The sequence below is a fragment of the Erigeron canadensis genome, chromosome 1 (genome assembly GCF_010389155.1).
Source record: "Erigeron canadensis isolate Cc75 chromosome 1, C_canadensis_v1, whole genome shotgun sequence".
Classification (NCBI taxonomy): Eukaryota; Viridiplantae; Streptophyta; class Magnoliopsida; order Asterales; family Asteraceae; genus Erigeron; species Erigeron canadensis.
In genome coordinates, this window is record NC_057761.1 from 28,016,328 (window position 1) to 28,160,506 (window position 144,179).

At 33.5% G+C, this 144,179-nt stretch overlaps 11 protein-coding genes across 13 annotated transcripts in view; 2 read left to right on the top strand and 9 right to left on the bottom strand.

Annotated features, from left to right (window-relative positions):
• Positions 1 to 8,238: 8,238 nt before the first annotated feature.
• LOC122585079 (mini-chromosome maintenance complex-binding protein) lies at positions 8,239 to 13,484 on the bottom strand. The gene is made up of 14 exons (XM_043757175.1): positions 13,202 to 13,484; positions 11,780 to 11,893; positions 11,580 to 11,687; positions 11,350 to 11,475; positions 11,213 to 11,257; positions 11,004 to 11,108; positions 10,760 to 10,918; positions 10,604 to 10,678; positions 10,400 to 10,513; positions 9,786 to 9,988; positions 9,510 to 9,645; positions 9,207 to 9,434; positions 9,045 to 9,112; positions 8,239 to 8,675 (listed from the first exon to the last, which is right to left on the bottom strand). The coding sequence occupies exons 1-14, from the start codon at positions 13,370 to 13,372 to the stop codon at positions 8,561 to 8,563; spliced, it is 1,767 nt and encodes a 588-aa protein (XP_043613110.1). The 5' UTR covers positions 13,373 to 13,484; the 3' UTR covers positions 8,239 to 8,560.
• A 3,000-nt stretch (positions 13,485 to 16,484) lies between these two features.
• Positions 16,485 to 17,740, bottom strand: LOC122578407. The gene is made up of 3 exons (XM_043750365.1): positions 17,397 to 17,740; positions 16,850 to 16,913; positions 16,485 to 16,712 (listed from the first exon to the last, which is right to left on the bottom strand). Exons 1-3 carry the CDS (start codon positions 17,703 to 17,705, stop codon positions 16,543 to 16,545), a joined length of 543 nt encoding a protein of 180 aa, XP_043606300.1. The 5' UTR covers positions 17,706 to 17,740; the 3' UTR covers positions 16,485 to 16,542.
• Positions 17,741 to 18,563: 823 nt separating this feature from the next.
• On the bottom strand, positions 18,564 to 26,303 carry LOC122600054 (potassium transporter 2). Of its 2 annotated transcripts, XM_043772708.1 has the most exons (11): positions 26,231 to 26,303; positions 25,812 to 25,912; positions 25,075 to 25,306; positions 23,984 to 24,229; positions 23,841 to 23,894; positions 23,253 to 23,513; positions 22,957 to 23,009; positions 21,669 to 21,786; positions 20,945 to 21,199; positions 19,235 to 19,873; positions 18,564 to 19,110 (listed from the first exon to the last, which is right to left on the bottom strand). In XM_043772708.1, exons 2-11 carry the CDS (start codon positions 25,848 to 25,850, stop codon positions 18,638 to 18,640), a joined length of 2,370 nt encoding a protein of 789 aa, XP_043628643.1. In that variant the 5' UTR covers positions 25,851 to 25,912; positions 26,231 to 26,303; the 3' UTR covers positions 18,564 to 18,637. The 2 variants fall into 2 exon arrangements, with proteins under 2 accessions (XP_043628643.1, XP_043628651.1); XM_043772716.1 differs by lacking the exon at positions 26,231 to 26,303 and having other exon boundaries at positions 25,812 to 25,918.
• A 6,203-nt stretch (positions 26,304 to 32,506) lies between these two features.
• Positions 32,507 to 38,731, bottom strand: LOC122607100 (superoxide dismutase [Mn], mitochondrial-like). Its single transcript, XM_043780021.1, has 6 exons — positions 38,388 to 38,731; positions 33,980 to 34,026; positions 33,777 to 33,902; positions 33,621 to 33,677; positions 33,317 to 33,394; positions 32,507 to 32,905 (listed from the first exon to the last, which is right to left on the bottom strand). Exons 1-6 carry the CDS (start codon positions 38,665 to 38,667, stop codon positions 32,813 to 32,815), a joined length of 681 nt encoding a protein of 226 aa, XP_043635956.1. The 5' UTR covers positions 38,668 to 38,731; the 3' UTR covers positions 32,507 to 32,812.
• An 8,211-nt stretch (positions 38,732 to 46,942) lies between these two features.
• LOC122582726 (macro domain-containing protein VPA0103) lies at positions 46,943 to 52,897 on the bottom strand. 2 transcript variants are annotated; one of them, XM_043755158.1, is made up of 7 exons: positions 52,577 to 52,897; positions 48,285 to 48,333; positions 48,113 to 48,215; positions 47,931 to 48,026; positions 47,709 to 47,777; positions 47,405 to 47,474; positions 46,943 to 47,286 (listed from the first exon to the last, which is right to left on the bottom strand). In XM_043755158.1, exons 1-7 carry the CDS (start codon positions 52,814 to 52,816, stop codon positions 47,212 to 47,214), a joined length of 702 nt encoding a protein of 233 aa, XP_043611093.1. In that variant the 5' UTR covers positions 52,817 to 52,897; the 3' UTR covers positions 46,943 to 47,211. The 2 variants fall into 2 exon arrangements, with proteins under 2 accessions (XP_043611093.1, XP_043611086.1); XM_043755151.1 differs by having other exon boundaries at positions 47,709 to 47,783.
• Positions 52,898 to 56,198: 3,301 nt separating this feature from the next.
• Positions 56,199 to 56,986, top strand: LOC122588975. Its single transcript, XM_043761203.1, has 2 exons — positions 56,199 to 56,313; positions 56,406 to 56,986. The coding sequence occupies exons 1-2, from the start codon at positions 56,199 to 56,201 to the stop codon at positions 56,984 to 56,986; spliced, it is 696 nt and encodes a 231-aa protein (XP_043617138.1).
• Positions 56,987 to 58,635: 1,649 nt separating this feature from the next.
• Positions 58,636 to 60,004, bottom strand: LOC122607388 (chalcone isomerase-like protein 2). The gene is made up of 5 exons (XM_043780354.1): positions 59,986 to 60,004; positions 59,632 to 59,715; positions 59,375 to 59,530; positions 59,055 to 59,281; positions 58,636 to 58,938 (listed from the first exon to the last, which is right to left on the bottom strand). Coding segments are annotated over exons 1-5 (633 nt in total). The 5' UTR covers positions 59,987 to 60,004; the 3' UTR covers positions 58,636 to 58,773.
• A 5,497-nt stretch (positions 60,005 to 65,501) lies between these two features.
• On the top strand, positions 65,502 to 66,326 carry LOC122584885. The gene has a single exon (XM_043756960.1). The coding sequence runs from the start codon at positions 65,563 to 65,565 to the stop codon at positions 66,226 to 66,228; it is 666 nt and encodes a 221-aa protein (XP_043612895.1). The 5' UTR covers positions 65,502 to 65,562; the 3' UTR covers positions 66,229 to 66,326.
• An 819-nt stretch (positions 66,327 to 67,145) lies between these two features.
• Positions 67,146 to 69,551, bottom strand: LOC122588985. The gene is made up of 6 exons (XM_043761215.1): positions 69,527 to 69,551; positions 68,672 to 69,427; positions 68,245 to 68,307; positions 67,942 to 68,147; positions 67,697 to 67,809; positions 67,146 to 67,545 (listed from the first exon to the last, which is right to left on the bottom strand). Exons 1-6 carry the CDS (start codon positions 69,549 to 69,551, stop codon positions 67,431 to 67,433), a joined length of 1,278 nt encoding a protein of 425 aa, XP_043617150.1. The 3' UTR covers positions 67,146 to 67,430.
• A 50,384-nt stretch (positions 69,552 to 119,935) lies between these two features.
• Positions 119,936 to 121,622, bottom strand: LOC122589005. Its single transcript, XM_043761237.1, has 6 exons — positions 121,392 to 121,622; positions 121,173 to 121,283; positions 120,986 to 121,039; positions 120,826 to 120,882; positions 120,692 to 120,745; positions 119,936 to 120,252 (listed from the first exon to the last, which is right to left on the bottom strand). The coding sequence occupies exons 1-6, from the start codon at positions 121,579 to 121,581 to the stop codon at positions 119,936 to 119,938; spliced, it is 783 nt and encodes a 260-aa protein (XP_043617172.1). The 5' UTR covers positions 121,582 to 121,622.
• A 20,261-nt stretch (positions 121,623 to 141,883) lies between these two features.
• LOC122583781 overlaps positions 141,884 to 144,179 on the bottom strand; it is a 4,148-nt gene continuing 1,852 nt past the window's right edge. Inside the window, exon 6 of the mRNA XM_043756156.1 lies at positions 141,884 to 142,139. Coding sequence (XP_043612091.1) covers positions 141,991 to 142,139 — 149 coding nt within the window. The 3' untranslated portion in view covers positions 141,884 to 141,990. The remainder of the gene's footprint in view (positions 142,140 to 144,179) is intronic.

Genomic DNA, 144,179 nt, shown 5'->3' on the forward strand with positions numbered 1-144,179 from the left:
TTTTCTTATTGTTGCGACTTAAGATCATCTACTTGATGGCTGTTGGATGAAATCTTTGTTACATGCTTAGTTTGATCATGTTGCTGCAATCGTATAAGCCATGGTTTTGGTGTTTTTATTGTTACAACCCGCATCATATGTTGTTATGGTAGAATGAATGCAAAATCCAGCATATAAGTTGCAAGAATATACGAATAAAATCTCATAATCCAAACTAGCCATCTCATACGTAATTGATGAGTCTGAATGCTATGTTGTCCCTTCGTTTGATAATGATTCACAATTACTTTTGTGATACATAAATCTCACAACTTATGCCTCCTTATATACAATACGAGCAATATGCTTACCAATTAATATTGAAAAAACTACAACCGCTTTTTAGTTTACCTCACTAATTTCACACCATTCGACTTCTACATACTTATTGCTTTTAAACTTTCACTTAACCTCATAAAAAAAAGTGCATTGTTTCTCATGAGTTAAGTAACAATAAAGGCATTATTATAACTCTTTTGTAAATCATGTCATGACATAATAACTACGCATGCAAGTGATCCTCCACTAACATGTCTGATACGACTATTGAACCTTTAAACTGTTTCGTAAACCTCAATATATGACCAGAAAGCTGCCGTAAACACATCATACCTGGCCGTGCATCGCACGGGCATTCACTCTATAATATATAAATCACAAAATCATTGTAAGGATATACTCAATAACCATAAATACTTTTATGTATCACTTGATTCTTATAAAAAACAAAATGGTATATTTGGTTATATATTCTACTTAATACGATTCATAAACCTCAAAGTAAGACAATCTTACAACCTTACAAAAACAACCTGTGAAGCCCAGCCGTGTATCGTACGGGCCTTCACTCTAAATATTCAATAACCAAAACTACTTTTATGTATCACTTGCATCTTACAAAAAAATAAAACGGTATGTTTGGTTATATATTTCTACTTAAGCTGATTCATAAACCTCTACATAAAATAGTCCTACAAATGTACGAAACAAACCGTGAGACCCGGCCGTGCAACGTACGGGCCTTCACTTTAGTCATCATTCAATAATACAAAGCAAACCATCATATGACATTTCCCGTCTTCATTAATAATGGGAAATGATAAATGTACTATAGAATATGATAAATGTATCACAGTATACAAGCTTCACAACATACTCTATAGATATGTATTGCATAATTATAATAGATTTATTAATTATTGTGATACGAATATTAGCTTCCATTAATAATAGCAACTCAAAATCAGTTCTAAAACGGTGGGGGTTTAGCTAATCACTACAATTTCACATTGTCAAAGGAAAAGGAAAAGAAAAATATAACATTCTACCAAAGGTAGAGTACGACCACACGTCTTGCTGGACATGAGGATCAAACCCTTGACCCTTGTTTCTAGAAGTAAGAGTTCCAACCACTTGATCCAACCCAGTTGGTTAACTATTACATTGATATGTTGACCAAAATTTACAAGCTCACAAGCTTCACTAAAGACCCAATAAAATTTGTAAGTTGTAGACTCACAGAATGAGAGATTATGAGCCTTTTACAAGTTGCGTCTGTCGTCCTCCTAAATGGAATCCGGCTAGCATCCATAAAAAGCAGACCTGATGTATAATCGATTGAAACAAGGCCACAAAAGTAAAATATTCAGATTCACATTAAGTGCAAAACGAAGAATCATTTATCAGGATTAAAAGTGGCAAACTGAGCATAGCAACGGTTCAGTGATCAACGTTGAAATACCGATAAAAAAATAAACCCATTATACCTTATTCTGGATAGGGTAAGCGGTTATCGTATCCACGAAGAGTGTAAGTGGTTATAGCCAAGTTGTAACGATTTCGATTGGTTTGTAAATAATTTTAACTCTAACTTTAAGTAACTAAGTAAAGATTAACTTAATGAAAATGTAATGCAACAAACATAGAATAAATTAAAGAGCATAAACGATAATGGAAAAAGTATCACTCCCAAATCCCAATAGTCGAATTAAATTACCTAATAAACTTTACCAAGTATTTATTCAAATAATAGGAATCTAAGTATGGTTAAACGTGTCACAACCATTTTTGGCACACTAAATGCGTGATGTCATTATAAATTATAATAGATACTTTCTGGCCCCTTCTATAGTTCTATTTAGTAAAACTACTCTACTAGTATATTATATATATATATATTTAAATATCAGAATTAGCAACAAAAAAATGTATAAAAAATAAAAAATCAATAAAAGAGGGCCAAGAAAATTTCATTTATAAGCTTATACTATATTAAAAAAAAAAATAGTATATGAATGTATAAATAAAAAAATATAATAAAGGTTGGTTTAACTGGATAAAATAAAGACATATAATAACAATGTCTTATTTAATAATTGTCATAAAGTTAGGTATTGGAATTTATTTATTTACATGATTTTTGGCTTTATTAAATGTTTCGACAATGTGTAGATTGTGTCATTGTGTATGTTTATTTGAAAGTTGCCATCAATGCATTTATAGTGAGTAATTAAAAGGAATCGGGCTAACCATCACCAAATGGTCGAGAAATATGAACATCTATTTAGTCACAAGATATATCAGGTTCGATTCTTATCCTAGACATATTTTGATGTGACCACATGCATTTAAAATCCAACTAAGGTGGGGCCTAAGTGGGTTTTCCTTCCAGACTTATGGGTGACATAAGTTTCTTAGCGAGTGTTTCAATTGGGCATCTATTCTGCAATGAGCCCTGTAGCATGAACTCTGTAAAAACAACGTAGGTTATACCTTTCGACATTCGTGAGTAGTTCACACTTTAGAAAAAAACTAAGAGTAGTTCTCACCTTAGAAAAAAAACTAAGGAACCAGTCTATGCTTAGTTGTTAGCTGCATATTTGAAGTTCGGTGCTTCAGTTGTCGATTTTGGATTATTTGGCGAATTCTGGCGTTCAAAACACCTACCATATTAGTTTTATAAAATTTTTGTCCAAAATATTAGAAACATCATAAGGGGGAGGGAGTGGTACCCAAATTGGGTTAAGTACTCAAATTAGGTTATAGTCAAGTTGTAACAATTTCGATTGATTTGTAAATAATTTTCACTCTAATTTTAAGTAGCTAAGTAAAGATTAACTTTCTAAAAATGTAATACAACAAACATAGAATAAATTAAAAAGTATAAACGATAATTGAAAAAGTATCCCTCCCGAATCCCAATACTCGAATTAAATCACCTAATAAACTTTACCAAGTATTTATTCCAAATCACATAGACATAACTTATAAAAATGAAATGAACAATTAAGCATAGCCTATGTTAATCAAACGACATGTCTTAATCCTTAAACTAAATGGACTCGGAACAAACCGTTAATTCACAATAGATTGTCTTGCAAAAATCCAAATCAAAATAATGTTGAATAAATACTCAATCAATCATATGAATCACAATCTTGAACTATTAATGTTTAAACGATTGAAAATAAAGTCTGTCAAATTAAATAACCAACAATTGTTTATCGGCAGAAATAACAAGAACTTAGCCGGACATCTCCATCTTTAGATCGTCAATGGTTGATGAAGAAAATCCTTGATGCATGAATCGAATGATGGAAGGAATGATTGTGAATGATTCAATGGTGTGTATGTGTTTTCTTAGGGTTCTTCACTTGAATTGCAGCAAAAAAGATATGTAAAAATGTCGATTCACGAGCTGACATAGCCCTCTTAAGTATTTTCGTTCGCCACCCTTCAAAAATCACCAAAACCCAAATCCCGATTTGGCCGTAAAAATACGGCTATACCACCGTAAATTTATGGTGGACCGTAAAAAATGACCGTAATTCGCGTTTGGCTTTTTTTCTTCTCCAGATGAAAATTGTCCAAAACTTGACCTGACTAGAGTCTGGAGCATAAAATTACGGTCAGTTGTATTCTTTTGAGCATAAATTTACGGCTTCAAAACTCAAAGAATACCATGAGATATAAAATTTACCGCTGCTACCATAACTCCATGTTTTAATATATTTAATAATCGTATTTAAGTGAAACTTTGACAGAATGATATAGTTATTTGTTAAACATTGGCAAACTACTAAGAGTTATTCTTTGTATATAAAGCAACTCACATGCATATAATTTGATGTAAATATGTAATTCTCAAATCTAGAACAATTCAACCGCTAGCGACGTGTATCTTGTGTACTGAAATGAAAATACGCGTAACACTTCTCTTTGTTTCTTGATAACACGAAACAACAATTGTTGCGATATTAGCAAACCTTTCATTTGCTTAGATTTTGTTGGGATCTGTACCTCAAAGTTACTATACACCAAAAATGAAATAGTTTGGTAGTCAATAGTGCTAATAAAAGATGATTAGTGTAGCGTTTGTTTTTCAATATATAGTAACTTGTAATGAACTACAACACCAATAATCATCATTCAATAATACAAAGCAAACCATCATATGACATTTTCCATCTTGATTAATAATAGCAACTCAAAATCACTTCTAAAACAGTGGTTTTAGCTAATCACTACAATTTCACATTGTCAAAGGAAAAGGAAAATACAACACAATTTAGTTGGTACTAAAATCTAAGAAAAGAAAAATATATATAAAAAATTTCTAAACGGAAATGTACAAATTCCATTTCAGAGCTATTACATTGATATGTTGACCAAAATTGACAAGCTCACAAGCTTCATTGAAGACCCAACAAAATTTGTAAGTTATAGACTCGCATTTTAAATGTAAATTTGTATATATCAAAAGAATGAGAGATTATGGGCCTTTGCAAGTTGCGTCTGTCGTCCTTCTAAATGGAATCCGGTTAACATCCATAAAAAGCAGACCTAATGTATAATCAATTGAAACAAGGCAACACAAGTAACTATTCAGATTCACATAAACTGCAAAACAAAGAATAATTTATCAGAATTAAAAGTGGCAAACTGAGCAACGGTTCAAATTCAAAATGAGCACTTTTTTTGTATGCAACTGTATTGACCCAAGACACCAAGGATGCAAGTTTGTTGCAGTTTAATTTTTATTTCTGCCTTAATTTCATCTCTTGTAAGAAGTTATGGCTAATTAAATACTCCAATAAACCAATCAAATCAAAATACTAAATCAAAACATATACACTAAATAAAAAAAAATGTTAAATGCAGCCCTAGGAACGGTATTTAACGTGCATAAAAAAATTATATATTTTATATAAAAAACTTACCGCTGAGTTTTATGGAATGTGTAAAACTAATTTATGCACACTAACTACTATTTAGAAAAACTCAAATAAAAATTCAAAGCATATCAAAAGCTAGGGCTAATTTATTTGAACTTTGACACTTTTGTTTTTGTAGTACTCTAACAAAAAGAAAAGTTTTATTCGATGGCGGAAAAATGACTAAAATATCTTTAGTGGGGCTCTGTACAGAGCCACATTTGTAATGCCTCATACTCACAATCATGCCCCATAAGTTAACAACTAGTATGTCATGTCATTATCTTCTCCTTCACATTAATAATTTCTGGTGACACTACTTTTTTCGACAGTACTCTTTTTTCCGGTGATACCATTTCAAACATAGAATGATATTAAAAGTTATCTGAATTGAAAACAATACAACGATTAGTAAATCTAATATCATTTAATTTAACGATTACAATACATTGCATTATGCACATTATACATAAAAGAAAGTATTATCTTTTACTTTAAATTTGAACAGCATATTGGATATACAATAATAGCTATATCCAACTTCCGTAAAAGAAAGTATTATCTTTTACTTTAAATTTGAACAGCATATTGGATATACAATAGTAGCTATATCCAACTTCCGCTGTAGCACAATCATGTAATAACGATGTAACGAGAAACCATCAAAACTTCAAGCTATTGGATTTACAATAGTAGCTTCATATTTTTAATTTACATGGTCGGTGATGGTTTATAAGAACATCGAAAACACAAGTATAAGATAGATCCAACTATGATGAATCTTAATCGTTGGAATATATGGCATTTGAATACATTAGAAACACCCATTCTTAACCAGAAAATGTAGATCTCATCGGAAAGTGTTATCTGAAAATGTAGATCTAAACGAGTGCTTGCAACAATGTTAAAAGCAGGTCACCCTTGCTACTAGATTGGGTTCACCACCATCGTCGCCTCCAAATCCGGCTTCAAGTTATCTAAAACCTTGCAACTTCCGGTCGTCCGACCAAAAATCAAGGTTAAAACTTTGAATCGGAAAAAAGGTATCCAAGAACAAAGAAATTTACTTAAATCTATGAATGTTGTTTAGGTATTTCTGAAGCTTATTTTTTTTAAGCTTATTCTTTATGCTTATGAAGTATAACCAAAATAAAAGGTTTGAAACATTATTACACAAGGATTGAGATCCTCTAATGTTCAAATGAACTTTATAGGTAAAGTTATAGGATTTTAACCATTAGATTAAAATCAATGGTTAAGATTACTCTTGATTTTAATTCAAGAATCAAGGTTCTTCTATATTTACCCAAGTTCAAGTAACTTTATACGATCTCTATTCATTACACACCACCCTAAATAAAAGTTTCAAACAAATACTAGCTACCAATTGATGGGCACAAAGCTAGCCACCTAGCTTACTCCTTCTGCTGTTCCCCAATCATTATGTCTCCAGTAGAAACGATATCATCATATGTGACCTCTTTCACTTCTGCCACAACAATATCTTCTGTGATCTCCTCACCACCAACACCATCTGCAATCTCCCCTCCCTCTTTAATTTCACTAGACAACAATACTCTCATCATCTGCAACATCTCATCCTTGACATCCTCATCAGCAACACCATATGCAATCTCTTGGATTTTGGAATCGTTTGACCTCCTCACCAGCAACACCATCTGCCATAACAGTACTCCCATCCTTGACCTTCTCACGAGCAACACTATTTTCAATCTCTTTGATCTTGAACACATCTCTCTCATCCTTCAGAATGTGCATCTCTTCACTTTGATGTTTCACAAAGGTCATGAGCTTGTTCAACTTGTTTTTCTAGCAAATCAGCCCTTTACTTCACACTATCATCTTGAGTCACTTTGACTAAGTAACTCGTTATTGTATGCCTCACCCCTTTTTGGGCGATCTCTATGCTCACCTTTGCGATAGTAGTTGTGAAAATTTATAAATTATAAGTGAGCACAAAATTTTATTTTTATAAATTCTGAGTTCACCAATTCTAACAATTAAACAACAAACAATGATCTCCAACCCTGGAGTGTCCCTTGATATGTTGTTAGTATGACAGATCCAACTATTTTATCCATAAATAGCTTTACTTGTAGTTTAAAACTCTCCAACACAAATAGTGTTCTAGTCCAAAGACCAGGAGGGTGATGGAGTTTGACAGTGATGGTGGTGTTCTTGTGGTGGTGGTGGTGGTGGAGTTTACAGTGAATGGAGAGCTAGTTTATCAATCATGAGACCAAAGCTTTTGTGATATGTATATTTAATATATGTTGTATTTCATTTCATTTGTAGAAATGCAAGTATATGTAGTACTAGGAGGGTGGGTGAGAGTATTTATTTTCTAACAAGTAGTAACTTGAGCATCATTAAACGTGTCACAACCATATTTGGCGCATTGAATACCATAGTTAGGGAAGACAAAGTGGTATACAAGAGTTTATCAATCATCTCAAATTCAACCAATAAGATTTTGATAACTTAACTTAACCTTCCAGCCCTCTTAGCCCCACCCCCCCCCCCCCCCCCCCCCCCTATCAATCATATCAATTTTTTATTTTTTTTATGTAATAGGATGTTGATACCATTTTTCGCTTTTAAACACCGGATATCCATGTATATATATTTGGAAGGATGCGAATAATCAATCAAGGTCTTGCTCCCAAATTCAAATAAGGGTTGTTGTTAAAAACATATTTTAGACATGTGATGCTTAGCATGATTTCTAATTCTAGCTTCTAGTTATATTAACTGACCATCCATGTGAACCAAGTGACCATACTTTCATAAAAATAATGTTTTATACATGATTTACTTCACAAGTGTCGATATGAGGTAATTTCGGATAATATATACACCTAGGACGTGGTAAGTGCTTCAATTTTTTTCTCTATTCAACATTTCATGCTTTAGTTGATTGGCTTCCATATCATTGTTATATCATTATTACTCGTATTATTCTTAGTTTGTTAAATGCGTAACAGAGTATCAATTATAACCAATTTCATGTCGTCCATCTAGTTGACTAATCATCCACAAATTTTGTATTTTGCAATGATTCACAGGCATTTGACATTATGTACAAACTTAACCTTCCAAACCCAAGTTTCCAAGGTTTTAAATCGACAAGAAACGAAAACCTTAAAAGGCAATAACAGCTTAGGATACAGAGAGCCATGAATAGGGGAACCGTATAGTTCAATAAGGTACTACACCGATACTTGAACACCAAAATTAGAACCATACGCGTTGAACCACCATAGCTATCTAGTTGATGCTGGCTGCATTTACTGGAGTCGTTCTTTTCTTAGCCTTTCCAATTCTTTCACCATTTGCCAGTGTTCATGTGATAGGCATGTCTCGCCCAAGCTCAATGACATTAGACGACCCATAGTAAGCCACCTGCAAATAAGAAATGTATATGAATATATGTGACTAAGAGTAGCAGCTTTTAATTGATTTACTCATGAATAGATAGATTTGGGTTATCCCTGTAGCAAGTGAAACATGTAAAAGAAATATAAAACTGACGGACAGAAAATGGGTAGAGTTGCTTGAAATTGAGGAAAAAGTGATCAGCATTACATATTAAAAACTTCATAATATATATAGCACACTAACAAAAGTACAAAATATCTAATTAGGTTGGCTAAAGTATTTCGAGGGTACTAAAAATTACCAGTTTGGACCTTTCCCCAAACGCCCCATCCGCCCTTTTTTACGGCCTCTACCTACAAAATTAGGGTGGGTTACTATCAGCCAACAACAAACCTGTTAAAATCTTCAGTCCCCAGACTCCGATCAGCTTGCCTAGCTGCAACCATATCATCTTCTACCACCTGTCGTTGTATTGCACACGTAAACTATAATTAGCATTCAACATTTGCATCTTACAAAGTGCGTACATATATTATAAAATCAACTCAGATGTACCTTTTGCATTTCTGTCCCAATAGAATGCGGCAATGACCTAAGAGTAGTCAAGTACCATCTCCACGCATTTAATGTTTGTTCATCGACTACTCCCAGTGAACCCACAGACGATGGATGGAAAGGGAGAACTAGATCAGCTGGCAGAATGTTTGATTTTCTTTCGGAAAGAATCAATATTTGAACATCAGCATCCATCTTCATTTTGTAGAACTTAAAATCATATTCAACCTGCAAACAAAACAAAAATGAATATGCCACAAAGCTACTTCCAATCACATAAATAAATGTTCACAAAATATATACCTTTTGGAATTCCATCAGATCCTTCAGAAGTTCTGTATTTTCAATACCATTACTGTTTAGAGTCCCTGATTGTAAATGCAACTCGTCTATTGTCAAATGTGTCCCCTCTGCACATTGAAGAGCCCCGGGCACAAGTCTGCAACAATTGATAACTCAAAAAATGTAAGATAGTTGGGGTTAAACATTAATAACACAAGTCTGCAAAGTTAATAGTAGAAATGTTATAAGTTGTGAGTTGTGACGATTAGTCATTACGTGTCATCAAAGCTTGTATACCTGTTTGTTTGGTAATCCTTTACAGGAGCAAGTGCAGCAGTGTTAAGATATTCCACAGTGAGGGGAATGGAATGAGTGAAAGGTAGAAGGTTCTTTACTGCATCATTGATACGATTACCAAAGACGGATATACTTGACTTGTCAAAACTAGTCAGATTAAGTGATAGTTTCCCAACCGCAACTGAGTCTACCCTAGCATGAACCTGTAACAAGAATTCTTGTTATACAAAAATAGAAAAATCATACTATCTTGAGGTGGAACATCGCCTTATCCAGTGTGGATTGGGAATCGGGTCAAAATGGCTTGATCTAGATCAGGTAAATATTTGCTATTTCTCAGGTTTGGATTGACCTGAATCACTTGTGGACTTGTGGTCCAACTTATTTTTACCAACAGTGTATCAAATAAAGGCTGCATTAACTCAATATACAAATAAATGATCTCTGAGGTTTTATGCATTCTAAAACTACATTGTGATGTTTCCCTTTTATGTAATTTGTTTAATTTTATACATTTGAACAGTTAGAAATAAAACACAGCCCGAACTGACCATTTATACATAGAGATGTCAAAATTCCACTTCTAATACTGTTATGTGGATGCAAGTCCTAACCTTTGACAACAGGTGCAATAAGATGAAATGAGCTGCTAACTCGTCACCCCCAAGAACTAGTGTAAGATGCTGCAACAGGGATTCACGAATTCCTTTCACCAATTCAGGCTTTGGCTGTACAATCACAGTGACTAATGAATCCTCAACTCTGAAAACAAGGAACAAGGTAGTAACTTACTACTAGATCAGATCAAACTAACTTACCTCCAATGCTGGTAAGCTAAAAATCATATCATTAAGTGATAGCTTTCTGTGTACAAGACAGTGAAGACGTGGCACCTGAAAACATATTTATAATACATTAAACAATAAGGTAAGATATACACGAGAATAAAAAATCAAGTACAAAATATATCTAACCTTACTAGGAGGTAGGCTGACCGATTCCTCTTCATCAAAGCAATTAGCCACTTCATTTTCACCATTTTTATCATCTTTAACATCAGTCTCAAATGTAAGAACACCAATGAACTCAAACACGTCATTTAGCTTCAAGTCAGACTCCGGAGAGTCATATATCTGCAGAATGACGAACAGTTGTGAGAAATTCCTAGCTTTCATGAAATGCAAGTTTAGAGCTTAGCTGAAAACAAAGAAAGTTCACCTTCACCAAACATGGAAAATTAGTTCTATCAAAAACAGGCACCATACTGGTACCACAGCCTGTTTCCTCAGTCATGTTGTCCATTGGGAGAGATTCATTTTCACGCTGTCAAACAATATTTGAAATTTGATTTTGGTAAAAAACTTAATAAGAGAAACTAATCAAGACAGAAATAATGATAGTTTATGCAAAAAAGACTACTGGCTCACCATCTTCTTTGCCCGCGGAGAATTTGGCATCTCGTTAACCGAGTCCTGTCATTGTACAAAATATGTGTTAGACACCATGCAAAGCTTTAAAATCTTAACTCCTTTGATAACTATGAACTTTTAACATAGAAACATACTTGCATTTCCACCTCTTCAGAAACAGAGAAAGCCTCTCTATGTCGCTTCTCTCGGTTAGCTGATGTGGCATGCATAGTTATCACAGCCTCAGAAGTAGAATCTGCCCAGGGGTTCTGGCCAGGGACCTAAAAAGAAGGTAAATCATGAAGTCATACAGGAAATAGTCTTACATTTGAACTACAAAAACATCATACATCTGATATTAGTATGTTCATTTCTTTTAACTTACAGGAACACAGTAGAGTAAACGACGTTCCCAGATCCGTATATCAGGTGAAGGACCCATAGAAAACTGAGAAACATCTGAAAACTTGTTGGTATTCCATGTCCCTTCATTCTTTATAACATAAGAAACACAAAATTAACAACAAATTATAGTAAATATCATATACGTATTACCTAGAGGTTAACTGAAGGCGTAGCATTTACCTTATAAGCTCCAACATAGAATTCATTACCCAACATGTCTTGTATCATTCCACGGAACCGAACTAAAGAGTTTGGTTGAATCCATTTAACTGTTGATGGAGTTAGCATCGGAACCTAAACAAAATGATTAAAAATAAAGTCAATATGAAAGATTAAAAAACTTGTAACCGAATAAAAATAGCAATCCGCATAAAGGCACATAATTTTCCTTAAAACTAAAATTCTCCAGATAAAATGTATACTCTCGGTTTGGTAACTTGATGATAGAACTTGACTTTAGACCATCAAACTTCCAAATTATCACCTTATTTCAATCCAACACTAACAAACAAACTTTATATTTTCACAAAACAAGGGTTTGTTTTTATCTTTTATCCCCAAAAATTACTGAAGTTCTCCGTTATTAACAGTATGCAATCTAAGTATTATTAATCGTAAAACAACTTCATCCTAAAACGCATAAGAATGGTTGGGTAACATGTAACAGCTATGTATGGCAATTTGGGCGAATCTGCATCAAATTTTCTATAAGAGCATACTAATGACTAATCAAGTTCGACAGTGTCATGGCCCAAGACGCTGGGGTCGTGTTGCCGTCCATTAGAAGGTCAAAGTCGTCTTGGGATCATTTTGGGTCGTCGAATCAGATGGTTCCACCCACGCCAATTTGCGTTTGGGGTCGTTTGTGTTCGATTTTTTTCCTTTTGTTTAATTGGGTATCAGGGTATTTAGAGTCCAACTTTTGGGTTATTGTTACTACTTACTAATGTTCTATAAAGGAAATACACAAATGTACACCCACCTAAAAAATCGCAACGAGTTGCCTCTCCGTTGTAACTCATTTTACCTTAAAAAGCTTAATTTCAGTTGAAATAATCTAGGGATAAGTATCCTGGAATTAACAAACTTTGGACGAATGTCTATAGTAGGAAATAACTAAAGTTTTATGTATTGTATGTAAACAACTTTAAAAAATGTTTATTGTATGTAAGAAAACATGCGTGGCAACCATATAGAGGTGTCACTTGTCTGATTTTAGTTGGTTGATTACATTTTCTTACATACAATAAACATTATTTTCGAGTTGTTTACATACAATACGCTATAGACATTCGTTCAAAGTTTGTTACATTACAAGATAATTATCCCAATAATCTATATATATCATAATAACATAGCAACAGTGACAAATGTAACTTAAAACTCTATTTCTGGACAACCTAAAAACCTAATTTATACAAATATATATTTCCAATATATGTAAAAATTGAATAAAGACCTAAACTTTAAATAGAAAATCACAAACCCTATATTTACTTTATTATAGAAATTACAGAAATCAATATATAAATACAAAAATATCAGGAATAGCTATAGATTTATCACTAATTTATAACCAAATGTATCAATAAAAAAAAATACCTGATTTAGGCCGTCATTATCGAAAAGGAATTCGCGAAAGATTTCGGAAACGCCCCAATCTTTGCGGTCGAAAGAAGCCGGATCTGAACCGGCGGCGGCAACAGCCTTGTCAAAAGTGAACCGGACGGCACCAAGAGGGTTTGCCAAACAATCGTATTGACGCCCCACCATCTTTTAAATATATATTATTTTATTTTATATATTTCTCTTCTTCAGTATCTATATATTTTAGAATTTTCTCTCACATACAACCACAAATCGATCTGTGTGGCTTGAACTGAACAGTTGTTGTATGTATGTAGGAAGGACTTGTTCTATCGGCTTCCCGCGCTAATTCTTAAAGTGGCATTTTCCCGCCAATATGTTAGGGCTCCTTTGGTAGAATTCCCGCCAAGAAATATCCATTAATTATTTTTTATTTATTTATTTATTTATTTTTGGATGATTGTAAATGACTAAAGTTTTGAGAAAGATTTTCTGCCTCTTCAGTTATCTCTACGACACAATTCTAAAATGTTTGTGAAATCATTCACCTATGTTTTTTTTTTAAAGGTGAATTTCGTTTGAGATTTTCGTGTCGTGATTCGACAGCGGGAGGTCTAAGATATGTTGTCTTAACCGGGTCCGCGTTAGAGTGCTCCCTCGAAGTAGAAATGTCTATTTCAAATGCCCGATGGGGGAAAAACCCTCTACTAACCCGTCCGAAGGCACGGCGATCAATAAGAGTAAACCTTGTCTCCTTATACTTGAACCTAGGTATACCCAAGTCAAACCTTCATAGAAAGACTTCTTATGTACTTATCAAGTCTTAAACCAAGACCTCTTGCTTATAAGGCAAGTGCTCAACCACTTGAGCTAACTAGGAAGTACTCACCTATGTTTATATCTATCTATAATTATATTTATATCTATACTATCTTATAAAACATTTTGTCCTTTTTTAAAATCTCAAAATATAATTTAAACTACCTAAATTACCCTTCTTCTTTATTCATTAATTTAAACATCTCTACCTAATATACATATAATACCCTTAAATCTCAACCACTCATTTTTTTATCTCTTCTCAAATCTCAACCACTCATTTTTTTCTCTCTCCTTCATAAATCATTATATTCCTCTAATTTATTCAAAATCTTTTATCTCAAAAACCGTATATCGATAAATTATAAAAATTGTATGGGTGTTCTTAAAATTTCATGCTCTTTCGTTTAAGATGTCATTCGATATACTTTCGACGAATTTTTAAATCCGAAGACGGGACCCGTACACCTAAGACATTTGGCTATCACATTCTATGACTTATCACCTCCTATGACTTCTCACCCCATCATCTCATCGACACATTATGCGGGTACTATTGCTCATTTAGGAAGAAAATATTTGTGCATTTTCTTTTTCTTTCTCTATTGCTTTGAACCCATAATCTTTAGATTCACCATACTAATCAATCTATTATATTTGTAATTTTGTATATTAATTCTCGTATGTCAAATTGTCAACGTCCTACGAGGTTATATGACGCATCATATCACATAACACATATAATTAAATAAAAAACTTATTAAGATTGAGATCTTACCAAGAATGCTTTTTGTCTATCCCACCGAAATTGGAAATAACGGGGCAAGAATACACATAAAGTGAATTCATATCAAATTTTATGAACAAAATCAGAGGATTTAAATACAGATCTATATGATTTTGCGGTAAATACCACTAGACTTATCCTATCGTACATTTTAAAATGGTTATAGTAATTCAATATTAAATATCTAAAGTTAAATTGCTAATTTGATACTCCACTCCCTCCGTCTCATCAAAAGTGTCATGTCTGAATATTCAAAGTCTAACATTTTCAACTTTGACCGTAAATAATTTTGTTTGTGTTGGATTATACTTGATCAAAGTTATATAAATTGATTATGTTTTTGAAGTGTTTACATTGGTATAATTTTTCATCAAGTTTGATATTATACAAAAAAATATAAAGTCAAAATTTATAAATAAAGACTTTTAATATTTAAAACATAACACTTTTAGTAGGACAAAGAGAATACTATAATATTTGACGTGTTGAAAAGTATAGAAAGACACATTGACACTGAAAATACATTTGATGACTGTAATGTTCACATGATTCAGGCATAATAAGTATTCAACTTTTGTTTCTCAACCTTACATATGGGCCAAATTGCATTGGTAATGGATATCACTCCATTTATTAAAGGCACAGGGTAACACCACCAGGGGAAAAATCAACCCGATTAAAGCATTTGCGGCGACGTCGCCGTTAATACTCTGACACTGACAGGGGGGGCGCTTTTTTCTCTGCAAGATTTACCATTACAGACATGGGGCCCGCAGTATTAGCGGCGACGTAGCCGCTAATACTTCCTGGTCAGGTTTGACTTTTTTTAGCCTAGTGGGCTTACGCTCCTCGTTATTAAAAGAGAATTCCAAAGTCATATGTAGGATTAAATCGTTTTTGTTGTTATGAAATAATGAAATCTTTTCAGATATTATGATGGCAGTATTAACTATGACAATGATTGACCTGAAAAGTGATAAATTTACGACATTTTTTTAGTTATTTACGACAATTCATGCTTTATAAAGTTATATATTATATAGTATAATAAGTATATTTGTTGTAGATGGTTAAAGGTAGTATTGTGGTGTTTTCACTACCCAATTAACATGTAGGAAAAATTAAACATAGAATATGATCATTAGTGATTTGATATAATAGCTCCTATTGACTTAACATCACAGAAAATAATTATACTTGGATAAAATATTTTTGAGTCTGTAAATCATAGCTTAAGGACTACTTTGCCAAAAACTCGAAATCTTTTTGTTTAGAGCTATAAAGTAAGCGTTTATCTATTTGGTAAGAGGAGAATAGGATAAAGCATTTACATGGAATGAAAAAATGTTGTTTTTTATGATTTTTGAAATTGAATGATTAATATCATGAATGTCATTTTATTCGTAACTACTTTTTTAAAAAAAAATAAATTTATTAGGCATTCTTATTTTGATATCATCGTCTCTTTATCCCCCACTGCCACATACGGGAAAAATCTAATAAAACTTACTCAAGACTTGAATACGAATCCTTCAAACCTAAACTCAATGCACGCTGATAAGAATAAACTCAAACATAAAAAAAAAGGTATATAGCACTAAACACACATTTGCTGTAAGTTATAAAATCTAATATCCACTATCGACATGGCATCTAGAGTCATCGCTAAAGTATACTTTAGAACAATATGAATTTGATGTGTCCAAGCGAGAAAATAATTGTATATAGCGAATGTTTATATACTTAAATTTTAACCGGAAAAAAGCTTGGTAAAAAAATTGCCGGATTTAGGCTTGTCTACACACGCTATATGAACATATCTTCCAAGCTTGTCCACTTGTCTTGGCTCACCTCTTGTGTCTTTCTTGCACACTTTACATGTTTTGTCAACCCATCCATCTTCCACATATTCCCCATCAACTAAACAAAAACGTAAATCACTTCAAATGTCAGATAATTAATTCATACTTTCATGATGAAATAACACAACAGATTAAATTACAATACGCTTGTTAAATTCATTATACATGAAGTACGACGAAACAATTTGATGTTACCTTCAACGTAGGATTTGAAGAAGTCTTTGTATGTTCCTCCGATCTTCCTCCGAAGAGCGCCATACTGCATACACATACGTTCTTTAATAAGTGGGGAAATTGTTGAAAAAAAGTCAATTACTTCCATTTTTCTCGTTAAAAGGATAACCTTAATTTTACGACCGTAAAAAGTAACCTTAACTTAATTTACGACAATACAAGAAATCATTGAAGCCATTCAAGCTTTAGTTGAGTGGCAGGGGTTGTTAACCAATGTTCAGGATTGACAATGGTGGATTTAGTAATATCTCTATTGGGGTAATTTAGGAATAGTATAAAATTAATGTAATATTAGCGGTAAAAAATATAAATAAAAAATCACTGAAACAAATAAGAGAGTCACTAATAAATTTAAAACCAATTAAGGGTAAAAAAAAATATTTAGTTGTGGTATACGACGGTTGTATTTGAACAATCTAAATAACAAACCAAATGAATTGATAAATTATATGACCATTACAACCCCAAATTACTATGTTTTTATTTAGAAAATTTGTGAATGAGTTACCTGTTCTCTATTCATCTTTTCTCCGGACTTAGTTGCGGACCTGGCATCTTCAATGAGTTGTGCATCTTCAGCTGATCTAACTTGAGCAAAATCTAGAGCTTCTGTAACACTTTCAAACAGATTTTGCTTTCTAGGTTTCGGTTTTTCGTCTTCATTATCTTTGTTGCCTTTTTCGGTTTTTGCTGATATTATAAATTTGTAACTAGAATTGTTTGTGTTAAGTTTCTGCTTTGACAAAGTGAAGTTAGAAGTCGAATACGAATACGAATAAGCTGGTGATAAGGGAAGAGCCCTTAGCCCCATTCCCATATTCTTTGATAATATATGAAATGAAGTTTATAAACCAAAGTCCACACATACACTAGACTTATATACTTCACTTTGTATCCAAGTGGTGGAAGCCCAGTCTAGAGTCACTAAGTTTGAATATCCAACACAATAAACACAAGAAAATGAGTGGTTCGTACGGTTAGGTAACTGGTCAAAATGGGTCGAGTCGGTTTGATCGCTTAACATTTCTCTATCTATATTTTCACTAGTAACTAATGTAAAAATGATAATACATGATTATATTGAAAATGCCGGTCCTAAATAAAACAATTTAAAAGTCGTAAAGTGAAGATATATTTTAATGACTTTAAACCGTACTATATTTTTTAGTAGTTTGTATAATGGATTTACGATAATTAAAACATAACAAATGTCTAGATGCGTTTTACGACCATTTACTATTACTAATTAATTTGTGACTTTAGATCAAAACTTTCAGACACTTGTTTAGGAATTATTGTGTATATTATTTTGAGTGGAGGGAGTGTAATCTCATATAAGAACAAATGGATAGTGGAAACGTTTGGTTGTTATGTGTTTCTTTTGAGTTGGACCACTCTTAATTTGCCACGTGTCACTTTGTAAGATACGGTTTATGAGATGCTACGTGGCTCTTTAACTAACTATCGATATAGAGAGGAGTACTTTGCTTGTGTTGCTAAAGGATTGTAATTGGTTGTTTGAATTAAACAACGTTTTAACAATTATTACCAGAATTAATGTCGTTAATATAATTATATATATGATGATTTTCATTATTTTGAAGGAAATACTTGTAAAAATAGAGAAAAAAAAAAATTGAGCTCTTTTGGCAGCCAAAAAAAAAGTGTGCAACCATCGAGCAAAATGACTTCCATTAATATTAACATAAACTATTAAGACGAAATATATAGATATATCCATAGTAAGTTTTATACTACATAAACCATGCCAACTTCCAACAGCGACGACGGAGGGACCTTCAACGCCACATCTGGTCCCCTACAATTCTGCCTGAGGAAATTATATGCGAAATCAATAGCTAACCTCTTAAAAACTGATGATCCTTGTTTCGCTTTCACATGTGAGTGACCAAGTATAAATGCAGTCCCGCTTTGCTGAGCATCCAATAAATCTTGAAGTTCTTCACTCATTTGGAGGTCTTTCGGATCATTAGAACTAGCATCATCAACAGCAAATGTCACTCGTCTTCCTTTGTTTTGTGTCTCCATCTGGACTATGTCTGTGATGCTATCAATTGTTGGAAAACCGACAGATACACTAACTTGTTGCATACTTTCTTCTGCTTCAAAAGCCCGACTTGTAGAAAAGTCTGAGCTCCCTATTACCGCAAGCCTGTACTCTCCTGAAGACCTACTTGATGGAAGCCCTTCGTCATCGTTTCCTGTGTAGGACCCACGTATAAGAAATTGGAATCTAGTTATTTAAATGGTCTAGAGGGTTACTAAATATATGTTCTTATGTAAAAATAACATGATTACGAAAACCAGTTTATGAGCAAAAGTTACCTGGATCATTAGTCTGTTCAGGGCGGCACCAGTCATAACGAATGAATTCAGCAATGTGGTTAACAAGTTCAGTCTCAAATGAATCCACATCCTGGTGAACATCACGATAACCATAACGCACTATACACCTATAAGATCTAAGAGAAGCAGGTCCCACACGACCCATAAGGTATCTCTCAGCTCGAGGGACAAAGGGAACAGGTACAGACTTCACACACACAAACACCAAAATACGGTGAAATGCAGGCAGATTGGTCACAAACCGTGAAAAGTTAGCCGGGATGCCCGAGGTAAGATCCGTAAACACAAGCCCAATCCCAGGGACACGTGAAATGCCCAAACTTGGCCCCAATGCAAGTAGCCATTCTAAAGAGACTTTATTTTGAAGGTCATATTCGTACTTTTTGGTGGTAGCATAGTGCCACACGAACATTATGGTAACTAGAAAGAGTGCTAAGAGGATTGGGAGCCATGCCCCTTCACGAAACTTGACTAAAGAAGCTGAGAAGTAGAGTAGTTCTATGGACCCAAAGAAAAATAGGAAGCAAAGAGCTAAAATTGGTGGTTTATGCCAGCAAAGAATAATTACTAATGATGTCAGGCAAGTTGTAACGAGCATTACTGCCATAACAGCCAATCCTGCAAATAAGTCAAAGCATAAAGGTTCAAACTTTAGGTACACAACATTAAGGTTAAGTTATAGACAATTGCCTATTCTTAGCTATCGTTTTGCTACAGATGACTCATATTTTCTAATGACTGCAGCTCTACTCAACTGAGAATCATAAAGTTCAGAAAACTCTTTCTGGTCACACGTTACACTTTAATAGTCCTCGAATCATACCTCTATATCCCTTACAAAGTCAGGTTGACAAAATTGAAAAGAAAAAAAAAGCACTTTGACCTCCAAAACTGATGCACATATTTTCCATAGATACAACATCAAGACCTTCATTTTGTAATACCTTGGCTTACTACCGTCAAAAAAGTTCTCTCAAAAACTTACCACATCAGTGTAAATTCAGCATTTGAAATCACCTAGTTTAATTTAAAGGTGACATTGTTAATCCTTTACACCAACGAATGCACTGATTTGGGCTATATTCCAAGGGTCAAACTAAGAAAACTGATCCGGGGAAAAAAGGTCAAACAGGTTAAAAGTTGTCCCCAGTTTAAGTTGAATAAACTAAAAAAATTTAGATCCAAAGAGAAAGGGTCAAATAGGTCAAACAAGTTAAAAGTGGTCCCATGTTTAAGTTTAATGCTTCAAGGCACCAAAGACGGTTTATTTTAGAGCAATAGAACCCTATTGTAACGTAGTTTTCATAATCATATTTCATATTTGATACTTAACTATTTATATATAAGAAAGGACAAATCTGCCTGTGGCGAACCCAACCTGACCTTTAATCAACCTGTAACAAACGGTGCCCATTTCAATCTTGACACATTTCAAAAAGTTACCCAACCTGTCCATTTTTCACTGTTAGCTTGATCTAGCAAGTTGAAATCCAGTGTACCAGGCATTCTAGGAAAATTTTCAGTTCTGTAACAATGTCACTCTATCTACTTATTTAACAAAACCTCAAGTTCTACTGTAGCAACAATATAGATGTTACAAAAACAGGAATCACCTAATCACATACATTATGTATTATGTGTAGGTTGTCAGTTTTGTGATTAAGTGAAAAGTGAAGTTCAGGGACCAACCTGATGCATTTCCCATGTGTTTTGTGTCCCTGAATCCAACGGTCACAGCAATGCATAGGATCATAAGTATCCAGTTGATCTCGGGGATGTAAATCTGACCGTGTTTCTTGTCCGATGTATGGACAACCTTAACCCTAGGAAAACAACCTAGTGACTGACTCTGGTTAATGATTGAGAATGTGCCACTGATGATTGCTTGGCTCCCAACAACTGAAGCAAGAACGGCTATAACAAGAACAGGCCACCTAATACTTTCTGCACATATTTCAAGAAAACCTTCATTACTTTTTTTTTTTTTGAGCAGCCAAAATAGAATTATATTAAAACAACAAAGCAAACTAGCAAGTCACTAGTTGCTGGATAGTACAACACTTATACAGTTACAGTCTAGAAAAGAAACAAACATAACAATTCCTAGACTCATCTCAAGACATTAACTGCAAAAAAATTTCAAAAGGAGTGAAAAAACTCATGCCGATTACCTAAAGAAGACACGAGAAAAACTCCCAACCAATAAGGGCCGAGCCACCGGTTTTCACCTCATGGTGTTTTTGATGAAATCCCAACCATGTCTCGAGGTAAAAAACAAAAACAAAAAAGCTATCACTTGTACACCAAATAAAGACTACCATCACGACAGTAACATCCCCATGCACACCTTCATTACTAAATAATGCCAACGCTTCTATTTTATTATAAAAATAAGAGCAATCAATATAAATACCTGGGACTGAGACATAATAACTAATGTCATGAGCAATTTGGTGATGCTTTGACAGGTAAGCTGCTTGCCCCATATAACCAAGAATTAGCGCAGGATAGACGAGGAAGGTGAAAGCAATCTGCAAAATGAAATATTAGAAAACATATATCCGGCGCCCACAACCCACATAACATCGATAATACCATATAAGTAGCTTGGTTTTAAAAAGCGATAAGCGCACAAAAGCGATAAGGTCCATTTCCGAAGCGTAAAGCGCTAAGCGGAAAAGCGGTGAGATTTTCGTACGCGAAGCGCACACTTTTATAAAAATATTATAAATTATACATATAGTATTTATAACACATAAATAATACTAAAACACCATTATATATAAAATACCATCAATGCCATTATATATGTATATCAAAAACTCTTTTATGTAGCATAGGCACCTTTAAGTAGCAAAACAACAGAACAGCTAGAAACTAAAAATCACAGAAGATGGCCAGATAGGAATTCAAAAGTAGGTTGCTTAAAGGTTCTAAGGTTCTAAGGTTAAACTAAGAGCCCTAATCACTTTTATCTTCACTTTTTACAGCAGCAAGGAGATGAATACAAAAATTAGAACACTTTTTTACAAAAATCTTACGCTTCTTAGCGCCTAGCGCTTATTGAAAAAGCGCTAAAAATCGCAAAAATCGCACGCTTTATGTACACTCTACGCTTAATGTACAATAAAGCGTTTAAGCTAGCGCTTAGGAACGCTTAATCGCGCTTAAAGCGCGATTTTTAAAACCAAGATAAGTAGACATGGCAATGTCAAATGTTTACTTACGAATCGACTGGTTTGGGGTTATGTTTAGCTCTAACAGTGTAAATGAGTAAAATTAAGAACAAAATGGCTTAACAGTAAATGAGTCCTATTCTCTGTAATTATATTTAAATTTACTAAAGAGAACAAATATACAAAATTGTGACCCTAGAAGAAGTCTCTCTATCCTCGATATGACTATCTACAACTCACCTCCCCCATACCCCAACCCTGGCAAGATTGGGTATCGTCATCATTGTATAACTTTTTGTAAACATTTTTTGGCACAAATTCGTTGGAAAGATAATATTAAAAAAACATCTCGGATCAACCGGACAGGACCCTTTTTGACCCTTACAAAAACTACCCGTTTTTACCCAATACAAGACCCATTTAGCCACATTACACAACAAAATGTTAATGCAGCCATGAAATTTGATAATCTGGTATGTGATGATTTTGTTGTAGATTCCAAAAATAAGGTACAGGTAAATCTACCTGGATTGCAGTGTACGAGAAATGACCAAGATCAGCAAACATTGCTTCCGAACCTGCCAGTAAAATTGACTAATTATCCTAAACATAGTAATAACAAATATTTTCTTATACATTTTGATCTTTTTCTATTGATACGTAATGTTTCTTAGCAAGAGTAATATAAATCTCAATACTAAAGAAGAATTCAGGCTTTGGATAATATTCAAACTTGATACATAGAGTGTTTAAACTTTAAATCTCTAAAGTCAAACAATGACTAACTAGATACCATACACAGAAAATTTTCAAATGTCTACCTGTGATGCACAATAAAATTCCTCCCAAAGACATCCACCCTTGTTTTTTTGTCTTCTTCAAAAACTTGTACATGTAATAAGGCGATAGAGCTTTGTAAATATGCTGGTTCCAATGAAATATATTGTATAACCCGAGCCCACTGATGCATAGAAGCCATAACAATACGATTGGAGCAAAAAAGGAACCAACTCGATGTGTGCCATAATGCTGTAGTGCAAATAGGCACACTAAAATGACGCAGGTAATTGGAATCACTGCATCTGTAAATAGAAAGATTTCTTAGAAACTGCACTCAAACAATTATTTATGTTGGATTAAATTGAGATTTAAAAGTTAAGCTACTCCCTCCACATAGAAATATTTACTTAGAACTCAGATGTTTATTCATATGCAATTCAAGGTAAATAGGACACAGTATTCTTTGCGGACCAACCTGAATTAAACCAACCTGTTTTGACCCATATTTACAACTACCCCTCAACTCACCCAACCCCCCATTTTGCTACCTAGCACCTGCCCACCTCTACGAGACCAGTCAAATATATAAATCTTGTGAAATACAAACAATTGACTTTGAGTGAACTCACATTCATGGTGTTTCTTGGACATTGATAGCTCGAGCCCAGAAACCGCAGAAAAAACTGCATATATGAATGGCGAATTATGTTAAAAATACAAAATATATATATATATATATATATAATTGAAAGAAATTTGAATAACAACATACCAGATATAACGGGAGTAAGGACTCCATCCCCAATTACCATACAAGTTCCGAGAAGAACCAATATTAGTAAAGCTGTATGCAAAGGTTTGTGCTTCTCAAGCAACATTTTAACCTTTGACCTGTTTTCCCTCTCTGGAGGTTGTTTCAACTTATATGTAGAGAGCGATTCATCAGCAATTTGTCGGTTTGGTAGCATGCTTACTTTAGCATGCCGGCATATGGAGGAATAAAGAGCAAAAGTTCCACCTACAGAATGATCAATAATGGGTGTCAACTGTGATTACTGAAAACACTAGATATAGAACTACAAGGGGTGACGCTTTGACCCAACGGGCCAACTAATAAATCAGTTAAAAGGGAACCAGTCAATGCATACAACCACCTGAAAAGTTTATATTCAAAGATAGATTATTGTGTTGATATATTCTTTTTGCAATCATGATTGACACACATATAGATAAAACGACAGTGGCATATATTGACCGATAGTTAGAAGATCCCTTTCAGCCCATACCATTTTGACCCACTACCCAACCGCCTGATCCGCCCATCTTGCAACTTCTAAAAAAACCAATATATCTTCAAAATTGCATAAAACAGCAGATAATCAGAATCATTTGTTAGGATGCCTATAATTTTCATTTCTTAATAACAACATATTGACAACCATAATCATTTTTGATAAACCAAAACCTGTTCATAAAATGTGTGAAACCTAATAATTATAAACCAGAACTTGATGTTTACATAGTAAGTTTTTTGAAGTAATATATGGATACAGTATTAGACAGTGTTCAGGTGAAGTTTCATACCATATAAAATAAAAGTTCCTTATATTATCCATCAAGAAAAATGATAAATGTGTCTAAATTGATAGGGCTACATATATGCCCAAAAACATAGTGCTGACACATGACATGATCAACGGTTAAGTCTCAGAGAGGAAAACGATAATTTAATGTAATTTCCCTTTCTGAATTTTGGGCACTTAGCTTGCCATACACCAACACCAAATTTTCAGGCATGGATGTAGGTATGCCATTTAGTCATTTTGTACATTAGTTCATTACTCGTTAATTTAGGTTGTTTACCTTCGCCATTATCGTCAGCTCGAAGAACAATGAACACGTATTTGAACAAAGGAACTAGAGTCAAAGTCCAGAAAACAAATGAAAGAACACCAAAAATCTCTTCGTTGGTTTCTGAGTGACGAATGTCTTCTGCAAATGTGCTTTTGTAGACATAAATTGGCGAAATGCTCAGGTCTCCATACACTATTCCAAGACTCTGATAAGCTAACACCAGTGTTGTCCTCCAAGAATCCTAAAGGCAATTTAACAAACATATAAGCATTTCCTTAATAACTTACTTCATGGGCTTCAGGTAATAGCCATAAGTATACTGAGTTTATTGCATAAATTGTAGTAAAAAAAAAAAAACACTATCAATGCAAGAACATACAATTGAGGACAGAAAAGGCTTAGCAGAAACCGCCCACGGATACCCCAGTTAAGCTGCGTATATATAAGTCAAAAACCCGGCCACCCCGGGTACCCTGAATAGGGACAACTTCAGCCATTTACCCGGTTATAAAATTTTGGACAGAACTTTTATAAACATAGAATGCATGACTTGACTCTTTTTTTCTATGCTAACTAGACATGGATTTGTTCCGGGTAAATAATGAAAATGAAAACAATAACTATTATGCTAAAACTATATATTCGAATATCTTCATTTTTGCATTTGGCATTTTAATGAAATGGTGATTTGCTAGCAACCAAAAAGCCAGAATATAAAATAAGTACACAAAATTTAGTGGGCTAACCTTAGAATTCTCCTTACACTTTTTGTTACCATAATCCATGCTTCCCAAATCAAGATTCCTTAACTTTGATGATGATAAAATGAGCTAAATGCAGATCCCAACTGCAACAAAAAACACACATATAAATAAAAACACAAAAATATGGTTACATTATTGTACAATACTAATAAATGAAAGAAACATCAAGTGAGACCAACCAAAAAAAACAGTGACCCACTTGTTTTAATCTCAAGAAACATGAAAAAAAATCTTGTTTTAACCGAAATCTTGAAATAGCCCATTAACTAAAAGGTGAAAAACTGAAAAGGGGTTCAAGGCAAAAGACACCATGATGCAAAATCGAATCGAAAAGATTGTCTTTTTGAAAAAATAAATAATTAATAAAAGAATCATAATATTTTCTTCAAGATAACACTTACTTCAATAAAATAAGTCTAAAAGGATATCACGACGACACCACATCAACCAGGTTCCATATCAGCATAAAGATGTAGTAAAATATACTCTATCTATATCTATATATACGGAGTATATTGCACTAGTATATAATAATGATAATGAAGTGGTTATTTTAAAATTACATAAGAATTTTATAGATACAAAATGTCACTACAACCAAAGTAGCATAAAAACAAAGAATGTTGGCAGACCACTAGGACCATCAGTAAACGGAAGGTTTATAGGAACAGAACGAATTGGATTATTTATAAACTTCTCATTATCTACCAATATATATATAAAAAGATGTTAAATTTATTTTTAAACAAATAAAAATCTTTAAATAAATTTTATTTTTAATTTAAAATCACTAAATCAAATTTAATTATTATATTTATTAAATGACACTATTAATACTTATACTTTTTATAACTATAAAAAAAATCCACCTTTATATTTAATTTATACTTTTTGATTTTCCATCACAAATTTAGTTTGCTATAAAAAATGTTCTTAAAATAATAGCCTAAAAATCTTTCTGATATTATTAATATTTGTCATGTGTAATCTATTCATTATCTTTCTTCATCGTCCCTCTTGATTTTTACACGTGACAATATCAAAGGATTAGGAAAAATTTTTAGATTATTTGCTTAGGAAGATCAATTATTTCTCTTTGCTAAGCTCTGTGTAAAATTTACAAATTTTATTAAACTAAACTTTAAAATGGGTTTTCAGTGCAATAAATAGTTATACAATTAACATAAAAATTCAACCGATAAAATATTAATAAGAAAATTTATAGTTTTTTATACATGTTAAGTTCATTTAACATTTCCCAAATGTTCTTATAAGTCAAGTTTTTAGATATGGGCGAAAGAAAGAATATGAATTTAGTTAAATTTTTAATAAACGAATTAGTATTTAGTTGTTACTTATTAGCATCCAAAACACCAAATTTAATCATTCTTTCTATTTATTTAACTATATTTATATAGGTTATATATGTATATATATATATTATATATAAAACATATAATGTGAAAAAAAGATAAATGCATTTAATTATAGATTTTGATGGACTAAAATGTAAGTTGGTAAATGCTATTCTTTTGAACATTTTTAATTACCGACAATTCATAAGTTGAAGTATCAATTACCACAAACAACCCACTCAATTATAATTTAACAAAGAAACACGTTAGGAAAAACTAACTAATAAGAATTGAATCCAGACTTTTTAGTCATATCAAATGACTGAAATGTCTATTTGATCTAAGTACAAGATATGTTTGTAAAATAATAAACGTATTGGTTTATAAAAAAATTTAATTTAATATAACGTGTTTTATTAATATGATGGGAATTGATAATGTCCATGTCATTACGGAAACGAACAAGCAAACAAAAATCACATGACTAAACAGAAACTTTTAATTTTTGAACATTTTGATATCACCCGGCTCTAAATTATGTCCACAATTCAATGCAACGTTCAAGGGCTAATTTGGCATCTCTATCACACACTTGTTGAATCAAAAACACTCTTTATTACTCTATGATTTATGTCAACACGTGGGTTGGTGGGAATTTGATGTCCTACCAATGTGACCATATTATGAAAGTGTCTAGAATTAGGCAAGAACATATCCAAAAACTAAAACCAGATCTTGTTACGTTACAATGAAACTACCTTTCAAAAAAAACGTTACTATGAAATATTGTTGAGAACAAGTAACACTAATATACTACTATAGAATAATAGAAAAAAAGAAAAAAAAAGGATGATATGTGGATTATCAATCACTTAAAATGCAAGAAATCGATATAGTACGTTGGTAATAGTGGTCCAAAAATAACTAAATAAATAGCGTCATTTTCTACATATACTAAACAATGACCGTTCGGAAAACAGAAGATCACTATCTCATTAACCGCTTTTGAGACTTTGAGTGGAATCTAAACAAGTCCTTAAAAATCATAAAGAAAAAATAGACTTTAGGCATTTCCAAAAGTAATAATAGTTGTAAATAAATAAGCATCGTGCAATCCTACCACTCCTTACTTTAATGGCACCCAATTTGCACCTTACATTTAAAATGAAGGAAATAGTCAGATAGCAAATTATCCAAAGCTTTATTAAAATACCCTTAATTAATACATTACTCTCTACTATCACCAATTACATTGCCATCATTTATCATTGTCAAGAGGCGGGCCTGCTTTATTGTAAGGCTTAGAGAAGTGCAGATATCCCAATTGTGGGCGACCACATGTGACGCCATATCAGACGTTGGGTAGTCCCTTAAAAAAAAATAGGAGTGAGGCTATGGATGAGAGACTTTTGACATGTGTTACCTATTAATGATTGATTTTTTTTTTACTTTTTATACTAAAAAACTATATACATATTAAACATAAAACATAAAAATAAATATATAATAAAAAAGTGACAGCCTACAATTAAATAAAAAACATTATGTTAAAAGTTTTTCATTTTTCACACATCTACTAAAGTGTAAACCAATTGTAAATAAATAATATTTTTGGGGTTTAAATGTTAAAATATAAATACTTGGGGGTTTAAATTAAAAGTGTAAACCAAAGCAAAAGAAAATGACTCAATCACAAGAAGTTTTCTTTTTCACGACTTAATATCGCTACTACAGTGCTACATACCAAGTATGTTTTTTTTTAACCATTAATTACTACGAGTATTAAAATCATAAATAATTAATAGAAATATTCAGTTGGTCCCGTAAAATCAAAGAAAAAGTAAGAATGAAGAGGCGATAAATATCGGTCGCCGAAGGGGGTGTTTTGTGAGGATCGTCGACAGGGCGGGTGTGTCTGGTTATAGAATAGGTGAACTGGGGGATGTATCGCCCCATGCCTCACACCCTAAAGGTCTCAGAACTATAGGTTCGCTCAAATTATTACTATACATTTTTTTTATAAATAAGTTGGTTTTTTATTGGGGTTACAGATCAACGAAATTAGGGATGCTGATCAATATTTATTTGAACATATAAATGCAAAATGAAAACTAACAAAAGTGCTAAAACTCTTATACTTGTAAAACTCTAAGAATAGCGAACTATCCTTAAAAAAAACGCTTAAAAAACGTCACAAAACAATCTAGTAATTACTGTTACTTTGCACGGATATAATGTTATTGTTAAAAAGTTTGTATTGCGGGTCACTCATAATCCTGGTTGCGTCACTGGCCACCACCTCAGCAAAACCGCTACCACCATCGTGGCTTATCATGCGGGCATCCTATAATATAAAATGGAAAATAAATAATCCTCCTAAACATTAGCCTAAAATCCTCTAAAAGCATATGAATGTGTCAAGTTGATTCCACTTAGTCTTTTTCCTAATTTTACCCCTTAATTATTTCTACATGTCATCATACTATGAATTAGGAGGATCTTTAGGCTTATGAATTAGGAGGATTAATCATTTCCCATATAAATACTACTATAGTTTTTATAGGGTTTAATATCTCTTAATGTAACAAACTATAGATGAATGGTTATAGTGTGAAAAAACTAAAGTTCTGTTTATTGCAATGTAATAAACTTTCAAATCTTATGTATTGTATGTATCCTACCAATAAAAACTTACAAGTGACACCTTATATGATTGTCACATATACCTGAATACATATAATACATAGAAATCAAAAGTTCTTTATATATACTAAACACAACTTTATTTTTTCCACCGCTATATAAATTCTTCAATAGTTACATTCACCAATATTAAACTCATTTTTATAAGAACGAATTGCATTTTTGGTCCCTGTGTTATCACACCTTTTACAAGTTTAATATAAATATGTGCAAAGTCGCAAAACGCATCCCTGTCATATCACACCGGTTGCAATTTTGGTCCAACGATAACGTTCCATCTATTTTTACCGTTAAAGACATTATGTGCCCTTCACGTGAGGGGTAATACTGTCTTTTCATATAAACGAGGACTATTTCTGCAACTAACCAAAATACATATCTCATCATCCTCATCATCATCAAGATGAATAAAAACTTTGACTATGAAAAAAGTTAAGATCTGTAAATGAACGTTTTTTGCAGGAAAGGTTTCTTCAAGAATCACGGCGGTGAACAACACCACACGGCGGCCGGAAAATAATAATCACTCGCCGAAAAACTTAAAATGTCGATTTCTCACTTGTTTCTTCGAATTAGACCACGAAACCACCACCAAAATACTCACAAACAGATTCCGCACAAATCCTCGGCAATAAAAATCGATTTTCAAGCTCGCCGGAAAATATGTCAGATCGTCGGATAATTAACCGTCAACAAAACCCAACGAATCGAAAAATTGAAAAGATGGGAATGATCAGCACACGATCGCGAGTAAATCCTTGTGATTTTCAGGTCAATTTGATGAAAAACGAAGACAGAATTGAAGAAAGAAGTTCAAGAAAATTTTTGTTGATTTTCTTTTTCTTTTTTTTATATTATTTTAATTAAGGAATCTACTCTTGAAATGTGTGTAATCACACTCGTAATAATACAGTAGCAATATTATTATATCTTTGATTTTTTTCCTAGATCTCCCCGTATATATATATTTTATCTTTGATTTTTGTATATATATTTATGTATTTATTTGTTATTTAGGGTGGTGGTTTGTGATGTTTGTAAGATGCAATAGTCATTTTGATTTTGGACTACAAGTGGTATGGTTTGTTTGCAGCAGGTCGACAACAATAATGGTGGCATTATTCTTTAATTGGTTTTTTAGATTTATATTTGATGATGAAACTAATGAAAGTGATGTAGATGAATCTGTTCACATAATGAATGATGATACTAAATTTATTTATTTATTTTTATTTTGCAAAAATGGTCCTATGGTCATTAAATGGACGAAACTACCCTCCACGTGATTGGCACATGGTGTCACTAATGGTGAAAATTAGACGGAAAGTTAACTTGGGCCAAGATTGCAACAGGTGTGATATGACAGAGATGCGTTTCGCGACTTTGCACATGTTTGTATCAAACTTGTAAAATGTGTGATTACACTGGGACAAAAATGCATTTCGTTCTTTTTATAATGTATGGCCTTTTATATTATAAATTTTTCGATACTACTGTAGTTTACTACAATTTGGACATAGACATGGTGTATGCATGACTTACGACACAAACCATCAATACACATAAGTGAATAGTGATCAAACTGGTGACGTTGTAAGTAACGTTTATATGGACCCGTGACTCTATACATATAGTTCTTTGACTGGAAAACGCACTTTGATTATTTTTTTAAAAATATTCTTTACAAATATCAAATATGTATCATGATCGTTTTTTCCAAAAAAATTGTATTCGGGTCATCGGGTGCTAATATATTGGTGTTTGACAATTGATATCTAAGAGTGTATATATCTATATGTTCAAAAAAAAGAGTGTATATATCTAATGATAATAATGTAATAGCGAAAATGTAGAATTTTATTATTAATTAAGATAGAAAACTATAATTGGATCCGGCATTGTAGATCATTGATAAAGTGGAGGGTGAGTGGCGGACAAGTAACAGGAATCTCTGCAGAGTCTAAACATGGCCGAGAGGGCGACAGGAAAGTTATATCACGGACGCATATTGCTAACTTTACGATTTTTTATTTTGTTTGAATACACATAATTTGATTATTGGTATTAAGTTTATTGAAGATATCTAACCATTAGAGCACATCAACTCTATAAGCATGCCTAAACGAACCATATTAGGATTCAAACAATTTATGAATATTCAGAGACCTAGACACAGACAAATGCTTATGTAGTAGCCGTTCCCGCTTCCTGTAATTACTATGTGTTACTAATTCGTATATGGGACATGTTCACTACTTTATCATGAACAAACCGGTTATGAACATACACTAGCTACAATGCTATGTTAGCCATTGTGTCATTAGTGATCATTGGAACATTCCAAATCACGAACGCATCACCTAAAAAAACATATAAAGAATCTTCCAAGAGGTTTTGCATCTGGTCATCCCTGGAATGCTCCTAATCAAGAACCCATCTCCCGATCACCTGATTAAAAAGTTGTATATGCACAATGAATGTTGTTAGAGATGTGGTCTTTGATTTTGTACTTTTGAGCTTCCAAACACGTATGTGAAAGTCGCGCGGTACATGCTCATTTACACAACCGAAACATGAATAATTCCAGGTCAGCCAGCTTTCACAAAAGGTCATCTCAAGTAGGCACCAAATATATTTATTGATGTACCAAATGTGATTTTGGATATCATTTCACATAAAAACATATCTAATAGTGTAAAGATGAGAATGTTTAGAGTATGTCACTAAATATGACCTTCATGCGGACATAGTTGATTGTGTCTCACAAAGATAAAAACCAAAATACGCAGGTGTAAACCAACTATTTAACGATGTAAACACTATGCAAGTATTATTCTAACCAAAAGACCGACTGGTTTCATTACAAAGTAAAAACATATGCCTTGGGTGGTACTTTATTCCTCTTCACACGAAGACACACATGTTTCATGGACACTCTTTCTCGTATACTTCACTCGCATATTTCCAGTTGATCACCTTCCAGATGTTCTTCAAGTAATCGGGCCTAACATTTTTGTACTGCAAATTGAACACAAAACCATGCTCAAGTGAAAAGATAAAAGACCAAATGAATACAAAATCATGGTGGCATTCTAGAAGAATTTTCAGCATTGAATGGGTCGATTTGGGTTATATGAGCCAAACGGGTGGAAAAGTCTCCCGAAGTGTGTTGAATGGGTCGCTTTGGGTTGTATGAGCCAAACGGGTGGAAAAGTCTCCCGAAGTGTGTTTATCTTCTTTTCTTTTTATAAATAATAAGTCAGATATATATAATTGGCTTATCATATTTGAGACCAACTATTTATGAAGAATTGAGATTTTGGACAAGATATCAACCCAGCCAGACCTTACTTATACCAAACCGTTTTGACCCGTCATGATACCCATTTTGCGACCTCGGCCAAAACAATGACAATTTCTTTGAATCACCTGTAAATAGTATGCATGCTCCCAAACATCTATGCCGACCAAAGGAACCAAAGTTGGACCTTTTGTAACCAGTGGGTCCTGCAGCAGAAGTCAGAACCTCATATTTAATAAGTTAATTTATGAAGGTTAATAAGGATTAGGTTCTGTTTCAAACTCAAGTGATATTGGGAGCAAAAAAAAAACAGTTTTACTTCGCAGTCGCATGTGCAGGAATACTCAAAGGCAAATTAGAAAGAAAAAAAATAGAAGTTCATTGAAGCTTGACATGAATCGAGTGCATAAACATAGTGTACAAAAATAATACCTGGTTGGCTGTTGTTTCAACCACAAGCCTTTTCAATTCTTTGTCCAGTGCAAGCCACTTCAATATATCAAGATGTCAATTCAAAAAAAAAAGAAAAGTTAAGGATAACCTATACGAGAAGATGGGTATGAACTCAGACAAGATAAAAGTGCATACCACCCATCCAGAACCCTGCACAGCTGCACCTTCCGCATTCATCTTAGCAATTAACTTTTCCATAGAACCAAAGCTATTATCAATAGCCCAGCCCAAAGAGCCATGTGGAGGCTCACCACCCCCTTCCTGCAACAAGGTTGACTTTCAGTTTTCACCAAACAATTGAGCTTAAGTTATCATTGAAACGGAAACAGCATACTTACTTTGATGGGAGCGAGATTCTTCCAGAAAATCGAGTGATTCACATGACCTAGTCAGAAATGTAAAGGGAGAGTTTGAGAGTCGGAAACCCAGAACTTTCAACAACCATAAAGCAAAATAGCTAACGATAGATGTCATATATTTGCTTTCTCAGCACTACAGCTGTTGCAATAGAATTCTCATGGTAACTTATTTCCCTGATAATATAATACAAAGATATCGATGCCATTAGTCATTCTCATTGCTTCTAATTTGTAAATGTCAAACTGAAACTCTCCACTCACTAAAGGAAGGCAAGTTTTAAAGGGACAAATCTCTAGTTAGGTCACTTTTAGTTGTATCACTACTCGGATCACAATTTATTAGCTAATGCATTTGATTACAATATGTACTCCTTAAAGAATTGGTTTACTCTTATCCCTATTAGAACTTCCCGGTTTTATAATCTAACCAGGGTAATCCCTTTTACCCAAAATCTTCACGGTGTTATATAATATGTAGAAAAAATGGCTAAAATTAAAATATCAAGCAAGCATGGTCAAAACAAAGTCAACAGGGGAAATTGTTTAAAATGCCGTGACAAAAAGGTCAGTTTCTTTGCAAATGAATGATATAAGGTAACTTCCAACCATTCTTGATCAGATACCATTTCTATTAAAGTTAGCCTTTACCAAACTTTCCCTACTTATTTTGTGGATGATATGATGAAAGTTTAAAAGAGCCATCAATTATGAACATTTAAACTAATATTTCTTACATTCCAGTTCAGAGTCCATCTCTAGAACTTCAATAAGCATAACCAGTACCTAAATATTGCCAAAGCAATCGAGAAGTACTAGACTAGGATATATTTTATACTATTAGGCCAGAGCCAACGCCCCGTCGATGGTCTCTTCGACCAACTCGTCGATGGAGACTAGGTTGGCAACAGCTTCATCGATGGCCTTCCAAATTCTCCCCTTCGACGGGTCAAAGCTTGTGGACGGAGGTGGTGGCTTGTGTGTGGGATCCAAACTTTTGTTATTATTTTTTTTAATTTCTTGTTTCATATATATATAAGTATATGAGTCTATGTATATATATAGTTTGCACTCACTTTGCAGGTTCTCCAAAAATGGAGATTGGGGAAGGCAAAAGATTTTTATTTTTGGCCCCTTTATTTTCAATGTTTTTCATGTAAGGTTCCTGCGGCTTTCAACTTCTTGTTTTTCTTCATTTGTTTTTGTTTTTCAAATTGTGAATATTGATTTCTTCATCTGATTATTTAAAAAATATTGTTTTTCAAAAGTTTCATATATTTACATTAGATTTTGTTATTAATGTAATGTGAAATGATTTATTTTTATAAAAGTAAAATTGAGGAAGAGGTAGGGTTGGTAGTGAGTGAGGAAGAGGTGATTTAGGAGAGAGAAAAGTTGATGTGGCAAAGAGCAAAAGGAAGGATGGTGTCTTGGGTTGGCAGAGGCCTTATTGTAATTATTGAAACGTTGAAGAGGTCATGTGTATATTGTATTTGTATAAATATTCATGAATAATGAAAAGGAATTCAGTTCGGCAAATCAAATCTTTTATGGTATCAGAGAACTCTCTGATTACCGAACGCCCGAACCCTAATCATCCTCAAAAACCCTAATCATCTCCTCCTTCTCATAGATACTTCCATGGTCTCCCTACACCCCGTTACAAACATCAGAAACTATATTCCTCTTACCCTCGAAGCAGAAAACAGGCAATACATGTCATGAGTCGAACTTTTCAAGATCCATTGTCGTGCCTTCCAGGTTGTCAATCACATTATTCCCTCTCCATCAACACAAAAAAGATGCCGACAAACAGAAGGTTGTAGATAAAGAATAATTGGATCGACTTGATGCAATAGTCTTGCAATGGATCTATGGTACGATATCTAAGAATCTTCTCATCACAATCCTTTTTCCCAATACAACTGCTTCTGATGCATGGAAAGCACTAGAACATATTTTCATTGATAGCAAACCATCTAGAGCAATATATCTCAGACAAGTTTCCAATACAAAGCTTGAAAGTTTTCCAAACATGGCTGCCTACTGTAGGGAAATCAAGTCCATTGCTGATCAACTCGCTAAAGTTGATGCTCCTGTTGATAATCAGAGTCTGGTTCTCCAAATAACCACGGGTCTTTCATCTGAATATGATGGCATACCTACTACTCTACAACAAACTACACCATTACCTAATTTTTATACAGCCCGGTCCCAACTTTGTCTTGAAGAAACAAGGAAAGCAGCCCATAACCCTCCCCCCTACTGACCTACAGGCAGCTTCTATCCCGGCAGCCCCACGGGTTAATTACAACAGCGGACTATCACACCTCTTCTTACCACGGGCAAACGGACCAGTCCTATCGTGGTAGGGGATGCGGGCTCGTGGTCATGGCCGTAGACGGGGACGCGATCGCGGTTTGTACTACCAGAATTCATCTAACCATCCAACACCGTGGCAGCCTCAATACCAGCCATGGAATTCTGCTGCAGAATCCTGCTCCTTCTGGCAGACACCGCCGGTTCCATACCCATCAGCACCACTGACAAGGTTTCAGCCCGACCAGGATCCTCTCCGGGTATTCTTAGTCCTGCACCATCTCAAGCATATGCTACTTCAAAGGCTTCGTACACACCAACCAACATAGATCAAGCTTGGCATAACATGACACTCTACCCTCCTGATCAGAATTGGTACGTGGACTCTGCGGACACAAATCACATGACCAACACGACAGGTAATATCTCCACTTATTTCAATAAAAATAGCATGACGAACCAAATTGTTGTAGGTAATGGTGTCCACACTCCTATACATGGTTCTGGCCCTCAAACCACCCTTCCCACCTCTTTCCCTTGAAAATATCTTACATGCCCCTCATTTAATCAAAAACCTTATTTCTGTCCGTCGTCTCACCACTAATTCAGTTCGGCAAATCAAATCTTTTAAGGAGCTATTATTTAGTATCAAATTTGTCCCACTAGTATAATGTAGTGACTACATTGCCCATCTAAAAGATACAACATTTATAGAGTTCTAGTATTATGGATACCTAAAAAAGAAACACTAGATAATCTCCCTTTTCTCAAATGAACTGGCAAGAAGATTAACGCAATTAAGCAAATGACCATCATTCTTAGAATGATCCTGTTTGAACTCGTGTTTCAATGCCATGAACAATGATACACTCACTATAACAAAATGTTCCACTCACTCTCGCCTTCCAGAACAGTAACATGAGTTCAAACAGGAAAATTGCATCCTCTAGTTACCAGCGTCTCTGTCATCACTTAAACAGTTAAACGCATGAAATTGTTCCCTATCATTTATTCCATTTTCAAAGATGAATTTTATTTGTTAGGGTATGGTTAGTCTTAGAAGCATGGACCACTTCCATCCAGAAAGGAACATGATAAGAAATACGGAAATGGTGATGACAACCACGACAATGGCAGTTCAAACAATAACATCAACAATGGGTCCCTCATCAACAGGATCATGAAGTATCTGCTTTCTCCTTCGATGAGAAACAGAAATTTCGTGATCTTGTCGATGTGAAACCAATGTCAACATCGTTATTTGAACCATTGTTGCCATTTCGATCACTTCCTAATTCAGCACGAAAATCCTTTCTGGATGTAAGCGACCATGTTTTCAGTAAGACCGGATCAAATCATACAATATTCATAACAAAGACCTAACGAAAACCTAACTATGTATTAGAAACAAATTTTATACATGCCAGTAACACCAGACACGTCAACACCTCCATGAAAAACGATGATACACTAATCACACATTACTACTACGAGAGCAAGTACCCGCGCGTTGCGGCGGTAAAATGATGAGGGTGATAGGTCATAAAGTGTGATAGGTCATAGGAGGTTATATGTCATAGAGTGTCATAGCCAAATGCCTTAGCCGTACGGCCTCCACCCTCGGATTTAAAAACTCGTCGAAAGTATATCGAATGACATCTCTAATGAAAGGGCATGAAATTTTAAGAACACTCATATAATTTTTATAATTTATCGATGTACGGTTTTTGAGATAAAAGATTGTGAGAGAATTAGAGGAATAAAATGATTTATGGAGGAGAGAGAAAGTTGTATGCATTGAAGTATGGTACATCATGCATTAATATGTATATATTGTTGAAATTGAATGTTGAAAAGTGAATTTGCTTACAATATAGTATAGATAAGTAACAAGCTTCTCTCAAATTACTTAAATATAACCTTAAGTTAAATTAAAACAAAACTAATTAAACATTTCCACTAAAAACAGTAAATAATCAAACACAAATATATCTATTATACTGAAAATAACAATATAAAAATTCGGATAAAAAAAACAAAATAAAATTGAGAGTAAATAAATGGATATAACCTCCGCCATTAAACTTAATAGCGCTTTGCAATTTAACAGCAGTAGAAGCATCTCCAGCAGAAATAGCGGAATCGAGCTGTTCGATAGCTTTATTGTAGTTAGTTATGTAAGCCTGGTGGTGTTTTTGGTGGTGAATCTGCATGATTTCACCGCTGATAGCCGGTTCGAGGGCGCCATAATCGTAGGAAAGATCTGGAAGTGTGAATGTTTGTAATCCACGGATTTGTTGAAATTTTGTTAGGGTTTTATGTGTTGATGATAGGGTTCTTCTTAGAGCCATTTCTTTTTTTTTAGTTTGTTATTAGCGGTGTGGTTTTTGGAAATGGAAATGGAGAGAGAGAGGTTTCTGGATTTGTTGACAAGTCCTTATGATTGTGAAGCTAGTACAAATGTCATCCTTCTTTTTTTAACTTGCAACAAAGATTGGATTATTTTCCAATAAAGGAAAACAATGCTGGATAGGCAAAGCTAGAGGTGCAAATACCAGTTAACCAATTTTGGTTATTTTTTTTTATAAGAAAAGTCAATTGCGGTTAATCGGTACCGGTTAATAACCAGTTTGTGTTTTGGAAAAACTTTAACCGGTGTAATCGGTTCCGGTTAATAATAACCGATTAACCGATACCGGTTAACTTATTTGGTTTTTTTTCTAACCGACTGAGACCAAATATAAATATCTCACCAAACGCAACCACAACCACAAGTCCAAAAGAAAAAAAAAAGGAAAGAAGAAGCAGAATGAGAAAGGAAAAGAAAGAAAGCAGAATAACTACGTGCTCATCATCATCTAACCCATGAAATCGGCTGCTTGATTACCCATAGTCATCATCATCGTCATCTAACCGGAAAAGGAAAAGAAAGAAAGCAGAAACCCATCGTCATCGGTTACTTGATATAGATGGTGATTTTCCGGTGAAATCAAGAAAAAGATAGGCAACGACGACGGGTTTCCGGTGATGGTGATTTCCCGACGATGGGTTTACAGGTATGTGTGTGTGTGATGTGTAGATAGGTGATGATGTGTGTAATATGATTGAATGTATATATTAGTTCAAAACTTACATTCCATTGATTATTTGGGTTTTTATTTGGCAATTGTGATTTTGTGAATAAATTGGTGCTAAATTGGGTTTTTATTTGGCAATTATGATTTTGTGGATCGATCGGTGCTAAATTGGGTATAATAATCACCACTGGTAAGTATAAAATAGGAAACAATCCCAATATATATATATAATTAATCGATTAACCGGTTAAATTAAAAAATAAAAATCGATTACCGGTTAACCGATTAGGAATCGGTTATTGGTTTTGAAAGTGCAAATCGATTACTAACCGTCATTTTTTCCTAACCTATAATCGGTTTTTACTGTATCGGTTAGTAACCAGTTACGGTTATAGGTTAATTTTTGAATCGGTTCGGTTAACCGGTTTTTTTGTGAACCTCTAGGCAAAGCCATAAAGCCACCAGCCCACTAGGGAAAGGCTCGACACTCAAAAGCCTATTACGATAAAATCTTTTCTAATCGAATTCGAACTTGTTAAAATAGGATTCGTTTTAGCCAGAACATCTACATCCGCTATATATTTGACACGGCTTTGCGTCTTTGCCATAGAAGGCCTGTCCATGAATCCGGAGTCAAGATCTATGGTTTTAAATAATCAAATCCATTTTTTCATATTTTCATGCCAGTTAAGTTAATCCCAATTATTTTAAAGCTCATTGTTTCGTGTTCTATCAAAATATATAAGGTCTACTATTTTGTGGTTGGTATTCATCGTCACTCAATCATTTACTGTTATGTTTTATCTTATTTAGCAGCATGATATATTTTATAGAACATTTTGTCTTATGTCTTTTTAAGTTTAAGAACCTAGCATATCTAAAATTATCCTCTCTCTATAATACATCATGAATCCCATATATATACTATACCTTTTTGATAACATTACCATTTATCACCACCACTACTATTCACCACCCACCAATCACATCTCGTCGCCACCACCATCATCATCATAATCACCGCTACTATGAGTGGTCACATACCTCCCATATTTTGTCGTCGCTATCATTGATTCATTGTCCTACCGAATTGCTCGTGTAACTTGCTTGCAATTTTAATAAAGTAATAAGTAAAGAATAAATCGTATATACACTTATCATAATCTATATTTATACTCTAATATTTAGCAAAGATAAGTATGAACGAAAATATTACTATTATTTATTATTCAACTAAATATATGTTAGTGAAAGTCTGAAAGATCTATAGCATCGTCCAAAATGTTGTTCGCTTTTTCTTGTGATGTTTAGAATTTGGTTTTTTGAATACTTATAAAAAGAATGTTTTATGATGTTTACAACTTTACATTATAATAATGTTTTTAGTTATACATTAGTTAATCGACCTTCGTTTGCATTAATTTATGTTCGTAAAGACAAACAAACATTAACACGCTTATATGTCCAGCTATATGTGTAAACCATTCATTACCTTAAACCGACAAAGATAAACAACCTATTTATTCTTTTCATTTGATTCGTGAATACTAGAAGTTAGATAAATAAAATCAATATTAGATAAAAGTTATCACGCAACTATATATACTTGGAAAACTTTATTTTGTAAAATGTTATAGATTAGTTTCGTCTCTAAGGGGGTGTTTGGTATTGCGATTACAAAACAAAATCTGCGTTTTCAAAATAAATTATGCGTTTTCAAAACTGCGTTTTGAAAAAGCATGTAGGTACATGCTTCTCCAAAACTGCGTTTTCATAGCCGATAATCACTTTTTCATAGAAACACTTTTCTAGATTATTTGCGTTTTACAAACGCAATAATCAGATAATCACTTTATAACTCAATCCCAAACACCCTCTAAATCTATATCCAAATCCATACTGGGAACATGGATACACATAAGTTTGATAAATTTCACATGTTGGTTTCTGTTGTTATCACATCTATCTTTATTTCCTTTTTTATTTTAATAAACAAAATCAGACTAGTTAAGATTGATTGATTAGTCATTATATCGCAATGTTTTAAATACCGGTACATACCGGCCGGTATTACCCAGAATACTCGATACCGGGTGGTATCCCGGTATTTTACACACGTTATTTTGATTATACCGCCCCACGTAAACACCAACCGTTATTTACGAAATCCCGGTGATACCGGTAAAATAATACCGGCGGTAAACATCTTTTACTTAAAAATATTTTTTTTCAAAGAAAGGGGTTATCAATATATCATGAGCCACCAATCTAAATTAACACACACCAAACAAAAACCTACCCTAAAAAAAACCTACATGATTGTGAACAATATCATCAGCCACCACCTAAATTAACAAACACCATACAACCCCTAATTCCGTAAATTTCAATCGCCACCACCACCTAAATTAGCAGCGATCACCTCTTCCGATATGGATTCTGCAGCCACCATCTAAATCGCCGCCACCACCTAAATTATCAACTTATTAAGGTAATTTTTTTTTATTAAGTTTCTATATTATACAAAATCTACTTTAATTAGCTAAATTATTTACCAAGTCCCATTCTTTATCTTATTGAATCTTGTTATATACTTATATTTTAGTTTATTAAAGTAAAGTATGAATCTTGTTATATCTTTTTATACGGTTAAAATTAGCCTATATGTATGTATTTCATGTTATAAAGAGTAGGTTTGTTATAAGTATTATGTTAAATTTCAAGCAAGATATGTTTTATCCAAGCTATACAAAATACCGGCCGGTATTTACGATATACCGGGTAATTCCGGTATACCACCTCCTGAGGACAACTTCGATATGATTAAAATAACGGTATTTAAAACATTGTTATATCGTGTTTCTAAGATGTGTAAACTTGTGCATCTTATTGTACTTATAATTTACCAACAGTATTATCAATAAAGGATCGAGAGTTGTGCTAAATCATAAGTAAGACTACAAGCACGAAGTAATTTTGACATAAAAAAGTGCTATAAAATTAATCAAGTGACGCTATCTCACACATTGAAATGTTGCACCTTCTTGTACTTGAAATTTAAACTCTATGGTGGTGCTTAAAATTTAATGAAGTAAATAAACCGTTTAATCGTTATTAAAGAAAGAAGTTGATATACTACTTGTAATACATTTAGCAAAAGATAAGCATGAACAAATATATTATAATTATTCAGCTAAATAGAATATAACTTTAATTAATTGACTTATATTTAATTATTTCCTAGTTAACATTTGATAGGATATTCGTAAAAGTTTTTTGGTTTTTCTTGTGACATTTAGAATTTCTTTTTCTGACTACTTATAAAGAAAAACCTATGGATTTGAATATCTTGTGACGTTAAATTATGTTGTAATATTTCTAGTCATGCGTCAGATAATCAACATTCGTCTACATTATTTTGTGTTCGTAATTACAGTGGCCCAGGGAGTACCGGGGCTGGCGCCAAGCCCTCTCTAGTGGCCCAACTATTCTTGATTTTTAATGGCCCAAATACATTTATTTTATTACTAACTAGTTGTTATGTCCCGGGCGTTGCCCCGGGATGTAATAACGTCACATTTACAGTGTCTTCTACGTTGGTGATACATACAAAATGACACGTATATTATAAAAGCATAAGAAAGAAAAAAAAACTGCTCAGCACCGTTTTTCGCAGGTTTTTGACCCTCAATACCTCGACGGTGTATGAGGGAGGTTAAGATATAGACAGACCTTATCCCTATTTAAGTAGAGAAGCCTGCTTCCAGTTTCTACCTAATTGGTAAAAAAGACACTCTAACCTTTGCATGGGATGAGGATCGAACTCATGACGTCTGTTTTCAGAGACCAGGGTGTATAAAAGCATAACACATATCTAAAAAAATAATGTGTTTAATGATAGTTATAAAAATATAGTTAACAAATATTGCATATTAACAATTAGATGGACGTCCTTATAAATTGTTTAAAACACAACAACTCCCTAACAACTCCACTAACAATTTGTTATTTTTATTTTTGAAGAAATTCATATGATATAATGCACTCCACCAACAGTTTATAAGTCACAAATATAAAATTTTACATAACCTTTCTATTGGGATGAGGTGGTCATTTTATTTGGGCCAGCAAAGTTTAACTTAAAAACCTAAACATCCACTAATAATGTCAATCCATAATAAAATCAATAAATAAGATAAAGGCTAAAGCCACCGATGGATTTGGAAAACTGTGGGTGGGCAGTGTCATTACCTATTTCCCTGCATTCCTGTTTCCAACTCATTTTCACCCCTTTCTTCCTATCTTTCTTTTCATCTCTCAAAACAAAAGAAACCAACACTTAAAACTATTTATTTTACGTTTGTAATAATAGTTTGTTAAACTAATTCTTTAGCAACATGAAGCTTTGTTTTTTTGATATTAGAAAAAGATATTATCACGAGACCACTTTGACCACCGCCATTAAAAACCGTCGTCACCGGATTCGGCACTCCAACGCCCGGCACCGGTTCCTAAGGTAGCGATAACTTCACTTTCTTCCTCTCTCTATTAAAACTGTATATAGGCGTGGTTTTTTGCGGTTGTTGATGGCGTTGGTTGCTAGCGGTGGTAACAATCGGTTGTCCACCATTCTCTTTTTCTTCTTAGATTTGTGTACACCTTTGTTTTTTAAGTTTGTTGGCGGTGGCGGATAGTAGTGTTTGGCCGGGGGTGTTGTAGATCTAGATAAGGTTGTTGGTCGGCGGTGGGGTTCGTAAGTGGTGGATGATGATTTAAAGAACGACGACATCTAGCGGCGGATTAGGTGGTTATTCCGAGCTGCCGCCGCCGCCGCCATCCCATCGGAACATGTGGACCCAGGCGGCGGAGTATGTGGTTATCATCTTTTATTTGACGATGAAGATAAGTCTGTGTGGTGGTGGTGGTTACTCTTAAGTGGTCAGATGAAGATCCGCCGCCGTCGTTGCTATAAAAGTGGTTCATCAGATCCGCCGTAGTCGTTTTCCGGTGCGGTGGGTGTTGCTAGCGGTGGTTACAGATGAAGTGTTTATCTGTGTGTTGTGTGTAACTGAACCGGTACTGTAACCGTTGAAATTGAGACTATTATATATATAACTAGGTGGTTCAACGCAGGGCCGGAATTATCATGGTCGTACGTCATCGTTGTGAGTGAGAAAAAAGTACTATATGCGTTTATTTTCAAAAATTACAAAAAAATAAGCATCCAAATACATAATTATATATAGAAGTAATCCAACAACTAAAAAAAGTAAAAGTAATAAATAAAATTTTATATACAAAACCAGATGTAGAACATAAAACATCTTTTATTAAATTAAAAAAACATAACAAAAAAAATTTGAATAATATATCAATAAAAATAAATATAAAAGCTGGAGGTTATTTATGTAAATTTTAAAAGGAGGTTATTTATGTAAATTTTAAAAGGATGATACTGTAACTTTAAAAATCCAAAAAATTAAAATGGGGCATGTTGAACTTGTGTCTCTTCCACCAAAGAATACGGCCAGCACAATCCTTTTTAAATGGCTTCATGTTTACTTCTTTTTTTATTAACTATTTATTCTGGGTTATTTTGTAACATTTTTACTGTTCACATCAACTTCCTTTATTAAAAATAAGCTAGCTAGTACTTTTGGTTGATGAAGCTACGTTTGGTACTTATATTTATAATAGTATAAAAAGTCACAAAATACATGTCATTTCATGAGATATACTTTAAAGGTTTAAAAGGAAGAAAAAAGTAAAAGGGGTTGCTGATAAACATTCTTCAAAAAATTTGAAGGCTTTATGTAAATTCAAAAAATAAGGAGAAAAAGAGTGTAAGGTGCTACCAAGATTTGAACAATCAACCTTTTGTATATAAGGAAACATACTTACTACTCCATCCATCTTCAACTTTAGTTTATTTGTCTGTCCATTAAATATATAAGCTATGCAATGTTTGTTGGCACAAAAAGACAAAAAACACTATTCATAACCTATTGCTTTATTAGAGTAAGTAATGATATAGACATTTAAAATGATATGTTACTTAAAACAAGCCTCTAACTCTTACACTTTTAGTTTGTTATAATTTGATATATCTTAATAATCTTTTTTTGTTATCGTTTCAAATTTTGTTAATTTTATTTTGATAAAATCTTTTTCTTTATCATTTTAAATAGATTACAGCCCCCCTTAACTTATAACTCGGGCTTCGCCTCTGTACGTAAACACAAAAGAACATGAAGACACCATATGCGTAAACCATTCATTGTTTCATTACCTTAAATCGACAAGCATAAACAACTTTTTGTGCTTTTCATTAGATTCGTGAATACTAAGAGTTAAATAAATCAAATCAAAATTAGATAATCAACTTATCATGCAACTAAAATTAAATATACTTGGAAAGCTTTATTTTGCAAAATGTCATAGTAAGTTATAGAGTACTTTCGTCCTTAAATATATATACAAATCCGTACTGGAAAGTGAAACATGAAAACACAAAAATTTGATCCATTTGAGACTTTCAGTATTTTACAGTTAGGCTTCTGTTGTTATCACATCTTCTTTATTTTACTCCTGTTTTTAATAATAAAATCAAGACTCGTTTAGAATTTTGATTAGTCACTGTATTGTGAAAGGAAAGGGTGCAGTGCCAAACATTGGCTCTTTGGCTAGTTTTTGGCTTCATTTCAACCAATGGGAACATGCCACGTTTTTTTTTTTGTCAATTTGCAGCCAAAATTTGCTAATTTGAAGCCAAATCCTATTATGTAGTGCCATTCTTTTTGCCAATCCTTGCCACAAAAAAGACAAATCAAGAAAGAAAAAAAAAAGGAATCGTGCATCTTAAATGTTGTTGCCAAATGTTTGCCACAATCGGCCAGATATAGTCGATCCAACTTGCCAATTCATCTTGTCAATGTTTGTCAATACACATGCTACAAGGAAGCCAAATAGCCAATGTAAGAAAAAAAACTTGCCGATTGTATCATTGCCCCTGAAAAGTGCAAAATATTGAAACTTGTGCATCTCAATATCCTTAAAATTTTTGGTAAAAAAAGATTACCCTTGTTAGATTTTTTACATATCACAAAATAAAATAGGCACTTAACTGAATGTCTATGTCTTAAGACGGCTTACAAACCATGTGGTCGTGCTCAAGTGCAGCAACCACTCAACCAGGCTAAAACGTGACATGCCACTTTCACAAGTTCTAGAATATCATAAAGCTAGCCAAAACAAAACAAGCATAAGCGATTTACGCCTCAAATTTCTTTTAAACATAAGTGAATTGCGATTCGAAGTGAATTTTTGTCACAATCAGGAGTTATAAAATTCATTAAGTGATGCTATCTCACACACTGAAATTTTGCCCCTTTTTGTACTCAAAATTTACACTCTATGATGGTTGTGCATATGTCCTTGTAAGCAGCAGCCTGCAAGCTTATTTAGCTTCTGCTAAGAAACATTTACCTGAGCTAATATGTAGACAATCTTTTCTCCATGCACAAAGGATGCAAGTGGATACAAATAGATAACGCATGTAACCTTGTGTATGGAAAATAAGTTTCGTGCACATATCACTATCAGCTCAGAAAATAACAAGCATCCCCTGATCTTGAAAAGTAGTACCTAACTACAATACTTGTAATCATCATTACTACCAACACATTGATTTTAAGTTCAGAAAACTACATTAACACCTGAAACCATGAAACGGAAACCATACACTAGAAATATGGATATATAATCCACATTAACATTATGATTTCATAAAAAAATAGATAACTAGTGTCACCAAAAATGCTACTTTTGGAGCAATTCTTCAGCCTTTTTCACCCAAACGTTGTAGATATTATCCTCAAACAGCACAAAATGGACCTGCAAAGAGAACATAACCATGTGGTTTATAAGTGTGATTGCTAACTGATATATACATATATATATATATATACCATTTTATAATTCATTCAATTACACTTGGAAGTGCATAAAATACCTCTTTGATGTCACTGCAATGTTCTTTAATTGTAGATATGGCCACAGTTGCGGCTTCATCAAAAGGATATCTGAAATGGCAGTCATTAACTCAGTCAAATTTCAGTAACTATTAAGTATCAAATATATTGTGTAATTAGATCATCTACTGTTGTGTTGTGGGTAATTTTACTTCAGTAACCAATTATCTTGAATTACACCTGTAAGCTGAAATTCTGCCATATCAGTCAAGGTTTTTACAAATTACAACTAGATTTTTAGAATTACTGGAGGTTCTGATATCAGATTTAGTATATATAACTCACCCAAAGACACCACAAGATATGGCAGGAAATGCAACATATTGAATATTGTGCTCTTTTGCCACACGCAGACTGTTCCTGAAATACAGATGTGAAAAGGAATCATCTTTGAATTGTAGTTAAAAGACTCATATGAGCTTTTCCCAAATGTTCCAAGATTCTTTTTTGGTCAAGGAAACATGGGAGACAAAGGGCCAAATACTAAAGAAATAAAAAGAAAGATACCTGTAAGCATTACTCAAGAAGACTGCAACATTGCTATCAGCATCATAAACAGGACCAACAGTGTGGATCACATGGGATGCAGGCAATTTAAACCCTCTGTATAAATTTTTATTGCCCCGTTGTGAGTTTCACAATAATACAGATGCACATAATAATGATGAAATGATATATTGAGACCCTACGGGGTTATTCTAGCTTCTCCAGTGGGGCAACGCACTCCAGGGCGAACTTCAGGAACATCATAACATGCTGTTCGCAGCTCTGGGCCAGCAGCTCGGTGTATCGCTAATTACACACCATAAATTAATAACGTTACATAAACAACTATTCACTATGTTTTGTAACAAAAAGTACCTCCATCAGCACCACCACCGCCAAGCATACGCTCATTTGCTGGATTAACCTGTGGAGGATATTAAATTATGACAGAGGATATACTTGAACACTTGTCTAAAGAAAGAACAACCAAGTGGGAAACAATTCACTTGCTGTGTAAACTCTTGTTTGCTTGCATTTCTATACCTAAAAATTATCACCATGGACTATCAAACTTCTAGATAGTGAACTGCAAAAATGTCTGTTGACTTTGTATTCATTCGAAGTTTTATAATTGTCTATCTATATATAACATCAAACTTGAGAGTTGAGATTTGAATATAGCTTTTCCAAAAAAAAGTAATCAAATTTAAAGTTATACGTTTGCCATCAGTGGTGGATCGAGAAAAATACCTGTAGAGGCACATGGACTAAAGTTACAACGTTTCAAAATGAGTTTAGTCATAATAGATCTGGTCAAGACGATTTTATCCTACAATTTTCGCTTTTTTTCCCCTTTTCTAGCAATCACTAGAATTTTAGTCCAACAAAAATTTATCCTCACAAATATGTATGTAGATTTCAAGTTGTTGAAAGAAAAAAAAAGTTTCTACTTGATACGAGCTACAGTTAGCCAGACATATTTCTTTGAGGAACTTAAACATTTTCTAGTGCATAAAAGGCTTTAGATTGAATACTTAAATCTATTATTAGAAAGCTTTAAATCTCCTAAAATATCTCTTAGACTTTTACAGTATATATAAACTTGTTTTACTTTTCATTTAATTTAACTTTAAGAAAAAAAAACATGAAATATGTTTTATCCCAAATGAACTTTGGATCTTTTAATAGAACGTGTGACTTGCTTTTTGATAGGAGAAAGATATATAATCAGCATGTTATAAAATAGAACCCGTATGGTATCCCAAACCGCTTGGTGTAGAAAAAAATATGCATGAAGGCTTATATACAAGGGATCCAAAAATTATATAAAATTACTTTTCTTTGATTTCAATAAATTTGTTGAAGGCTGAGGGCAGTACGGCAGACGTACTTTTTGGCAGAGGGCACCAACTGTTTGATGAGTTTATACTAAAAAGTAAAGTTTTCTTTCATGGTTGGGCCAAAGTCATCGGGGAGCCATTGCCCAATATGTGTCATCCAATCAGCAAGAAACTGACTCCCAAATTGAAAGAACGCGACATCAAGACATCTAATATCCAATCAGCTGAAAGTGTTCGAAAATCCAACTTATCAACCAAGCTAAATCACCAAGTTATGTCATAACAATAAAATGACCTCATCAAACAGATTTATTAGGCACGTCTAATAAGAGCAAGAAACCAAATATATGAGATCCAATCAGCAAGAAACTGACTCACTTGTCCTGGATTATCTTGCACTGTCACTATAAAATATTTTATAAAAGTAAAAAAGAAAAAAGAAAAAGGAAAAGAAAGACTTTTCGAACTTCGAAGTGAGTTAGCAAAAGGGGAATGATTCAAGAGCTTTGAACGATTTATGTGAGTAAATCCACCTGACTAATATTGTCCATATTAATGTATCAAAATCCGGATCAAGATGACATGGAATACACCCCATATGCCTGAATGGGAAATGAAGAGTACCATAAAACAACTCATGGAAGAAGCGGCTAGTACTCTTGGAAAGACCAAACAACACAATCCTTATTTAGTTGACCTATTTAATATACTAAAAATATAAACCCTTTTCAAAAGATGACCAATGGGTAATGGTAGCCTAGCCAAGAGTGACAAACTTTTTGTGAGTTCAATTCTGAAACTTAAGTGCCTAGCTTTAGATCTGCCGTTCTAAAAAAAAAGTGCCTAGCTTTAGAGAATATACGTTCCAGTCATTACCCAAAATATGGTTGAGAGTGAATTTTATCCATGTCAGAAGAAAGTAAAAGGTGACGAGAATGCAACTAAACAACACTTGTTGTGCAAGAAAGACTAAGCTTTTGGTTAATGCAGTGACTAATAGGGCGGTTCAAAAAATAAATGCAAGTGGGTACAAAAATTATAGCATGAACAGCTTTAAAAATGCCAAGAGATCCTCCAAACAAGCAATTCAGAACCTTTTGGCATTGGTCATGAACCAATAAAGGATTTGATGTCATTTGTTACCTGCCTCCAATATAACTATCCATGGGTCAACCATCATATGTATCAACAAGATTAAAATAATTTAGGTTGTTCCATAAAACCACAGTAAAAATTTAAATAAAAAGTAAAAAATCAGCATAACCCTGATTGTAAAAAAAGTTATTCCATAAAACCACAATAAAAATTTAAATAAAAAGTAAAAAATCAGCATAACCCTAATTGTAAAAAAAGTTATGCATGAAGCCTTGCTCACAACCTGTTCCAGGAACAACTCCACAACCTGAATATTGTTAGGACTGATCACTTTCTTTCCCCAAATAGGACTTGTATTAAAATTTGACAAGGTTTGAACCTAAACATGTGTCATGGTTGACTCATCAATGGTGGATTCAGGAGCTACGACACATGTGAAATCAGATCCTATGCTGGTGTAATGTGAGGCCTAAGTGACTAACACTTTTTGTCTGAAAAAGAAAATCACTAAACCAATTCATTTATTCTTAATTGTGCAAAAAGCTACTTGATAATACTTTTGAGAGGCATTTTAATTGATGTTTCACATTTTTTTGTCAAAACACGGACACGTTCAATCTCCATCACACTCCAAATAATCATCTCAAGCATAAGTACTTGTTTGTCAATACTTGAGTAGAAGTTTGTGCATATAAAGAAAAAATTTGTTATTCGGCATTAGGCTAGGCTCTAGCAATGCCTTTCAATGAATTTGTTTTATTAATGTTCCAATTAATCCATTGAACAATAAGGACAATCGTTGTGGTCTTTCTGTTTCCATCTTCCATCAGAATCATCTCAATATAGTATTACTTTATTCATTATACACTCATACATCTTCAAGCCATTTCTCATGCCATGTCAATTCTACCTATCAATTTCACTTTTATTGTGGCAATTTTAGTTGGTTTATGTTGATTTACCATAAGGTGCATTAATCCCAAGCTCTTAACATTTTACCATTTAAAACCCACCACATATACCATTTTTATATCACTGTTACATATTTTTATCTTTCTTTATATGACGGTGCTACTAAATTAACCCAAAGGACAAATTAAGTCATTTCTTGTTGATTCAGATGATGTTCCTTCTCCTTTCACCCATGACCCCCTCAATAGAGTTAATAAGATTTTAGTTTCTTCGGTTAAGGTTACTTAACACTTCAATCTGACTCAATAACTGAAGGATACCCACACCGAATTGATCAAATAACCATCAAACCGACTAATCTTCTACATGATGATCAACATCTATAGAAAACATAAATAAATTACTAAATCTATGTCTTGTTAAACCCTAAAAAGAAGAAACATATAGTACTGAATAACCTTAATTTAAGAGAAGAAAAACAGATACATGCATCAAATGTTTGGAGATATATGTAGCACCAATTCGCACTTCACATCATGGACTTATGATCTCGTCTTAATCTACAAAAGAGGACGGGACCAGTAGGAAACACACATCACACCTCAAAATGAAAGTTAGACTTCAATAAGGCGTGAGGAAAGCAAAACTGAATAATGGTAAAATTCCCATAATGGTATTAGCATTTTTCACGCAATGTGTGAATGCTTTTGAAGGCAATAAAATTATACAAACAGCCGAGGAGAAGTCATAAGTATAAGAATAGGATGAGTGAAGGAAGTTTTAGGAAAATCGTAAGTGTTAGAAATTCAAATCCTAGTATCCTAATTCCTACATAACCAAAAAGAATAAGCTAAGTTAAAACTCAAGCGGATATATACAAAGATACAAACACTAAAGCATTTAAGTGCTTATCCAGGTACACCCACATGTTTCACAGTTGACCCAACATGATCCAAATAAGGAATATGCTCTTCCGATTACTCGAGATTCAAATCGATAACAAGACCCTTTTGACCCCGTTGAACAATAAGGGTGTTCAAAACAAAGTTCATTCATAAACAGGTATCTCACTATTCCCTATATGACTATATCAGACTCTGCTTACACAATATCAAGTCAATCTAGAGGTCTCAATTGCGGATTGCAATTTTCGAGTCAAAATAATGCAAACTCAATCTGCAAGTCTCAAAACACATTCTAGTGTAGGGGGAAAATGTGTCAACCAGCTTGAAAATTGCAATCTCTATGTCATATACTGTATGAAAACTGAAATTAAAACAATTATAAAATGTATATAGATATAGATATATAGATACATACAATAGCATCTGAGGAGCCATTGACGAACCAACGAGTGATATCCCCTTTCTGAATCTTGAGCGTGCTGGTGGGAGACAGGGTGAAGTGAGCGGCGTGACTGTTAGACATGTTTGATGCAGCCCTGACTCCGGAAAACGCGGGGGAATTAAAAATTATGGGTGGTTTATTATAGAAGAAGATGAAATTAGTAGTAATAGGTTTTAAGGTTTTGATGAATGTTGATGATGGAATTTTGGGCATTTGTTTCTTGCTTTTAAGTGTCACACTCGACTGAGTGGAACTGATTTGATGCGTACGTTGTTTCTAGTACTCGCTATGTCGAATGTATCAACAGCAAAGTCCTCGTCACTAACGCACCACTAATTATTAAAGGCATTGGGTAATACCACCATGTCAACGGTCAAGCCCACTGGCGGTCTGCAACGCTGTTCAGTATATCGGGAATTCACATATTGGGAATGGTTTTTTGTATTTGTTTCAATAAGATCAACATTTGTTTCAATAAGATCAACATTTGTTTCAATAAGATCAACAGATGTAGCGCATAGGAATTATCGATGCGATACTTTTAGACTATATATATATATATGGAATGTCTAATTATCTATCGTACACTTGAAATCCAATATTCATGTAATAAGATACAGAATACCATTAAGTCGTGGTTTTCATACTGAATCTTTGTCTATTTCGAAAAAAAATTTGGGTACATAGGAATCATCGTTTTCATTACATATTTGTAGTTGCTGGTATTGTGTATCTTTTCCTTTTCAATCTTATTGTTTATATATATATATATGTGTGTGTGTGTGTGTGTATTATGAATATAGATATAGATATTATACGTATGTGTAAATATATATATATACATATATAGGAATCATCGTTTTCATTACATATTTGTAGTTGTTGGTTTTGTATATCTTTTCCTTTTCAAGCTTATTGTTTATATATATATGTATTATGAATATAGATATAGATATTATACTTATGTGTAAATATATAAACATATATATATATAGTATGAACATCATTAATAGTTAATGAGGTTGATGTTTACTTGAATTGTTTCAGATGGATAGTTTGGAGGATATTTGGGCAGACCCAGAAAACGTACGTATTGAAGTGCCGGATAATGTGTTTGAGCAACCTGATGCAGACGGTGAATATGAATGCGAAGCTGGGGACTTTGAAACTGATGAGGTGTTCGGTTCCTTTGAAGAATTAACGGAGTGGGCTCAAAGAACAGCAATGGATTTGGGTTATGTTCTAGTTATAAAGCGGATGAACAAAAACTCAAAAGAGGTGGTCAATAAAGTGACACTTATATGTCACCACGGTGGAGTGCGCGATGCAAGGTTAATTGGCCCACCTAAACGGTCAAGTAAGATAGGTTGTCCTTTCACTTTAATAGGCCGCTCTGGGCGTGATGGTGGTTGGAGGTTAACTGTCAAGGATTGGAGACACAATCATGATCCAACTACTAATCTGCAAGGGAATGCATACGCCAGACGGATGACGGATGAAGAAAAGGAATTTGTGGGGACCCAATCGGATCGCGGTTTGTACCCACATCAGATCCTGGTAAACCTCAAACTTAAATTTCCAGGAAACTTGACTCGGAAAGGAGACATTACCAACTTCCTAAAAGCGAGAAGAAGGTCGGGCCGAGCAGGGCGTACTCCAATGCAGGTAAAAACATTAAATATTCTATTGTACTACGTTGTTGGAATTGACTTAATTATTATATCTTGGTCACTAAACGCAGGTTATGTTTTCACTGTTGCAAGAGAAAAGGTACTTTTACCAGTTCACCACAAATAACAAAAATGGACGCTTGGAGAACCTGTTTTTCATTCATCCAACATCAATGACCCTATGGCGCGCATTTCCCTGGGTTATTGAAATAGACTCCACGTACAAAACTAACATCTACAACATGCCGCTAGTTGAGATCGTCGGCGTGACTTCAACGGGGAAGACCTTCAGTTTAGCGTATGCTTTTATCGTAAACGAGCGGGAGGCAAATTATCAATGGGTTTTACGATGTCTTCGGTCCACCCTTGCTGATAGCTTTGCCGTTCGTGTCGTTCTTACTGACAGGGAGCTGGCCCTGATGAGAGCTTTGAAGGTTGTTATGTCGGAAGCGAAACAACTGCTGTGTAGGTACCATATATGGCAAAACATAATCAAGCACTGCGAACCGGCATTGCGGATTAAGAAAGATGTTAACATTGACAGGCTTAACGTATGGTGGAAAAAAGTCTATCAGTCTCGGACTTTTGACGAGTTTAAGTCAAATGAGAAGGAGTTAAAGGAAAAACTTGCGAGTTTTCTAGGCGTCTACAAGTACTTGACCGATAATTGGTTGTCCCCATACCGAGAGCAGATTGTGTCCTGTTGGGTCGATGAACACCTCAACTACCAAAACCACACCACAAACAGAGTGGAGGCTGAGCACCATTTACTGAAGGAAGAATTGAGGGGGAAATGCACATTTACTAGAATCCTCCAATGTGTTGATTCTGTCCTGATCAGTCAAGATGCAGAAATAAGGGGCCAACTGGGGTATAGCAACGGGACCCGGAAGGGGAAACATAATTACAACTGTATGAAGGACCTGTTGGGAAAGGTTTCACTTAAAGCATTGGACATCATGGCTGATGAAATTGTACGCTTAGACAAAGTCCTTAAAAGACATGTTAACAAATGTGGGTGCAAGGTTCAGTCCAGTTGCGGGCTACCATGTGCCTGCAAGATTGCCGAGTACATGCAGCGCGGTTAGTACGATTTATTACTTGTATTTTTTTCATCAAAAGCACATAATTTCGTACAATTATTTATATCAAAAAAATGCAGGGACTCGTATACAGCCTCATGTCATAGACCCGTTTTGGAAAAAGCTTGACTTAACACCGTGGACATGCGTACAAGACGAAGACGAAGAAGACGATGTCCATAAAGTCGTTGATGGTCTTACGAATTTCTTGGAACAGCAACCCAAGGCCCAAAAGAAGCATTGGTTGTCAAAAATTAAAGACATGTTTAAGCCTGGTAAGACACAAGTGAATGACCCTCTTGTTCAAAAGACCACATGCGGAAGACCAGTCGGCTCGAAACAAAAGCCGCCAAAGGTATACATAATACATCTAATTAAATATTTGTCTTATTCAATAAATACAGTACATATAACTACCTCAGTTAAGGAAACTGATTCTTACTAATGGTCCAGGTGCCGGATCTCAACACCAACCCACCTGGGCTACGAAAATCCAAGTCCAGTCGACCGAGGGAATACAAGGTGCCAGATTTGAACAAACCCCCACCTGCGCAGCCCGCCAGACACAGTACGTACGAGCCGTCCCAGTCCTGTCGTTATCCCGAGAACCGAGGATTGTTCAACGATCAATCCCACCCTGAATCAGAATGGGTCAAAGATAATCCTGACATTTTCGGAAACCTGCACCCGTATCCAGGTCTTGATGATATATATACTTTTGGGGACCCGTCCCAATCCTACGGGGTCGGGGATACACCATATGTGACACAAAATTATATGGATTCGGCGATACGTCCCAAGACCATTGGCTCAACTATGACCAACCATATTCCAACTTAGTAGATGACATCTTCGGGCCACCACCTACAAAATCTAGAAATGCACCCATATATGAATCAAGGCAGGCGCAGGTTTCAGATTTGGAGTCAGAGGCACAGTCATCGGCCAGTTGGGTTGGGTATGTTGCGGAACCGTATAACGCCAGCCTTTCCAAAAAGTACGATTGGGTACTAGGTGAGATACCATCGTACTTAAGGCCATACGTTGTAGGCGCACAAAATGTCAAAGGAGACGGTAACTGTGGATTTCGAGCTACCGCTGTAGCTTTGGGGCTAGATGAGGAGATGGGTGCAGAGTGGGTTCGTACGCAGATGCTCGCGGAGTTTGAATCTGACCTCGATGGGTACATGCAAATGTTTGGGCAAACAGAGGGCAACCGAATGTTGTCGGCGCTGCGAACCTCTTATTATGGAAGAAGCCGGCCCAGAGATCATTGGATGAGTAAAGTGTGGTTCCATATCCTTCTGGCCAATAAGCTGGGTATAATAGTCAACTGCGTTAGCCTACGTGACCCCCGCACAGTATTTCCGATGCATCACGGCTTAGATCAGCTGTTATTCAAACAACCGATAAGTGTTGCTCTGATAAACGACGAAACCCATTTTGTTGCAGTGAAATTAGCAGGCGACTACCCAATGGCATACAAGAATCCGGAATGGGAATTTCACGCAACCGATCCTGCACGTCGACTAGCATTAACGTACGCAAATCAAGAAGATGCGTATCAAAATTGGTTGTGCGCAAACATGCCAAGACTACCACCAGGCCCTCCTATTGTAATAAATGATTAAATTCGTTCAATGTTTTATATAGGTTGTTTGTATGTATACTTTTTTTATTGTATATATTTTTTATGTATTTAAGATGTTGTTCCAAAACAAGTTTCAATCAATAATTTTTCATACTTTTCTGTTGTACATACATTGATTTTATAATACTTTTCTAAAGTTGATTCCAATTATTTTTTAATCATCAAATGTATTGAAACATAAAAAATACAAATGATTATATCAGGCAAATCAAGATTTTAAAAGGAAATCACATTTCAGTTAAACGATGAATAAAAACAGTAAAAAACTCAGAAGAATGTCGCCGCTAAAAATACGCCTGAAAATGGACTCCGGGGGGCCGGAAAACGTAGGTGGTGTAAAAAAGAACGTTGATAATGATGATGAGGGGATAGATGGTCGGATTTGTGAGTTATACTAATGGAGAAGAATGGATTTTTTGGAGAAATTAAAAGTTTTTACGGAGGAGTAAAATGGAGAAGACGAACGAAGAAGAAGAAGAGGGCTGCCTTGTTTATATCGACGATGGATCTGTAGTGGGGGGACCCACTATTTGCGGCGACGTCGCCGCTAATAGTGGGCTCCACACCCACGTGATTCGGCCAGTTACAGCCGTTGACTGACAGATGGGGGCCCACTATTAGCGGCGACGTCGCCGCTAATAGTGGGTGGTCGGGGTTACGCGCTTCGTTATTAAACCATTTACGAGTATATTTTATCTTTTACTAATTATTGATGGTAGTAGTGTCAAATATTGGTGGTGTCGAGGATGTCGAGTGTGTACATGGCTGATGTAAAAGTAATTTGATATAAAGAGTTATTGGATATGTTTAAAAAGATAAGAGACTGATGATGTAAATTAACGGTTAAAGATATATTGGTTAATTTTTTTTTATAAAAAATGTAATTTTTCATTAAAGGTGATGTATTTATTATGAGAATTGATATTTGTACCACAAAATTTGATTTATCTACCACACTCTACAATTATCAAAAGCATACCGTATAAGTCAATAAAACATATTTGTTGTAAATAAATCAAAAATAGTGGTAAGAATATCATTCCCTATTTTTTATAATAATATAAATGTTTACATGTGAGAGAAGAAATATAACAAAAAAATATATATAAAACCTTTGCTAACTGTTCATCTCAACAATAAATCACCAAATAAATACTTTGATCATAAATAAACGTATTTATTGATTCTTGTATGGTCTTGGCTCATGGTACATAGACTAGTAGTATGTGATTGCATAGCGATTGCTAAGTTGAGAATGGACCCCAAACAAATGATCAGAATGAAAAATGGGCAATGCATAGCGATTATTTAACTTTGATCTTGAGTACAAATAATTTTGGGTTCTCGCTAAGCTTATCTTGTTTTATGTCACACTTAGTAGAATTAGTTGTTTAGATTGAAGATTAAATATAAAACAGCGAATCTCTGTTTTAATTGTTGGTTCTCTAGCTCATCTTGTTTTGTGTCACATAGCTAGTTTGCAGAGTTTGTCTAGATTGCAGATTAAATACAAAACAGAAAATGTTGGAATATGAAAGAAAAAAAAAAAAAGAGATAAAAACAGGTTCTTAAATCTTAATAGATCTAATTAACATTAAGTAAAGCTAACAAAAACAGAACTAACCTACGTACATCAACCATGTTTTGGGGACATATTTATTAATTTGGATCATTAAAATGACAAACTTTTACAATAGAAATAGAAAGAAAGAAACCATTTACGAGTACTAAAATTCGGATACACACAAAGAGGATGGTTCAAACTGATCATTTTGACAATTCGGAAGACAAAGTGTTTGCCAAAGATGAAATGGTTGAAGGAGAGTAAGCCGTGGTGCCACCCAAGTACCATTTCTTTATCATCTCTACTACGTTTTCGTTCTCGACCTTCATTGTCTTCGGCTCCTCTTTCTCGTCACTTGAGAACCCAATCTGTTCATTATTTCGTCACATAAGAAAAACAAAACATTAATTCCGAATATTTTACTCAAGTCCAGCATTATTTAAACATGGAAAAACATAACAAAGTGGATATGAACTTTATGTACCTCGGCAGTGTTTGATGTCGCGGGGAAGCTAAATGTAAGTACCGAGTCCTTTTTGAAGTATTTGGATTGGAAAAATTCGACAATTTGTTCGAGAGCAGCCTCCTCCTCTTCTTCGTACTTGTCATCGGCTGCCAATCGGTCCCTCACCGAGCTTTCGAGTTGTACACCGTATTGTGATCCCTTGATCTCTTTGATCACCACAATTCTTAAGTACTTATCAACAGGTGCTACATAAAATTAAATTCACAATCACCACTCACTAAAGTAAATATAAATATTACGAGTACTATTAATCTATTAATAAAGATTAAAAAAATTACCCGCGATTACAGTATCAAAAAACTCGTCATCTTCTGATAACTCGGTTCCGGATTTACCCTTCCATTTTTGCAAATGAGTCACGATTTCAGGATCAATATAAACTCCAATTGCAGTAAATTTGATTTGCAAAAAATGTATCTCGATGTCGGTAATTCCTGTTAATTTAACCAACATAATGAATATGTATGGTTCAAAAAAGTGATATACTAATTAATTATATACTTATGATAATTAACTAAATAAACAAATTAAATACCATGTCCAAGCAAAGATAAAGGCTTGGTTGTTGTGATTTGTGGAGGAAAAGAGATATCATCAACCATCACCATTTCTGTGCCCACTACACAAAACAAAATTTTACAAATAAAAAAATGATAAATAATGCAATTCTTTTAGTAAATGAACAAATACAACTTACATAACTAGAAGAAAAACAAAAGTCCCTTCAAACATATGTAAAAGTTTTAGACCTTTTCATGACTATTTTGAGTTTAATCTTTTATAATTAACGAATGGTATAAAATAAGACCGTATTAGTATACAGAATATATACATGTATAGTTTGCCAAGTTTTTTAGATAAAAAAAGAAAAGGAAGAGAGAATTCTTACTTTTTGGTATAGAGAGAAAAATGAAGAGACAAAGTGTTGGATGGACGTTTAAATAAGCTTACTACATTCATGTTTAGCAACAACCATTCATCCACATTTTGGTTGGTAGGCTTGTTATATAAAATGTACGGAGTAGTATATATATTGAACTAATAGGGACAAGTTGACAACTTTTGTCATTTACACTAAGTATATAAACACATTAATACGTAATGTGCAATTGTTTAAAGCAGTTGTTGTATATTATTGCATAAATTTATTGTATCATTGTCCATTGAATTGAAATAACTTAATAAAAAAAATTAGTATATTAATTGAGGTGTTTTGGTAGTAGAATAAATTTGCTACTCCGTATTAAAAAAAAAAAACTATAAGTTACAACTTACAAATCATAACCAACAAGACTCCCTCTCCCCATCGACGTCGTTGGCCATCATATTATACTCTTACAACATTATAAAACAACCCTTAATTGTTCGTCCTTTTATTCTATTAATAAAATCCACCTGGGTTGTTTTATAAAATTACCGTAGGCCTCTATAGCTAATGCTCGATCATATTATTAAGATGCTACATGTAGAATCCTTTCAATAATAAAACTTACTTATATTTGATAAATGTTTTTATAGCAAAATGCCAAAATTTGACTATTTTGACTTAAATAGTCATCACAAGAAAATCGTGTCTCTTCTCTTAGTTTTCACACCTCACATGCAAAGCTCGTTTTTTCTCCATCTCTTTTTATTTTTTACATTTGATTTCTGCTCTAATGTTTACAAACTGAGACACTTGACAAAGTTATACTTATGTTTAGGTAGATTTTTAGAAATAAGTATTCGATCAACGGTTGATATTGAGTGACGACACTTGTGTAATATATAACTACAATTTTAATAAAGCAATTTATATGAAAAGCACCGAATAAGGGCAATGTAGAACATTCCCAAATGTTTTTAATGCTAATTAGTTTATAGAAAAGGGGAAAAAGAACTTGTCTCATATATCGCATATGTATGAACAAGTTTGTTAACTCAAGAACGTGTGAATTACTCGTATATAACTATAGAAATTATCAAAAACATTCATGTTGGTGTACATTTTAAACATAAATATAACTCTACAAGTATTAAATACAAGAATGTCAAAGAAAGTTTGGTAGAATAAAGGGTTGAGATCCAGCCATGTCATCGAATTTCCACCGTTCACTTCACCTAATTTATTTCTCTTTTATTTATGTCATGTCATGAGAAAAAACTGTATCGTATCACAAAGTCAATTTTGTACTGTAGTATTCGACATGGAGGGTGTCTCATCTAAGTAAAAATCTGATGGGTTAAAGTTTGGTCAATTTTAATCTTTGAATAAAAGTAAAAAGTTAAGATTTAAAAAGTTAAATTTTAATTTTACTTATAAAGTTGAATCAATTTAAGGATCCCGATTCGTAAAAATCTATCACTATTTTGATTAATAAGAGATGCGTTGATTTTAGTATATATAAAAGCATTTGAGCATAGAACTTGCATAATAACTTTGATCTCGATTATATTAGGATGTCGATATGTTCTTATTTGGCTTGAGACTGTTTCCTAATTATTGTTATTGTGCGTGTTCATCTTAGATATACTTTACGATTGTATGCATATGATAATATAATAACACACATGGGACATGCCTAAATCATAAACCTCAAAATATATCTAAAATTAGATTAAAAAAAAAGTATTTGAAACGAAGTGAAAATAAAAATTAAAAAAGAGAAAATGCATGTATAAAGAATGTTTGGGTAGGAAATGAATCAATGGTGAAGATTAGAAAGATCTTGAAATCTTTGATCATTAATTTTCAATTTTTCATTCAAAGGTCACAATGGTTCTAACTTTTTTTCTTTTTATTTTGGACGACAAATTTAGGCTCGGCGGCATAGCTCTTCATATACTTAATTTCAATTTCAGAAAAAACCCATAATGAGAAAATCCATGTCTCCATTCCTGAAAACATTTTACTCACAGCAGGATTTGAACCCAAGACCACCAGTCTCAAACTCCACCATATACCAATCCGTTATTGATAACTTGACCCCTTAAGTTAAAAACAACTTGAGAAGATCTCTACCTAAACTGTTTTGCCTCATTAATATAAAACCTATGTAGTATGGAGTCTTACTGTTCTACTAATGTTCTTATTGTACGTGCTTCGACGTGGGCAAAAAAATTGGTTCCAAAAAAACCGATTTGGATAATCTTAGAACCGGAACTGATGGATAGGAACCGGTTCCACTTTTGGTTCCAAAAATCTGTTCCAAACCTGATCCGAACCGAAAAAAACAAAACAAAAAAGCGGTAAAAGTTTGACCAATAACCGGTTCTTCGTCACGTTGACTTGAACCAGTTCTGATTCCGAACCGATTCCACCGGTTCGGATCTGATGCCCACTTCTATATGTGCTCGCTCACCCTTGATACATCCTTGACTCCTTGTATGCATATGATGTTATATTTATTGACGTGACAATTTATGCATACCACGTTAACAAAAGTGTCACTCGCTATGCACAACTAGTGTTCAAAAATTGAATACCGCCCAATTCAATGTTATTAATTCGCTATTAAAAATAAATGTATAAAGTCGAATACATATAATAAGCTTTGTCTTAAATTAACATATCTTTCATAAAAATATCTTATTATTACATAACTATTTTAACTTCAATAGAATACTAATACTAGTTGGGTCTTTTTACTATTGGATTTTTATCGCCAAATCCAATAAGGTACTAATATTATTTACTTGTTGGTTCTTTTTGCTACATTGGAAAATGATGGTTAGTGAGCAACCACGTTATTAGAGTTACTACAATTTTAAATACACTATAAATTTTATATAATAATACTCGATAAATTAATAACCTTGATATTATTAATAATTTGCCCAGTCCTAATTTGAGACAAGTATAAATTTGGACCTCAATTAATAAAATAATAAGATAATAACTTTTTTGAAATTCTAATGTAAATATATTGATCACAGCGAAACTATAAATTTATAATTCTAAAAATATTCGAAAATTTTTAAAATTGTCTAGTAAAAATGAATTTATAGTCATTTATTTTATGTGAAAAAGGACATTGGGAGTTACTTTGTCTTTTTAGTCATTTGTTTTTTTTTTAACTTTAAATCTATAATGAGTTTTTTTTCCAAAATCTTCTAAATGCACTTAAGAGTTGAGCTACTATCATTTTTTATTCTAATAAAAAGTTGTGAATTGTTGTTGCCACTTATAATGCTTCTTTCCAAGTGACCGGTTCAAAGCTAATGAATCATCCTCAAGCTCGTCATATATGAATCTCTTCAAATTAATAATATATATTAAATTATCAATATGATAATATCTCGCTAAATTGATAAAATATATAGTCTCGACATTATTAATTTATAGAGGTTTTCCTGTAAGTCTGTAATTACCTGATATCATATGTACTTTTTTTTAACGGTGACATCATATATACTTGACCAAAATCTTTTAGAAACATTTCATATTTTAGTGTAAACAAACCAATGTGTTTGATTTTATATGTGATTAGTGTAAATTAGAGATTACTTGGCGACCATGTTCATAGTAATAATGTTAAAGCAATTTTTCTATGAATATTTCATACTACATCAAATCCTTATATAGAGAATTTACGATGTTTTTAAGAAGTGTTTCAAGTTGAAAGTTGCAACTAATTTGTATTTTGCTTATTAACTATTGGCAATATACATATGATTTCAAAGTGATGCAACTTTATCGTGTAAAGTTTACATAATTCGTTTTCACAATTGACTCGATCCCTTTCCATATTTCATTATTACGGGACATAAGAAACTAGAAAGTCTCTTGTTTGATTACACCAAAGCTTGCCAAGATTGTTGAAGTTAGAATAATAAGAAAAAAAAGATGTTGAACCGATTGGATAGCTGTTGGCGATAATAAAAACTGAAAAAAATATAATAATTTACATTATTACGGGACATAATAAAAAGGTATGATATTTCTAACACTATATATAATCAATATACAAATTTACACCATCAAAGAAATTGTTAAGATTATGATTTTTTACTATGATTTGGTTTTATTTCGATAATTGATGTTGAACTTGATACTATTACACTTATATTATGTTTATGTTAACAAAAAAGTTCGTGTTATATTGATAAATGTATGTTTCATAATAAACCCGGTCCAATTCCGGTCCAACCGGTCAGACCGATCTAACCCATGAAATTTTGTTTGGTTGGTTTAATGTCCGGTCCGGTTTTCAAAACATTAGTATACATAGAGATAAGTGAATCAACTATTTCCCTGCATTATAATTATTAATTTAATATTTCTATATTCTATTCTTTACACTATATATATTTTTTCATTAGTCAGCATACCACGTATAGTATCATTATTATTAGATGTAATATTTTTAGGGATAAGTATCTTGTAATGTAACAAACTTTGAATGAATGTCTATAGTAGAAAATAACTAAAGTTGTGTGTATTGTATGTAAAAAACTCGAAAATAATGTTTATTGTATGTAAGAAAATGTATTCAACCAATTAAAATCAGCCAAGTGACACCTCTATATGGTTGCCACGTATGTTTTCTTACATACAATAAACATTTTTTAAAGTTATTTATATACAATACACAAAACTTTAGTTATTTCCTACTATAGACATTCATCCAAAGTTTATTACATTCCAGGATACTTATCCCATATTTCTATATTTATTATTAACTATAATTTATTAAACAATATATATACGTAATATTTTATATGTATAATATATAATATCCGGTCTGATCGCGGTTCAACTGATCCAACTGGTCCGACAAGTAAAATATTGTGAAACCGGTTTAGTGTCAGGTCCGGTTTTCAAAACATTGGGTGTAGATGAGACATGTAGTTGGTACACATGTAAATATATCAAAATCAAAGATATAAAATAGCATTTGTCTCGCATGTTTAAACAACGGTTTGCAACTTTGCATAAAATAAAGGAAAATGATTAATCAACCTAATTGATGTGTCTAAAGATATGCCTAAAAATCTTAGGAATTTGACATGTGGAATGCAATAATTCTCTTTCCTAATCTTGTCCATGATTTTTCCACATGTCATCATCTTACAATTAGACACAACTTTAGGCATACCAATTAGGTTGATTTATCATTATTCTAAAATAAAATAATGCATATAATCGACATAGGACTGGAGCATAGAAAACATACACGTCGCCATAAAGAAAGTAGAGCATCGAAATAAAAGAAAAAAATAGAAAAACAATTTCCACATTGGAAAGACCACGTAAGCAAAATAGCGGTTAACACATGTTAGTTGGAAACAAACACGCGCACACCCGAGGCAACCTTAAGAAATCCATTATCTTGATCAGACGGCTGATATTCGTCCACGCCAGTCCAATTTAATTCCCTCCCAATTTGTTCCTCTGATAAATAACAAAAAAAACATCATTTATTGGTCAATATTTCATTCCACCGCCAATTACAGTTATTATAATTATAAACAATAATTTAAAAAGATGACTTGTTTTGGAATCCATTACAAGGTCGCCGGAAATTCGTTACTCCGTCAGCCGGAATATCGTCGGACAATTCCTAGATCTAACCGTCTGGATTCTATTACCTTTCATAACCTCGCCGGAAAATCAACGGTACCGAATCTCTCCACGTCGGCGACCGGAACGGCGACAGGAATCATCGTTTCCGATCGTGGCGGATTATCACCGGCGGAATGTACCGTCAACGGCGAGGATTACAAGTTCGACGAATGGATTCAAAACTCGGTGACGGAGATTGTGAAAAACATCCGGCAAGCGCCGTTGCTGGTACAGATCTACGCCGACGGCGGTGTAGTGAAAACGGAGACTGCGGTCACGGCGGCGGAATGGCCGGAGATAGTGAGAAACACGCCGGACGGAATAATATTAGTGGAGGAGATCCAGGAGGATGTAGAAGAAGGTTCTGGAAGTAAAGAATTTGGGGTTTTAATTCAAGGAAAAATAAAAGGAGGTGGAAGAGATAATATTAATAGGTGTAAATCTGCATGTTATTTATTAAAAACATCTAGTGTGAAAAATAGTGGAATTGGGGGTGGTAATTTTTGTACACATTTTTGTTTGATGAAAGTTAGTAGCTTTGGGAAGAGTGTTTCTTCACAGTTTAATGAGTGTTGGTTGTTGCAATGACTGAATTTTGTGGATCATTGTAATTGGAAAGTGTATATTTTGTGATTATAATTCATATTGATGATTAATGATGATTATTATTACTTATTATTCTTGTATATTGTGTTTTATATTTGGATTTAGAGTACTACTTTGTATAAAAGATGGATCCAAATTCTTGTTTCTGTGATCATTGTGATTAGTGGTAAGAATGAGAAGTGGGACTCGTATCGTTCCGTATTGGCTCTGGTATTGATGGTATCGGTCATGAAAATCATCAAATTACGTATTATCCCGGTCGTCCTGAACTCAGTTCGACACAATGTAGTAAAGCAATGATTTGAAGTCGAGGAGAAAGTATTAGTATATTTGATTGAGGTTTGATAAGCTGCAAGTTTGACATTCGTTTTCGCATTCCGGTACAATTCGTTAAACATTCAACTCAGATAACTCGATTGAAGCCAACTTATTTGAAGTAGTAATGATCTACATATGTATAGTTCAACTTAACTTTCACTGTAAGCATTTGATGGGAAAATGGATGGGTAAGATAAATGGTCAAAATAGTCAAGATTTAGAAGTTCTTTCTTACTAGTCTGATATGATTTAATGAGCTTAAATAAACATAGTTAACAAGTACAAAAATGTGAAACAGAATCCCCTATTTACGAGTACATCTATCATAACTGGACACGATAGTTCTTAGACACGTTTTCTGAAGAAAGAACCAGATAATGGATTTTTCCCCTTGTTTCGCGATAGGGTCTTCTACCAACAAGGACACACGGGGAGGGAAAGGAAAGAATAGTCCCGGATGGACTCAGAAAACCAGATAGATCGTCTGAAACCCAGTTCACTTGCTAAATGCTTAGTACTTAAGCTCTAAGCAGGGCATATCTACAATCACAATGAGAGTGCAACCAACTATAAGAACAATGTGTTCCTGTTATTGCAAATTCTCTATAGATTTCAAGAACAATTTGTTATCAGAAACCAGTTTCTTACTTTCTTTGCCACAACTCGGCGAAGGAAAGTTAACCCTATATCTAAAATCTGTATCACCTAGAGCCTATAGGTGATACAGATGTAAAATTTACTTCTAAATGTAATAAAAGGAAAAAACGAACTTGAAAGTACATAAAAAATAGCCTCGGGAATGCTGGAAAATTTAAGCATAATTGAAGTTAAACTGTTGCAATGAAAATACCCTAGCTCAAAAATGATCAGAAACAGGGCAAGTTATCTGGCGTTTGCAGTAAGTTGGAAGTCGAAAAGATAGCAGCGGCAGCAGCTCGTACAGCTAAATCTTTGTCTAAGGCTGGTTGTGCTTTGAGATACCTACATTCCAACACAAAAGATAACCTTTTCAGCATACACCTTGTATTCTTGTAAAGACTATGGGACTAAGGGTCCTGCGCATTTACCCTCTTTTTTTGACAGTAGACAGTAAGATGTTAAATGGACAAAAGACATTGAATCAAGCACTTACATGTAGTTAGTTTGCAAAGTAGCTTGTTGTTGGAAACCATTTGCAGGAGGAAATTCTAGGAGACCATGTTCACAATGCAACAACATTTCCCTTACTTGATTTAATGTGTTTTCCTGGTAAGTAGGGTATTGCAATAACAAAGTCAAGATAACCCTTTACAAAATCTAGAAAAATTGGCTATAAAATCAATAATCCAAGAAATACCAATATATCATGACAAACAATACTTAGCAAACAAAACTCACCAGATTTTTCTCTTCCACAGAAAGTGACTTATGCATCTGATCAAAAAGGGCAGTCCATCTGATCTTGTGCATGTTATTTTGCGCTTTATTTGCTAAATGGGCGGCTGAAGAATCATTTTCTTGCTTAGAAGATAAGTGACTCGCTATCAAGTGAGGAAGTTCTGTTTGAGTTACTGATTGAACTCGTTTCTTGCTATGCCTTAAAGCTGCAATAACAGTATTAATCACTATTTATACACTAGATGCAGCAACCATTTTAAAACTTGGTGAGCTATAACGTACATGGAAGATAAACAACACTACCTGCAAGACGACCTTTAATGTCCTGATAAAGAAGTTCCAGCCACTGAGAAGCTACACTTGCACCTGTGACGAACAATAACTTGTCATTAATTGGAAAGTAAGGTGTCCACTCATTAGGCAATCTTACTGTGTAGTGCAAACAAGATACTCAACTTGATAAATAGTACAATGTGAGTGTTTGATTAGTTGGAAAATATCAGCCAATACCCTTTAACAAAAACAAAACAAAGAACGCATAATCTTAGATGTGAATCATCAATTGAGTTAGAATGATGGATACTAATGATACAAGCAACTCATTTTTAAAGATTTCTGGAAAATAATCGTTGCAACTTTTATGAGATCTCCAAACACCTAATTACTATAGTTTTCATGTGGCCAGTAAAACTATGCATTTTATCATAAAGGAATAGCGATGAAAACCAACCTTTAACAGAAAGTGAATCAACAGTAGAAATGTTGGCTGACTTGTAATTTGGCAAGGAGCTCATATCTTCGAATGTCACGGTTGAAGCAGATGAAAGTTTAAGCTTAAGCACATCATCGTCGCATTTTCTGCTGGGGTACAAATGATTCAGAGTCCCATCATCCTGCTTGTGTTCACTACTTTTGCTTTTTATTCTTGCAGATCGCACAAGGGCTTCAATTATAGAATGAACTTGTTTCCTGTTTCTTACTTGGTTGATAATCCCAGGATTCAATCCATTTAAAAGTCCACAAGGAGCGGCAACTTTTGCAAATCTGTCAACTTGTTCTCTCTTGGCCATCTCTATCCTTTTCTTGACCACTGATTCATTTCCTCTTTTCTTCCCACAGGGCTTTGGCAACGAAGGGAATATGACGTTGCCATTAAAAGATGATAGGAACCCATTTTGTTTCATTTGTTTCCAAAGCCGCATCGAGTCGTTTTCTCCAATGGAACCACAAGTACTACCACACTCGGATAAAGTTTCATGTGCTTGTACACATTCATGATTGCAAGAACTTGATATAACTTGTGAATTGAGATTAAGACTCAAACTTATTGGTTCCCTACAAATTTTAGTGGGTTTGATCTCTTTCAGATTCTTTAAAGAATGCACTTTGCTTGTGTCTTCAATACATAATGGAGAATCATTGCAGGAATTATAGTTAAACTTAGCATTCAGTTCAAGCATTGTAGATATTCTTTTTGTCACTTCCCCTATCAACACAAAATCCAATTTCAAATTATTATCCAAGACTTATGAAGTATAATTCAAGAAACAACTTCATTGATGCTAACCACTTTAGCAAGACAAACCTTGGGTACAAACTGAATTCCGCATTGTAATATGTCAAAAACAAAGGTCATTATTTAAACTTACGGGCTACCCCTTCTGTAACCAACCAACTGGTTTTAGCGTGGAACCCCATGTGCACTTATACGTTAAGCAATACAATGGGCAATGGCGCGCTATTGAATCCTCAATAGTTCGTTTGCACAAAAAAGCGAAGTAACATAATAATGAGTATTCCATAAAAAAAATTCACCAAAGAATGGTGTCAATGTGTCGTAGCATGTAATTATGAAGTTGCAGGGGTATAATCATTGACTAAGTTTTCGCAAATTCTATATCTTTACACTTTTATCAGTTTTGAGTGAGACAACTTCACATTTTATATGAATTCATTTATGGGGAATGCTATATAATCTAAGTATACATTAACTACAATCAATAATCCATACTAACTATACAGATATGTATATGATTAAATCTTGCCTTTATTAACAAGTTGTAAATTTTTGAAAGTAAGTTATCTACTTAAATAGTGAACATTTATATGCAAAATCCAGCATCCTCATTCACATATATAAATAAAAATAAAAAAATTAACAACTTTCCAAGAATTAGCATCAAATAATTAGAAAGGTATTCAAAAATACCACTTTTCAGCTGGAAACCCGATCCAAATTCGCAGGCGTTCTCAGTTTGTTGATCGAATTCTGCAAATTTCATCCTCTACACCAACAACAAAAAATCAAATTAACAACAACAAAAAAAGAAACACAATTGAAGATTCAAACACTACTCGACAAGAATTAAAAAACAAACCTTAAACGCAGATCGAGTTTCACCATCATCGAACGTCATCTTACACAAATCTCGGATAAGATGGAAAATGATGGGTTTGAATTTCGCAAAGAAGCGCGGTTTTTAAATGTTGTGACAGAATGCAAAGCAAATCAAATCACGTGTCAAGATTCATAGTCTACATATATACTGTGTGTATGGGGAGATTATTTATTATTTATTTCAAAAAAATCAAAGAATAGAAAATTTAAAAAAAAAAATGGAAATAAAGAAAGGAAGAAAGAAGCGTTTGTTTGTGGGGTTTCAAATTCAAAATTTGAGATTAATGTGAGATTTACAAAATCGATTATTTTTGCCGCGTTTTCTTCAAGATTTATTCCAAACAATAAATAAAATAGAGTAAAGAAAATGATTAATATCCTTAAACTTTCATTTAAAAGTTCTTTTAAAACTCAGTGTGATAGTTTGACATTTTTGTTCTTTTTCTTTAAATTTTGACTGCAAATATCTTTGTTTGTGTTATATATTAGTTGATGAAATTTATATCATTGAAAAGTATATTTAAAACTCAACCCGTTTATATATCTTATATCAAGTGTTATAAGGTACAAATAAAAATATTTACGGACAAATTTGAAGACAAAAGACTTGACAAGTCAAATTTGGATATTTAAAATGTGACGGAAGGAGTACTACAAGTATTATTTATTTTTTATTCATCCCTTGATCTTAACAATTGTTATCATTCTATTATTTAAAAAAGTTTAGAGGATATATCATCCCCTATAAAATAATAATCATAATACTTAAACTTTTCAACGTCTGTGAGTATGTGACTTAGTTATGTTTTAGTTAAAAGGGAAAAAAAACTTACCTATTGATGATTGAAAACAATTGTCACATAAACATCACACGTTCCAACCATCATATTAAAAGTTATAAGAATTGTTACAACGTGTTGAATTTGATATCTAAAATATCATTTTACCCCTCAAAACTCAATTGAAAATAACATTATATTATATTATATTGTAATCTCATTAGAGGCAAGGCCAATGAACAACGCCACGTGTCACGTGGTGCTGTTCTATTGGTCTCGCCTGTATCTCGCGTTTTTTTCAGATTTTGTCATATCGGATTCCGTTAAGGTTATTTTTTGTTCGGTTTTTTTTGGTTTCCTACATAGTTTTTTTTGCTTTTGTGTTTTCTTTCTATTGGTCCACCTATACCCCGCGTTTTTTCGGATTTTGCTATATCGGATCCTGTTAAGGTTATTTTCTTTCGGTTTTTGTTGGTTTATTACATAGTTTTTTTTGCTTTTGTGTTTTCTTTCTATTGGTTCATCGTATACCCCCATCACTATTTAGATTTTTCCATTTTGGATCCCGTTTGGAGTTTTTTGTTGGTGTTCATCATAGTTTTTTGGGTTTTGTGTTCTGAATTAATATATTGAAAACTTTTACACAATATTTAATTTTTCCTTTGTTATTTCTATTTTCGTTAAGGTTATTCATCTTTTGGTTTTTCTTGGTTTTTTGATACCTTTTTTTTTTGCTTATATGATCTCTTTTATTGGTTCATCATATACCCCGCATCACTATTTAGATTCTGACATTACGAATCCCATTTTGAGTTTTTTCTTTCGTTTTTTTTTTGGCATGGTTATCAATAATTACCATGCTTATTAAAACTTGACACGTCGCATCGGTTATAAAGTGACACATCGCACGTTTCCTATAATTTGGATTTTGCCACATTGCATCCTGTTCGGGTTTTGTCACGTTTTTTTCTTTTTTAGTTTTGTTTTCCCTTTTCGGATTTTTTATTACGGTTACTTCTTTTTTTTCACACTTTTTAATTGTCATTCAACCTTAATGTGATACATCCCGTACCACTACTTGCATTTTGCTATATCACATCCACCTGATATCTGAATTAATATATTAATATTTTTGTCATATCACATCCCGTTCAGGTTTCTACTACGGGTTATGTTTTATTTCTTGCATACTTTTAAACAAACATATTAATGACAAAATTATTTCTATTAAGCTGTCGAAAATTCACGGCGTATATACTAAAATAACGAACCGTTTCAACAAAGGAATTGAGACCCCGCAACGCGGGGTCCAAAAATTTCTAGTACTACATTAAAGAAAAGGGTAATGAATAGTAACCTGCCTGCATGGCAGCTTACGATTGGTCCATGTCACAATCGTTTAGCAATTTAGCTTTTGCCACATTGCATCCTGTTTAAGTTTTTTACTTCCTCTGTCCCATTACATGTGTCCACTTTTAAGTTTTCAAAGTCAGTTTTTTATAACTTTGACCTTGAATATCTTTGTTTGTGATGTATAATATTTGATGAATATCTTTGAATATCTTTTAAGTTTTCAAAGTTTTTTACTCGCTCCGTCCCACTAAACGAAACTGATTCTCGCCGGAAATGTCGCCGGAGATGTCGCCGCTGTCGCCGAAGATGTCGCGGAATTCTAGAAAACAGAATTTGAGATTTGAGAATAGAAAAAAAAATAAATAGTTGAGATTTGGTCTTAATGATCTTAATTTAAGATTGGTCATAAAATAATCAACCTAATAAGATATATATGTTTAACGTAAAATTATATATCATTTCCACCTTAGCTTAATGGGAAAATTACATAAATAGTCATATAGATAGTCATTTATGAAGATATATGTCAATTTATAAACACCTACATAAAAAATTACATGTTTAGTCATTAGTTTCTTACTATCTCACACTTTTAGTAAGAATAAAAAATAACTAACCAAAGTGTGACAAATGTCATTAAATGTAATTTACAATGTTGTACTAACTTTGATTTCATTAATTTTTAAATACAAATATATATATATATATATATAGGTTTTAGGTAAAATATAACAAGTATTAAAGTAAAACAAATAAAACAATAAATAAAATTTTAGTGAAGGTAATCATACATTATTAAAATCATTGTGTATTAATTGTTTCGTGAATCTTTGTGCATCATTTTAAACATAATCTAAAGATCAAGATGTTATCATATTTGTTTTACATTAATACTTGTTTTACAATACTTAACCCTATATATATATATATATATTCTTTTAATTTCTTTTTCTCTCTATATATAACTAAAATATAAATATTTGGTGAATTAGTTGATTAAAATATCAAATATGTGAGTATTCCATTTGTATATATATATATAGGGTGAGGATCCTGGAAGAAGGTGTCTTAAGAAGAGAAGGGAGAGAAAGTCTTATTAGCTAATCAGAACGCAACATGTGGCAAAATTAAAAAAAAAGCGCGGTGGCAATTATGTAAATAAATGAAAGTTTTGTGAAGCTTGGTCAGCTTGGGATCTCAGTGGGTTGGGTCAACTTGAGTTGGATCAGCTTGGTTTGGGTCAGTTTGATCAGTCAGCTTGAGTCTGGGTCAGTTTGTCTGGGTCAGCTTGGGGTCTTGTCAGGTTTAGGCCAGCTTGGGTCAGCTTGGGGTTGGGTCAGTTTGGGGTCTGGATCATCTTTGGTCATGGTTGGGTCAGCTTGGGGTCTGGTTCGGGTCAGTTTGACACAATTTACACATAATCTACACATCTACACAAATGTAGATTATGGATTCTGGGTCCGGTCAGGTTTGGGTCAGCTTGGAGTCAGGTCAGATTGGGTCATCTTGGGGTTGGGTTAGCTTGACGCAATTACACATAATCTACACAAATGTAGATTGATTTACACAAATGTAGATTATGGGTTTTGGGTCAGCTTGGGTCAGGTTTGGGTCAGCTTGGGGTCTGATCAGGTTGGGTCAACTTGGGGTCGGGTCAACTTGGGGTTGGGTTAGCTTGACATAATTTACACAAAATCTACACAAATGTAGCTTATGGGTTTTGGGTCAGCTTGGGTTCTGGGTTGGGTCAGCTTGGTTCAGGTTTGGGTCAGCTTGGGGTCTGGTCAGCTTGGGGTTGGGTTAGCTTGACACAATTTACACACAATCTACACAAAATGTACATTAATTTACACAAATGTAGATTACGGGTTTGGGTCAGCTTAGGGTTCGGTTGGGTCAGCTTGGGATGGGTCAGGTTGGGTTTGGGTTAGCTTGGGCTAGAACCCAGGCTGATCAGATCTCAAGCTGACCCAAAACCAAGCTGACCAACCAAGATGACCTAGAACCCAGGCTGATCAAGTTGACCCAACCAAGCTGACAGACCAAGCTGATCATAACCCAAACTGACCCAGACCCAAGCTGACCCAAAACAAGGCTGATAAAAGTTTGATTTATTTACAAAAATGCCACCGAGTTTTTTTTTAAATCCACATGTCGCGTTGTGATTGGTTCATAAGACCTTCTTTTCCTTCTTTCCTTAAGACACATTCTTATTTGATCTTTCATATATATATATATTCACTTGTTCGTAAAAAAATCCCAAATATTTATATTTTAGTTTTATTTCCACCAAATATATTTTCAAAAGTGAGTTATTCAAGAAAAAACAAATACAATTAAAATCTTTAGCGTTTACGGGGATACATGAAAATGTTTTAAATGTTTAAAATGAATTGAAAAAATTTAGTATTCTTGAATAAATAAAAAAATGTTTAAGATGAAACTTAATTTTTAATTCATTTTTAATTTTTCTTGTATCACCCCAAACAAGAAATACCTAAATTGTTTTTTTATGAATCGGTCATTTTTGATGGAAACTGCAATTGAAATAAATGAATGTTTTTTACAAATAAATGAAAGTATACAAGATAGAAATAAATAATATGGATTATATAAGATAGTACGTACTTACAAGATAGAAATAAATAATAATGATTATATAAGAAATAAATAATAAGGATTATATCCAAAAAAGTGGTGACTGGTATCCCGACCACTTTTTTGGTAATTAAACTAGACTATTTGTAGCAATTATCGCTGCAAATAGTGGTGTTTTTGTCCATATCCAACTATTTGCAGCGATTACTGATAGGGGGCCCGCTATTTTTTTTGCCAGATTTATCATTACAGACAGGGGCCCGTACTATTTGCAGCGACTATTGCTGTAAATAGTATGTGTGGTCTAGATACCAAAAAAGCTTGGTTGGGATATGAATCAAAAAAAAATTCGTACTATCTTATATCGAGGTAAACATATTTACGAGTACGTTTAAAGTTGTATTGGGTTATCACTTGGGCTCTCATCTTGGGCTGTGCTTTGGGCTGCATTAAAAGTCCAAAACCGATAATTACAGCAACATGACGTTGCTACTTGCTAGTACCTCCTAGTTCGCTCAAAATGTTTCGAGGGTTTGAATAACCCAATAACACTAGTACACACTACACAGTAGTTTAATGAACAAAACACAATTGATTCATATGTACAACCCAAATGATCAAATGGACTTAATAAAATGTGTATCTAATTTGCGAGCATAAACAAAGTAAAAAAATTTTCAATCAACTTTTATTAGCAGTGGCCGGTTGTAATGATGATGGTGTAGGGCTGATAGCATGGGTTACTCTTTCCAACACGTACGATGTATGATCTTTTATATATCGGGGGATGGAAATATAAGACGATTAGGTATCTAAGTTTAGGTGTGAAACACTCACATATTTTTTTTTTAATTCATAAAGTTCATGGGGGCCATGTGATTTATTTAAATTCTAACAAATATTTAAAAATTAGTATGTAAAGGGTTCCACATCTAAGCTTAGATGTCGGACAACCTTATATTTACTTTTCCCTTATATATTTTAGGCGTTGGTGTTGTGATTAGCCACCCTAAGCCCCCGTCAAATCCATCCGATCAAAATTTTTTCCCTATCTTATCTTATCTTATACTAGGTAATTAATCCGGGTTCAACCCGGGCCGCTTAATTAAAAAGTTAAACCAAAAAGTATATAGAAATATATATGTAATTTGTTGTCGATACATTATAATTTGATATTGAGATAGCAAGATACTTGCAAAGATGAACATTAATATATAAAACCCAATTAAGGTGATGAAAAAGTAAAAGAACTACGATAAATCAATGGTAGATATGGATTTAAAAATAAAGAGTTAAGATAAAGTCGATCATTTTTCATATTAATTATAAAAAAATTAAGGTTAGACAAATAATATGAAAAAAAGAGATTACACAGGGTCTAATAAAAAATATATTAAAAGAAAAAAAAAATGATTATGATATCATATATGTTTAGAAAATAGTTTAGAAAAAAATGTTGACATGACACATAGGAAAAAAAACTTCTAGAAACAATTTTGTTTTATTTATATAAGAGATTTATACATATAATAATAATACTACAATATACTCGTAGGAGTTAATTATATGAAATGTAAGTTTTTATTTTTTAATTTATTGTATATAAAAACTGTTAAAAATTTTAAAGTCTACCGCTATTTTTGATATATTTTTATCTACAGTTTGATATAAATTTTATTGCAATCGGAGACCGGAAATATAATAACTTTTGTTACTACGTCTTATCCAGTGGTGGCTTAAGGTTTTTTGAGGCCTCAAACGGTATCAATTTTTGAGGCCTGGTTCATTACCATATAAATTAGAGTAAAGAGAAAACAAAAAAAAAGTAACTCGATTTCTATTATAAACTACTAGTAATGAAAAAGATATGGTTGTTGATACCAAAACCAATAAGGGCGTTACTATAATGCAAATTATATATCGTAGTTAGTCCAAAATCCAAACATTAAGTTAAATATACAAAATATTGAGGCCTCGAAAATTTGAGGGCCTAAAATGACCGCCTAGTTCCATAGTACTGTTTAGCCACCTCTGATCTTATCTGGTGAATTATCTGGATAGTCGATCACCATTTTTAAAACTTTTTTGCTTGGACACTCGAATACGTTTATCTAGTGAAATCAAACTTAATTAAAACCTCCTGTGTAGACATCCGGACGATGAGCGGAAACTAGCAACTAAACTTAGGCAATAAACAAAACGTGTTTAAAAGACCAACGGAAATTGAAACAACCCACTAATTAAATTTATTAATCTATAGGCCAGGGAGTTAGGACGCAACAAAGGTATGTATTTTACCTTATCTTAATCCTTAGCCTGGGTTGTGGGAAATGAGCAAGTTAACAAATTAATATAAGACCAACATATAGGGAGTATATATCGGGTATTATTACGAGCTGAATCTTTGGAAATGAAGTTTAACTACAAAAATTAATAAATTAAAGTATGCATTAGAGTTTTGAGGATATATCCAAAATACATCCATTCACTTTTCAGGTAAATAAATTTTAAAAAGAATAAAAAGAAAAAATAGTTCAATGTGCATTTGAATATTGTACCTCACACAACCAACACCCCACACGACGTCGCTTTTGTATCAAGGTAACTCACAAAAAAAAAAAAAATTGTCGTGTAACAGCTAGCATGCACACAAAATGGGAGTTTTTTTTTTTCTAAAATAGTGTAATAAGGAATTTTATTTACCAAATTAGTATGTTTTTAAAAATATTTACTATTTTGGTTTAAAATTTAATTTAACATTATATAGTATTATGGTATTACATCATTATACATTAAATTTTTACAAACAATTATTTTTTTATAACCTCCACCAATCATCTTACATTATATTTTATTATATGAAATTGATTAAAACTTTGAAATTTAAAAATACTGAAAATAACTAATAATTAAACTCTCTAAACAATCCTTTTCACAAACTATTATTATTATATTATCTTTTTAAAACCTTCGTCAATCATCTCAGATTATATTTTTTATAACTTATAAGTAAATTCTTTAAATATCTTTTCTAGAATTTGATTTGTTACAGAAATATATAAGATGACTTTGTAGTTATAGTTTAGACACTGAATCATAAAAGATAAACTTTGCATAAGATCTTGAGGGTTACCCATGCCGACCCATTTAGCCAATTTTAATAATAAATGGTTTTCTAAAAATTAAAATTTTGTAGCGGTATTTGAAAGTCGGATGGTTATGGTAGTATTCTTGAATCCGATTACCAAATTATTCATTTCATTTTAACCAAAAGTCCAAATTATTCATTTCCTTTTAAACAAAAGTGTAAGTGTTACTTGTATTTATATATTTGTAAATATGTAATTCTGATAACGTTTTTGAATCTCATTACAAAATTATTTAGTTCAACCGTTAAATTTACAAATTTAAAAAAAAAAAATTTATTCAGTTCATTCTGACCGAAAGTTTCAATTTTTTTTTTCCAAAACACATAAAAAAAATTTGACAGTCATTACATGCGTATATGTTGTAAGAAAACCAATTACTGTTATTGTTATTTTTATAAAAGTTGAATAACAACATTATAGCGGGTAAAGTAATGTTAAATTAGCTTTAAACTTAATGAAAAAATTGTTAACTTAAGTTCCAACCCAAAATGGTAAATATTTTTAAAACTATACTAATTTGGTAAATAATTTTTTCCATTACACTAGTTTGGAAAAAAACTCCACAAAATGGGAAGCAGATCATCTAATGAGAGCCTATATCAAATATAAAGTTCAGGGTCGGCTACCCAAATACCCAATGCTAAAGGTTCGCAAAAAAATTAGTAGGGGTGAGCAAAAACCGAAAAAACCATAAAACCGAAAAAACCGAACTGAAAAAACCAAAAACCATTGTTTTGGTTTTCTAAAAACCGAAAGTTATGGTTCGGTTTTGGTTTTTAATGAAAAACCGAACCATAAAAACCGAACCGAACCAAAAATATATATTGTTTACTTTATTTTATATTTGTATCATATTATTATTAATTTTTGGTAAATATGTTAATATATTTGCATTTTTAGATCTATATAATAATATCATATATATGTTTTAAGTGAAAATACACAACAAGATTGATTTGTTTTAATAATTGTGTAATTAAACGCAGAAAACATATAAACAGTTATGATGGTCCACGAATGCACAACTTATGTTTAATTTAGAATATAAGAAAGAAAATAAGCAGGCAAGTAAGCAACAAGAACAATGTAAAGTTCAATTGTAATACATCAATGCAAGAATAATCATATGTATCATTGATTATACGATGAATACATGGTTGATCTTACACTTGACTTACAAGAATACAAAAGAACAAAGATAATTGCTAAGTCTAGACAGAAAAGGAAAACTTAAGCAATTACAAGTGATACATGTTTTTAGATGGACGGCAAGCCACTTAACACAATGTGGCTGTGTTGCTTTATATAGGGGAAGACATGAGGCAACACAGCCTGCTTTGATTGTGACTTGATGGTGGTTGTCGAACTCCAATTGGCTCATGGTACTTGAATCATGTGTCTGTTGTCTTCTATACCAAATCGGGTAAGAGAGAGAGAGAACCCTTGCTTTGGTCCCAACATATACATTTACCATTCAGGGCAAATTACAGTTAGTTAACCACCATGTGACTTTTTGTCTTTATGTAGTTTGAATATTTCCCGCCAAGACAAACTTAAGTCAGCATGCATCCCGCTGAAGACGTCTCTTCATCTGCTGACAAATTGTAAAGAGACTTGCTGACGACATGTGTCAATTTTCAAGTCTCCTTCAGCGAATCCCAGACTTAACAAGTTATATATAAAACTTGTTTGAAGTTTGTACAACTTACTTTAATGGATTTGTTGTCATTATTGTAATGTTATTGTTACTAATATTGTTTTGAAAACTTGTTGAAATTAATTATGGTGTAATTATAAAGTATAAACTTATGAACTTTTCAAACTCAATTAGACTCAAACCACAAATGGTTAAAAACCGACTAAAACTGAAAAACCGAACCGAAATAGACCCAAACCGAAAAAACCGAAACCCAATGGTTTTAGTTTTCAAAAACCGAATTAAAATGGTTCGGTTTTGGTTTTAGTCAAAAACCGACCCAAACCGAACCGTACTGACCCCTAAAAATTAATATCAAACTCTCACGTTACATCAGCAAAACATAATCTAAGAATTAATCTCTCAATATATTCCCTAACAAATGACTAGTCATGAACCCATATTTTATTTAATTATACATTTTTATGTGCATGTTATCTCTGAACGCCAGAACTTAATTTGACTTTCATCTTAAATGAAATATCTCTTCTTTCATTAAAAAAGAAACGTTTTGTAAATGAAATATTGAAAGTTTATTCTCTTCATTGGATCAATTAACTTTGTACTTTTCAATGTTTGGTTTTGAATTTTGAAACATCTATCGTAAAGCTCAATATATAGGTATTTTAAAGATATTATTATGGTTATGGATGAATTAGCGCTACATATACATCCATATATGGTTATTGATGAAGCTACATATACATCCATATATATCGAATGTATGAACTGTACTTTTCATTGTTTGGATTTGATTCAGTGATAGGATGCAATCGAATCTTTTGAATAAATCTTTTGTTCATAATGTGGTATAAATTTGTATTTATACACCCGATTTATATGTACAAGTCATGATAATTAAGCTTGATAACAGACTTACCCAACAAGAATCTTAGCTAGGTGTCAATCATGAAGAGATTAAACCAAAACATATGTTATAACTTATAAGTGACACCTTAAAAGAAACTGTCACACTCCACCTTAGATGAAAACGTAAGATATGACGAAAAGATATAGCAATAGCACATGGACTTTATAATAGAGTCATAGTAAATGAATTTCAAATAATTGTGATTCCCACAAGCAGGATAAGTCTAGGAAACATGCCTTAACTAGCAAAAGAAATGTAGCAAATAACAGATATCGTTCAATGTTCAAATGCAAACTAGGAGTCCATGAAGGATCTCTTTATTGATCTTCCTAAAGCTCGTATGCTCAGTCTCCTTAAGCATTATTATTACCTGAAAATGAATGCTCGAAAATGTCAACATAATGTTAGTGAGTTCGTAGGTTTATAGGAATACAAATGAATTTGCTGTGCATGATAAATGAGATTTGGACAATAGTGTAAATATAAATATGTAGTAGCATGTTTGCATACCAAATACTGATCATTGCCATCATAGTTATCCAACAACATAAACTCACCACTGCTTGCCAACAACTTAATCACATCACTTGCCAACAACTCAATCACACATTGTTATACCAACAAACTACCAGCTGGAGTATAAAATTGGTTAATTGTTATCATTGTTATCCATCACTGTAAATTGTCTTCAATGGATATCGACATACATCTATTGCTGTAAATTGTCTTTAATAGATATCGACAGACATCTATTGCTGTAAATTGTCTTCAACAGATATCGACAGACATCTATTGCTGTAAATTGTCTTCAATATATATCAACAGACATCTATTGCATCATTGAAATCAACACAAGCAAAGCTAACATACACATTTCTTAATTACACGTATTTGTCCAAATAAAACAAACAAGTTTTAGCACAGCTAGTAAATGAAATGAAAAATGTTTTGAGCATTATTTTCCCCCAAAGAAATAAAATAAAAAGGGGCCACGAAACTCACCACTGCTTGCAAGTAGTTGTGCAAAGTCCGAAATGATCACTAGAATCTACACAACACATATACAAGAACAAGTTACAATTATGGACACGGTCAATAACCGTCCATTGTAACCCGTATTTGATGATATACATATATGGCTACTTTCAAAATATTCGCAACTAATTTGTCATATTTTATTAAGTTACAAGTCACATAACTTAATATAGAGTATTTGTTTTAATGATTTATGATTGAATTCTACAAGCTCATATTCGCTGAAATTTTTGGTAACTTAATCTATTTTTTATTAGGATGCAACGAACAATTCAAGTTTTCAAATCTTGACTACTGTAACCTTAGAGTGTTATAAACTTACAGAATTATTACTTAATATATTTCGCACGTTAACTATTTTTAAAAATTCCATAATCACAGACTAGTCAGAAAATTCACTGTTTGCGCATAGAAAAGTTTTATAAAAGTTTAAGGGTCTTCGAAGCTTCAAAAAAATCCAAATTTTTTTATTGTACACTCTTAACATCTTAAAAATGTTTCTGGAAAAAAAATAAACTTCCAGTTCATAAAATCGACCAAGATATGACTATTTGAAGTCGACCTAAATCTGTTCGGAAAACTCAGTTCTGCGCAGTTTTGTTATAAAATTCGTTTGACAACCTTAAACTGCATATTTTTACACGAAACCAATTCCACCAGAAAGTAGACTTCCTGAATTTAATTTTAGACACCAAAAACGTGACTTAACCATCTCCCATGACCAAGATACGACCTTTCAAAGTTAACAAACTAAATCTGTCCAGATTCTGAAATAAGTCAAACTTACTGTTTTAAAGACTACTACAACTAATATACATATATAAACTTTCAAATCTTTCCAACACCTATTTACATCTATTATTATGATTTCCTTGCCTTCATAATTGGATTTCTTTAATTACATTAATTATTATGATACAATAAATACGTAGAGTTTTAACATTAATATGATTTATACTTCAAGCTTTTGATTTAACCCTAAAAAAACCCTTTAATTCATTATTATAAATTTGCCATAATATATATTCGTTAAATAGGCTACTTATAAACAAAAGATCAATAAAAAATATATAGTTATATATATGAAAAGAAAAAATAAGTAATTTACCACAAGATTGATGATCACTCCTTAGATACCTTGACAAATATAAAATATAATACTACAAGAATTTTTATTATCTATAGATTTTATATCACCAAAACCTTTAGATTAATGTCTTGGCTAATTCTTTGATGAATAAAAAAATATGAATATAAAGTTTTTGGATGGTAGATTTAGGTCGGCCGTAGATTGCATGAGATTGAAGCAAAATTTAGTTTAGGTTTATAATATGCATATTTAGTCTGGATTTTATATTTAAATGGTAATCTATGAAGTGTTTATGTACAGATATGATTTGATGAATTATTCTTATCCTTATCATAAAATGAATTAGAATGGGATTCTAATCCCTTTTTGATGGCCGAAATTTCTAGGCTAATTAAGATGGAACCTCTTTATTTATTTTTAATACTTATGATATAGTCTCTTTATTAATTTTTATGTTAGCTAATAATTTTATACTATAGTTAAATTATTATTACTATTATTAGTTGTAAATATACTTATATGTTTAGATATCAATAGAATTAATTATAACGTTTAAATTTATGAAGATAAAGTGGCTAAATCATAAGTTATTAAAATTCAAGTAATATAAGTCACAAATTGAAATGATCACAGCATCTCTACGCTTGATATACCATATAAACACATCGACTAGTAAAAAAAATTTTTAATTAAATAAAAAAAATATGAATTCAAGTTAGAGACTATAATAAATTAGCGGTTTTGGTGACGGGTGTCACAGTCTCCGTAACACCCCGCCTTACCACAACACAATATTGTCCGCTTAGCCTGCAGGCTCACGACTTTGTTTTTGGTTGCTCGGGTAAACTTCCCAAAAGGGTCACCCATAGGGCATTACTGCCGCCTGAGCACGCTTAACTGTGGAGTTCTCCTCTCATCCACAGCCAATACGCCCAAAATGCGTTGTGTTATGCAAGGCCAATGATGTCACTTATATCCAGGATCCCCTTGTATGTTAAGATGTATGCTTTCACACCCCCTCAACACAACTCAACGTCCTCGTTGAGTCATGCAAGTGCGCCATACACTCCTAACAATTCCAAGGGTTGCTCTGATACCACTTGTAACACTTCGTCTTACCACAACACAATATTGTCCGTTTTGTCCGCAGGCCGACGACTTTGTTTTTGGTTGCTCGGGTAAACTTCCCAGAAGGGTCACCCATAAGGCATTATGGCCGCCCGAGCACGTTTAACTGTGGAGTTCTCCTCTCATCCACAGCCAATACGTCCAAAACGCGTTGGGTTATGTAAGGCCAATGATGTCACTTCTATCCAGGATCCCCTTGTATGTTAAGATGTATGCTTTGTAAACACAAATATTTATCCAACAAATTTTACCTACTATCATTTGTCATATATAGAAGGAGCCCCGTTTTGACATCAAACATTATCGTCGTGGCACTTCCGTATTTATCGATCATCATCTTTATCATCAACTAGTATGTTCTATGTGGGGTTGAAACGGATCACGACATTTACGTAAATCAACATTTGGTGGACAGGGTTGAAGACGATAACACCCTGATCGATGCCACTTACACAGGTAGTGAATCCATTGAGGTCAGGTCGAAATCGTATTGTTGTTGGTTGTTATGGACGGGTTGGTGAGGATTTCGGTATTGGGGTTGCACGGACAAAACAGTTGTGATGCTGATGCGGAGACAATTTTTTTTGATGTTTTATTATACTTTCTCCGTCCCACTAAAAGTGTCATGTTTGAATTTCCAAAGTCTAATATTTGCAATTTTGACCTTAAATAATTTTATATGTGTTAGATAATACTTGATGAAGTCATATGGATTGAGTGTGTTTTAGACATGATTTTTAATGGTATAACTTTTATCAAGTTTTATATAAAACAAAAAGATTTATTTAAGGTCAAAATTTATTATTAAAGACTTTGAATATTCAAAGTAAGACATTTTTAATGGGACGAAGGGAGTATTATTTTTTGTTCCGTTGTCTCTTAAATGTGTTTGAATGTGTGCGTAGTAATATAGAGGAAGGTATATAAAAATTGACATGGGTGTTTTGAAATTACTGTTTGAAAGTGGTTAAATATGAGAAAGTATAGATGGTGTTTATTGCTCGGTAAGGTATCTGATCATACACTCTTTTACTTCTAGCGACTAGTCTCACTCTTCGAATTAGTGAGATGGATTAATGTGACGGATTATTAGCGAGATTTTTTCCGTAAGTATTACGTAGATTATATTGCAGTCATTTTATTACACAGAGAAAAGTGAGTATGTGGCTATTATGCACCTAACTTGTATGAAAATCTTTCACATACCAATATTTTAAGATTTTGAATAAATGTTTGGTCCCTCATGTTTTTTATGGTTTAAAAAAAGGTATGTGAGAGGTTTTTCAACCAACTTAAGTGCCTAACAGCCTCACATTCACTTCCCCTATTACATATTGCATAATTATCTAAAGTATGTTATATATATTAAAAATGTTTATATTATGAATTTATCGTTATTATATTTAGGGGTTTAGGTTAGGTAAAACATGTAGTACTACTTAGGTAAAACAGAGAGGAATTATGTAAAATTTAGGGGGGAGGGGGGTTATATAAAATTCAGTGGGGTTTTGTATGTTTATCAAATTTAAGGATTTAATTTATAACTTTTTTTAACATGACAGTACCTAAGATAGGTAAAACGGTGCAGTACGGATTATTTTCCCATGTATTTATTATGGGGTATCTAAAATTGGATGTGTCTAAAATCATAAACATAAACATTAATAATAAAAGAAGGCACATGGTAACATCACCAGACAAAAGTCAACCCCACCAGGGCATTAGCGGCGACGTCACCGTTAATACTCTGACACCAACAGGGCCCCCGCTGATTTCTTTGTCAGATTGACCATAATTTTATAATAATTGCTTTGTCGTTGTATTTTTTAAACTTCACAATTTATCTTAATTTCATTTTTTTAAAGGAGTACTTTATATGAAATGGGATTGAAAGCCGTCATATATATTAGACCTTCATAAACATTGAGGCAAAAAAAGAGTCGTTCTTGATGTTGGAGTTGATTTTGAGGGCATATTTTGTCCATATTCGGATTTTTTCATCACTTTGTGGTATAAGTACTCTGCTTAGCAGGTACATTTCTTATTTGAATTCATCCTTATATGGCATTATATAAATGAAAGACGAATTAATATACTTAAGTAGAAAATCCATAAACTTGATTTGATTTTTCAACTACATTTGAAGTTTATGTACCTATCAGCCCATCATCATATAAACGTCTTATATTAGATTTAAAGATCAACACTATCATTATCATTGTCCGCTTATTTTTTATAGGAACATGATGATAATTTAACTTAAGTTTGATGATCTTAACTTCTAATATATATTTTAATTTTAATGTGTTTCTCCGCGTAATACGCAGGTTGATAATCTAGTAATAATAATACTACCACTATAATATAGGAGTTAATAATATGAAATGTAAGGTTTTATTTTGTTTAATTTATTATATATAAAAACTGTTAAAATTTTTAAAGTCTACTACTATATTTGATCTATTTTTATCTACAGTTTGATATAAATTATATTGCAATCTGAGATCGGAAATATAATAACTTTAGTTTCTACTTCTTATCTGGTGAATTAATCTGGATAGTCGATCACCATTTTCAAAACTTTTTGGCTTGGACACGTACTCGAATACGTTTATCTAGTGAAATCGAACTTAAAACCTCCTGTATAGACATAGATCCGGACGATGACCGAAGACTAGCAACTAAACTTAGGCAATAAACAAAGCGTGTTAAAAGACCAACGGAAACAACCCACTAAATTATAGATCTATAGGCCAGGGATCGAGTTAGGACGCTCCAAAGGTGTATTTAACCTTATCTTATTCTTAGCCTGGGTTGTGGGAAATGAGCAAGTTAACGAATTAATATAAGACCAACATATATCATTTATATATTATTACGAACTAAATCTTTGAAATGAAGTTTAACTACAAGAATTATTAAATCAAAGTATGCATTACAGTTTGGAGGATATATTCAAAATACAAACATTCACCTTTCAGGTAAATAATTTTAAAAAGAAAAGAAGAAAAAATAGTATGTTCCATCTGCATTTGAATATATATTGTACCTCCACAACCAACTCCCCACACGACGTCGTTTTTGTAGCAAGGTATGTCCAAAACTCACAAAATAATATGTCATGTAGCAGATAACACACAAAATGGGGAGCAAATCATCTAATGAGACAATACCCAATATAAAGATATACCCATTAGGGGTTACCCAATGCTAAAAACTCATCCTTAAAGATGGCAAAAATAGCTCGTACACTCGTACCCAGTGGAAAATCTGATTTGACCGGGAAATTCCCGAGTTGACTGGGATGGGGACAAGTATGCAATTCTATTCCCCGATGTAGATGGGGACGGGGATGGAAAACCGTAAATCCCCGATCCCTATACCTGAACCCGAAAACACTATATGTTTGGCAATAAACTTTTAGGAGTTTTTAGGGGTTTCAAGCTTTAAGCTTTTAAAAAAAAGCTCCTACTTAATTAAAAGTTTTGTTTGTTTGAAAGAGCTTGAAGCTTTTAGGATTAGAGAAAAAGCCCAAAACTCAAACGCTTCATGTGGTAGCGTTTAGATACAAGCTGCAAGCTTTTGGCATTATATTTACTTAAATACCCTCCCAATAAAATCTACAGCCTACGAATATGTTTATCTCTTTCAACCTTTTCTTTCATACGACCATATACACAATCAAAACCCATATATGTTAATCTCTTTTAGATTGTCATGCCTCACGAATCCTCTCATCATATCACTCATTTAGCTGAAGGTTGGTCATTCCTTTAATCAATAGCTTCAGTTCTTTCAGTTTGTTATTTTTTAGTTGCATGAAGTTATGAATTTATGATTCAATATTCATATTTGTTTCTATATATATATACATTAATGAATGAGCAATCGTCAAGTTGTTATTGTTCAAAACTAATCATGATACATGCGTATGCCCACATACACAGCCATGGCACCATGCATTCTAGTTGTATGTATAAGTAATTAAGTACTCCCTCCGTCCCATTAGAAGTGTCTTACTTTGAATATTCAAAGTCTTTATTTATAAACTTTGACCTTAAATATATTTTGTTGTGTTATATAAAACTTGATAAAAGTTATACCATTAGAAAACACGTCTAAAATACAATCAATTCATGTAACTTTCATCAAATATTATCTAACACAAATAAAATTATTTAAGATCAAAGTTACAAATGTTAGACTTTGAAAATTCAAAACATGACGCCATTCAAGTTTTTTAGTCATGGCACCATCCATTCAAGTTTTTATGGTTAGCTTTACTTCTTCCTTTTTTCCATCTTGTTTTAATAGTCATCTATTTGTAATAGTATATATACATAAAATTTGTTTACTCGTGCACTGCAAAGATTCAAACGAATACATTAACTTGGGATTGAGTATATACATAGCTAGGCTTGATGGTGAAGAAGAAAGCTTATTTATCTAGCATTATGTATTTTTTACTTATGTCCTTTCTTGTCATTTTACCCATTTTATTAAAATCTTTAGCTGCTCTGCCAAACATCTAAATAATTCTAAAAAACTTCAGCTAACAACTATAACTACCAGCTATCAGCTAACAACCACCGACTAACGGCTAACAGCCACCAGCTAATTTTGTCAAATATACCCTATATATATATTAAAATTACTTTAAATTTTTCTATATATTTTAAGTTTACAATTTCTTTTTTCATACTTTTTATGTAATATACTTTATTCATTTAACATATATATTAGTTTATATATATAAAGAGAAGGTTGAAATAGACGTTATACTACTTATCTTATGCTACAATAAATTTATGTTTATTCAAAAAAAGTATTGCCGATATTTAATTTATATCCTCGACGGGAACGGGGACGAGGATGTGGATTACCATTGAAACCAAGGATGGGAATGTGGATTGAGATCCCCAACAATACCCCGTCCCATTTCCATCTCTACTCATCCTTATAAGAATTAGTCCAAGTCAGTGCTTCATCAGCAAAATACACTTTACGGATTAATTGCACAAAACATTTCCAATACAAAGAACTAGTCATGGACTCACCTTTCATTTTATTCTATACTTTTATCCAAACTTTATAAGGTTAACCCTCACAAATTATAACAAAATCTAAATAACATACATACTTCATTTAAATTCAAAAGCTTACATTAATAATTAAAAATATAAGTCACTACAAATAATGTTGTATTTGTTCACATTTAACTATAAGTGTGAACAAATTAAAAATTTGTCATGCTTTTATATGTGTAAAAATATATAGAATTAAAAATGTGTAAAAATTTCTCCACACTAAAAAGTGTGTAGAATTAAATGTTCACACTTTTTAGTGTGGACTTTAATTCATAATTATTTTGTAACATCTCATTTATTTACACTACCTTTTTAATTAGCGTGGAAAAATGGGGTGTTACAAAATAATTATAAAAGTTCACATTAAAAAGTGTGAGCTTTTAATTCTACACACTTTTTAGTGTGAAAAAATTTCTACACACCTTTAGTTATACATAGTTTTACATAAATAAAAGTGTGACAAAGTTTTTTAATTTGTTCACACTAACTAAAAGTGTGGACAAATGCAACATTATTTGTAGTGAGTCCTAAAAATCAAAATGTTACATATTGCTTATTACGAAACCTAAAAATAGCTTACATATTCGACGTTGCCTTGTCAGTATTCCGCGTGCTCAAACGTGGTTGTTAATGTAGAAGAGGCATCGGTAAGCCTAACAAGGATTTGATCCATCCAGGTGATCTTCTGTTGAAGATAAGTAACATATCTAGGTTCAAGGACGTTAGGAAGGCGTCCCAAAACTTGAAGTTGTTCGATTTCAACCATGTAAACCGACTTGCTGTTCTTTATGCTCTAAATCACAGCTAACAACTTCGATCTATGTCTGACGTCATCAAGAATGAGAATTTGCATCAAGTTTTTCTACCTCGAACAAAGTCATTCATTCGAAAATGGATGTGTGTAGATTAATATGTGTGTATAGAAGTATACATGAATAAGTGAAAGAAATGTGTGAATTTTGGTGAAATGGATGTGTATATACAGGATTTGTATATAACTAGCCTTTTAGGACTAAACTTGCCAAAACTGGAAACTTATTTCAACTGAAATGGTCAAAGAATCCGTTAGAGGACCCGTTATGCCAATTATTGGAACTTTTTTCTTCCTTCATAGTTATCGCGTTGATTTCAAAAGAAAAAAAAAGTTTAAAGCCTTCGCCTCTGGATGAACAAACTGGAAGGACGTGCGGATCAGACGAATCATGGACGAGCCAGACCCAATGGTTTGAACTTGTCCGTCTATTACGTACGAGTAGGGAACGAAACCATTGGTTACCTTCTTTGAGGTGGGTATTTTCGTCATGCCTAAATACAAGTGAGTTTTGTATTTTAAAATATCTTATCCTTTTGAAAGAATGCTAAAATGTTTTCTAGTGTCAAAATAGATACTTTTCATTTTAGTGGATGAAATATGAAAGAGAAAAAAAAAGTAAAAGAATAAGTTATTCATATACAGTAGGAAACTTTATTATAGTTTGTTTATTAAAGAAAAGTAGAGTAATTTAATGATTTAAAATAAGGGAGGTTCTATTTACACACTCAAAGAATCTAATTAAACAATCAAAACCTAACCCTAGTTGCAGACAACCCTTACAGATCGACACGTGTCATACCAATGTGGGCCTGCTTTTTTGCATTGTTTTGAAAACCCATATAATTATTAAAAATAAATTGCCATGGCTTGGATTCGAACACGGGACGTGTCTTCTCACAATACACCCTCCATGCCAGTTAGGCTAACACTCATTTAATGCTAGAATGCCTTCTAGATTAAATATATCCGTTTTTTAAAGGTGGCTAAAGTATCACAAATAAAGAAAAAGTTCTTATTGTATTTAAAATTTTTGTATATTTCTTAGAAAACGCAGCTTAATTTTGTAAATACATAAATCGCTATCATATGTCGATACTTATGTATTGTAATAAATTTTGGGTATATGCAGATTAATTTTGTGATAATGAGTACATCTTTCTTTGAAAAGCAGTATAATTACAAACAAAAATATCGTAAAAGTACAAAAGTTAAACAAAAAAGCAACCAATTTGAATGGTTTGTTCTGGAGTGATTGCATGGCACGTGGGGCTGCTCTTATATCATAATATCATCGCAAAGCCGGTTAAAAATTTCTATATTACAAGTACACGCTCCTTAATATAACCCGGTTAAAAAGTATTATAATCCGTTTAACAGCTGTGTCTTATACAAGGGAGTTCTATTTGAGTTAATAATAGAACCCGATTCATACCAGGCCTAGTCTTTTTGTGGGCTGTCAAGCCCAGTCATTCTTCAGGCCCAAAACAGAGACGTTAGCATTAAACAATTTAATTATGCTTTCTGATATTGATGTTTATTAAATTTTCTTTTTTTAAGTTTTTTTAGAATGTATGTAAATGAAAAGTTAAAAACATATAACGTGTTAATAATGACTAGTCTAACTGGTAAAAGGCATATAGAACTTTTACCCAAGGTATTAAATTCGATTCTTAGGGATGACAAGTCTTGAACTTTTACCCAAGGTATAACGTGTTACTATTTATTTTGCATGTTTTTTGTTAAATGACTTGGAGTTTTTTGTTTTAATTTACTAGATATTATCATTATAAAGTTATTTAAGGTCTTAAGGCTCGATGTAATAACAATCAAGTGCCCCAAAATCGATTTACGTAGTAAAAAGGTGGCCTAAACGGCCGTTAAATGAGTTATTAGAGTGTTTTCAATTTTTTCAAGTGTTTTTTGTTAAATGACTTGGAGTTTTTTCTGTTAATTCACTAGATATTATCATTATGAAGTTATTTAAGGTCTTAAGGCTAGGTGTATTAACAATCAAGTGACCCAAAATCGATTTGCGTAGTAAAAAAGTGGTCTAAATGGCCGTTAAATGAGTTATTAGCGAGTTTTCAATTTTTTCTAAGTGTTTTTTGTTAAGAAATATAAATTAAAAAATATGTTCGATAGAAGCTAGTGTAGTGTTGATTAAATGTTGCCTTACACTTTACGTGTCACTCTATATAAAGGTTGCCTATCCACCTATTGAATCATTTCACTTCAAAATCTTCCACTCACAAAAAATTTCCACCTATCCACCTATTTAATAAATTCTCTTCAAAATAATCCTCTGAGTAAAATTACAGAAGTATATAAAACGTAATAGCAAATTTCACATTTGATATTCCACGATGAATTTGGATTATAATGAGAAGGTTGTCCCCGATACACCTATGAAAAATAAAAATTATGGAGAGCCGTCATGGACGGCAGAAACCAATTATGAGCACTCATTATTAGTTTCGTACGAAACTAGTCAGGTACTCTGTTGTATTTGTTTTCATTAAATACTTTCTAAACACATAGCACATGCTTAACAACGATTCTTGTAGAAATTCGAGTCTCATGAAAACCTCTTGGAATGGGCTTGTAAACGAGGACTTGAGCACGGGTTCATACTTGTTAAATGACGTTCGACCAAACGTAACGGTTGTTTCGTGAGGTTTGAGATTGGTTGCACTCTAGGCGAGGAGCACAACAGGACGGGCACGACACCTAGTGGCAGCAAAAAACATAACTGTCCATTTCTATTCGTAGGCACACCCAACAAATCTGGTGCTTGGGAATTAGAAGTTAAAAATGGCACAAATAACCACAACCCTGGAACAAATATAGTGGCGGAACCATTCGCCGGGAAATTAACTTTTGAAGAACACAATATGGTCTTAAAATTGCATAATCAAAGCTTGCATCCTCGCAATATTTATTCAGCCATAAAAAGTGACTACCCTGAGTCGTCATGTACTCAAAAGGACATCTACAACGCCCTTAATATGTGATGTACTAGCTAATTATTTTAGTGGACATTTATGAACTCATTCAAGGTGGTGACCCTCGAAATTGTTTGTGCGGCTACCTACATTATCAATCTATAAATAGCTATCCAGAGCCTTAACCAGTTTCATCACCATTCCACTTGTGTTTATTCTACAAACTTGTTTTCTGCTAACTCACTCACCATTCCAAATGGCTTCATCATCATCAAAGAAAAATGTTCATCGACCTCGTCTGACTGAAGATGAGATGAAAACAAGAATCATGGCCGATATCAAAGAGGACACCCTCATTTAAACTGAACTCTCTGAGGTCATGGGTTTCCTACGGAAGAAGAGACAACAATGCGAGCAAGAAGTTCAGGAAATAGAAGCACTAGGCCGCAACGTCTTGAAACACGAAGAGACATATTCCTATTTTCTGCAGGATGAGAGCAAAAGGGTGAATAGGGTGATCGACTATGTTTTTAAGGCCGGTCACACGTTGAATGACCAATGCACTTGGGCCGAATCCTACCACGATAACTTCGGAGAAGACAAATCAACGTGGGAAGTCAAATGCCCGCAACACGACAAGTAGTGGGCCAATGAAACGGCTTACCGTGGATTAGGAAAAATGTCAATCAAAGACGATGACGATGAAGAGTAATCGTATTGTTTTTAAGTTTTTCATGTTTTTTTTTCCAGCAATGTCTTTTTTATTATTGTAATATCTTTTATTTTTAAGTAATGTAATGTGTTTTAATTATAATAAAATGTGTTTGTTTAGTTTTGTGAAAAGTGAGAATGAAATAATATAATAATGGATGAATAGTGTCAGGAGTGGGGGTTATAAGTAGGGGTGTGTCTTAGTTACAATAGAAGAGACAAAAACTGATAAATAGTGTTAGACATGGGTTGGAAACGGTTCCTTATAAAAGAGACCTAAGAATTACAATTTTAAGATCTAAGGGTACAATACAATCAATGGTTAACATTAAAAACCATATTATTTATCTTTAAATTTATATTTAATAAATATAATATTTAATTAGTTTTAAATAAATTGGCAAATATTTTTTAAACTATATTAAATTGGTACAATACTTTTACCAACCATAGTATAGTATATTGACTTGATTAAAATGTGGGGAAAAAAAATTAAACAAAACATGATTGTCGTCTAACATAGTTTATAATTACATATGGTTTTATCCAATTAAGGTACTTATCTTTAAAACTTCAACAAACATATAATGAAATCCTCTTATTGATACAACATGTAATCTATTATAAACATAAATGTCTAATATTCTACTATTTAATAACGGAGATTCTATATACATTTTTTTCGTTTTTTACGCTATAAAGCAAACAAATATGTTATACCAAAAAAACATCATTGAGATTTACATTGAAGATGAATGAAGAAATGGTAGGTTTGGGTGTTAGTCACATGTGACCGTCCCCATGTGCAACCCTCCCTCCTTTAAATCAACCATTCTATGGATGGATATAAATATTTGAAGTAATACTAAGGCACTTTTCCATCACTATTTAACTATGTTATGGTTGGGTCCAAATAACTATGTAATTCGTGTGAGTTTTCGGGCTATAGTCCAAAGTTAATATTTTTTTTGGTTTTCTTATTGGGCTAAGTCTAAACCCATAACACATACAACTGGGCCTGGTATAATCTAAACTAAAATGTCAGTATATTCCCCTTATAAATGTCAGTTTATGTATGAAAAAATAGGTCTACCATGACATATGTCAATCTTTTAGTAAACTTTGTATTCTTGTTATTTTCAATACAATATGTTAAATATTTTAAAAAAAACTTTCATAGTTTTTAATTTTCTTTTATTTTAAGGTACGGGAAAGCGTTTATAGAATAGTATACTTTTTATTAAAATTTTTATTTTCACCACAATAGTTTCACTCTTTACACTTTTAGAACAAAACTATTATAATTCTTAGTAAACTTTTTAATCTTTTTATTTTCACCATAATATCTTAACCCCTTACACTTTTAACACTAAATTTTTCTACTTTTTGATAATCTTTTATTTTAACTACAACATTACCTCTTACATTTTAGCAACAAACTTTTTAACACATATATTAAAAAGAAATGTACGGGAAAATTTGTAAAGTATAATAAACTTTCTATTTATTATCTCTTGAAAATGTCAGTTTTTAATAATTTGAATAATACGTGTTTTTTTCAAAAAGTTTATGACACATTATCTCTTGAATAATTTTTTTATATTAAATCGATCAAAAATATATAAAAATGAATTGTCGTTGCCGCCAATAAAACAATGGACAGTTGATCTCAAAGTTTACCCTTCTTGCCATTTGGGCTACAACTGTTTCATTGCTAATTTGCTTTCTTTATTTTATATAACTCGCATATATAAGTCGGTCATCTACATAAAAACAAGGTTACAACATGAAGACATGTGACCACATATTATAGTCTTACGGGGTAACTTTTGTTTTTTTTTTTAACTTTTACAACAAAAATTTCGTTTTTCAGTGTGATGTTATTAACTTTTGTCACTATATATTTGTTTTCCACCTAGAGCAACGTTCGGGTAAAATTACTAGTCTATATCATTTACAAAAACTTTTTATAAAACCCACACACGTAATATTTTCGTCATATAATATTTTCGTTGTAAAGTATTTTTTAATTTATAAAAACAATTTATAAGTAAAAACGTAGCTTGATGTTGTATTTGTGATACGTATAGAACGGATATATAAAATAAAGAAAGAAAATTAGCAATAAATTAGTTGTAGCCCAAGTGGCAAGAGGGGCAAACTTTGAGATCACTGTTCATGTGTTCGAAGCTCGGTAGTGACAATTCATTTTTATAAATAATTTCCATGGCTTTTCAAAAGCAGCCAAAATCCATATGGCCCACACAAGTACACGTCTAATTCATACGTTTAGGGTTAGTGTAAATAGAAAGAGAGTGTGTAAATAGTATATCCCTTTTAATTAACCATATACTCGAATTTATATTATTTTAAAGCTAAAGGTAATCATAAATCAATTGCACGTGTCGAAATATACATAGGCTTTGAAATATTTGACCCGATAAGATCGGATTAAGAATTTGATTTGTTAAGTTGCCAAATCGGGTTCGGATGATCATTTTAAATATCTATATATAACTTTGCTAATAAACTAACCAAGCAAACATGTTTGATTCCTAAATCGGTTCATCAAGAACCAACCAAGTACCAACCAGGTATAACTTGTTTAATTATGTTTAGTTTACTTTATTTAATTGGAAATCCATGGTGCTTCGGACTAAATTAAATGATCAAAAGATAATGCTCGACATCTTTCTTCTATTAAACTACAATATAAGTTCGAGAACATTTGTCCTCGACATATCAAATACTCGCAATAAGTCAATAACTGTTTCCCACGTTGGAAATTGCCTCAAACAATGTCATGTTCTTGTTATACGTAGGTAATTTAATAGAAAACTAGGTGAAACTTGTGCGTTGCACTGGTTTTTTTGTTTACTACAGATAACTCATCGTAAATAACGTGCAATAAAAATAATAAATGTAAATGTACTTCTATTTAGATAGAGAGACTCTTTCTAGGGTTTATCTAAATAGAAAATGACCTCCGACCTTTACATAAGGTGCGGATTGAACCCTTAGCCTTTGTCTCTAGAGGCGGAGGTGTTAACCAATTAATCTAACCATGTACTTATGCAATAAAAATAACGTTACCCAAAATTGTATTTTCTTCATTGAATATCTATCTAGTTAGCTGCAGTAAAATAAAAGAATATGAACACTGATAGAATGAAAGTAATCATGTAAACCATGACCTATTATTATTTACATTATTGGTTACATTACAACAACAATGGTTATTTTACGATGAAAGACATGCAAAAATAAGGGGCTTTTTTAGTTCATGAGTCTTGGGTTCTTCATCACGGCCTTCTTAGGACACCTTGTACTCCAATAGTCCAATGTGCTTGGAATACTTTTTTCTCTATCTTAAATAGCTTAATCAAGGTCATAATACATTAAACAGACAAATTCAAACTGAACACTTAAAACACGTTTAAAAAGAAGAATGAGGTTTCAATACAAATCTTTGTTTAACAAAGATATTCATCTACTTATGAGGTAATTGAAATGCAACTGTTTAGAACAGTCAGTCTGTTGCATGTGCATCATATTAGAGTGTCTTTTTCTAAAAACAATAGCTGACTTGAATGAAATCAAAGGGACTCCTTTACAGCCTTTAATAGGTGAACAACATCAAAACGTTGGAGACACCATTTGTTCACTAAATGAAATAGAAAGAGAAGGTGTGAAGGATATTACCAATTGTTCATTGATTATTATATGTCTAACATTAACATGGAAACACACATCTCATAACATTACCGAGCTAGTAGTAGAAATAATAGAGACAACTTTCAGAAATTGTCACAATCCAACTAAGAGTAAACACAACACTCTACTTGCTTGATATGTGTATACATGTGTGGCTTCAGCAGCCTAGAAGATAGTAACCTTCTTCACTATGCCCGCCTGCACAAGTAAAAGAGATTCAGTTACAAGTGAATCCACAAGATCATGGGAGAAGCTCCAAGTCACAACATGTATTACTAATTCATGTAATGTCGTGTGTTGATGTAAATATGTCAACCAATTTACTCTGATGGGCTGATTTTAGTTTTGTTGAGGTCAAATAGAAATGTGGGATTTTAGTTTTGTTGAGGTGATCAAATAGAAATGTGGGTTAAAACTTAAAAGACATAACAGATCAAATGGGTAAAACAGGTTGAAAATTCACAAGTTTTACCTTACTGCAAACATTAAAGGTCATTTTATTCACAACTTGATACTATTATTGTATTAATATTTTCCTTGCGATCGTACTTAACACCAAAAGAAAAACCCTCACACAATGAATGAAACATTTGTCATAGTTCAAATCAACCCATTTTGACCATTAGTCAACCAACCCCTAACTGAGGTGGAAGAGTGGCCCCAATTACCATAAGTCTAAACATGGCCTCTCATCTATACACAATTGGTTTATGTAAGTGGTACAATATTGATTGTAAAACCAAGTATTGGAAAACTATCTGGGTAAAAAAGCTAGAAACGTTAAACTCCATCTTTAAATATAAATAAATAGGTAAGGTGAAGGAAAACCTTTTCATAGTTGTCACAGCCTAAAATTCAAGGCTCATGACTACTAGCAAAACTTCAGAAAATATCTCAATGTTTATAACAAAATTCGAACTTAAGTGTGGAAGTCTTACAAATTCTTAAAATGTCATAAACTAACCAAAAATATAGTCTAAGATAACTCAACCAAAACTAAAATTATTTGAGGTTAAATAAAGTCTTGGTCATCTGCTAAATTGTCTTTCCCTTAAAGCTTAATGCAATATCTTTCCCTGAGAATCTGAGATACATGCTACTAGGTCAGCTAACGCTGGTGAGTTCACAGTTTAAATATAATAAAATACTTCATTCAAAAATATCATGCTGTTTTGAGATACTGTAAATAACTACAAATAAACTGACTAGCATGAAATAGTATACATATCATTATATGAACAAATAATAAACTGCCACTCAGTCTAAAAAGACATGAGTATTAAACTGCCATTCCGTCTTACAAGACAAGAATATTGAACTGCCATTCCGTATTAAGCGGAAAGAATAAACTGCAACTGCTAATATCATGGTAACAGATAAACTTCCAAATAAACTGTATGTTCATAATAAGATAATATATACTACGCATGTATAACTGCCGTAAATCAAAACAAAAGCATGATAACTGCACTTTACAAAACTAAGTATGCATGTATCACAGTTTGAGAAAATCTGATGAACTCACCTGACAATGTCTGCCTAGCTTTTCTGCCTTCTCAACAAAACTCCTACAAATTATAGAAATAACTCCTTACTAATCTTTATTAACCACAACTGTCTTCTATATAGGAACCTTTAATGATTGTTCAAGCTTTCATCTAAATACTACATCAAAATAATTTATTACAAAGGCATTGACTCAAATATTTAATATTCAGGCTTTAGACATAAGCCACGTTAATTAACAACCTTTAAAACAGTATTCCTCCCTAATTGTTAACCATACTAGAGTGCAGAGCCCGTGCGTCACACAACTTTGCCGGTAAAGTTTGATGGTTTGTGTTTTGTGTTGTTGATCATATTGGTTTTGCGTACATGTTTTTTATATATGTGTATGTTTTTGTATTGCATAATTGTACACTTATTTTAGAAATTCGATATTAATAAATCTTGGAGTAACTAAATTATATTCAATATAGGAATGATTATTAAGAAGTGGAACGGTGCAAAATTATTGAGGCAAATGAAAAGAAGAATGTTATGGTAATGAAGCAACTGAAAAGGTAAGACTACTTATTTGTATTAGTAATTAGTATTAATGGTAATGTCTATAAGAAGATATCACATTTGTTTTATCACAAATGGGAAGGCATTGTGAATTATTATCAAAGCACCGTAAAACATAAGTATCCTAAGTAAATCTAATATCAGGTATGGCTCGATTGACTTCAAGGGATTTTAGTCACATACGAAAGGCTTACATATTGAACATGGATAATAAAAGAAGGAAGGTTGCCCCTACCATTGCTGAGGCGCTAAGCTCTTGTTGTCTGGCAGATCTGATTACAAAAAGCAAGTTCAAAAAGCTTTCAAGACGACCACTAAATGGAGGAAGCACATGATAAAGATTAAATGCTTGTGAAACCAAACATAACTAAAGTGAAAAAGAATAAGTTAACATGAACATCTAGAGCAAATACCACATTGGTTGATAAGTTTTATTGATAATACCATGCCAATAATGTTGTCATGTTGTCCATCTGTGGAAGATCACAACGTAAAGCACGATCACTACTGTCTTTGAACAGTCCGTGTGAATTTTTATACCTATTCAGCTTGTAACATTTCCACTATTAACCATTTTCTGTCAAAAAATTCAAATCAATCGTAATGAGAGATCATCAAATATCCAAAAGTATGAATGTTTAAGTTTAAATGTTGAGGTGGTCGGGTACCTACTTTTATTAATCATGTTCCATTTGGCCTAATTTTGAAATTTAAATGTTCAATTCTATGTCTTTCCACCTAGGTTTAGATAATCAAGCCATTGACTAAACATGTTCAAACTAGTAGACCCGAGCATCCTCGATTCTGGAGGAAAACCGAACATATAGCAGCAAATTGTTCATTAATTATATTAAAGCAACATGAAATTAAACCCAACCCACCTCATATCCAGAAACACATACCAAAATCAGAAAAGAGCTTGGGCAACGATGTTGAGGAGGTGGATGAAAAGTATTCAAGTTATAATTCTTCACAAAATCTGCACAATTAATTTAAATAAAAAAGTAATAAGTAGATATTTGATGATATAAAAACATTCAATACCCATCAAACATATGTAACTTCCTGAGTCATGAAAGCAATAGGAATACTTATCCCTCACTTACACAAAATATATAAGATATAAGTCTAAAAGCATACTTGAATTTCTAGTAACAAACATCTAACAACCATTAATAGGTAAAAAAAAATGTTATACACAATAGTTAATCATTATGTGATTGTTTTAGTTTACAAAGTCCAGTAGTAATAATAAGAAATAACAATATATATTTACTAAGTTCTTAAGATTTTAATGAAACCTGTAAGTGAACACACGTGTAGCAATAAAACTATTTTCTCTTTATCTCCATTATCGATATCTTCCCACTCACTTGATTGTCATATTCATATGTTCATATTTCAATCTTCCCACTAAATGAAAGACAGAAGGAACTGCAACCTTATAAGGTTGCAGTTTAGTGGCCAAATTTAGTGACCACTTTTCTTAATGGTAACTAAATGGGGCTATTAGTGACCAAATTTTAGTCATCACTAAGCAAAGTCGTCACTAATCAACATTTCTCTTGTAGTGTTATAATCTATGCAAGACTTGAGCTTAATCACCTATTGAAAAATACCTTGACAATAACCTTTATCTTATAATCATGTTACCATGTTTGTTTGCTTTTCGGGCCACCTGAACAGTCTTCTCCATTGTCTATTTGCTTTCACCTTCATGATATGATGCTAATGAGGAAACGGGATGGGCGTCTCTTATATTAAATTACATATAATAGGTGTTTGGTGGTCTTACTTTGCATTGCAAAGCCGTTACACTTATACCTTTCTAATCATTTACTTCTCATCTCATTTCCCATCACTTTGCCACTAAAGACACAACCTTTATAGAACTGGAATGCATCAACTATCAACCTGCCAAACAATTAAAAGCGACTCCATTCAAAGAAAATGTTTTTATTAAAGGGGACTCCAGGAATTAATAAACCAAGTGGGACTTCTGAGTTAGTGAAGCAAGTCCAGTTATTGAACCATTAACTTAAACCTCTAATTCACAGCACAATTTGTATTATTGAGATTCATAGAGGAACATTTAATATGAACACATTATGAATTTATAATTATACTCGATTACACTCAATGGTTAATAACAAATACAAAACATGTACAAATAAAAATATATATATTAACCTCATTAATGAAGGCCATAAATTTTGGTGTTGAAAAACTGTGAAGATGATGTCAAAATAGACCTCGACATTATTTCCTTCGCTGCAACACTGTTTTAAAAAAAAAGAAGGTCGAAGTTAGGCTTCTTCACTTCCACTGCATAGCTGCAGCGCTTCCAAGCTTTGGCTGTTTTGGCGCCTCCTCAAAACCTTGCAGAAGTTCGACCCATTAACGTCGGTCTCCTTTATTGGGGTGTAACCTCTTCGATCAGAAGTACTGCATCTTACTTGCTCGATGCCTCAATCAAAATGGGCATTTGGACTCTGTGATGGACCGTAACCCGTTTGCTTTAAAAATACTATTACCTGAGTTTGAAAAATTAATAGATGATTCAAAGACTCTATCCCATAATTGGATTAGTTTTAGAACTAAATCTTGTATTTTAGAACATTTGAGAATGGTCTTGTGCTTCTAATCCCAGTTTAAACACTTTATAACCCTTTTTGGGCTCTAGCATCTTGCTACACTGATGACAAAAGAAGGAAATAATCTCATTGAGTTGCAATGCCAAACACACTCAATAGTCAAATGATTCTCTCGGATCGGAAACCCACTTCAATTGTTAGTGCTTATCGTGTACGATACTATATAGGCTCTATAACCAAATACGCAGACTAAGACATATTTAGGAGATAGAAATGAGACGTAGAATAATAAGTAGCGATAACTATGAGTCTCTGAGGCACCTAAATTGGTTGGTTAGCATGATCAGTTTGGTCAGATTGGGGTCAGGGTCTGATTGGGTCAGGTTGGGTCAGATTTGGTTAGCTTGGGGTTGGGTCAGCTTGGGGTCTGGTTGGGTCAGCTTGGGGTCTGGGTCAGGTTGGGTCAGCTTAGTTAGCTTGGGTTGAGTCAGGTTGACACAATCTACACAAATGTAGATTATGGGTTTTGGGTCAGCTTGAGGTCAGGTTGGGTCAGCTTGGGGTTGTGTTGGGTTAGCTTGGGGTCTGGTTCAGGTTGGTTCAGATTGGGTCAGCTTGGTTAGCTTGGGTTGGGTCAGCTTGACACAATCTACACAAATGTAGATAATGGGTTTTGGATCAGCTTAGGGTTGGGTTTGGGTCAGCTTTGGGTCTGGGTCAGGTTGGGTCAGCTTGGTTAGCTTGGGTTGGGTCAGCTTGACACAAAACTACACATAATCTACATAAATGTAGATCCCAAGCTGACCTAGATTCCAGGCTGACCAAGCTGACCTATAACCCAGGCTGACCAATCTGACCCAACCAAGCTGACTAAGCTGACTAACCAAGCTGATCAGAACCCAAGCTGATCATAACCCAAGCTGACCCAGACCCAGGCTGATCCAGAACCAGGCTGACAAAAGTTTGATTTATTTACAAAAATGCCACCGCATTTTTTTTAAATCCACATGTCATGTTCTGATTGGTTCATAAGACCTTCTCTCCTTAAAACACCTTCTTATTTGACCATTCTCATATATATATATATATATATGTGTGTGTGTGTGTGTGTGTGTGTAATGTATGCAAATTGTGTAGTGAACCTTTAAAGGAAATAATGGAAAGTAGGTATTTGAGGGAATGTAGGTATTAGAACTACTATTAATATTGTGCCAAAAGGTTGAGTATTATTCCATGTGGGGGGTTTATATAGGCATATAAATTACACTTAAACCCCCTCTCATAATTACAAATAAGTACATGGCTAATTACATGATAAACCCTTATCTAAAACATAATAGACTCAAAGGACAACATAATTACTTAATTACAAAACGTGCACAACAAAATATAAAGCTAACAATCTCCCCCTTAGTGCCGTTTTGTGATTGATCACTGTTGAGCCTTCTTCTTTTTCCTTTAACGTCTATTTCTCTTATTTGTTGATGATTCGGGTTTGTCTTTGAATAAGGTTTGAGATTTGAATGCTCTTTTCTCGTATCGGCTCTTGGCTTCCTTCCAGTATTTTCTTGGGACAAAGTGGTATCTTGGATCAGCAGGTCGGTTAGGTGGCTCGATGATGTTGTCGGCGAAGTTGACTGGAGGCATGTTGTGTAAACCAGGCTCATTGTTTGGCGAATAAATGACCCAAGACCCTTCTGGTACGTGAATGACGCCTGTTTGTTCATTTGGAAGCCTTGCTGCAATGATGGTCCTCGATCTTTCTCTATGTTCAAGCCTTGATTTGATCTTTTTAATCACCTTCAACAATCTTCTCTTTTCTTTATCCGACTCTTCAAATTCATGGAGACTTTCAATGACTCTTAAGCATTGTCTGAGGGTTCCATCAGAATACTTGCATAGCTCGTCGAGTCGGATGAATATCTTATGCCCCTGATCGCTGACAAATACGACTCCTTTAGGGTTATCAAACACAGCCCCAATGTGAAAATTATCAAGATTGATGCCTCTTATTCTTTGGTTTGGTGTGGTTAGGTTGACTTTCTTCCTTCTCTTTTCGATGCCCAATTGGAAGTCTTTTTGTGTTTGAATGAGGATAAGATTATCCATGTATCTCTTAATCGCATAATAGGCCTCTTGATTCTCTGGATCCGGCTGGAGGAGCTTTCGGGCGAAGTAGTGGAGGAGAAAGATGAGATCTTCGGTAGACAATAAGTTGAAACGAGCTTCAGTAATCATGTACTTCCGACCATATTCCCTTTTAACAATTAACCAAATCAGACCAGGTGGTCTAGCAAATCCCGGTTCGTGCCATTCTTTGAAATGAATGCTATCAACATCAACAATCTTTAATTTAAACTGTTTCTTCCATTCTTTGTTCACCCTTTTACTCTTGGCATCAATCAAATCTTTTAAGTATTTAGCACGTTGATTCTCAAGATCATATGCTCTTCTAGCTCTTAATTCGTCAATATCGATCTTTTTGAGTTCATCTTGATTTTGAGAAGATCTGAGAGGCCTTTTCTTCAAGGAATCTAGTAAGACGGAATAACTGGGGAGGGATGGCAAGATAATCTATTTTGCTTCTTTCATTAGTTCTAAAGCCTCCTTCATTGATTTGAACATGGGGAGCAGCGGTGGTGTTTTGAATGCGAGGATGGTTGAGGTGGTGAATGAGTTGGTGAAGGTTTAAGTGGCTGAGATTTGGATTTGGTTGAGGAACAGAGGTATAGTTGTCAAAGCTGGGGGGAGGAAGATCATCATTATCTGAGGAGTCATTATCATCATTTGGATCAACATCGTTGCCGTTGATAAAAGGATCATCAAACTCATCATTTTCATTTACATTATCAACCATCACTGATGAATCAAGGTTGAAGCCCTGAGATCAAGCATCATCTCTTACAGCTGAGCCAAGTATAATCTCCGTATCCGCACTTGCTCCGATAGCTGATTCAACAACATTAACAACCTCAGTGTTATCAACATTTTTACCCATTAGTTCATCATCATGAGGGGCATCTCTTGTTTGTGCTTCATCTCCACCAACTTCGTTGCTTCTAATAATTTCTGTTTCAGCACTAGCCCTTACTTCAGTCGTCGCATCTTCTCTGTTCTCCCTCTCGTGTTGATCCTGATCATCAGGGTCATCACGTCTATGATGGACGACTGCAGCTGCTTTGCAAGAATCTTCTAATTCAGCAATTCGTTTCATTGCTGCCTCAAGTTGAGCGTCAACAAGAAACTTTTCTTGTTCGGCTTGTTGTTTTTGAAGCAAGAGTTGATGTTGATGGTCAAAACGAGCTTGAAGAGTTGCAAGAATAGCTTTATCAAAAGAATCGGCTTGATTGTCTAGAGATATAAGAGCAGCATATAGATCATCATATAAAGAATTGACGTTGGAGCAAAGTGATATATCAAGATGTGGAGTTGAATGATGAGGGGTATGGTTATGATGTGAGGATGAGACGGAAGGTGAAGAGTGTTGTGGTGATGGTTGAGGATTAGAATGAGGAAGAAGTCCAGCGGCTTCCAGATCTTGAAAGAGTTGTCTTTCTTCAGGATTAGCCTTAAGCCGAATGCCATCTGGATTTGGAGGAGGACTAGAAGTTGATGAAGATGATTGAGATGTAGCTGGGGCTTTTCCTTTATCAATTGGAGGACGGAGCACTACGGTTGGTGGCGGTTGAGTTAAAAGAACAGGAGCGACCGGCGTAGATGTCGTTTGCACACATGTAGGCTCCGTTGGGTTTACAGTGTGGCCTGAATGGTGTTGGCCATCAGGATTTCCCAATGATTTATGAAGCAAAAGCTCTACATTGGTTGTTTCAGAACTTATTGGCTCAACACAAGTGTCGGGCTTAATGTTCCGGATGGTGGGACTTCTGGGTTCTCCAAGATTGCCCGTTGAACTGGGAATTGTATCCCCAGCGCCTGTCATATTAACATGAGCAGGACTTCCAGAAACTCCTTCAGAAGGTGGAATCACCGTCTCTCGGTCTGTTGTTGCATCATTCAAAGAATGTGCGTGCTCAGAAAAATGTGATCGGCGATCTAGACTCGATAGTGTGAGCAAACGAAAGTGGGAGAGAGGCAAGAGTTTCCGCGACTTCAATATCGACATCCTCCAAGTGAGGAATTGATAGTGGGCGTGGTTGGTGCCTGTGCAATGATGAAACCGGATCCTATAGAGAGAACCCAGAGTGGCGAGAAGGTGAATCATGCGAGGGTGGGGAGTCCTCGGCTTCTATCCTATTGGTGGCATCCCGGCCAGATGTTTCAACCATCGGAGGGCCATCGTTTTCTTTTTGCCCTATACCTAGCTCGGACCTCACATCCTCTCCATTTTGTTTTTCAACCCCTCCCTCAGGACCACCTTGTCTCTCCGGAATATCAAACACAACGTCATTAAAAGGATTAAAACCTTGAGAATTGTCATGACGTGTGGAAGGAACAAATTCTGGAACATCCTCAGGAATTGGATTAAGAGGAGTCCTTACCCTGAGGGTGATTTTTGGAATTAGAGGGCGATCAGCAGATGATGATGATGAAGATGAAGAAGAAGAAGATGGAGTCAGAGCGAGATTTTGATTTAGATTTGGATTTTCTTATAGATTTGGCGCGGTGGTGAGTTTTCTGTTTCTTTGGTTGAGACTGAGGAGGAATGTCGGTGGATTGAGATGGAGCGGAAGTGCCAGGTGCCGAAACATCAACAAACCCCTCTTTTCTTTTTCCTGACATTGTACCCTCACTAGGCGACCTATAAGGGCGTGGGGAAGGCACAACTCGGTGTTGAGCGGCCATACGCCCTTCTAAATACACTATGTAGATCCTCAGGTCAGGATCATCTAGGGGCACCCGACACAGAAGAGATTCAGGAATTGGCATGAAAGGAAGATGAGAAAGACGATCGTTTGCATAAACAGATCGGAAGCTTGATATAACGATGCGTTGAGAAGCGGGGAATCTTTGGATGTTGTGATTGTTGGTGATGAAATGCTGCAAGATAACAGATAAGAAACGAATAAAAGCAATATACTTCTTGTTAGCAGTAAACTTCCCATTTACTTGAAGATGTAGATGATTAAAGGCCACTTCAGCAAAATCAATGTGAAGATCAAATGCGATGCCAAACAGGTATGTGATGGTGGCCTTTGTGAAGTCGTCTTGCCCTTTTCTCAAGAGAGTGAAGCAATTGTTGATGATGGAACATAAAGTGTGCCACAAGGGATGAAAATTCTTCTTCTTTACATCTTTCAGAGCTGAGATGTTGCCATCATATCCCAAGTCCTGGACTCTTTTCAAGATTTCAATTAGAGGGGGAATTTCGATGAATTCAGTGAAGCCTTCCCCTGAATCAGAAGTATGGAACTGGAGAATTTGTTCGAACTCTTCAAGATTGAAGGTGAACTCTTGTCGGTCACCATCACTTGTGAGCAGTGAGAATTTAAAGAAAGGTACAGCTCTGACTCGTCCAGGTACAAATTAAATCGTGCGCCATAGCTCAAAAAGTAATTGTTCTTCGATTCCCGAAGCAGTAATGGTGAAAGCACGATGCAATGGATGATGCACGATCATTATTGGGATAAAAACACAAAATAGCACACAAGATGAACAAAATCAATCCATGGATCATTCCCAAGTTGTGATTTTGCTCTGATATCAAGTGTAATGTATGCAAATTGTGTAGTGAACCTTTAAAGGAAATAATGGAAAGTAGGTATTTGAGGGAATGTAAGTATTAGAACTACTATTAATATTGTGCCAAAAGGTTGAGTATTATTCCATGTGGGGGGTTTATATAGGCATATAAATTGCACTTAAACCCCCTCTCATAATTACAAATAAGTACATGGCTAATTACATGATAAACCCTTATCTAAAACATAATAGACTCAAAGGACAACATAATTACTTAATTACAAAATGCGCACTACAAAATATAAAGCTAACAATATACATATACTACCTTATAATAAACATTCAACTTTTTTCAATTTTTTAAAAAAGAAGTTGATCTATCTAAAGTACTTATCTCTTTTATTCATTAAATTGAGTATCTCCACTTAATTTACCTATCATACTGTTAATAAAATTATTTACAATATATATCCTTCATCGTTAAAATAACTACACGATATCCTTATAATTTTGCCCTTTCTGAATTTGTTGTCCCACCATCCCCGCTATTGATCACATCGCATGATCGAACACATGACTAGTACTATAGGATTATGAACAAGTTAAAGTTTTATTCAGAGATTCGATTGCAGCCGATCATTGAATCAAAACCGAAAAGTACAGATCATGCATTCAGTTCGATATGGATGTATGTAGCTTCATCCATATCCATGAGACCATGATGGTATCCAACATGGATTAACTAATAATATGGTATCTTTATAATATGTATATATTTAGTTTTTCGATGTTTCAAAATTCTAGACCAAACATTGAAAGGTACAAATGAAGAAACTGGCTAACTTTATCAATACTTCATTCACAACAGGTTTCGTTTTCAATGAAAGAGAGGTATTTCATTTACAAGAATAAAAGTCAAAGAGTAAACCGCATTATTATTTGCAACAAAGACTTGGAGACCTTTTGGTTTGGTTCAAAGAAATGGAGTCACAAGCATGTAACTAGACTTAATCAAACTTCTCTTAATTGGTTTGGTTAACATAGAATGAGAGGGAAAGAGAGGACCTCCGGTCCCTTAATTCATGGAAGTTCATGCTAGTTGTTAGGGACATGGTGGTTTTCTAGATTATGGTCTTCCAATTAAGCATGAGGTTTGAGTTTCAAAAAGAAAAGTTGGATAAGACTTAGCCTTGTGGCCGTCTTTTCTGTGCTTAGCCAAGGTAACAAGCCATTGTTTGTTTTATTTCTTTGATAAATTATGGTATTTGGTCCCACTTAATAGACGCTATATACTGAAAGAATCACACTCAATCCAAAGAGAATACAAACACAGCTTAATCAAGAACAATACTAGTCATATGAATGAACATTTATTGATAATAGAGTTTGAGTTTTGTTTACAGAAATCAAAATACAATAATAATATGAAAGATAAAACTGAAATTAAATCAAGATGGTGATATGAGAGAACGGGTTTTTGTGTGTGAAATGAGCAGCAACATCAACAGAAATAATTGTATAATCCAACCCTAAATCTAGTTATAATGCAGTATTTATACAAGCCAGAATTTACACAAAAGCCCCTCATCTTCTTTCTTTCTTCCCAAGGCCTCTTGTAGTTCTATCTTCTACACAGTCAGTCCCTTTGAATCTTCCTTGTACATAAATGGTACCTGCAATTAACTCATCATACACCATAAGTACATATTACACAAAAGGGAAATGATCTTGTAAACTTAACATCCCCCCTCAAGATCATTCCTGAAACATATCAAATAACCCAAGCTGGTTACATAGATAGGCATGATGCTTGGAACCTAAACTCTTGGTTAACACATCTGCAATGTTAGAGTTAGAGTGGATTTTGCAAGGTTTCAGAAAACCAGAACAGATTTTCTCCCTAATGAAATGTAGGTCAATTTCAAAATGCTTTGTTCTCTCATGAAATACTGGGTTAGCAGCAATCTACAAGGCCGAATTGCTATCACAAAATAGAGTAACAGGAAGAGATGTATTAATACCCAAATCAGTCAAGAGATTCACAAGCCAAATAATTTCACAAGTTGCAGAGGCCATAGCCCTATATTCAGCCTCAGCTGAGGACTTGGCCACTATATTTTGTTTTTTGCTTTTCCAGGATACAAGAGTGTTGCCCAGAAAAATAGTAAAACCTGTGATAGATCTTCTGGTTACCAAGCATCTAGCCCAGTCAGAATCAACAAAACCTTTAAAAACAAGATTCTCACACTTTTGAATGCTCAAACCTTTTCCAGGAGATTGTTTAAGGTACCTAAGAACCCTTAAACCAGCATTAAGATGATCTTGAGTAGGAGCATGCATAAATTGAGACAAGCATTGAACAGCATAACTTATATCAGGTCTGGTAAGGGTCAAGTAAATTAACTTGCCTACCAGTTTTTGATAGCCAGTAATATTGTCAAGAGGTTTAGAGGAATTATCTTTCAAGGTTAAATTCATTTCTAAAGGAGTGTTCATGGGCTTACATCCAAGAAAACCAAAGTCATTTAAAAGTTCCAAACAATATTTCCTTTGGGATAAACAAACACCAGTTTCACTTTCCAACACTTCAATGCCTAAGAAATATTTCAGTTTACCTAAATCCTTAATTTTGAATTTAGATTTCATAAGCCCTTTAATCCTTTCTATTTCAACAGTATCATTACCGGTAAGCACAATGTCATCTACATACACAAGTAAAGCCACAAAGGTATTATTCTCAGATTTAGTAAACAAGGAATAGTCACATTTAGATTGGGTAAATCCAAATTCAATCAAGGCACTACAAAGTTTTTCATTCCACTGCCTTGGAGCCTGTTTAAGGCCATATAGAGATTTATTCAATTTGCATACCAAATTACTATCATGGTTAAAATAACCTTGAGGAAGGTCCATATAAACTTCTTCAATTAAATCACCATAGAGGAAAGCATTATGCACATCTAATTGATATAAGGCCAATTATAAGACACAACAACAGTAAGAAGACACCTAACAGTAACCATTTTTACCACAGGAGAGAAAGTCTCCTCAAAATCAATACCAAGTCTTTGACTATACCCTTTAGCTACAAGTCTAGCTTTATATCTTTCAATTTCACCATTTGATTTGTATTTAACTTTATAAATCCAATGAATGTCTTTAGAAGCCTCATTGTAAGTAGAGGGTTCAATACTTTTGTTAAGATTAGTAGCAAAACAGAACAAGTCAACAGGTAAATGAGCATAATTAACAACTTTATTTAAGGGATATTTGACTTTCCCTTCAATTTGAAAGTCAGTCAATCTTTTTGACAAGGCAGTTTGCCTAGTTGACCTTCTAATAACATTCTCATCATTATTTAAGTTGTTATTAGAGCCCTCAGAACTGAAAATATCAGAAGCATCTCCAGAGGTGATTGCAGCCTCATCATTCCTGGTAGATTCTTTAGGGCTGCCAAATGAATGAATTCTGGTAGCTCTAAGTGGACTGCCAAAGGAATGTGGTCCACCTCCAACCTCAGGATCCGTGGTAACACCTTCCTTTTCATCACAGGGTATGGAATCCTCCTCAACAATTGATGTATCATAAGTATTAAAGAAATTGAGTTGATCAACAGAATTGTTATGCATTGTGTCCAATAAGTCTTTTTTCATAGTAAATGGAAATATATTTTCATAAAACTTGACATCTCTAGAGAAGAGATAACTTTTAGACTCAAGACTATAAAGTTTGTACCCTTTTTTGCTATTAGAATATCCAACAAAGACACATTTTTCAGATCTAGTATCAAACTTATCAGAGACATTTAACTTTTTTGCTAAACACAAGCAACCAAACACTTTGAAATGATTAAGAAAAGGTTCAGTATTATACACCAATTCAAAAGGAGTTTTTCCTTTTAAAACAGAGGAAGGGGTCCTATTTATGATATAAGTAGCAGTCAAAACACAGTCACTCCACAGATAAAGAGGTATTCCCCCCTGAAATATAAGAGACCTAGCCACATTTAGAAGGTGTCTATGTTTCCTTTCTACAATCCCATTCTGTTGGGGTGTATAAGGAATAGTGGTTTGGTGAAGAATACCTTTAGAGTGGAACAGAGAATCAACTTGTTTATTTACAAATTCAGAGCCATTATCACTTCTAACAGTTTTAACATGAACACCAAATTGTGTTAAAAGAAGGTTTAGAAAACCAGTTAAGTGATAAAACACTTCACTTTTATTTATCATCATGAAAGTCCAGACTGCTCTTGTGTAGTCATCAACAATTGTCAGAAAGTATTTAAAACCTTGTTTACTAGAAACTTTATAAGGTCCCCAAACATCAATGTGAATGAGATCCCCCAAACAAGTTGATTTATGTTCACTCAAAGGAAAAGGATTTCTAGTTTGTTTTGCCTTGTGACAAACATCACAAGGGCCAACAGATCCAGAGGTCACATGTAATTTATCACAGATAATAGAGAGAGCTTGATCAGCAGGATGACCAAACCTCATATGCCACAAAAGTTTTGACTCACATGGTAAAGAAGCAGAGTTGCACACATAAGAAGGCACAGAAACATCATCATAAACATATAGACCACCTTGTTCACTACCAGTCCCCAGAAGGTTCTTTTGAGGTAAATCCTGAATATAACATTTAGTTTCATCAAATCCCACAAACACTTTATTATCTCTACAAATCTTATGAACATACATTAAGTTGACATTGTAATCAGGAACAACTAGAACATCAAACAGAATCATACCATTTTTAAAGTGTAAATTTCCAATTTTGTTAACCAAGGCACATGTGCCATTCGGATGACCAATCTTTAAATTCAAGTTAGATATGTCCACAACATCAGTCAGACCCTTCTCAGACACACACATATGTTGGTTTGCTCCAGAATCAATTATCCACTTAATAATAGCATCAAGTAAGAAGGAATTACAAGAAAGAAACCAAGAATTACTGCACAAAGGTATACCTGCCACATTGGCTTGCATAGAGTTGGAAATAGAGTTTGTATCAAGCAAATTTAGAAGTCTAGAAACTTGATCAGCAGTCAAAGTAGGAGCAGAACTAGAACAGATATTAGTGGAAGAAGAAGCAACAGAAGGAGAATTAGCAGAACCATTAACATGTGTAGTAGCAATAACATTGGAATTATAGTTAGAAAATTTCCCACTAAACTGCCCAGATTTCTTGTTTGCAAGTAAAAAACATCTTTCAACTGTATGACCTATTCTGTGACAGTGAGTGCAGTTAAGATTAGGATTTGGAGGTCTATAAGTTCTTTGATTTTGATTAAAAGTTCTTCTTGACTCAAAATTATTATCAAAAGTTCTTTTGGAATCATAAGAATTGGTTTTAGGTGAATATCCTTTTGAAAAAACTGCCTTAGCAACAAATGCAGTAGCATTAGAACCATTTTTATTGACATTTTCATTTGACCCTCCCCTGTGGGATTCATCCCTGGAAACAATACTATAAGCAACTTTCACAGATGGTAAAGGATCTCTCATAAGAATATTGGATGTAACAGTTACATACATATCATCAAGTCCTATTAAGAATTGCATTAATTTCATTAAATCAGCATGAGTTTGTAATTCTTTAGCAGCTTTGCAAGAACAAGGAGGTAATTTCACAATAACATCAAACTGTTTCCACAAAGAGTTCAATTTATGGTAATATTTAGACAAACTAGATCCATTTTGAGCAAGACAGTTAATCTTTTGGTGTATATTAAATATCACAGAACCATCAATTTTATCATATGTGTCTTTTAATTCTTGCCAGACAATTGCAGCATTTTTAGAATATATTTGTCCCAGATATAGCTCTTGTGACACACAACCAAGAATCCAATTTAACACAACCGCATTGCATCTATCCCATTGTTTAGCAAGTATAGGGTCATCATCAGATTTAACACATGAACCATCAATAAAACCAGTTTTGTTTTTAGTTTCCAAGGCCAATTCAACAGCACAAGACCACACTTTATAATTTTCAGTACCTAATAGTTTAAAACCAATCAAAGGAGTGCTTAAAGTGTCACTTGCATGCAAATAAAGAGGGTCACCAAAATCAAGTTTACTTATTCTTGTTACATCATCATATTCAGTTTCAATAGGCGTAGTAGGAGGTGGATTACCAGCAGAAACAGGAGGCGTAGTACCAGAACCAGACATAGTAGAAACAAAGAACAAACACCAATAAGCTTAATATTACCAGACAAGCAGGATAAACAGATATAGAGATAAAGAAAACTCAATAGAGCCAAGTAAACAAGAATGACGGACAAGAATAGCTATAAAAGAAAGGAAAGAAACAGATAACCACACAAAAATAGAAGGAAAGTAAAGATACAAAGAACATAAAGAAAAAAATCCCCAAGTAATCTCCTCTAAAAAAAAAAAAGGTTTAAAAAATATATCTTAATCTCACAACAGTGTCAGGGACAGGATTCCTAACCTCTCATATGAAGGCAGGTCAAGTATTAACACCATTGTTTTTATAAGAAGAAGATAGAGATAAAAGATTTGATATATATATAGATATAAAAAATTTTGAGAGAGAAGAGACCACAAGAAGATTTAACAGAAAACAGATAATGACCAAATAATTAAAATAATGAAAAAGGGAACAAGAAGACAATACAGTGCTTTCGGATGAAGGAAGAGGAACCCTAACTATTTCTTGATTCACTTAGTCAAGAAAATAATCAGGGTCAGAGAAAAAACACCTTCGTTTTGATCTTGATTCACTTAGTCAAGACACAACCCGAAGAAAAACCCCGAACAAGAAACCCCCAAATCGAAGATGAACAAACCCTAAAATCAGATTTAAGGTTCCGTAATGGAATTCGCCTTAGATGTGAGAAATAACAACCATAATATGAAACAAGAATCCAGAATCACCGTAGTGCTCTGATACCATGAAAGAATCACACTCAATCCAAAGAGAATACAAACACAGCTTAATCAAGAACAATACTAGTCATATGAATGAACATTTATTGATAATAGAGTTTGAGTTTTGTTTACAGAAATCAAAATACAATAATAATATGAAAGATAAAACTGAAATTAAATCAAGATGGTGATATGAGAGAACGGGTTTTTGTGTGTGAAATGAGCAGCAGCATCAACAGAAATAATTGTATAATCCAACCCTAAATCTGGTTATAATGCAATATTTATACAAGCCAGAATTTACACAAAAGCCCCTCATCTTCTTTCTTTCTTCCCAAGGCCTCTTGTAGTTCTATCTTCTACACAGTCAGTCCCTTTGAATCTTCCTTGTACATAAATGGTACCTGCAATTAACTCATCATACACCATAAGTACATATTACACAAAAGGGAAATGATCTTGTAAACTTAACATATACAACAAATCTTCCTAATACCATTTGGTCACAGTTTCCTTATTATTACAAAAATATACATAATTCATACCGTCAGTCTCATACATCACATACATACTAGTATAAAAAGGTTTGTTACACAAAGATTATATTTTAAGTACCATTAATCCTCTGGTTAAAGCCCCGGGATAACAAGTAATTGTTTTCTCATTTAAACGAAGAAAATTACATTTGTGAATTATTTTAATCTTAAAATTAAAATAGAAAAAAAAAAGTATTTCACCCGTTCAAATAATGATTTTCTCATTTAAAAGATTGTTAAAAATAATCCTTTTGATTTAATGAATATGTTACAGTAATAAATAAACTGAAAAAGCAAATGAAGAAAAATTACATTTGTGAAATACATTGGATTATAGAATTCGGAAAAATAAAATAAATACACCTAAATGATTTCGGTTTTGATTTTCAAAAACGAAACAACAGCTTTAGTGATTTATTTAAGGGTAAATTACATTTTTCGTCTCTGAAGTTGGCAGCTTTTGTATTTTTCGTCCCTAACGTTTTTTTATTACAATTTTAACTATAAAGTTGGCAAAATTTTTCAATTGACGTCCTTTGGCCAAACGGTGTTAAGTTTCAGCCGTTAAGTCCCACACGTGCAAAACACATGAGGGACTGAAAGTGAAAACGTGAAAAGTTCAGGGACGAAACTAAAATTTACTTTATCAATTGTCATCATCTTCATCTTTTCCAGCAGAGTGGCCGGAAAATTTTTCAGAAAACTTAAAATTTCGATATCTCATTAGTTTCTTCGAATTAGACAACGAAACCACCACCAAACTTCCTAAAATTAATTGCCGCACGAATCTTAACCCAAAGATTTTGAGAAGTTTGGTGGTGGTTTCGTAGTCAAATTCGATATCCTTATAATTATGCCCTTTCTGAATTTTTTGTCCCACCATCACCGCTATTGATCACATCGCGTGATCGTACACATGACTAGTACTATAGGATTATGGACGAAAGTTTTATTCAGAGATTTGATTGCAGCCGATCATTGAATCAAAACCGAAAGTACAGATCATGCATTCGATTACAGTTCGATATGGATGTATGTAGCTTCATCCATATCCATGAGACCATAATGATATCCAACATGCATTAACTAATACTAATATGGTATCTTTATAATATGTATATATTTAGTTTTTCGATTATTCAAAATTCTAAGACCAAACATTGAAAAATACAAATGAAGAAACTAGCTAACATTATCAATATTTCATTCACAATAGGTTTCGTTTTCAATTAAAGGGAGGTATTTCATTTACAAGAATAAACGTCAAAGTTGAGTATGGCTTTTTACATGTAAGCTAGCTGTTGGTATTAGTTGTCCATATTCAAAATTGATATAAGAGGCTGCTTGTAGCTAACAGGGGTCAGCGATTGCGGTCAAAGAATCTGTTACCCGTTTTTGAACGAATTATGAATGTAAATGTACTGAACAAATACATTTGACAAATTAACACAAATTTTATAAATAAACCGAAATTACAAATGATCCAGCATAGTTTTATTAGAACATCTTGGTAATATCAATTATATAAGGTATCTTCTTAATTGACGACTATATATATATATATATATATATAACAAACTACGCGCAAATGTTTTTGATCCTCAATACCTCGACGGTGTATGAGGGAGGTTAAAATGTAGGCACATCTTACCCCTACCTAAGTAGAAAGACTGCTTCCAGTTTTCTACCTAAATGGTAAGAAAGACCCTCCAACCTTTGTATGGGATGAAGATCGAACCCATGACCTCTGTTTCTAGAGGCTAGAGTATTTATCACTAATCCAACCATGCTGCTTGCCACGGAAGAAAAATACATAACGAAAATTTTGACGTCAAAAGTGGGCTCCTTCTATCTGACAAATGATACTATGTAAATATGTTTGATAAAATATGCATGTTTTTTATAAGATACATATATATACTATATCGTAAAACAAATTCTTTCTGTCTAAATTTTAAGTTTCAACATTTACTTATCAAAAATACCCTCTTATCCATTATATATTTACTTAAAATAATTATATTACTTTTTCTGTCTCCTCAAATTTCAACCAATTTTTTTTTATTTTCTCTCTCATCTATAAATCATTTATTCCTCTAATTCATTCAAAATCTTTTATCTCAAAACCGTACATCGATTAATTATAAAAGTTATATGGTGGTTCTTAAAATTTCGTGCTTGTTCATTAAAGATGTCATTCGATATACTTTCAACGAATTTTTAAATTCGAGGGCGGAGCCCGTACGGCTAAGACATTTGGCTATCACACTCTATGACCTATCACACTCTATGACTTATCACCCCCACCATCTCACCGCCGTAACGCGCGAGTATTTGCTCTCGTTACCTATAAGATATGTTTTGGTTAATCTCTTCATGACTTATAGATATATATTACCTATAAAATATGCATGTGTTTCTTAAAAAATTTGTTGAGTAACGTTCCTTATCAAATTTATCATAGATACATATAATAAATTGGGGTATAAGTACACATTTAAATATTTAATTTATACCATATTATCTATATATATCTATATTACCTTATAATAAAACATTTAACGTTTTTTAATTTTTTTTAAAAAGAAGTTATATATCTAAAGTACTTATCTCTTTTATTCATTAATTTGAGCTTCACCACTTAATTTATCTGTAATACTCTTAATAAGATTATTTAAAATATATATCATCAATCGTTAACAATGTATTGAAAACCGGACTGGACATTGAGCCGGACTCACAAAAATTCATTGGTCAGACCGGTCGGACCTTAGTTGGACCGGGTTTTGACGAAACATACATTTTTCCAAGTAATACCATAAGATTTCTAGTTAAAATATAACATAAGTTTAATAATATTAAAGTTCAAGTATTAATTAATAATAAACCAAAGTCTAACATAAAACACATAATTAACAAGTTCTATTATAAGTTTAAACACATTCAAATGTCATCCAACATCAATAATCATTTTCTCTATTTTCTATTTAGTCTTGGCCATATTCAAATTAAGATACGAGTATATATATAAAATTTGACTAATTCTCACATAAGACCACTTTGGAAAATAAAAGTTAATTTTCTATAAGAAAGTCCACAAATAAGCTTATTATTCAGCATTCTCATTCCTGCATCAGTAGTAATGGCTTCTTGTTACCCCACTCAAAATCAACATTATAAGTTCCTCTTTTTTTTATCCCTTACGCTTCAATTCATTTTTCAAACATGGATCATCATCGATTTAGTTCTCCTATTTCATTCAATCCATTTTTCCAAATCTCTAACCAAAATCTTCCCCCATTTCATAAATCTAAAAAAATTCAGTTTCATCTTCTTCAATCTAATAATAATAATAATAATAATAATAATAATAATAATAATAATAATAATAATAATAATAATAATAATAATAATAATAATAAGTGATGAAGGTTGATCTTGCAGTGGATGTTGCGAACTACTCTAAATAGGATGAATTCATTATAAACGTAAGATTTAGATCTTTTTCCCCCAAAAAATAGAAGAAAAACAACATAAAAAGACGTTGACTTTGTTTGACCCGGTTCATAGCGGTTCGATAACGGTCCGGTTCGCACGGTTCAGTCTGGTTCACACCGTTTCAGTCCGGTTCAATTTCCACCATTAAATCGGGGTCAGTTTAACCGGAAGTCTTGAAAAATCCGGTCAGACCGCGGTCAAACCGGTCCGACCGGCCGGTTTAAAAACATTGATCGTTAAAATAACTTATAATTTTGCCCTTTCTCAATTTTTTTCCCACCATGACCGCTATCAATCACATCGCGTGATCGAACACATGACTAGTACTATAGGATTATGGACAAAGTTTTATTCAGAGATTTGATTGCAGAATCAAAACCGAAAAGTACAGATTATGCACTCGATTACAGTTCGATATGGATGTATGTAGCTTCATCCATATCCATGAGACCATGATGATATCCAACATGCATTAACTAGGTATGTTTATAATATGTATATATTTAGTTTTTTGATGTTTCAAAATTTTAAGACCAAACATTGAAAGGTACAAATGAAGAAACTAGCTAGCTAACATTATCAATATTTCATTCACAACTGGTTTCGTTTTCAACGAAAGAGAGGTATTTCATTTACAAGAATAAAAGTCAAAGTTGTGTATGGCTTTTTATATGTAAGCTAGCTTTTGGTATTAATTGTCCATATTCAAAATTGATATAAGTGGCTTGTAGCTAACAGAGGTCAGCGATTGCGGTCAAAGAATCAGTTACCCGTTTTTGAATGAATTATGAATGTAAATGTACTGAACAAATAATACATTTGACAAATTAACACAAATCTTATGAATAAACCGAAATTACAAATGATCCAGCATAGTTTTATTAGAACATCTTGGTAATATCAATTATATAAGGTATATTCTTCATTGACGACTATATATATATATAACAAACTACGCGCAAGTGTTTCTCAGATTCTTTTTCAGCTAAAGTATGATGCATATAAATCTTTTTCGCAAATTAAACAGATAAAAAAATACAGAAGAAGAATATGTCATATGATTTAATCCCCCATTATATATTGAACTGATTGCGCAGTGTACCAATGGGTTCGTAGAAGAACCTAAACTACACTCTCTTTATCTCGAATTTCTGGGTAGAAAAACAACAAAAGGTAACACACATAATCTTCAAGAAACCACAGGTCAAGATCTATAGATGGAAACTTTTCTAAGTTCCTGTTAATTATCAAAGCCTTCAGATAATATAGCAACAGGCAAGTCTGTAGACATAAGCTACCAAATTAATTAGGAGTACAGAATTGAATAGACCAAAAGTATCACAGTTATGATCTTCAAAACACTTCAACAACTAGGGGTGTACATAATCAAACCAAATTAACTTCAAAGTAGTTTTCCTTTGGCTCGCCGCCTTCCTTGGAGGCCGGGAAAGAGATCTTGAGCTGGCCATCCTCCATGATGGATCCGGTCACCGCGTCAGGATCATAGTTATAATTTTCTGGCATCGTTATCGCCTCACGCACCTTTTGGTCTGGTGCAACATCCTCCATGCTAGCGACGAGTACCAGATTCCTATCAACCCACACGGCGAGGTCTTCTTTAGGCAACCCACAGACCTTGACAACGAGATCGAGCCCATTTGCATCGAAATTAAAGTTGAAGTTGTCCCCACTAACCTTGAAAGCTAAGACATGAGAAAAAGAAAGAAAGATATCTGAGCATCATCAAAGAGAAGATAACATTATTAATAAATAGCTAATACACGATGGATGGATCAAAACAATTACAGCCGGCAACAAGTCTTTCACCATAATATCGTTTACGCCCAACACCCCGCCCGAGCTACCGCCTAAAGTCGAACAAAGTGGAAAATTGTATGTAACGGGAAGAAAAGAAAAGGGGCAACCTCCCCGTGTTTTGTTTTTTTCTTCAACTATATACTTGCAAGCACAGCCTCAAGTGCACTTTCAAGAAATATAACCATGATGAACTGTTATTTAAATACGACAGAATCACTTCCACCGATCAATGAAATTGTTCTTAATTTTAATCCCAAATTAAATTATAACACAGCTGAAGGTATAGTATCAATGAAAAGAAGTGGGAATCTAAGGTACACATACCTGGTGGTTTTGGTATCTTACCCAGCAACCCCTTAACTATAGCATCAGTAAAAACTGGATATCATCAACATAACATAATCAGTATACAGATATGAGAAATGTATGTATAACTAGTTTATTAATTAGACTAAAACCTGCGGTAGCTTTGATCATCTCAGATGTAGTAGCTTTAGGGTTTTTCTCAGACAGATCTGGTTAATAATAATTAATTAAATTAGATATAAATGTAAACATGTATCAATAAATACTACTAGTAAATAATACTCATATTTAATGAAAACTATAATAATAAACCTGTCTCTGACTTGGCATCTTTCACCTCAGCATCGGGTAGCTTCTCAATCAGATCTGGATATGTATACAAAAAATTTTTACCATTAAATCTTTTAACAATACCTTCTTCTCTTCTTAATATATATCTAATAAAAATTAAGGAATAAAGAATATAGAGGAAAAGTAAAAAAATAAAAAGAAAATTAACCATCCACAAGTTTGTGAAAGTCGGGATCATCGGGAGAAGGAAGTGGTTTCTTCTGTAAAATAGCGCTCATCAACTTATGCCCAAAAGCTTCGCCGGCAGTAACAGGCAGATCTGGAAAATGAAATTAATTATTAAAAAAATCTTAGGTTTCTATTATTTACTACAGTATATATTAACAGAAACGATGAATGGATTTACAAAGGAAAAAGAGTGAAGTACCTGCTTTGAAGGCTGCATCATCCTTTGGGTTTGATTTTTGGTTCATGCCGCCTGGAGAAGAAGAAGCAGCAGTTGAGAAACCATTTTTATTATTATTAACACATGTTAATAACCGTAGTTGTGGTGGAGTTGCCCATGATGATGATAATCGGACCAGTTGTCTTCCAGATCGGTTCAACCAAAAAGCCATTTCTGTTTTTGTTTTCTTTCTTCTCTTCTTTTTCTTTTTTTCTTTGCTGTCAAGTGATTACAATACATACATACAACATATATGTATATTTTACAAAAGTTATCTAGGGCTTAGTTGTTGGCTTTTGGTATGGATCTGGACCGTTCATTTTTGGGGATCGATGTACACACTTTTTTAATCTTTGATAAATGGCATTTTCTAACAAAAGTTCATAAGATGCATATTAAACACATTTGACAAACCCATTGTTTCCTAAAATATAATAAAACTTTACATCCTAAAACGTTTAAATTTTGTGTTAAAAGACGAGATGGTTACCCGTGTAATGCGGCGGCAGTGTTTGCAATGGGTGGTGCTAGTGGTGGTAACGATGTGATTATTAATCTAAAACTAATTGACGTAAATGGTAATGTAGTTATTTTATAGTTAAGAGATATATCTTTTGTAAATAACCTTATTAAGAATTAGGGAATCATTCCCCTATAAAGTAGGGATTTGATCTTATCATCTCCAACTGATAATTAGGGAAATTATATCCCCGGCCTAAGACTTAGGAAACCCTAAGCGGCCTACTTGTTCCTCAAGAACACTTCTCCTATAAAAGGAGAGCCGTAAGACCTACTAAAGGCATTCACTCGAATATAAAGAAAACGTAACTGGCGTAAAGAGACCAACTCTACCTTCGGAGAATTGCCAATAAACGAGCTTAATCACCCTTTAATCCACATCACATAAACCTTGGTTCGGTGCGCAAACATTTGGCGCCATCCGTGAGACCCACAACTCAGGATCCCATAACCATTGTAGGCATTGTTTTCTGTATCAAATCGAGACATGGCTGATGTCCCGCCAGGGTTTGATCAGAACTCCCAACAAACCAACGAAAATGGAAACTCCAAAAACCCCACCACGACCGAAGCGGCTGGGGGCAATGGCCAACCCGTCGATCATGGAGCCGACATCAACACTAGTCGCCCCGAACAAACATCGGAGGGACGAAAGGGAACCCTACTAGGGTCCTCGTCCGGACCCCCGCAATTGTTCGATCGGGACTACATTATTAGAAATTATGGCTACATTAGCCGTACCATCAGGTATCTCAGGAGCACGAGAGCACTCAATAGCGTCACCAGGACGCTGAACTTTGACGGGGAAACAGACGACGACTACGACGCTGATACCCCCCCGAGAGGGCTTCGGCGTTATCCGCGGAATCCGAGATTTCGGCCCGAAGAAGGTTATGGGTTTGGCCTGGGAAGCGAAGGTTTAAGACCTCGAACACCCCTACATCAAACACAACCAGAAGACACAGAAGCTCCAATGCAAGGGAACACGGCGCCCGAAGCCAAGCTTAGAGGCGACGTCCCCGCTGCGGGACAGGGCAACCAGACTCCTAACGTGTCCCGATCTGAACTGACCCCGAGAGGGCCTGAAGCGACAGGTAACGCACCTCCAAGACATGAGATACCGCCCGGAGGCCATTCAGGAGTCCCCGCTGGAACGCATCAAAATTCAGGACAAACCCATGTCGGGTTTTCTGCTCCGATCTTTCGAGTACCCACCGAAGGGACAAAACAATACGTGGGCCCGACCTTCCATGCGCTCCCGGGCTCTATTCTCTCAGGGCCCATGGGCCAAGGTCAACCAAGGCCTTCAGGGCAGATCCCGCAGGGTCCTACGGGACAAAGTTATCCCATACTGCAGGGCTTTAGATACGAAGGCATGAATGGAGCGGGAAGTTCACAACATATTTCCCAACCATATGGCATCCAACCCATTGGAGGGGCCTACGGAAATCCTCAGACAAGGCAGCCACAGTTCCATCAGTATTATCCACCGCAACATATCGTTCCCCTCTCCGCACTAGGACCCTACGGACCACAGAACTGGGGGGCTCCGATGTATCAAAATGCCCTAGAACTGCAAATGGTAGGGGGAAGCGTCAAAAACTCACCATTCATCGCATGGATAAAGAACTATCCCCTCCTAAAAGATCTAAAATACCCCTCTCATCTTGGAACATACAAAGGGAAAAGTGACCCGGATGACTTCATTGAAGAATTCGAAGGCGTGGCCGAAATGAAGGTCTGGAACGTACCGGTTGCGTGTTGGATGTTCAGGTATGCGTTCGAAGGGGACGCCAGAGAATGGCTAAAAAGCGTGGCGAAAGGGGCCATCACTAGCTTCGAGGACCTTAAGGAAAAATTTAGAGCTCGCTTCAGCCAACAGAAGAAACATAAGAAACTCCATGTGGCAGCCCACGGGGTAAAGCAAAGGGAAACAGACCCGATCCATTGATGAAGATAGTGGAGCTGGTGGTTGGGTTCTCATCGGGTTACGATGATTCACCGGAAAAAGGCTAAGAAGGCGTCGAAGTAGTGGTGGCCGATCCATTGTTTAAAACTCCTTAATTTTAATCTATCCAAGTCAAACAGAAACCTAACATGCGAGTCATGGACAACATGAAGTGAATAAACATAGTGAGACAATGTTATTAGATCTTTAGTAAGTAGTAACTGCTAGTAATTGATAAATATGTGGTATATTATTTAGCCCAGGATTTTTGGTGATGAAATTTTTGAGGTGAGTTTGAATTAAGGTGGAGCTTATTTAGAAAGAAATTTAGATTTAGGGTTGAATGTATATGTATCCATGATTTTGAGTTATTATCATCACTTCATATAAATATGCATATTGGATGTCATGGTTGCAATGTTTTGCCATTGAGAAACACGATATATGAAGGTTTTTTTTTTATTAGATTTAAAGTTGTGGGTAGATCTTGTTGGTTTTTGGGTTGTGTTATTGTTATTGTTATTTTGTGTTTAGATTCAGAAAAGAAGATAGAGTTTGATCTTGGAAAATAAATGAAGAATAGGGGAAGGTGTTTTAAACCTGAAAGTGACTAATATACCCTTATATGGTACGCACGTGATTAGGTTAACAGAGGGCTACAAACGTCCGTTAGAAAGATGGGTGTTTAATGATACAAAAAATCATCTTAGGGTGATCTAATAATAAAAAGAAACACAAGGACGAAAAATGATAAAATGACAAACCACGGGGTAATGTAATGAAATTTTCTCTTTTGGGAATTTACTCGTGTTTACACCCCTGTCAACTATCTTGATTCGACTTACTCTTCCTCAAGTCCATTTTTACATCTTTGTTAATTTTTCCAGTATTTTGGTTTTGGAGAACAGTGTAGTAGTAGTTTATTTGTTTGAGTGTGGAACTTGAATGAAGTGGCCCAAATGGGGACTACAATCAATTGTGTCAAATTAACACTATGTCCCCATATCCTCAAACACCTCGTCGTTTTGCACGACTGTACAATGCGTAATTTTGTGTATCAGCACTCAAAAATCACTGTTTTATTACACTAAATTACATATGCATATATACCAACTCATAAAACAACTTTCGTTTTAATTAAAAAACACATATTAGTCAAAATAAATGCATATGCATTGTGTATTACTCGTAGTAGTTTGCATGAAGAGATAACAATGGCTTATGGGTGGGTGTCAACTTGAATCATTAAACCGAATTAGAAGTAGATTTAAACCGGAAGTATCATAATTAATATTATGATCGTCCAAGATTTCAAACTACTTAATTTAACCAAAATAGCTTCACTGTTTTTCTTCTCTCCGCCTTCTTTAATTTGGAGACTGGAATGATGATCTTGAAGAGGCCATCCTTCATATGATGGTACGGTCATGACCTCGTTAGCATCATAATTTCTTGATATGCCTTAAATGTCATCTTTTCATTCAGGCCTCCAATACGGTATCATAGCTAATTCCTTCAATGTATTATCACCACATCCTGCAATATAATGGAATCACAATTTTTATGCATTTAAGCATTAAAAAAAAAACTGAACTTCATGGCTGTCATTATGGTGGTAGACCATTAAAAGAAAATTTAACTTTAGGGACGCATGAAATAGACATGATGAGCATTTAGCAACTCCCACTACTGAGCTTAATAGTACATTGCAAGAAGAGTGGAGATAGTTTTTTTAACAGGTGCGGATCGAATATATAACGGAGAGTCTCGCTCTTGTGACATGCTATGTTTCCCCTCTCTATTCCCAAGTAAAGGGTGAGTCACATGCGTCAGTTTGTGGATCACGGTTCCTTTTATAAGCTTGAAAATAGGCGCTGTAAATCAATTCAAATAGACAGGTTGTCAGAGTCATTTCTATTGCTGCCACTTGTTTGGCCATCGGTGCCACTGTAGCTGACAAGGACTGGTTTCTATTTAAGAGAACTCTATCAGCCTCTCGATGAGTCCTTTTGCTAACATAGGTACTATGTTGTCTAAACCGGGCCCAATACCTAATAGGAGGAAATTCCCTAATAAAGGCACGACAACATACTAAAGAAAAAACCTTGCACTCTAAGATTTGACCGAGTCTTCATATCTAAGCCTTCTTAAAATTAAAAGACTTCCTTACCATTAGACTATTAAATGAATGGTTTGAAGATAAATTTAACTTTATCCTGTACAAATACTCCACTTAAAATTGATTTCAAAAAATCTCAATCAACATTCATATTAACCTTAATAGCACATCTAGCGGGCCTCTATGTAAATAGTTATGCAATAACAACCCACTTAAAAAATTAGAGGTTTGTATATATGTATATATAGAAAAAAACCCAAAAAATGTACCTTCAATTGGTGTTATCAAACTTGAAATGTACTGATTTTAGGCCCAAATTAAACCCAACTATATAACTGCTTAATTCCGTTCAATAATAACAATTTAATTCCACGATGTCGACATTTTTAAAAAAAATATACAAACTGTTGGTTTTAACTTTTAATTCCGCTCTACTGTTTTCTCAGGCGCCCCAACTCTGTTTGTGCCGCTAACTAGCACATGTTCCTTAGATACCCACACCACAAGGTCTTCTTTTCCCAGACCTAAGACGTTCACCTTAAGACCTGTACATGTATCAAAGTTGAAGTCGTCCCCTCTAACCTTGTAAGCTGATCGACACATAAAAAAGAAAGTATTAGTGTAACGTGTACTATAGTTGTTCTATTTATTTATACCAACCAGGTGATTCTTGACCCCTTAAAAAGTTCCATAATTTCGACTCGATTTGTCTTTGGCGAGTATATGTAAAACACCACTGTTGAAGGTATAAAGTAAATTATAATGAAAAGAAGTTAAAGTATACAACACTATTGAAAGTATCAAGTCAAAGTAAAAAGGTTATAGTTATATATATATCCTCGATCATTAACACCTTTCTCTTCTTGATGAAACTGAAGGGTATGTATTATCTGGGACTCCTCCAGGAGCTTCTTGATCACTTCATCCGTGGTATACAAACACTTCGGGGGCTGCCCCTCCAGGAGCTTCTTTGTCTAGCGTATACAAACGAAAATATATATAATAATGATATACTCCGTATAATCAAATAATAGTCTACTTATATTAAAATAAAGAGAATATATATATAATAATGATAATAAATAATAAACCTGTCTCCGACGTGGAATCGTTTGTCTCAGAATCCACAGGGGGTAATATCCCATAAAGATCTGGACATGTATATAAATATTATTTCCATTTATTTGATATAAATTTTATACTAGAAGAATCAAGAATTAAAATTAAAAATATATATATAGTAAAGTGAAGAGAAATTAACCATCAATTAATTTGTGAAAGCCAGGATCAGATGGAGGTGGTTTAGTCTGAATTAAGTTCACCACACTCTTGGCAACATATTCAACGCATGTAACAAGCTTATCTGGAAAATAATGAAGTTTAGGCACACCATTAGGTTGCTTTATCATTATGCTTCTTATATATACGAGTAATATATAAATAAAATCATAGCTTTTTCTCATTATTACAAATTAATTAACACAGACAATTAGATGTGAAAGAAGAAAGAAAAAAATACCTTTGAAGGCTGCGTCTGGAGAAGAAGAAGTTGAGAAACAATTATTACTCATATTATTAACACTTGTTAATACTCGTATTAGTGGTGGTGGACTTGGTTTTGCTGCCCATGATGATGATGATAATCGAACCATTTGTCTTCCGGTTCGGTTCAACCAAAAAGCCATTTTTGTTTTACACTCGTGATTACTCAAAAGCATGCAGCAACCTCATATAGGGTTTAGGGTTTAAAAGGAGAAAAAAAAAACAAATAAAGGGTTTTTTTACTTTATAAAGATTTACGGGCCAACCAAGTCAGGATGAAAAAGCCCATATGTAGGATAAGCACCCTTAATCCTCTCCTTTAGCCAAATAGTCTCTCCTAATTGATTCTCTACTATTTTTTATATTTTTTTAATTTTTTCTCCGCCCTATTCTATATCTAATATATTAATTAATTTATAATTAAAATTAATTAAATTAAATTAAAGCTATATCATACTCCGTATACAATTAGAGCTCTTAAACCTATTTTTCTCTTTTCTCTCTCAACACAAACACACAAATCATATATATAGTTAGGTTTTTAGATTTAATGCTCTATCGAAAAAGATGGGAAGCCATAATAATCAGGTTATCTCCAATCTATTGTTTCAAGGTATTTGATTCCATTCTTTTATTTATATATTTTTTATTTTTGTTATTCACTAACAAGCAATTGGACTTGATAATCTTCATTGACTAAGAGTTGATAATCTTAACTGCTATATATGTAAAGATGTACGTACACAAGTTTTTAGTTCAAAGTGTTGCAGTTGGCCTCTAAACATTATGTTTAATGTAATTATGAATATTTTTACCATAAAGTAAAAAAAGTAGAACTTTATTCTACACTAATCCAAACTTATTTGGTTGCAGATACACCAGAGGAAGTCTAATGACTTTAGGCAACTTAAGAAGCATCACGTTTAAAGAGCTACTATACAATATGAAATTGATAAATTCTGCTCAAAAAACATTCTTGGAGCCGGAGGATTTGGTAACACGTTTACAAAGGAAAATTAGGAGACGGGGACAAGTGGTGGCAGTAAAACGTTTGAAAGAAGACTGCTGAGTATCACAATTCCTGACATATATAATTGGACTTCATTAGCCTTGGTAGTTCTTCGGAATTTGCTTCGAGAGGCTGTTGGTTTACCCTTTCATGTTTAATGGAGGAGTAGCTTCTACGCGATGTGTGTACTTTGTACAACCTTAATTACCTACTTTTTGGGTTCAAGTGAGTACTGCACCATGTATAATCCTGAAGTCAACTTACTACCTGCTTTCTTTTATTGGGTCATTGCATAAACATGTAACAAAACTTGGTTCAATTTATATTCTAGGTAACCTTTTTTTTTTCCGCCTAGAACAAACTCTCAAAGTTTTAGAACTTTGGATAAAACACCTCATGCAAGCTTTTAAATATTTTTTAATATAATCTGATTTTAAGGAACTTTGGATTTGTTGGTGGCCGGTGTTAAATGCAAATGCTCTTGCAAGTATGGTGGCAACAAAGAAGAGTCCGCAAAGATGGATCACCAATTAAACCAACAAGTTCGAGTGAAAACCTAATAAAAGGCCAACTACCAAAGGTAAAGGGCTAAACAAGTAGTTGTGTTTCGATAAATTTGCAATGCCTTATGAGCTATTTCCATCAATGGTTAAGTGAGCATATCGGTCAGTGATGATGAACTCGATCCATGGACCGCTTGGCCTTTTAAGTATGGATGGTCATTGTTTACTCTTTTTCCCCACCGCAGTTGTATTACTTGACAATATATAATGACCCCAACGCTACATAACTATTACAATTACGAGACTGATGATCCAAAATTTCATGCTTCTCTTCCATATTTCATGCAAGATTTTGTAAGTTCACTACAAGAAATCTGGTTTTTTCGACGAAAATTTTCGTCGCGAATTATAGGTTTTTCGTCGCAAAAAAGTGGACACAAAAAACATTTTGCGACGAAATTTATGTGGGTCCCATTTTTTAAAAGAAAATGAAAAAGAAAATAAAAGGAAAATCTTTTCGTCGCAAGTTTTTTAAAAATAAAAATATAAATATAATTGTTTTATTAATTTTAAAAAAGTAAGTAAGTAACTCTCAATGCCGTCTTGCACGGGTTTTGGGTCCCAATACCGTGTTCGACAGTGTATGAGGGAGGTTGATATGTAGACAGTCTTACCCCTACCAAAGGTAGATAGGCTGCTTCCAGGTTCTACCATAGGTAGAAAATGACCTCCAGCCTTATGTTATAATATAATATATTTTTAAATTTTAATGGAAAAATGGAGGGGGACCAAAAACAAAGGAGGGAAAGTGTAAAAAAATTGAACTAGGTGATACTCGTGCGTTGTACAAAGCTATCTCATATCAATTTAAACCTTATTTCAAAGGAAAATTTGCAAACATATTCAAACCTTATAACATAACGGGAGTATTATCATCACCGGATCATGTATTAGCAAAGGTTTGGGTAATGTTTTTTTAAGGTAGCAGTATACTTTTTGCTCTTTATGAAGATCTATAACTATATAAATCAAAATCTATAGCTATTTATGTTAACACCAACTAACAAATTAACACGCCCTTCTAAAAAAAATATAAAAAAAAATCTATAGGTAACTATATCAACACCAATCTTCACAAAACTTTGACCACCTATTACCAACCTAAAATCTTGAAAGGTCTTGTATAACATTTAAATTCCTTGAAGAACCATCGGCTTATAATTCTCTCTGTACCACATCAACTACATGATCAATTATATATGTTAATAACTTTTTTTTAAAAAGTATATATTTTAATATGGTTGTATGCAATAAAGATTGATTATCGTGACTCTCGCCTGATAAAACCCATTGCTATCCTTTGGATAACTATTTTCTTATCTAACTCGTTTATAATAGAAGACATTCAGTTTTGACCCACAGACCAAATTACAACCCTTAAAATATGCGATTTTAGTGCTAAAGATAGGGCCCCAAATATGAAATTTGATCTTGAGGACAACATACATGAAACATGTAAAAAGAAAGACGAAAATAGTTGCTCATTCACAGCAAATATAACTACCCAATAGCCTACAAATTACAAACTACCCAATAGCTTTAAATTACAAATTAAAATCTTGAAAGGTCTTGTATAACATTTAAATTCCTTGAAGAACCATCGGCTTATAATTCTCTCTGTACCACATCAACTACATGATCAATTATATATGTTAATAACTTTTTTTAAAAAAGTATATATTTTAATATGGTTGTATGCAATAAAGATTGATTATCGTGACTCTCGCCTGATAAAACCCATTGCTATCCTTTGGATAACTATTTTCTTATCTAACTCGTTTATAATAGAAGACATTCAGTTTTGACCCACAGACCAAATTACAACCCCTAAAATATGCGATTTTAGTGCTAAAGATAGGGCCCCAAATATGAAATTTGATCTTGAGGACAACATACATGAAACATGTAAAAAGAAAGACGAAAATAGTTGCTCATTCACAGCAAATATAACTACCCAATAGCCTACAAATTACAAACTATGTAAGCTAATATAACTTATAAAAGAAACATTAAATATTAACTAAGCGCCAATAAGTATATGCAATTACAAAACATCATTACACCATAAGATCAGCTAGTTAAATATTCGATCATATAATTCACTAAAAAACTTACTTGCAACAGATATATCATTGTGACAAGATAGCAAAGAATGTAATACATTATAAAAAATAAAGATATCACTATGAAAAAGTACTACTTAATGTGTAGGGGAGATTTGATTGGCATAAAGTCATAAAAACTTACCTTTGCCAACTATCTACTACTAACAATAGTTAACAAAATCTCAAAACACTACACACACAACACACCAGAGAATCGGAAAAAAGCAAGGCATTAGAAAAACGGTAAATGCAAGGAGAAGTAAGGTGTAAATACAAACTAAAATCTTTTTAATAAATAAGAAAAATAATAAGTCGTCATTCGACCCTCTTAATACAGTAAATTTGACATAATAAAAGACCAAGCTTTCATGGTAACATACATAAAAAGCAACGATATGAATAAAATTTAATTCCTCTAACATAAATTCGAGTCCAATTCATCGAAATGTGTCTCGTCCATCCATTAATAAAAGGTAAATGTAGTTTAAAAATAACATATCGGGTTTAGGATTATCAATCACATATAAAGTTTTTAGTTGGACATACATTTTGGATAATAAGAATGCCGTGGAAGAAAAGGCAAATTGTTGTTCTAAGTGTGAAGATATGCACAACCACTCTTCTCACACAATGAAGTTATTGACTTGACATTCTATATTGTTTGATAGTACAGTATAAATTAATCATTATTTTAAGTTTTATAACAAAATCCATATAAATTGGTGTATGCTTAGTTAACCTCCTTATATCAAATGGGGACTTTGACCTCCTCCTCTAGCATGTTCTTATTGAGCTAACTAAAAGAAACCCACATTGTTGCTTCGTTTATCAAGAGCGTAAAAATTGTCGTGTCAATAAAAGTAGTATGGTGGTGCGCACAACTAAAATGATTTCCATCTATCTAATCAATAATAATCAATAATCAAGAATTAAGAAACTAATACTAACATAAAATTAAAAATGATACGAAAAACTAAACTACATGAACCGAAAACCAGATTCGACACACACCGCGGGCCTGTTGTAAAACGGGTCCCCTGCATATATCTCTGTCAATCTTACTAAAAACTTGAAGAAAACAAAAGAAATAAACTAAACATTATAATGTACTATCTTATAAACGACAAAAGGGCATTCAACATTATTTTTTAAGAAGCAATAATTACATAATGAGGTTAGACAACTTTCTTCCCGTACAATTTTTTTTGGCTAATCCGTCAATATATAATCTCATTTGGAGCAACAAAATCTAGAAAGTTTTAGTGTGCCAAAAATTTAAATATCATGATTATTGAAACAAATATCATGTCGATAACTAAACTACATATATCTAAACACACTAACATCAATATCTGTGTGATCAATATAATTAATTATTGTTGACATATTTTCAAAGTTTGGCATAATGTATAGGGAAACTAGACCATATCATACTGTAAAGTCATGCTACTAATAACTAATAAGCCATAAAGAATGTGTTTGATCTTAAATCAAATTGTAGTAGCTATCTTTACATCTCATCCAAACATGAAAATACAATCATATATCAATAAACTATAAAATTTATGATATTGAGTAAAAGAGACTTGATATAAATATATACATTTTACATAGTGATCCTTAAATATCAAATGGAATCATCAACTAAATAGATAGCACAACTACAACATCCACAAAATTAAAAATTACTACAACATATAAAAAAAAATGCATAAAAGTTATGAAAAAACGAATATATAGATAAAGTCTATTATGGACATGCATATTAACACAATGATCAAAACATTAAAAATAAAAAATAAAATAAAAAATCAACAAATAACATAATCGATGGAGAAAAAAATAGGGATAATGGCATACGAATGTAACCGCCTATGACAAAATGGTTATGTAATGTAGTAACATACTTACATGACTATGTAATGTATGCACCTATGTTTTTTTGGCTATGCTATGTAAGGACCTTTTTATTTTGGTCAATCAATGTAATTTTTTTGGTTATACTATGTAAGGTCCGTGCATATTTTACATAGTATAGCTAAAAAAACATAGGTGCATACATTACATAGTCACCTGAGTAGGTTACTACATTACATAACCTATTTGTCATAGGTGGTTACATTCATATGTCATTATCCCAAAAAAATATTGTTATAAATTGGAATTGAATCATGATGAATATTACTTAATTTCTATCAATTTGGGATTTGATAATCTATTCCCAAATTCTTTAGGAATTTGATTAGAAAAAACATAAATGGTTGATTTAGAAGAGATCTTAATTTTTTTTTTGATCGGCAATAATAGAGATTTATATCTCAAGTTGATATCCAATGTTGAAGGGATATTGTGTAGTTGAAACCTTAGTTTTGATAGAAAATAAATTGAGAGATTACATGAAATGTAACTTAGCATTATCTACTTAAGATTCACAAAAAATACACAATAAAATAGTTAGATGAAGTGGCTAAGGGATTCTTCCACTAACACAATATTGGCATGGGTTCTAAATATCTAGTTGTTATACACTTAGATGCTTAACTATACACTCTACATTACATGGCTGATGACTTGTTACTTAGATCATTCTCGTGACGCCACGTAAGAAAATACTGACATGGCGGGCTGAGAGATCGCCACGTGAGCACTTTGTGATAGCATTTTATAGAGATTTGGGGAAATTATGTTTTGTTTTTGTAGGAATTCTATTATTGTAAATGAAAGTATGAAACTAGCCCAAAGAGGTCTCCAAGTATTTGGAGTGCCCTTCTAGTATACTACCATGCATGAAATCTGGATGGATACTATGTGGTCTATTTGTAGCTGGGCTTCCACACAACACCAAAATATATGAAGGTTGGTTACTTTGTGTTATTGTAAATTATATATAATGAAAAATCGACATATCCCTCTGAAGAGATTGTTAGAAATGAGATTGTAGGTGACAAGAAAATTACTTATACTCGGATTAAGAGTAAAGGGGAATGGAAAAGTTCCAAGATTAAGAAAATTACATGAGGCAAGGATGGTAACACACAATACCTGATTAATCCACGAACCAACTACATCGAAGTATAATTGTTGTTTAGGTACATCATATTCAAAATTCAATACATTTAATTTGCTAAATACTTCATAATTCATATATATACTTTGAATTGTAACTTGAACTCACGTAAGGTTTTAATTAGTTGAGTTGTAATTTTCATATTAATCACAAACAAAAAAAATAAGTAGAACTGTCCATGTCATGTCATTGAAAAGATACTTGAAACTTAATAAATGCTAGATTTTATCATACAGTATCTTAATACATAAAAATCCCCTCAAATTAAATTCAACTTGACTTATGAAATTGTGGATTACGTGAAAAAACTAATAGATTAATAAGTCGGAAAGTCAAGTTTCTTGATATAATTCACATCCAAAAGAATTTTACTAATTTTAGTTTACCAAATAGGATAATTTATTTAAGTTGTTGTCAATAAATAGAGAGTTTTGTAGAAAAGATTGATTTTATCTATACTATTTAATAACACAAACCACCTCTTTTTTTCTTAAACTTTCAGTTGTTGAAAAACCAACAATACCTTTCTTCTTTAATCATTAATATAAAAATTTTCATCTAATATACCTATAATACCCTTAATAAAATAATTTACAGTATAAATTAGATTTTAGACTCGTGTCCAACACTAGACACGGGATTTACGATATTAACAATATTAGATCTTCATACATTTTAAGTCATAAAAGCTTACAATTTTAAAAAAACACTGTTTTAAGTGTTATATTTTGCAAGTTGTAGTACAATAATCATAGGTTCCTCACTGTCATAATTAGGCTAGACATATTGATGGAATTGTTTGCCGTAGTCATTTCACAAGGCACATGTTATATATAATACTTTCTCCATTGTAATATATTTTGAAACAGATGTACTCATAATGTGATATTATTAGGAAAAATAATTAAGAATTAAAATATAAACATATTTGTGATCCCGAACTTGACATTCAAGTATATGTATTTAATCATGATGCGCGTTCATAACACGCATATGTTTATTTTCAATCACTTGTTCTATGATAATATGATAATAATTAGGATTGTTTTTATATTCTTTGATAACAATTAGGACTCTTCTAATATTTATTAATAAGTGATTAGGTTTTCAAATAATTTTTTGTAGAAAATATTTCATATGTTAATTTTTTTTTATTTAATTAAATGATTGTAAATTTTAAAAAATTCTCTCAAGTTGATGGCTAAAAATAAATATAAATTAAGTATTCAGGGCTAAAAAGTGTAAATAATTGATGGAAAACAAAAAAGTGTAAATTAACGAGACTTTTTCTACAAATTAATATAAATATTAATATTAATATAATTATATATTTGAATAATGATTATTAGGATTTTTAATTTATAGTTTATCTAAATGATGACATCATCAAAAGTCAATTTGATACAGTATAAATCCCCAAATACTTAAAATAGCTACAATTTTACCTTTAACATGACGAACTTTACATTCACCACCATTGTCGCCCCCATCACCGTCCCCACTGCCGCCCCCAACACCGTCACCACCACCACCTCCGCTAATACTACCCTACCGCCGCCGCATTGTGCGGGCGTATGTTTTAATTCCCGTTTTCATCAGACTTTTGAACTATTTGTCTAGAGACTCATATTCGGGGCTGGCCCTATAATCTTGTTGGGCTAGGTCATTGCCTAGAACCCCACATAGCTAATACCCCAAAAATTTATGAGATATTGGGCTTATTTTTACGTTGGGCTTAAAGGAACAAAAAGGCACAAAAGTATGATCACATGTAACGGAATGGGCCAGTGTTTAAGTATAAATGTATAATGCACTTCTGTTCCATTGGAATTTTGTTTGTAACAAATCCCAGTTAGCAAATGGCATTTATAATTACTTACAAGTTAAAACCAAAACAGTTTGTATAAATTTTTCAAATTTGTCACCGTGGAATTGAATTTTTATGATTGGATGGAGTGAAGCAGTTAGTTTGTGTTTAATTTGGGCCTAAAATCAGTTAACATTTACAGCTCGATCCACTTAATTATAAGATTGTAAGTTAGTTGAATAAATGCTCTTGAATTTGTTACCTTGGTATGTTATTAGTGCAATATTGCAATACCATATTTTAGTTTCTAGGTAGTGAGAGTTTTTTAAACATATGACACAAAACATGCTTAAAACGGAATTGGTTGCACCGCAAGACCAAAAATATAATACGGGTCATCCAATGATAAAGTGATACTCTATAAAAATATTTAACACTGATGTGTTAATTAAGTTTAAATGCTTTCTTATCATCATAAATTTAATGTTACCAAATAAAATTTGTTCATTTGCAATGAACTAAGTACCAAGTGTACAAAAGCGTAGTTAACAATGATCAAAAACTAATAGTGTACACGAGCTACAAAATTGCACATTGTATGTTGAAATTTTAGTAAAATGTACAAATAATGTGACATGGTCCATGTGTTAACCCATATGAACTTTGACGTGTAAATATTTGATAGATCAGCTATAATTAATTAATACATAATTTAAACATTTTTATTAAGATTCCTAACACACAATATCCAATATGGTAGTTCGTATATCCGATAACCTTTTTGTCATAGTTTAGCAACATTTTGAGGTACTTAATCCATATATTAATGAAAATTATGATATATAATGTCCTACATGTGTAATTTTCTATTGTAAATCAACAACAGGATAGAAGCATATGGTAACGAAGTTGGAGCAAAATTAATTATTTAGATTAATAGTGTACATAAAGATGGAGATGATCGGGCTTCCCCAAATGACAACCGAAACGCCATATTCCCATCCCTTTATAGGTTACAAGTTGTTATAATCACTATAAATTCCCATTCTCATCTAAAACAAAATACATTATAAATATATAATCAACTCTAAGTCTAAAGAGTATCAAAGTCACATTTATATATATACCTCAACAATATGTATACACATCTGAGGAAAAAAGATTCAACCAAAGGAATTGAAATCAATTTGAAAGTGATAAGTCAAATGAACGAACTTGATCCATATTTCAGAGTGAGGCGTGATCACCCGTTACAACAACTTTTCATGAAGTGGTGTTGTCGAGCCAATGTTGAAAACTATCGTAGAATTCGTTTTCTATTTGATGGAACAAGGATTGACGAGAAGAAGACTCCAGATGATATGGGATTGGTGGATGGTGATTGTATCGACGCTATGATAGATCAGATGGCTGGCTAATTCATGTTTTCCTTTTTGAATGGTCGAATAATGTGACGTTTATCTTGTTATTAGTCGTGTTAAGTTCCTGGAATCCTGGTTGTGTTTTTTGTGGTGTTATTTGATTACCTAATGGTATATTATGGCATCTTGTTTGTCTCTCGTCTTTACTTTTTTAATTACTACATTTTAACAAAAAATGAACATTTACTTAGAACTAATGTTTAACTAATAGTAAAAGAATTTGAAGGTAAAGTCTCAAAATATAAAATTGATGTGATAAAAACCCAATCAAACTAGCAGAACATGAGGCGGATCAACTCATTTGTTCAAAAATTGATTTGAAGGTAAAGTCTCAAAATATAAAATTGATTTGAAGGTATACTCTCAAAATGTATAATCTATATCAATTTATGTTTTAAATTCACCACTGCACCGTTGCCGCCCCTACCACCCACCACCACCACCACCTATGACCACCGCCGCATTGGAAAATCCTTTAAATCGATCGTATAATCCACTGCCGAAACTCGACCCGACCCGACCCGACCCAATCCAGCTGGAACTCACATGTTGGAATTTTTTGTACGGATAGGACCGAAATCGATTCAAATGGTGTAAGTAGAAACTTCAACTTGAAATTTTGCAAAAGTGGGAAGTCCGACAACTACAACACCGAACTTGTCCACGTACACACAAGTCCGGTATCATGGATATATACGTACTATTCAGCTCTAGGCTCTAGCACCTAGCTAGCCCCTTTTATATGTATTCCTCGGTAGATTTAGGAGTAGCCATGATAACCGAGATTGATCAGCACTATATATGTAAAATCCCCACAGCTTTGTCTAACTAACAACGCTACTCATATCATTATAATCGTATGTTTTAAGTGAACGTAATATTGTTTATCTTGTTATTATTTGTGATCCTAGCTAGCTAGTGCAGGTCTCAAAAATTTGTCAAGAATTAACGTGATCCTTCTGCTTGTTACTTTTCAAAAAAAAAAATCTCTTCCAAGTGGTGTGTTTTGCTTTTGTTGGAACTTTTTGGTGGTAGACTTTGCAGTTATATATATATATCTTTTGAGTTTGGCTTTGTTTCCAAGATTACATCTTGGAATGTGGCGTCATAAACGTACTCTTACTCCGTATTATGGTCTTGTAATATAGCAATATGTATGGTATTTTTCGTTCTAATGGTAAATGAAGGTATGTTAAAAAAAAAAAAGGAATTGTGTTCCCAGTGCAATATGCCAATATTGAATGGATGTATGTTTGGTACGTAATTCGGTTATGCATCCACTCACTTGATTAGGAAGTGACGAACGAAAACTTGACATATAGTGTATTTGAAAAATTTCCTTTACAAAGTGGGTATTGAAGGAAACGTGCAAATGGTGAGGTTCAATACAAATATATACTCGTAACATGGACAAATTAACATGCATATCGCTTAAAAAGGAAAATACATCGAGACGTTTTTTGTGTCACCCAATCAATATTCACTACAAGAAAAATGTTAATTAGTGACGACTTTGCTTAGTAACGATTAAAATTTGGTCACTAATAACCTCAATTAGTTACCATTAAGAAAAAGTGGTCACTAAATTTGGCCACTAAACAAACTTAGTGGCCAAAAAATAACATTTTTCGTCTCTAAACAAAATTAGTCACGGACCTTTAGTGACGAAGAGTGACAAAAAGTGACCACTTAAAATTTGGTCACTAATTTATCATAATGACCAAATTTTCGTCACTAATTTTGTTTAGTGACCAAATTTTGGTCATTATGATAAATTAGTTACCAAATTTTAAGTCGTCATTTTTCGTCACTAAAGGTCCGTGACTAATTTTGTTTAGGGACGAAAAAATGTTCTTTTTTGACCACTAAATTTGTTTAGTGACCACTTTTTCTTAATGGTAACTAAATGAAGATATTAGTGACCAAATTTTAGTCGTTACTAAGTAAAGTCGTCACTAATCAACATTTTTTTTGTAGTGATTTGTAACCTAATCCCTGTTGGTTTAAGATATTCATTTGGCACTAACAAACATTTTTATCTCAAATACAAAAATTGAACTCGCTATTCGAGCAGTCAAGGGGAAAACGTCCAATATATATGTTTATGTGTACGTGTTATAATTTTTCCTTTGAAAATATTTCAAACTGCATATTATTACTGTCAGAGAAGATGCCAAATATAACTTTCCGGTCTATAAAACTAAAAATAAACATAAAATTAAGAAGTATAAGAGTGAGCATATTAGAGGTACATAAAAATAAAATAAAATAAAATATTAGAGTTGCATGGAATGAAAATGAACTTATTTCCAAATAATAAATGGTTGTATGACTAATCAATAAATCTATATGATTATTGTTTCAGGCTAACTTTTCAGTTGGAGAAATATCATATTGTCACACATGAAAATGGTAATGGTTTTTCCCAACAAAGAATATAAATAAGTTAGACTTTGGTTCAAAGTTAGTTAAATGCTTGATTCAAAGATAAATGACGAAACTGTGAATCAATTTGCTAAATAGCTTTCGATATGAACACAAACAAAATACATAAAAAATAGTGATATATCTACAACAGTATACAATTATATAAAACATACATTTGTTATAAAAAAATGTTTTAAATTTATCACTAGTTAACCAAAGAACAAATAGGGACCGACCACATAGTAGTGACTCCCAAGTGTCTCTCAATCCACAATAGAACTACCCTAACTATATAACCCACAACCTACTACTTACAAGTTACAATTCACTAAACACAACTTTAAAGTTGAAAAATGTAACACAAATTTATTAATTTAAGCAGGATACATGGCCAACAGTTAGGTTGATAAAGTAGAACTGTATAGACAATGGTTTATTCAACATAGTCGAGGGGAGACCCTCACATCAGGTTCCGAGTGCGGGATTCAGTTTGTGCTTTTTGTAGATCAAATGGTTACATGAGAGTAATAGAATAACGTAATTATTTGATGGATTGAGGTTTGATTACTTTTTGATTTGTCTATTTTGTTTGTTTACGCCAACCATTATTATCTAAAACGATAGGAAATCTATTATGTCATGGCCCATATAGGCAATGAGTCCTCCTTTTATATTGTAATTGTAATGTTTTGTATTATGCTCCGACTTCCTGCCGGAGCATTATTTATATAATATTAAAGTTGTTCAAAATAAAATTATTATCTAAAACGGGTAAATAATTGATCGTTTTTCCCTGCTCAAGTTACCCGCAAAGGGCAAGTATTTCGTCTTAGGTGTACGTCTAAATATCCATGTGACTGTCTCGGATGCCATTTCCATATCTACCTTCAGAATATTACATAGGAAGATGCAAACCGAAAAATGCTCACTAGTTGGTTTGAGAAGAAATCAATATGTTTTCATGAAGGCTGAAGTTAATAAAGGTGAAATTTAGTATTTGGGAATCATCACTAAAAATCATCGGGGACTTGTAAGTATGTAACATTTGGGTTTTTTGTTGTTGAGGCTGCGTTTTAATTTCTGTATCCATTTAGGTCTGTGAATTTGACAGCAAAAAAGGTGGCCCATTCAAGGTTTCATTGTCATATTGATTTATTTGTGCAACCTAGATTTATTTATTTGTGAGTTCGTAGAACAGTTAGTTAGCATCCGTAAATGAGTCATTGGATTGCAAAGTACGGAACAAACATGAAGAGTGAGCAAAAATTTCAGATTAATAAGAAACAGTAGCAATACTTCATGACTTATTCCTTTCCCTTTCGACATCTTTGTACCATTGAGTTCTCTGGAGTTTTATTTCAAATAAAACATAGAATGCGAGATTTTCAATCAATAGCGTTCCAACTTGATCAAAGAACAGAAAACAGTAATTAACAAGTATTTAAGGATTTATACTTGGTAGTTAAATTCATACTTGGAAGTTGGAACTTTGCTTTTGGCTATATGTCAAATGGCAGTTGCTAATCAAATTTTACACCTTATTGTCCAATCCACAAGTAATGATTAGCCCTGGTAAAATGGGCCTGTCAGATGGATTTGGGTAACTGGTCAAACCAGGTACGGGCCAAAACTGGTAAAACTGAGTAATGATTTTTGGTATATAATTAAGAGCTGGCCATGTAAAATTTTATAGGTCCAATTATGCCCAACAAATAAGATAAGTTATCCAATAAAACCCAGTTTAAGTGATTTGGGTATCAGGGTATGGATTGACAATTTGACATGCATAGTAATGAAGTACTTGAGCCCATCTTAAAAGGATGGTAATAACTAGCTATGTAATTCTTTCCTAATTATATACAACCATTTATCAATGCCATGCAAAAAAATGGTGAAATGAAAGTTGGATGGTCAAAGCATTTAGGACTTAAATCGCTACAAACAAGGTCACACAATAATACTAAAAATAAGCTTAAGGCAGAATAACAAATGAATCATTGGCAGGAAGCAATATCTTACATCTAAGTCAACTATTAAAAATAAGTACCTTAATTTCAAGATGAATTTTCATCATATTTCATATCTCGAAACCTTTTCAGCAATTTCACCTTATATTTCTCGATTTCAGCATCTTCGTTAGATTTTGGAGTAGCCATGATCGCTGATATTGCTCCAGCACTATGCAGAGCCTCAACAGCTTTGTCTAACAGTTAAGAAACCACAAGGAGTATGTTAGCCGAATTTCTAGTAACCGTAACCAATTTACCCACAATGTAATTGATTATGAATCTTATTAATCTTTTTTGCTCTATTTGCTTTGGTCATTTAAAATATTTATTGGCCTGGTCATACTATAATATGAACTCACAAAACAGAGAATGAAAAAGTATATAAATTAATAGCTTCTTATAAACTCGCAATAGCAACAATGGCATACAGTTATGCAGTTAAGCCTGAACTTACTATTTCCTTTTTTTTACACAATTGGAGAATACATTAACAGTTTCTACCCAGTTTTTAAGCTAATTAAAGACACTTTTACTCCTATTTAAGAAACGGCTGTCCTCTTTCCTAAAGTAATTTTATGAATTCCGTAAATCAGTCCTTAAAAAAAACAGATTTAACAATAACACAAACACCTGATAACTTCAAACCACACACACATGATGGTTTCAGCCCCCTTTACTTACTCGCACACATTGCACTCACGTATATGTATATATAGATATAACTTATAGAAAGAAAAAATGAGAGAACTTTCTGTTTTCTTTCAAAGGACACTATATTCACTAGTGAGGCTATATATATAGCCATTACTCGACTATGTGGGAACATGCAAAAGACCAATAAACTAACCCATGCATTATGCATATATAAAATACACAAACAAATCCTAGGATAAAACTTAAACTGCTCCACGTTCCACATGTTCACTCCTGATTACTCGGTCAAAACTATGGACTACATTCATCAACTAACAAACTTGTCTAAGACATTTCCTTTCAAACCAAGGCACTTTTTGACCCACGAAGCTCCATTTTCCATATCAGATAAACTGGTATTCATGACCTGTATTCTGTGATCTTGCTGACCCACTAACTCTTGACTTGAAACATCCAACCCCATCAAGATTAATTCCAACATTCACCCCTTTAATCTTGATGTCGTTTCTTACTTCTTTTGCCTTGCTTCGTGCTTTTTTTTGTGGCCTTCCGTTCGGTCTTGCTTCCACTTACCATTCCAATTACCATGCTTCTATCTTCAGATGTTACCTACTAATGTGAGAGATCACAAAAAAAATCCTATCTATATTAATGAGCTTTCATGTGAAAAGAAGAAAACATATCTTCATTTCTTGTTCTCCTTTGATCTCACCATCAATTAACTCATGTAACTGCTGGTTGTTTCATGCTTCCCATCACTAAACTTACTGCCATTTTTCTTTTTCTTTTCATTCTCGGCCTTCTTCTCTCTTTCTTTTACTGTAACATAGTGACGAACAACCTTGATTGTTACTTTCTAGTTACTTAATCTCTTCTTCGTTCTTCAATCAACAAACTGGGCTACTTAACAAGTCCACTGATTTGGGCGAGAATCATGACTCGTCTTCGAACCCATTTGATTACCCTAAAACTGAAGCCTTCAAAGCTGGTACCATGCGTTCATAAGAAACTTTGATCACTACAGCCCTCCTTGATACCTACTTTGCTCGTTTCTCATGCACCTTCGTTTAGTCTCTTTCCCACCCAAAAATGCTGTAAAAACAGGCACAGTCCAGAGACAACCACAAAACAGCACCAAAACAGCCTCCTTTGTTCATCACTCGACCTGAACAACCATACTTTCTTCACCCTCTCTTGCTTCTTGCTAAACTAGCTATTGATACCGCTATTTATCTGCTCTTGCTTCTTGCTCCTGCTATGACGTGTCTCTTGCTACTTGCTCTTGGTTCACTCGCTTCTTGCTTTTCTTTCTTGTGTGATCCCTTTCTTCTTGCTTTCTTTCTGCTTCCTTTCTTACGTGCAACACTGCTATTTATTCTTTCTTTTGTTACTGCTGATGACAAGGTGAACAGCCCTCTTGGTTTCTTTCAGTTTCACAGCCAAGGGGCTGCTGCTCCCCCATTCACCAGTCGACTGTCAGAACCGCAATACAAGCCCTAAGCTCTGATACCAAGTGATGGTTTCCGGCCCCTTCACTTACTCACAAACACCGCACTCATGTATATGTATGTATACAGCTT

Coding starts and splice junctions, on each gene's coding strand:
- LOC122588985 (XM_043761215.1), bottom strand. CDS start 69,551: ATGCGGAATTCAGTTTGTACCCAAG. Junction 69,428..69,526: donor GAATTCAGTTTGTACCCAAG/GTTTGTCTTGCT, acceptor TTGTGTTGATAG/GGGAAGTGACAAAAAGAATA. Junction 67,810..67,941: donor CTGTGGAAGAGAAAAATCTG/GTGAGTTTTGTT, acceptor CCTACTTACCAG/GAAAACACATTAAATCAAGT.
- LOC122607388 (XM_043780354.1), bottom strand. Junction 59,531..59,631: donor TTTATCTTTGCTTGGACATG/GTATTTAATTTG, acceptor TTAAATTAACAG/GAATTACCGACATCGAGATA. Junction 59,282..59,374: donor TTTTGATACTGTAATCGCGG/GTAATTTTTTTA, acceptor AATTTTATGTAG/CACCTGTTGATAAGTACTTA.
- LOC122600054 (XM_043772708.1), bottom strand. CDS start 25,850: ATGGATTATGGTAACAAAAAGTGTAAGGAGAATTCTAAG. Junction 23,895..23,983: donor CCTTACTCCCGTTATATCTG/GTATGTTGTTAT, acceptor TCATATATGCAG/TTTTTTCTGCGGTTTCTGGG. Junction 23,010..23,252: donor AATTTTATTGTGCATCACAG/GTAGACATTTGA, acceptor TTTTACTGGCAG/GTTCGGAAGCAATGTTTGCT.
- LOC122607100 (XM_043780021.1), bottom strand. CDS start 38,667: ATGGCTCTAAGAAGAACCCTATCATCAACACATAAAACCCTAACAAAA. Junction 34,027..38,387: donor TATTAAGTTTAATGGCGGAG/GTTATATCCATT, acceptor ATTTCTGACTAG/GTCATGTGAATCACTCGATT. Junction 32,906..33,316: donor AGCATGCATACTATTTACAG/GTGATTCAAAGA, acceptor TTCAATTTGCAG/TACAAAAATGTTAGGCCCGA.
- LOC122585079 (XM_043757175.1), bottom strand. CDS start 13,372: ATGGTGGGGCGTCAATACGATTGTTTGGCAAACCCTCTTGGTGCCGTC. Junction 11,894..13,201: donor ATAATGACGGCCTAAATCAG/GTATTTTTTTTT, acceptor CATTTTGTTTAG/GTTCCGATGCTAACTCCATC. Junction 10,919..11,003: donor ATTTTCCATGTTTGGTGAAG/GTGAACTTTCTT, acceptor GTCATTCTGCAG/ATATATGACTCTCCGGAGTC.
- LOC122589005 (XM_043761237.1), bottom strand. CDS start 121,581: ATGGCTTTTTGGTTGAACCGATCTGGAAGACAACTGGTCCGATTATCA. Junction 121,284..121,391: donor TGATGCAGCCTTCAAAGCAG/GTACTTCACTCT, acceptor TTCATTTTCCAG/ATCTGCCTGTTACTGCCGGC. Junction 121,040..121,172: donor CTTTCACAAACTTGTGGATG/GTTAATTTTCTT, acceptor ATACATATCCAG/ATCTGATTGAGAAGCTACCC.
- LOC122584885 (XM_043756960.1), top strand. CDS start 65,563: ATGACTTGTTTTGGAATCCATTACAAGGTCGCCGGAAATTCGTTACTC.
- LOC122588975 (XM_043761203.1), top strand. CDS start 56,199: ATGACATCTTCGGGCCACCACCTACAAAATCTAGAAATGCACCCATAT. Junction 56,314..56,405: donor TCATCGGCCAGTTGGGTTGG/GTATGTTGCGGA, acceptor CATACGTTGTAG/GCGCACAAAATGTCAAAGGA.
- LOC122578407 (XM_043750365.1), bottom strand. CDS start 17,705: ATGGGAATGGGGCTAAGGGCTCTTCCCTTATCACCAGCTTATTCGTAT. Junction 16,914..17,396: donor AAAAGATGAATAGAGAACAG/GTAACTCATTCA, acceptor ATGTGTATGCAG/TATGGCGCTCTTCGGAGGAA. Junction 16,713..16,849: donor CTTCAAATCCTACGTTGAAG/GTAACATCAAAT, acceptor GTTTTTGTTTAG/TTGATGGGGAATATGTGGAA.
- LOC122582726 (XM_043755151.1), bottom strand. CDS start 52,816: ATGCCCAAAATTCCATCATCAACATTCATCAAAACCTTAAAACCTATT. Junction 48,027..48,112: donor GGAGAAGCTAGAATAACCCC/GTAGGGTCTCAA, acceptor AAATTTATACAG/AGGGTTTAAATTGCCTGCAT. Junction 47,287..47,404: donor ATTGCAGTGACATCAAAGAG/GTATTTTATGCA, acceptor TTCTCTTTGCAG/GTCCATTTTGTGCTGTTTGA.